This window comes from Chamaea fasciata, unplaced genomic scaffold (genome assembly GCF_029207755.1).
Source record: "Chamaea fasciata isolate MVZ Bird 193981 ecotype frontalis unplaced genomic scaffold, bChaFas1.0.hap1 SCAF_35, whole genome shotgun sequence".
Taxonomy (NCBI): Eukaryota; Metazoa; Chordata; class Aves; order Passeriformes; family Sylviidae; genus Chamaea; species Chamaea fasciata.
Window position 1 is genome coordinate 424,458 of NW_027094120.1, and position 141,814 is coordinate 566,271.

Below are 141,814 nucleotides of genomic sequence, written 5' to 3' on the forward strand. Positions count from 1 at the left end.
CACTGGCTTCCCTGGTGTCGTCCAGCTGCTGGACTGGCTTGAGCTCCCCAGTGAAATCGTGATGGTGCTGGAGCGCCCGCAGCGGTGTCAGGACCTCCAGCATTTCATTCGGGCACGGAGGTTCCTGTCCGAGGAGGTGGCGCGGGGGCTGTTCCGCCAGGTGCTGGAGGCCGTGCGGCACTGCACCAGCTGCGGGGTCCTGCACAGAGACATCAAACCAGAGAACATCCTGGTTGACCTGGCCACCGGGCAGGCCAAATTGATCGATTTTGGCTGTGGCACCTACCTTCAAGACACGGCATACACGCAGTTTGCAGGTGAGCCCACGCAAGGATGTGCTCCCAGCTCCTGACATCTCATGGCCCAACATCTCACAGCCCAACCTGGGTGTGGCAGTGGGGATTCTCCCTTTTGCTGCCACTCATGGCACTGAGACTTCAGCTGAGTTGCTTTTGAGCAGGGGTGGGTTGGGGCCCAGCTTCCAGCCCTGCTGGCAGCCTTTGCCAGCCACTCTGCCGAGGACTGGGGCTGGGGCAGCCAGCCCGACAGAAACACCCGTGGGTGGGGCTATCAGAGAGCGTGGAGTCAGAACCTGTGCACCAGCCAGTTTGGTGTGCAGGTGAGAAAGGGCTTGGACTGCTCCTCTGGCCTTCTTTGTCTTGTGTTCATAATGTTATTTGGGGCAATGCAGGCAGGGAGAAGGAAGGCATGGTTTTCCTCCTGCTCTGAGTGGGTTTTTTCTTGTTCTGGTCAGGCCTTTCCAGGGCTTCTGCTGCCCTTTTCCTACACCAGTGGTTTCTTTTCCAATGCCCGTTTTTCACACAAAGCCCAGGTCCTGGTGGGAGGGCAGCGGGTCACACCATGTGCCACTGGGGCAGTCCCCACATGCCCAGGGATGCTGGGGCCAGGCTCTGGGAGCAGCAGCATCCCTCTGATGAACTCCATCTGTATTCCACAGGAACACCAGCATACAGACCCCCAGAATGGACCGACTTTGGCTGGTACTATGGCGAGCCAGCTACCATCTGGTCCCTGGGCATGCTCCTGCACCAGATGGTCTGCGGGCAGCACCCTTTCAGGAGCGGCTGGAACATCAGCTGGGGCCAGCTCCCGCTGCCACAACGGCTCTCTCAAGGTGGATCCTCATCTCTGGGCACGGGGGGAATACCAGTGCTGGGAGACAGCAGTTGGCTCGTGAGCATCCTGCTCTGGCAGCTGCTGAGGAGGTGGCACATGTCCTGCTCTCCTGCTCTCCTCCAAAACAGGGAATTGATGGGAAAGTTTAGGCCCAGCTCTGAGCACATCCAGCATGGCCTGGGCATGGGAATATGGGGCAAAGCAGCCAGGGGCCTTCTCCAACTGACTGGCAGTTTCTGGTTTCTCTTCCCAGAGTGCAAGGATCTCATCAGGTGCTGTTTAGCCGTGGATGACATGGAAAGGCCTTCATTAGAAGACCTTTTTGGTGATCCTTGGATGCAGGAGATTCATCTGGAGTAGAAGAAGGGAGAGAGCCAGAGGTTCATTTTGATGCAGGGCCCTGGTAAGTTCCAGCTGCACACATGCCTTGGCAATCAGAAGCAAAGAAAGCCAGACTTTTTGTGCTGCCTGTGTCACTGCACAGGGGTCATCAGGTGGGCACAGGCAGCCCTTGTGCTGGAGCTGAGTTGCCATGCGAGTTGTTTTGGCTTGTGCTGGTTCACTGACAGCTGGGGCCCTGGGCAGAACACTGACAGCCTGGTCTCACCCCCAGGGAAGGAGAAGGAGCCCCTGGAGAAGCTGGACCAGGTGGGGCTGCTGCTGCTGGAGACAGTGAGGACGACAACAAGGATGACAACCTCTTCCTGAACCTGGCCACCAGCAATTGAAGGTGATGAACTTCAATTCTGGCACCTTCTTCAAAGTCAGGCTCCACAGCCAATTTGCAGATGAGTTCGCACACAGGGGGATGCTCCCAGATTTGGGCATTGCACAGCCTGGCCAGGAACCAAAGGTTCCCCCCTTTCCTGGGGCTGATGCAACTGATTGTTCAGTGGGCTGCCAAGCTGCTTTTTGGCAGGGCTGGGGGCACGGGCTGGGGTGGTTCTGAAATGGGAGTCGGCTCCTGGCCCTGCCAACAGCCGCCACCCCCCACCATGCCCTGGGCTGGGGCTGGGGCAGCCAGCCCGACACAAACAAAGCCCCAAGGTGGGAGCAGAGGTGGGTCTCCAGAACCTGTGCTCGGCTGCTTTGCTTTGCCGGCAAGGAAGGACTTGGGCTGCTCCACTCCCTTTGTTTTCTTTGGGATCACCATTATTTTGGGGGGCAGTGTAGGGGGGGAAGAGTAAAAGCATGGGCTTCCCTCAGTGGTGGGTGGGTTTTTCCCTAGCATGCAGGGCATGGGGGCTTCCTCAACCTCTGACAGAGATAGGATCTTTTACCATTTCCCTTTTTTTCCTTTTTTGTCTGTAATCCCTTTGTGAATTTTATGTTTGTTTTTCTAAAGGAAGCCTTCTAGGTGGTGTCCAGTCTTGACTGGGAAGTGCTTGGGACCAGCTGTGGAGTGGATGAAGGAGAAGGCTGAGGACGTGGTTTGGGAGCAGCTTTTCTTTGCGCGGCGGATGGCGTGAGGTGTGTCCCCGTCTTGTTGGCACGGGTGGGGTAAGAGCTTTTGGGAGATGGCAGCCAGCACAGGAGCATCCTGCTCTGGGCAGCTGCTGGGGAGGTGGATCTGGCCTGGCTGGCTGCAGGCTGGGCACGTGTCCTGCGCTCCTGCTCTGCCGCCAAAGGCAGCAATGATGGGCAGCTTTGGGCCCCGCTCTGAGCACGGCCAGCATGGCCTGGGCACCGCGGGCGGCTGGGACAAGGGCATAGGAGCCTTCAGCTGACGGGCGGTTTCTGGTTTCTGTCCTTGCAGCCGGGCTCTGCGGATGCTGAGGCTGCTCTGGGCTCTGCCAGGGCTCTGCTGGAGCTCAGCACCGGGCCGAGATCAGCCAAAGAAGAAACGGTGTGACCTGCAGCAGACTTGCCTTGAGCATTTTGGCAATGCAGCTCAAGTTTGCAGAGGATGCATCTCCAAGGGATAACATGACACCTCCCCAAAATAAAATTGTTCAATACCTTCTGAAATGAAATCTATCTGGGGTGACGCCAAATGACATTTTTCAGCTTGCTCAAGCTGTAGCTCAGGCCTTCTCTGAACAGTTCTGTCCCCCACCTGCATTTTCCTTCACAACTGCTCCCTATTTTCCCCCAGTGAATGCCCAGCTGATTGCAGTCTCCATCACACTATTGCCATCCTTGGTGCCCGTCACCATGAGGAAGACCAAGCCCCAGGTTTAGGGACTCATCCTGTCACTGGCTGAGGGGCAGCAATGCCTCAGAGGTCTGGTGGCATTTTAGTGTCATTCAGAGCTGCTCTCTTGCCCTCAGCTCTCCTCACTGCTGAGTTCCCACTCCCTTTTCCTCATCCTTCCAGCAGGATGAGCTCTGTGAAGTCCCATGAGCCACCCCACTCTTCCCGGCCCACCCACCCACCTCAGTTAGGCTGAAGCTGAAGGGTCTGTGTGTGCCAGGGGCTCTGGGATGTCTCTGTACCCATGGACAGAAGGGTCTGTGTGTGCCAGGGGCTCTGGGATGTCTCTGTACCCATGGACAGAAGGGTCTGTGTGTGCCAGGGGCTCTGGGATGTCTCTGTACCCATGGACAGAAGGGTCTGTGTGTGCCAGGGACTCTGGGATGTCTCTGTACCCATGGACAGAAGGGTCTGTGTGTGCCAGGGGCTCTGGGATGTCTCTGTACCCATGGACAGAAGGGTCTATCTATACAAAGGTTTCCATAACATCATTGTTCCCTTGGGTATGGAATGAACACAGAGTGAAGGTGTCAGTCATGCTGCTTGTGCACTCCTTCCTTTCCATACAAGACACATCCATGCACACCCCCACATACAGATATTTTAAAAGGATAGGGATGGATAGAGATTTCCCACAGAGCTCTAACTTTGGCACAACTCACTTGTTTGCTGATGGTCAGGGAATTTTTTTCCCAGCTCTTTGTGAGTAGGTTTCCAAGAGCTGAGGGGAGCCGCATTCAGAAGCAGTTTCAGGATTTCTAGGCAGGAAATGGAGCTGACAACCATCAGTGTAACTCGCCCTATTCATTGGGATGTGCTGCTGGTTCTTTAGGAATATGGCACGATGGAGCCACTAGACTTGGAAAAATCCCAGCTCTCTGTGGATCTGTGGAAAGGGGGGAGCAGCCGGAAAACTTTGTATCTGCTTTGGGGGCCACAAGGTCCAAGTAGCTGCGGTGGCAGAGGGTGACCAGGGCTGGTGGCAGGTGAAGTCCCATTTCATGACATTCACGAAGGGAACAGGACGAAGTTCCAAGCACCCCCAATCCCACTGATGAAGTCTTTGTGATGCTGCACATGCTCAAGGGAAAGCTGCTGTCACACAATCTACTGAGATTTATATATCTTATTTTTTTGCAATACTTTATGTCTAAGTTTCAAACTGCAAAATTTTTACACTCACGATGCAGTCATGCACATTCCATCTTTCAATTTCCTATTGCTCCAATCCACTATTTAAATTAACTTAATATTGGTTAAAAAGCCCAAAATCTGCCAAAGGAATTCAGCTGACGGATTTTTTCCACCAGCACATTAACAAAGTAAGTCACTGAGTTGTCTGTTCAAAAACTCAGTTACCTCTTTCCTAATCCAAAGTTACAGAAGACTTTTCACTAAACATTTGGGGTAGTTTTTATCTTTTATATATTTTCTAATCTTTTCTTTTTCTTTTTTCTTTTTTTTTTTTTTCAAAACATAAAACACATCCTATAAAAGGCATTTCCTTTGCTCCTGGTTCCCCTGTGGAGCTGCTCCCTTCCTGGTGGCCGAGCTGCTCAGGCAGAGCCCGGCAGCTCCTGGCCCTGCAGGGCTGAGGCTTTTCCCCGTTGCTGGGCACAGACTGATGGAGCAGCACTGCTGAACACGGGGACACACAGAGGGAGCAGAAGCAGCTGCCTTTGTCCACCTGAAGCTCCAAGGCCCAAACTCTGAGCAGACAGGGCCAGAAGAGACTGGCAGGCTCCCTGTTTGCTGTGCTGCCCCACTTGTGCCCGGCCCAGCTCTGCGGGAGGCAGAGGGAGAACAAGGGGCAGCTCCTGCCAGCCCCCATCCCAGGGACCCCTCCGGCCCCGGGCCCTGGGGCACTGTCAGCACCCGCTGCTCCAGCCACGGCTTCTGCTGGCCCTGACAGCAACAACCAAATTGTGCCTGATCCCCAGGGAGCAGCAGCAGGGCCTGCATCTGATCCCTCAGTCTGGGGCAGGGCTGGACAAATGACCCCCACAGCAGCAGCAGCAGCAGCAGCACATGGAGCTGACTTTGAGCACAGCCCCTGCCACTGTTCCCTCCCGTGGGCAGTGGTGTCACAGCAGCCTGAGGCACCCGGGAGCCCTCAGGGCCAGCAGGGACTTGAGATGGCAGCCCTGGGCTCCTGGGGGTTGTGAAAGGAAGAGAGGTGGGGACTCCTTCTCCACGTAGAGCTTCCCAGATGGAAAAGGCTGCTGTGAGCAGGCAGCTGCAAGGGCAGAGAAAGGAGGGTCTCCACCACTGGATCTGTGCCAGTTCCACAGTCCTGGGCAGCAGCCACCGAGCACAGGGGGAACAGAGGGCACAGCAAGAGGGACAAAACCAGGCAAGGTCAGAGACTGGGAAGAGCCGGACCTGGGAGCAGGAGCAGCTGCTTCATTGCACTCTTGGAGAAAGCTCTTGGCTGCTTCAAAGTGCTGAAAGGCATGAAGGGCAGGGAGGAGGCCACACCAAACAGTGCTCCTGTTTTCACACCCTCCCCTCTCAGTGTCCCAGAAGGAATTGGATGAACTGTATTCTTCTCTCCGAGTCGTTTCGTTCAGTGTGAGCAGCTTAGCAGCAGGAGCTGAAGGAGCTGAAGCCTTAGGCCACAAGCACTGACCAAGAGGAAATTCTTGAGTCAAGTAATGCTGCTAACATGGACCTAACTGAATCCAGCAGATGGAATCCTGGAATTATAGAATTCTTTCTGTTGGGAAAGACCTCTGAGCACATCAAGTCCAGCCGTTCACCCAGCAGTGTCAAGCCCAACACTAAACCTGGTCCCTGAAGTACCAAGGCTGGACAACAGGCCCTGAGCCAAGGTGTCCTCTGGATGTAACTTCCAACCAAAGATTATCTTTGTATGTGCTCATTAATGAAATATGCATGGTCATTAGTGCTGTGATAGACGTATCCCCTCATCAGTGAAACATGGATTGATCTTTCTGTATTTAGAAACTGGACAAGGCCATGAAATCCGACATCTGGCCTTGTTTGGGGGTGGATGGTATTGGTTATTGGTTATATTTGAGCTCTGACCAGGCTTTGGAACAAACCCAAGAGGAGAATGAAACCAGATGTTCCCGCACCAGAAGTGCTGTCAGTTTGTTTATTCAGCGCTGTCAGAGCTGGGCCCTCTCACAGCCGGGTTGGAGCCTCACCTGTGGCTGGAGGCACCTGCAGGAATTCCCAGTGTCCGGGAGTGGCTCTGCAGTCCTTGGCTGTGACAGCTTCCCCCAGCTGATGTGTGGATCTGGTTGATGGGAAAGTCTGAGAGTAACAGGTACATCTTTTTTCATAATCACTGCAGGCAATCTTTGGTAGTGACGATTGGGTGCATTGCTGAGCTTCCCCTTTTGTCATTCTTTGCAGTTTTGCGTTATAATAAATCACACCATACCTGAACCTTGTGTCTGTGTTTTTGGTGCCGACCCTGCTCAGTGGCAGAACAGACACTGCAGCCCCACAGAACCAAGGGTACATTGTGACACTGCGGGGCCTGGTGTGACCAAGGGGACCAGAGTGACACCGTGGGGCCCCATGGAACCAAGGGACCGGTGTGAAACTGCGGGGACTCTTATAATCAAGGGCCCATTGTTTTCCTCTCCCTGCCCCAGCCCTGCAGAGCAGCCCAGTCCAGTCTGGCCCAGCAGCAGGAACTGGAGGCACTGGAGGTCATGGACAGCCACTCTGTGTCTGCAATGCTCAGGAGATGCTCAGCTCAGGCAGCTCCTGCAGCCCCAGGGCCAGCCCCGCTGCCCAGCACAGCAGCAGAGAGTTGGCCCCGGGGCTCCTCAGGCTGCTGCTGCTGCCCCAGGGACAGGGCAGCCTCTTGCCAGGGCTCCTCTGCACACCCACGGGCTCCTGCTCTGCTCCTGGCACACGGCAGCTGCCCACAGAGCCTTTCCCAGGGGAACACGTCTGTGCTGGCCTGAGCAGCCATTGCTGCAGCCCCTGCCCTGCTGCCCACAGCCCCGAGCTGGGGCTGCTGCTCTGCAGAGCACGGGGGCTGTGCTGCCCGGGGCCCTGGGCTGCCTCTGCTGGGCTCTGCTGCTCAGCCCGGGAGACAGAGGCAGCTGATGGTGCTCCCTGCACTGACCCCCTCCCACACAGGCTCTGCTGGGGCCGTGGAGGCTGCTCAGAGCTGCCTGCCTTGTTCCAGGGCTGCCACATGGCCTTGGGGCTGCCCTGGATCCTCCTGGGGAAGTTCCCTGAGGGCCAGAGCAGTCAGTGCCCAGACTCCTCTCCCTGTGCCTGCTGTGTCCCCTGGGGCTGCAGAGCTCTCCTGGCTCACAGCAGACATTCAGTCCTTGATCTCGGCGTGACCCCACCCTGGCCAGGCCTGTGCCCAGGGAGCTCCACTCCCTGCTGATCCCTGGCACACGCTGTCCCTGCAGCTCCCCTGTGTTCTCCTGGCAGCTCCCAAGGCCCTCCAGACAAACATTCCCCTGCCATCAGCCCTGGCACAAGCTGCAGAGCCCCAGGAAGGTTCAGCACAGGCCATTCATCATCTGATGGGCCCTGGCCACCAACAAGCAGAACCTGAGGCAGCCCTGAGTCCCCTGAAGGCCACGCTGGGACCCTGATGTCATCCCACTGAGCCCTGGGAGAAAAAGGAGCACAAGGAGCCTCTTCAGAGTCTGTTCCTTGGGCCTGTTCCTGAGAGTGACTCTGCAGGGAGAGCAAAGCCTTCCTGCCCTGCCCTCCCTGTGCTGCTGGAGCTGCTGTGCTGGAGCCCAGCTGTGTCCCAGCAGTGCCCATGGCCAGTCCCTGCCTGTGGTCACAGCAGGGACACGCAGCAGGACAGTGACCAATGTGCCAGAGCACTGCGGCCTTACAGCCACAGAAGGGCTGGGAAGGAGAGGCTGGAGCTGGGAAGAGCAGCACTGAAAGGACCAAGCACTGCTGCTCCCTGGCAGTGTAGCTGTGCTGGGACTCTTTTCCCCTTCTCGCCTCTAACTTCATGCAGGTTACAAAGATGGGATCCCAGGAAAAACAAGCACTGCAAGGTAGTTTATTTTCTTGAAATGTAGCAATACAGTAAATCCTGGTTTACAGAGCTTCTGGATAAAATTCAAGAGGCAGACAGTGAATTAGATGGGGGTGATTAAAAAAATTTCACTGGGGATAATTTTCTGACAGAAAAACCCATTGAACACTACCAAAGACCTGGGAAGGCCTTTTGAGCCTGTCATGAGTTCCATTCTGAAAATTATGGCCAAGAAAACAGGCAGTTTGTTGCTCCTGAAAAGCATCTACTCATCATTTTCCTCAGGGCATCCTTGAGCTCCTGGTTCCTCAGGCTGTAGATGAGGGGGTTCAGGGCTGGAGGCACCACCGAGTACAGAACTGACAATGCCAGATCCAGGGATGGGGAGGAGATGGAGGGGGGCTTCAGGTAGGCAAATGTGCCAGTGCTGAGGAACAGGGAGACCACAGCCAGGTGAGGGAGGCAGGTGGAAAAGGCCTTGTGCCGTCCCTGCTCCGAGGGGATCCTCAGCACAGCCCTGAAGATCTGCACATAGGAGAAAACCGTGAACACAAAACAACCAAGACATAAACAGATGGAAAACAAAAGAAGCCCAAGTTCCCTGAGTTTGGAGTGTGAGCAGGAGAGCTTGAGGATGTGTGGGATTTCACAGAAGAACTGGCCCAGGGCATTGCCATGGCACAGGGGCAGGGAAAATGTATTGGCTGTGTTCAGCAGAGCATTGAGAAAGGCACTGGCCCAGGCAGCTGCTGCCATGTGGGCACAAGCTCTGCTGCCCAGGAGGGTCCCGTAGTGCAGGGGTTTGCAGATGGACACGTAGCGGTCATAGCACATGATGGTCAGGAGGGAAACCTCTGCTGAAATGAAAAAGACAAACAGAAACACCTGTGCAGCACATCCTTCATAGGAGATGGTCCTGGTGTCCCAGAGGGAATTGTGCATGGCTTTGGGGACAGTGGTGAGGATGGAGCCCAGGTCGCTGAGGGCCAGGTTGAGCAGGAAGAAGAACATGGGGCTGTGCAGGTGGTGGCCGCAGGCTACGGCGCTGATGACGAGGCCGTTGCCCAGGAGGGCAGCCAGGGAGATGCCCAGGAAGAGGCAGAAGTGCAGGAGCTGCAGCTGCCGCATGTCTGCCAATGTCAGCAGGAGGAAGTGGCTGATGGAGCTGCTGTTGGACATTTGCTGTGTCTGGCCATGGGGGCCTGTTCAAGGAGAAAAGATCAGTGACAGGTTAGGAGAAAGTTCTTTCAGTAAAATCAAAGCCTTTTCCCACAGACCATTCTTCTGTATCACACTGACAGCCTTTTGATTTTCTAGCAGATTTTCCTTAAACTCCAACTGGGGAGCCCTGGTTGGTGCTGGCTGAGTGGGTCTTCAGGTTCAGGGCAATTACATGCAGGGTTTTTATAATTCAGCCTTGCCGTGCAGACGTGAGAGGGGGACAGGGAACCCGTCCTCGTGTTCCACTTTGAAACCCTGTTAATACAGAAGTCTCTGTCAGCTTGTACTCCCACTGCCAGTGACCAGGAATGGTAAAGTCTGTTTAAATGTTCTAGAGTTTTTTCAACAGCTTTTCTTCATCTCCACTTGACTATTTTTGATGTCAGAAACTCAGCATTTCTGCTGCTGCGCTTAGGGAGAACAGAGCAAGTTCTCTGAGGCAAGGTGGTGCATGGAGAATGAGGGGAGGACCTCTGTCACCCTGTCCTGTTCCAGGATTCTCTGGGCTTTCACCTGTCCCCTACACAGGATGATCACCCTCCCATGTTTCCTTTAAAAACCGTCCTGACACTGCTGAGAGCTGATGGATCCACCAAAGTCCACCCAATGTCCATCCTCTTCTCAAGGGCTCAGCCCCACATTTGTACCCAAGAACACACGGGACTCATTCCACCAACCCAACAGCATTTTCTCCATCACAGAACTTGTGTGTCTCCCCGTGGGGCTTTCAGATAACACAAAGATGCTACAGGGCAGGTTTGCATTGTGGAGGGAAGCTGGAAGCTTGGAAGGAAATCTCAGGGAGACTTTCAAGTGTCCTAATGATGGCACTGGATTAAATGAGATGGAGCTCCTTCCCTGGCTGCACTGACAGCATTGCCCACAGCCGGGCACTGGGGACAGGGTCACCCTGAGCCAGCTGTGCCCCCTCCCAGAGCCCCCCAGTGCCAGGCAGCAGCTCCCAGCCCTGTGCTCTGCAGAGGGAACTGGGCCCGGGGCTGCAGAGCTGCCCCATGGCTCTGCTGCAGCTCTGCCTGCACAGGAGGGGCTTCATGCCTTGGACCCTCTCTTGGTTTGGGAAGACAGGTATCTGCTAGGTAATAATAAAAACAACAACTGCAGTTTCTTTTGGGATGGAGAGTGTAACCCCCCCCCCCCCCTTCACTCTCTTTTTTTTCTTTTTTAATTATAAATTACAATCAGAGGCTCTTAGGCAAAGATTTGGGAAATAGGAATAGCAGTTTTTTATTAGTATGTATTACAAAGTAAACAAACACAAAAAAACCCTCACCAAACAACTACAGCATTAATAATAAACGAAAACAGTACCAAGATCCTTGAGGGTTTTGTTTCACAAAAAATAGGGCAGTTTGGTTTCGGTGTCTCTGCAGGATCCTCAGAGCACCAAGCTGAAACTTTTCCAGCCAGCAACAGCCGTTCCCTCTCCCCCCGAACGCCGAAAAAAGAAGAGCCCGCAGCTGTCTCAAGCTTTGTCTTTTACCTGCATTATCTCTTCCTTCTAACTTTGTCCACCTCTTTGTTTTGGTTAAGTACCCTCAAGTATCCAACACTTGGTCTCCTTGGTAACTTCTGGGGAAAAAATTCTTTAGAGAAAGAAGGAACAAACCTGACCCCCAACAGACCCCCAGCCCTGAGGGCAGAGGCTTGGCTGGGGGACAAGAGGGAGGGGGCTTGTTCCGAGGGAGGGGCTGCACTGGAAAGGATCCTCTGGAGATCTCTCCCTGCCACAGCATTTCTGGGTTTTGTTTTCTCTCATTTCCTGATCTTCTCTCTGCTTCCTGGAGATTTTTCTCCTGGAGGTATTTCCCTGTTCCTGATCTCTCCCTGCCAGCACTCACAGACCCCAAATCTCTGTGCACTCTCCTTGGCCCTACAGAAACCTGCCTGCTTGCAGGGCACTGGCTGGGGGCAGGTTCTGTTTGGAGCTTGGAGAAAGGACAGGTCAGACTAAGCCTGATGGCTCCAGTGAAGGTGATGCTGGTGCTGTCCATGGGCAAAGGAGTGGATGAAAGCACTTTTGGGAGCCCATGAATAGCACTGGAGGTATAGTTCAGATGCCTTAGGGACTTTTAAACATGAAGTTGTTTATTATTTATCCCCCCCGTTCACCAGGAGTAAGAAACTGAAAACAATGACTCAGTAAATTTTATCTTTATAAAAATTATTGTCCTGGAAATATTCCTGGAGTGAGCAGAAGCCCTGAGCATGTCCACATGGTTACAGCAGAGATAGTCTGAGTTGTACTTACAGAATCCATAATGGGATGTTCCTGCTTTAGGAGATCATTGCAGGAGCTGCAGCTGCATTGTCCTGCAGCCAGAGGCTTCCAGTGTCAAGGGCTGGAAATGATTCTAGCCCAGTCAGTCCTCAGCATCTTCCCAGCCCTGAGTGATTGAAGCTCTCTGTGCCTGTGTGCTGGGCCCAGGGTGGCTGCAAGCAGTGCCCCAGCCCTGCTGGGCTGTGCACAGGAGCCACTTTGATGGAGAAATGCCTTTTTGAAGCTCATCTTGGTTGCCAGGAGGTGCCTCTGTGTCAGGAGCCCGGCCCAGCTCAGCAGCACAGACACAGCACAAGGATGTTAATGAGCCTCTCAGGGATTTGCTGTTGTTTACATCAGACTCAGTCCCTGAGAGAGTGTTCAAAAAACTTCTCAAGGACTCAAAGTCAGATTAAAAACGCCAAAGTTTCTTGAAGTTTTAAATGGGTCCCATTGAGGGACACGCCTGAGAAAGTGTCCCCAGGTTCCAGTTAGAGCAGAACACCGCAGGCACTGATGACAGGTGGGGACAAACAAGGCAAAGGTGTCTCTGATGCTGAGCAAACCTGCATGTGTTTCAGGAATGCAAAAGGCCAAGGCCTGAGCTCCAGCCCCTGGCAAGGCAGATGCTGTCCCTTCCTGTGGTGGTTTTATGTTTGCTGAATTTTGTTTACTAGCTGGGAGATAAGATTTTGGGAGAAAAAGCTGAAAGAGGCTCAACCTAAAAGTAAAAACAGATAGATTTTATTAGCATACACTAAGAAAAGAGAAAAAGGAAAAATGAGACATTCAAACATCTTTTCACTTACCACAAACCGTTCACTTTCCCACTCAACAGAGAGAAAACCATGATTTTTAGCCAGTTGCAGCTATTTAAACACAATCCTGCATCACCTTGGGAGAGGAGCCTCTCTAGAGTTTATGGAGATACATGCCACAGGAAAAGGTCTGGTGGTTCTCATGGTCACAAATCTGCAACCACACGGAATTTTTGCAGATTCTGTGCAGTCCCACCCATATAACAGGTTCCCAAGCTGCTTATGGGCCTCTGCATGTTTGGGGTACCATTTTAAGAATGCTTTTCTAATATAAAGCAAGGATTCTCTTCTTCTTTCTCTAAAATCATCACTATCTCAAAAGAAATAGAGACCTCCTTTTATGCCTAGGAGCCGGAACTTCAAAATTACTTCCTTTCTAGAAGCATCTTCGTCTCAAAGGCTGAGACTTCCTTATTTTTTCCCAGGAGCCGGGTATATTTTCTATTCAAAATCCTAAATTAAATCTCATTCATATCAGTACATACAACTGTTTGACTAGAACTTGCGTTCTCCCAAACAGCATTATAATAATCTATTTTTCTTTAATTCACATCCAGAGAAGTCTGGTCAGAAATATCCACTTCTTCCAATAATCTGGAACAGTTGGATGGGTGGGCAGAGTCTAACAAAATGAAGTTTAATGAGTCCAAGTGTCGATTCCTGCATTTTGGCCACAATAACCCCCTGCAGCATTATAGGCTGGGGACGGTGTAGCGGGACAGTGCCCAGGCAGAAAGGGCCCTGGGGGTTAGCTTCAAAATCCCCCATTTCCTCTGGGACAACTCCCCCTTGTTCAAACTGTCCTGCTCTGACACCAGCCTGCTTTGGGAAACAGACTGTGTCTTCTTACCGTGTGTCGTGCTGGGCTCCTTATGTTTGACTCTGGCATTTGACATCTGTGTCCTTTTCTGTGTTCTGCATCTTCCAGCAGCCTCTGGGAGGAAGAAAGCTTTGACCACGTGTTCTTCCCATCCCATCACCTTATCCATTGCCCGTGGGAGCTGCATTGCTCTCTGCATGTGTCCTGCAGAAGTTGTTTCCTTGAGGACCAACAGAACCGGAGCTCTGCTGAACACAGTCCTGTTCCCATTCCTAAATCCATTCATCTGCAGCCTTGGGAACAAATCTGTGATCCTGGCCCTGAAGAAATCCATTGCCAGGCCAAGAACAAAGCCTTTCCTCTAAGCATGGTGCATTTCTGGAAAGCCATCCCAAGGATCTGGTATCATCTGTTACACAAAACCAGTGCCTGTGTGTGCAGCCTCCAAACACGGCTGCCTCAGGAGATTGACGCTCCTGCTGGGTTGTGTCAGGGTAAGAGAGAAGAGACTCATCTGCACTCCCAGACAGGGCACCAACAATGGCAGCAGGACAAACTCAGTTCATTCTCTGCCCGGGCTGCTCCCGGGCCCATCTCAGGAGAGCCACCAGCTCATTAAGAGCCCATCTCTGGAACAGAGAAGAGCTCAGAGGAACAGTGGCAAGTGACAATCCAAATTACAGCTCCTGAGCGATGCACACCTTGTCCCAGCTCCTTTCCTGGGACAGCCATCAGCCCTGCTTTGAAACCCCAAAGTCTGAAACCCCAAAGTCACCCTCCCAGTAAAGAAAGACTTTCTCCTGTGCAGTCTAAACCCTCCCTGGTACAGCTTTGAACCATTCTCACACGTTCCATCCCAGGATATCAGGGAGAAGAGAAAGGGAAATGCAGGGCAGAGCCAGGGGGGCAGCGAGATGGGAGTGTGCAGCCTGCAGGGACACAGCAGCAGCTGTGGGACAGCGCAGGACAAGCTGTGCTGGACGTGGCCAAGGGCCCGGCAGGGCTGGCAGTGCCCAGGAGAAGCCAAGTCTTGGTGCCCTGGGGCACAGCAGGGTCTGTGCCACCAAGGGCTGGGAGGGGACACCTTGTCCTGAGGCCCTGGGGCCTCCTGGCACAGCCCCAGCAAGGCTGGGCACTGTCACCCCCTTGTCCTGCCCTCAGCATCCCCCCACATCCCAGTGGCCCCAGGGATCTGTGGGGACCAGTCCCTGGGGAGCCTTGGTCAGGAATGGCCCTGGGGGGCTCCTCAGTGCTCCCAGGGACTGCAGGTTTTTCAAAGCACTTTGGGTTTTGCTTTTGCCTGAGAGTCTCTGAGGGGTTTGTGCAATCACGGCCTCCAATTGTCTGCTGTAATTAGTCCCTTGAGATGTTTTGTCACTAACAACACTCAGTGGGGCTCATTAATGCCTCAAGTTACTCAAGAGTCATTAAAGTACTACTTTTTGACACTGAATCACTCTGAGAGGTTTGTGCAGTCATGGCCTCCAATTATCTGCTGTAATTAGTCCCTAGAGAGGCTTCGTACTGACACTCCGTGGGGCTCATTAATGCTCTGAGATACTCAATGTCTTTTAAGGTACTTTGGGTTTTCCTTCCCACACTCCATCTCTGAGAGGTTTCTGGGCACTCTTGGCCTCCAGTTCTCTCCTCCAAGGAGTCCATGAGGAGCCTGTGTTGGGGATGGACCTCAGTGGGCCCCAGGAATGCTTTGAGACACGTTGGGTTTTTCCTCTGACTTGGACTCCTGGAAAGGTTTGTGCCATCTCCTCTCAGGCCCTGAGGGCTCAGCACCAAATGCACCACGGGGCTCTTTGGGATCAAGCAAGTCCTGACAAACCACGGCTCTGCCTTGATTTCCCTCTGCTCTGGTGCAGTTCATTAGGAAGGTTTTGTACTGCAGTTATGGAGAAAGATTTCAAAGAGCTTCTAAGAAATTCACATTCCTGTTATAAAGGGTGTGTTTTATTACTGTTCTCTTTGGAGCAGAGGTGATTGCAGCATTCTGTGATTGATGTCGATCCATGGTCCCTCCTTAGGCCTGGCCTGCTCAGAGAAGCTGTGCCTTGGGGTCTGACCCAGTGTGGACAACCTTGTTCCACATTCCCCAAGCCCATCCTGCCTGTCCTCACTCACCTGGGACCTGCTTTGCTCAGAGAGCTGCCTGCACTCAGGCAAAAAGAGCTTTTCTATTTTTGAAGCAATGTAAAACTCGTAATTTTCCCCACTGAAAACAGACACACTCCTCAAGTGTGTGCCAGCCCAAGGGGCCACCAAAACCACTCCAGCCCTGCCCTGGGCCGGCTGTGAGGGTGGATCAGCATCCCAACCTGCCCTGGGCCACTGCAAGGGGCTGTGGCCACGGACACTGCACTGACCCCACTGCTGGGTTTGGGAGCCACGGCAACCGGGAGCAGTTCAAATGTCCTTGGAAACACTGAGGAGGACTGGGACATACTGGGGGACACTGGGAACACTTTGGGAGACACTGGGACATATTTTGAGTGATACTGGGGGATACTGGGACAAACTGGGGACAATGGCAACAGTGTGGGGAAGACTGGGGGATACTGGGGCGTTCCATGAAAGATATTGGGGGAATTGGAAGGGAATGGGAATGAACTCAGGTGTATTGGGAGGGACTGGGCTGTACTGGTAATGAAATGGGCTGTAAAGGGGGGGACTGAAGGGGCACTGGGGTAGAACTGGGCTGTACTGGGGATGAACTGGGCTGTACTGGGAAGGACTAGAGGGGTTGAATCGGCTGTTCCCGCCTCCGCAAACTCCCATTTGCCGAGGCTCCCGCCCGTCACCGCCAGCACCCAATCAGTGCCAGGAAACCGGGGCCTCGGGGCGGTGCCTGCTGTCGGTGCCACGTTTCGGTTTTGCCTTCAACTCCCGTCATGCACCGCGGCCCAATTGAGAACCATTGCAGCCCGGACTACAATGCCCGTCATGCCCCGCGCTCCACAGAACCCCGCCCCCGTATCCCCCCTCCCCCCCATGTGTCCCCTACGTTTCCCCCACACCCTCCAGGATCCCGAAGTGCCCCCTCAGTATTTATTTGGAACCCCCCAAAATCGTCCCCGACTCCCCTGAATGCTCCCAACCCCAGAGATGCCCGTTAGAGCCACTTCTGGGAATTCATCTCCGATCATCCCCCGTGCTCTCAGAGCTCTGCCCAACACAGTCTCGCGCCGAAAATTCCTGCTGTGCCCCGTGTCCTAAAGCGCCCGGTTCGAGCTCCCCAAGTTCCCCCCAATTCCTCCCGAACCGCACACGTTTCCCCCGAGGGCCTCAAGTCGCGACTCGGACGCAGAAGTGTCCGCCAAGCGCCTTCCCGGACCCGCCACAGCTCGGCTTTATGCACTTCCGGGACTACAGCTCCCAGCATGCTCCGCGGCGCACACGGAGCCCTATTCCAGCCGTGACTCCATCTCCCGTCATGCCCCGCGCCCCACCGACAGCCATTGGAGCCGCGCCTCGAACTCCCGTGATGCTCCGCGGCCCCGTTACACCGTGTTCTACCCGCGCCTACAACTCCCATCATCCCCCGCGCCCCAGAGAGTCCCCTCAGGGCCCCCAAGTGCCCGCCCGGACCCCGAAGGGCCCCAGATTCCCCTCCCTGACCTCCAAGTGCCCACCCGGCTCCCCCAGATGTCCTTCAGACCCCAAATTTTCTTCAGATTCCATCCCCAGGTTTAGAACTGCCCCAAATGTGCCCCAGAAATGTCTCCGTGGACCCCAAAGTGGCCCCTTTTACCCTGTCTGAGAAAACGATAAAGAAGATTACAAAAGGAGTAACAATAGGACTAATTAGCATAAATAGGGAGGAATCAATAGCCAGATGTTGTCAATGAATTAATGAAGGGAATTTTGTAACTTAGAACCAATGACCAATAATTTTTTGGTTTGCTAAATATGTCGCAATTTGGTTTTTTTTTAAATATATGTCAAACTTTGGTAAAAACATATATAATAGTATTTATATATTTATAAATATTATTATGATTTCCTTATAAATTTTATTTTTAAAGAAAAATTGCTAATTTCCAAAAATTATTTCAGATGTCAGTATTTGGTGGATGATTTCAGACACGGTGAGGTTGGGGTGAGGAGCAGGTTGTCCAAACAGGGTCAGCCTGCAAGGGGCTCATTCTCCATGCCCAGACCTCCTAAGGAGACACTCAGCATTAAGATCACTTGGGGAATGTTTCTTTCACCTCTTCAATGGACTGAAAAATAAAAAAAAAATGCAGCCTTGATTAGAAAAACAAATCAGGAGATGGACTTTGAAATTTTCCGCCATAAGAGAACTCCAAACTGGCTCCAAGCAGCTGCACAAGCCCTGGAGACGAAGACAAGTGAAGGAAGAAAAGGAGGTCGTGACTGCTTTCTGGATTTGAATCAGCCCCATGCTGGATTTGGGGCTGAGTCCAGAAGCTCCAGGCACTGAGAGAAGGTTGAAGAAGCTGCTCAAGGAGGCAGAAGCAAAACTCCAAGTCCCTTGGAGCGTCCCTGGGCCCCACTGAGGGCAGGGAGTGCCAAAGGCTCCCCAGGGACTGCTGAGAGCAGATCCTTGAGGCCAGGATTGCAGGGAGCCGCAGGCTGTGAGCAGGGAACTGCAATGCTGAGCAAGGCCTGGGCTGGTTGGAGGCAGCAGAAAGGCCAAGCCCTGAGCCCAGGCCTGGCACAGCAGGGCCTGTCCCTCCCGGGTGGCTCGGGGCTGCTTGTGGGGCAGTGGGATGGGAGGGGCAGCGAGGACAAATGGCACAAAGCTGTGTGACACTCCCGATCCTCATGGCACTGCGGGCCAGTGTGACACAGCAGGGCCTCATGGAAACAAGAGGCCGTAATGAGCCTGCGGGGCTGTAACACCCCAGAACACTGAAATAATGGGGGTACCCAAAGGTTCTCTTACTCGAGTTTGGTGCACAAGGAGAAATGCCAACCAGATAGTCTCAGGATGAACAGATGCACAGAATATTCTTATTTGCAAGGAACAGTCAAGGATCATAAGTCCAACTCTTATGTGAATGGCACACAGAGGGACTGAACCCACAACCTTAGTGATATTAGCACCATACTTTAACCAACTGAGCTAAGAGGTCAAAGCAACACACAGCTCTACTGGCAAAATAGAGAAAATCAAGGAACTTGGAAAACCATTTAATAAAACATCCAACTCAAAACTCTTATCATAGCAGTAGCTTCATTGACTTAGCCCATTTGACCTGGAAACCTTTACAGAATTACAGAATGACAAAATGACTAGATTGGAAGAGACCTCCAAGATCATTGAGTTCAACCCATGTCCCAACACCTCACCTAAGCCATGGCACCTAGTGCCACATCCAGTCTTTTTTAAAACACATCCAGAGATGGTGATGCCACCACCTCTCCAGTCAGATCATTCCAGAACTTTATCACCCTTTCCGTAAAAATCTTTTTCCTAATTTCCAACCTATATTTCCCTTTGTGCAGCCTTAAGACTCTGTCCTCTCATTCTGTCAGTGGCTGCCTGGAGAAAGAGACCAAGCCCCACCTGACTACAAACACCTTTCAGGGAGTTGTAGAGAGTGATAAGGTCACCTCTGACTCTCCTTTTCTCCAGGCTAAACAACCCCAGCTCCCTCAGTCGTTCCTCACAGGACTTGTGTTCCAAGCCACTCACCAACCTTGTTGTCTCCTCCGGACACATTTAAGCATCTCAAGGTTATTCTTAACTGAGGGCCCAGAACTGGACACAGCACTCGAGGTGTGGCCTCAGCAGTGCCGAGTACAGGAGAAGAATGACCTCCCTGCTCCTGCTGGCCACACCATTCCTGATCCAGGCCAGGTGCCATTGGCCTTCTTGGCCACCTGGGCACACTGCTGCCTCATGTTCAGTTGCCTGTCGACCAGAACCCCCAGGGCCCTTTCTGCCTGGGCACTGTCCAGCCACACCGTCCCCAGCCTAGAGCACTGCAGGGGTTATTGTGGCCAAAATGCGGAACTCAGCACTTGGACTTAATAAACTTCACCTTGTTGCACTCTGCCCACCCATCCAACTGTTCCAGGTCTCTCTGCAGAGCCCTCCTACCTGCCAACAGATCGACAAATGTTCCCAGCTTAGTGTCATCTAAAAATTGACTAATAAGAGATTCAATAGCCCCATCCATGTCGTGAATACAAATGTTGAACAGAGCTGGCCCCAGCACAGACCCCTGAGGAACACCCCTGGTGACTGGCTGCCAGCTGGATGCAGCACCCTTCCCCACCACTCTCTGGGCCCGGCCATGCAGCCAGTTGTTAACCCAGCAAAGAGTGCTCCTGTTCAAGCCGTGGGCTGCCAGCTTTTCCAGGACCGTGCTGTGGGAGACAGTGCCTAAGGCCTTGCTGAAGTCCCAACAGACAACATCCACAGCCTTTCCCACATCCACCACACAAGTCACCTGGCCATAAAAGGAGACATAAAAACTGGTCAAACATGACCTACCCCTCCTAAACCCATGCTGGCTGGCTCTGATACCCTGTCCATGAAACAATATAAACTGCTCCGTGACCTTTACCATGTACTGAGGTCAGGCTAACTGGCCTATAATTACCAGGATCCTCCTTCCCACCCTTCTTGTGAATGGGTGTCACATTGCCCAGCTTCCAGTCATCTGGAATCTCACCAGTGGGCCAGGACTGTTGGCAAATGATGGAGAGCGGCTTCACAAGCTCATCTGCCAGCTCCCTCATCACCCTGGGGTGGATCCCACCTGGGCCCATAGATCTATGAACATCCAAGCAGCTCAGCAGTTCTCTGACTGCCTCCTCCTGGACACTAAGTTCCCTCCCACATCCAGTACAGAACAAAGGTTGGCCTTCCTATTGCAGTTAATATATTTGAAAAACTTTTTTTAATATCCTGTACAAAATTGCCAAATTAAGTTTGAATTGAGCTTTGGACTCCCAAACACTTTTCCTACATGCTCTAGCAATCCCCTTAAATACTCCTTGACCTGACCCTCCTTCCAAAGATGATACATCCTCTTTTTATTCCTAAGTTCCTTCAAAACCTCCTTGCCCATCCAGGCTGGACGTTTGCCTCGTCAGCTCATCTTTTGGCACACGGGGAAAGCCTGTTCCTCTGCCCTCAAGATCTCTGCTTTGAAGCACGCCCACCTTCCCTGGACTCCTTTGTTTTTAAGGGCTGCTTCCCTAGCAACTCCCTGAATAAGTCTTGTAAATTGGCCAAAGTCTGCTGATTGGAAGTCCAGTGTAAAAGTCTTCTTGATGTTCTTCCTGATTTCACCAAATATCGAGAACTCTATAATTTCATCATCACCGTGTCCCAAGGAGCCTCCAACCACCACATCTCCCACCAGCCCTTCTCTATTTGCAAACAACAGGTCGAACATAGGCCCTCCCCTGGTGGGGCTCACTCACCAGCTGCAACAAAAAGTTGTCCTCCATACACTCCAAAACCTTCCTGGACTGCCTCTTTCCTGCTATATTAAGTTCCCAGCAGATATCTGGCAGCTTAAAGTCACCTACAAGAACAAGGGCTGGTGATCCTGAAACATTCTCCAGCTGCTTTTAGATTAAGTTGTCCACCTCTTCTTCCTGGCTGGGTGGATGATAACAGACTCCCAGCAGGTTCCCCCGGTACCCCGTCCTGTTTTCTTAGGGTACAACGGTAACAATGAAAACCTTACCAAGGGCACAACTCCCAAGTCCACAAGGAAAAGAACAGACAAGCTGTCAAGTTCTTCAAATATTTGTCCTGCTTTGCTGCAAGACTCCTACTGCACACACAGTGTGGAAAGCCAAGGGAAGCTGCAGTTGGTGGCACGTCTTGTGACAGAAGCTGCACCTCGTTCTCCAGGAAGTGTTCTTGGAAAGAGCAGACAGGAGTGTGGAGAAGATTCAGGGAAAACTGAAAGAGCTTTTAAGAAATGAAATGAAAATGTATAGAACCAATACTAAGATGTCCTTGTCAAATGATTTTGATGCTCCCCTTTTCCATCTTGCACTACTTCTCCATCCCATGAACTACAAATGGATCTCACCTCTAAGATCCATGATTTGGCAAGTTTGAGATGCTGTAAAATACCATGAGCTACACACAATTTGCCTTCCCCTGTTTTTCTTGGAAAGCAATGCTGGAGACACAAGTGCAGTGCTTGGGCCAGGTACAAATTCTGCATTCAGGGAACGTGCTCTGACAGTGTCTGACCCTCAGCAGGGACAATGCACAGCAGCAACCAAGGGGATTGCTCTGCCACAGTGCAGGAGTCAAGACTCTGTGTCTTGGCTCCTGTGGGCAAAGTTCCCGTGTTTGGACAGGCTCGGGGCTGCCCCCGGGGAGCGCAGGGCTCGGCGTGGGGCTGAGCGGGCAACGGACAAACGGACCTGGGGAAAAACGGCCCCGGGGCTTCAGTTGCTACAGCAGCAGCGGCAGCAGCGGCAGCAGCAGCGGCAGCAGCAGCAGAAAAAGGACTTTTCTAGACTTCCTCCTGCTTTTCCTCTTCCTCTCCTGCAGGCCCGCACCCTCTCCCTTAGTCCCGCACCCTCTCCCGATCTCCCTGTCCCGGTGTCCCCGTCCTCTCTCAGTCTCCCTCTCCCCTGCAGGGCCGGGCCATGCCCCCGGCCCGCCCCCGGCCCCGGGTGGGGCTGCCCCGTCTCCGCCCCCGGCCCCGGGCCTCCCGCCGCGGTCTCGCCTCCGCCGGGCTCTGGCTGTCCTGGCGATGGCGGTGGCGGACGAGGATCAGTGCCTGGGGCTTCAGCGGCATCGCCGCCCTTTGCCTTCGCCTGTGCCGAGCCCGGCCCCGGCCCCGGCCCCGGCCCCGGCCCCGGCCCCGGCCCCATCCCCGGCCCCGGCCCCGGCCCCTCCCGGGCCCCGCGGAGGACACAGGCGGCGCGGCCGCTCCCGCGGCCTCCGCCGCGGCTTCCCCGGCCCGAGCTCCGCCGCTCGGCAGCGTGGCCGCCGGCCCCGAGCTGCCGCTGTCGCATTGCCAGGAGCGAACGCCTGGGGATTCCCGGCCCGGGGCGGTTGAGGGGCGCTCGGGGGCTGTTGCTGGCCCCGGGCCGAGCACTGACAGCCACGTCTCGCCGGCAGGGAAGGCGCAGCAGGGCCTCCAGGAGCAGTACCGGCTGGGTTCGCTGCTGGGGCGCGGCGGCTTCGGAAGAGTCTTCGCAGGGACGCGGCTCTCGGACGGCGCACCGGTGAGCGGCGGGGCTGGCGGCGGGCGCAGGAGGAGGAGGAGGAGGGCGGAGGAGGAAGAGCATGGGGCTGGGCAGCGTGGGCAGCGTGGGCAGCGAGCTCAGCCCGCTGCTCGCCTTGGCTTGCAGGTGGCCATCAAAAGGGTGCCACGGAACCGCGTCCGGCACTGGGGAGAGCTGGTGAGTGAGCGGGGGCCAGCGGGAGAAGCCGGGGCGTGCCGGGCGGGGACGAGCCGAGGCCCGGCAGGGTGGAAGCCGCCAGGACGCCTCGAGGGAGAGCGGGCGTGGGGCCAGCGGAGGGTGCAGAACATCCCGGGCTGGGTGAGGGCTTCCCCACCCCTGGCACGGCCTCAGCCCCACTGACGGCATCGTGGTCCTCCCACAGCCCAACGGCACCAGCGCACCGCTGGAGATCGTGCTGCTGGACAGGGTCTCCACTGGCTTCCCTGGTGTCGTCCAGCTGCTGGACTGGCTTGAGCTCCCCAGTGAAATTGTGATGGTGCTGGAGCGCCCGCAGCGGTGTCAGGACCTCCAGCATTTCATTCGGGCACGGAGGTTCCTGTCCGAGGAGGTGGCGCGGGAGCTGTTCCGCCAGGTGCTGGAGGCCGTGCGGCACTGCACCAGCTGCGGGGTCCTGCACAGAGACATCAAACCAGAGAACATCCTGGTTGACCTGGCCACCGGGCAGGCCAAATTGATCGATTTTGGCTGTGGCACCTACCTTCAAGACACGGCATACACGCAATTTGCAGGTGAGCCCACGCAAGGATGTGCTCCCAGCTCCTGACATCTCATGGCCCAACATCTCACAGCCCAACCTGGGTGTGGCAGTGGGGATTCTCCCTTTTGCTGCCACTCATGGCACTGACACTTCAGCTGAGTTGCTTTTGAGCAGGGGTGGGTTGGGGCCCAGCTTCCAGCCCTGCTGGCAGCCTTTGCCAGTCACTGTGCCCAGGACTGGGGCTGGGGCAGCCAGCCCGACAGAAACACCCGTGGGTGGGGCTATCAGAGAGCGTGGAGTCAGAACCTGTGCACCAGCCAGTTTGGTGTGCAGGTGAGAAAGGGCTTGGACTGCTCCTCTGGCCTTCTTTGTCTTGTGTTCATAATGTTATTTGGGGCAATGCAGGCAGGGAGAAGGAAGGCATGGTTTTCCTCCTGCTCTGAGTGGGTTTTTTCTTGTTCTGTTCAGGCCTGTCCAGGGCTTCTGCCGCCCTTTTCCTACACCAGTGGTTTCTTTTCCAATGGCAATTTTTCACACAAGTCGCAGGTCCTGGTGGGAGGGCAGCGGGTCACACCATGTGCCACTGGGGCAGTCCCCACATGCCCAGGGATGCTGGGGCCAGGCTCTGGGAGCAGCAGCATCCCCCTGATGAACTCCATCTCTATTCCACAGGAACACCAGCATACAGCCCCCCAGAATGGACCGACTTTGGCTGGTACTACGGCGAGCCAGCTACCATCTGGTCCCTGGGCATGCTCCTGCACCAGATGGTCTGCGGGCAGCACCCTTTCAGGAGTGGCTGGAACATCAGCTGGGGCCAGCTCCCGCTGCCACAACGGCTCTCTCAAGGTGGATCCTCATCTCTGGGCACGGGGGGAATACCAGTGCTGGGAGACAGCAGTTGGCTCGTGAGCATCCTGCTCTGGCAGCTGCTGAGGAGGTGGCACATGTCCTGCTCTCCTGCTCTCCTCCAAAACAGGGAATTGATGGGAAAGTTTAGGCCCAGCTCTGAGCACATCCAGCATGGCCTGGGCATGGGAATGTGAGGCAAAGCAGCCAGGGGCCTTCTCCAACTGACTGGCAGTTTCTGGTTTCTCTTCCCAGAGTGCAAGGATCTCATCAGGTGCTGTTTAGCCGTGGATGACATGGAAAGGCCTTCATTAGAAGACCTTTTTGGTGATCCTTGGATGCAGGAGATTCATCTGGAGTAGAAGAAGGGAGAGAGCCAGAGGCTCATTTTGATGCAGGGCCCTGGTAAGTTTCAGCTGCACACATGCCTTGGCAATCAGAAGCAAAGAAAGCCAGACTTTTTTGTGCTGCCTGTGTCACTGCACAGGGGTGATCAGGTGGGCACAGGCAGCCCTTGTGCTGGAGCTGAGGTGCTCTGCCCACCACTGGTGGCTGCCGTGCGAGTTGTTTTGGCTTGTGCTGGTTCACTGACAGCTGGGGCCCTGGGCAGAACACTGACAGCCTGGTCTCACCCCCAGGGAAGGAGAAGGAGCCCCTGGAGAAGCTGGACCAGGTGGGGCTGCTGCTGCTGGAGACAGTGAGGACGACAACAAGGATGACAACCTCTTCCTGAACCTGGCCACCAGCAATTGAAGGTGATGGACTTCAATTCTGGCACCTTCTTCAAAGCCAGGCTCCACAGCCAATTTGCAGATGACTTCACACACAGGGGGATGCTCCCAGATTTGGGCATTGCACAGCCTGGCCAGGAACCAAAGGTTCCCCCCTTTACTGGGGCTGATGCAACTGATTGTTCAGTGGGCTGCCAAGCTGCTTTTTGGCAGGGCTGGGGGCACGGGCTGGGGTGGTTCTGAAATGGGAGTCGGCTCCTGGCCCTGCCAACAGCCGCCACCCCCCACCATGCCCTGGGCTGGGGCTGGGGCAGCCAGCCCGACACAAACCAACCCCCAAGGTGGGAGCAGAGGTGGGACTCCAGAACCTGTGCTCGGCTGCTTTGCTTTGCCAGCAAGGAAGGACTTGGGCTGCTCCACTCCCTTTGTTTTCTTTGGGATCACCATTAGTTTGGGGGGCAGTGTAGGGGGGGAAGAGTGAAAGCATGGGCTTCCCTCAGTGGTGGGTGGGTTTTTCCCTAGCATGCAGGGCATGGGGGCTTCCTCAACCTCTGACAGAGATAGGATCTTTTACCTTTTCCCTTTTTTCCCTTTTTTGTCTGTAATCTCTTTTTGTTAATTTGATGTTTTTTTTTTTTAAAGGAAGCCTTCTAGGTGGTGTCCAGTCTTGACTGGGAAGTGCTTGGGACCAGCTGTGGAGTGGATGAAGGAGAAGGCTGAGGACGTGGTTTGGGAGCAGCTTTTCTTCCCGCGGCGGATGTCGTGAGGTGTGTCGCCCTCTTGTTGGCACGGGTGGGGTAAGAGCTTTTGGGAGATGGCAGCCAGCACAGGAGCATCCTGCTCTGGGCAGCTGCTGGGGAGGTGGATCTGGCCTGGCTGGCTGCAGGCTGGGCACGTGTCCTGCCCTCCTGCTCTGCTGCCAAAGGCAGCAATGATGGGCAGCTTTGGGCCCCGCTCTGAGCACGGCCAGCATGGCCTGGGCACCGCGGGCGGCTGGGACAAGGGCACAGGAGCCTTCAGCTGACGGGCGGTTTCTGGTTTCTGTCCTTGCAGCCGGGCTCTGCGGATGCTGAGGCTGCTCTGGGCTCTGCCAGGGCTCTGCTGGAGCTCAGCACCGGGCCGGGATCAGCCAAAGAAGAAACGGTGTGACCTGCAGCAGACTTGCCTTGAGCATTTCGCCAATGCAGCTCAAGTTTGCAGAGGATGCATCTCCAAGGGAAAACATGACACCCCCCCAAAATAAACTTGTTTAATACCTTCTGAAATGAAATCAATCTGGGGTGACGCCAAATGACATTTTTCAGCTTGCTCAAGCTGTAGCTCAGCCCTTCTCTGAACAGTTCTGTCCCCCACCTGCATTTTCCTTCACAACTGCTCCCTATTTTCCCCCAGTGAGTTCCCAGCTGATTGCAGTCTCCATCACACACAGGGCCCCCCAAGTGCCCGCCCAGACCCCGAATTATCCGACAGAATCCTTTAGTGCCCCGCCAAGGGCCCACGCGGCTCCCCCAAGTGTCCTCCAGACCCTTAAGTTCTCTAGAAATTCCTTCCCCAGCTCCAAAACATCCCCAAATGTGCCCCAGAAACGTCTCCGTGGACCCCAAAGTAGCCCCTTTTACCCTGTCTTAGAAAATGATGAATACAATTACAAAAGGACTAAAAACCGGACTAATTAGCATAAGAAGGGACAAATCAATAGCCAATAGAGGTCAATGAATTAATGAAGGGAATTGTGTTACTTAGAACAAATGACCAATATTGTCTTTAGTTTCTAAACATGTGTACCTTTTTCAATTTAAATCTAAAATTAGGTATGTAAAGAACAATAATAACATAAATCTGGAAAATATAATTATAATTTTAAAATTAATTACATTTTATTTTTTAACATAATTTTTTTTATGTTTTGGGAGGTCCGTCCGTGGTGGGTGAGGTTAGATATGGTGAAGTTGGGGTGAGGAGCAGGTTGTCCAAACAAGGTCAGCCTGCAAGGGGCTCATTCTTCACCATGCCCAGACCTCCTAAGGAGACATTCTGAATTAAGATCACTTGGGGAATGCTTCTGTCACTTCTTCAATGAACTGAAATATTAAAAATGTGTCTTTTATTAAAAAAAAAAAAAAAACAAAAAATAAAGAAAAGCACACTTGGAAATCTTCCTCCTTAACAGAACTCCAAACTGACTCCAAGCAGCTGCACAAGCCTTAAATGATAAGGACGGGCAAGGAGACCAGCTCCTTCTCAACGCCTTTACTAAGATCAGCTATGGGTGTGGGGGGCTCGAAGAGCTGCGTCCACCGCCACTGCCCCCGACGAATAACGCAGGGAAGATGCCAATCACCATTGCCACAGGGCAGAGCCAGGCTTTCCACCCTCGCGAAAGTCCCTTGGACAGAACCCCAGGAAAAACACTCATAACTCGTGGGCTAGAGATGCCTGTCTGGTCGAGTGCTGTTCAAGTTATGGTGATGAGGCAGAATCTGGCTTTGATTGCTGTCAGGTTCTCTATGGTTCTGCCGACCCAGAGGGGTTTGTCTTAGCCCTTGGTTTCATGTTGGCTCGTTGTTTTTAGGGTTTTTTTCCGCTCCTTCTGGGCGCTGAGGTCCGTGGGAGTCTTCTTCATTTACACACCGGGTGGAGTCACCGGTTGCTGTGCGGGAGCCAGCAGGGCGGGAGCCGGCAGGGCAGGAACAGGTACTCGACGGGGAAGAATACAGTTCTAAAGGAAGAGACTTTGAGGTAAATAGCATTTACCAGGGAAAGCATTACAAAAACAATGGGTATGGGGTAAAGAGTATTTAACAAAGCAGACCTTTCAATAGGTATGAGATACTGCGATAAGTAGCCTTTAACGAGAGAAGGCAGGTGTGGGGTAAACGGTATTTAACAAAAGAGACCTTTCAATAGGTACAAGATAACAAGGTCACCAGTATTTTAACTGAGAGAAGGCACCTTACAGTAGAAATCTTTAACTGTGTTTAGAAATTTGTATTTTATTTCTTACATTGGAGACATGAAGACAACTGAAGAGAGAGAAAGAGCTCGTGAAGGTATTCTGTATTTTCATGAGCCCCACACTGGATTTGGGGCTGAGTCCAGGACGCTTAGGCATGGAGAGAGGGTTGAAGAAGCTGCTCAAGGAGGCAGAAGCGAAACTCCAAGTCCCTTGGAGCATCCCTGGGCCCCACTGAGGGCAGGGAGTGCCAAAGGCTCCCCAGGGACTGCTGAGAGCAGATCCTTGAGGCCAGGATTGCAGGGAGCCGCAGGCTGTGAGCAGGGAACTGCAATGCTGAGCAAGGCCTGGGCTGGTTGGAGGCAGCAGAAAGGCCAAGCCCTGAGCCCAGGCCTGGCACAGCAGGGCCTGTCCCTCCCGGGTGGCTCGGGGCTGCTTGTGGGGCAGTGGGATGGGAGGGGCAGCGAGGACAAATGGCACAAAGCTGCAAGCCCTGCCAGCCTCCTCAGGGAGGGGCCGGGCAGGAGCAAAGTGCAGCCCCTGGAAGGAAAGTTCCTTCTGTGGGGCCTGCAGAGGCGCTGGCAGAGCCCAGGGGACAAAGGCCTGGGTGCCTGTGGCCCTGCCAGCCCTGCCCAGCCCTTGGCCATGTGTCCTGCAGGCTGTGCCCCCTGTGCGTGCTGCTGCTGTGCCCTGGCCGGCTGCACACGCCCATCTCGCTGTCCCCCCAGCATTTCTCAGCCCAGCATTTCTGTGCCCTCCCTGGGCTCCCTGCACCCAGCGCTGCCGGCTCCTGGCACACAGAGCCAGGCCATGGCCCGGCCTCACGCTGGGACACCTCCTGCACCAAAATTCTGCCCTGGAGGGACTTTTCTTTTTGCTCAGCTCCAGGCTGAACCTTTCAAGCTTTGGGGAGGTTTTCTTCTCTTCCCACTGCCAAGGAAAGCTCTGTCTCTTGCTGTTCAAAAACAGAGAAGGGCTGGTGGGAGATGTGCTGATCAGAAGCTGTTTGACGTACAATGACCATGAAATTATAGAGTTTTTATATATTCTGTGAAAGAAGGAGGGGCATCAACAAAATTCTGCAGTGGATTTACAGAGGGCAGAATTTGATTTATTCAGGATGCAGATTTGTGGAGTGCCAAATCAAGTGCTGACATTTTTAAGGGAAACAGCCCTTAAAAACAAAGGGGTCCAGGAAAGATAACACAAATCAGGAAAGAAATCTTGAAGGAGCAGGAACAGCCTGTCCCTCTGTGCCAAAATATGAGCTAGCAAGGAAAATGACTGACCTGCTTGGACATGGGGCTTCAACAGGAACTCATGGGAAAAAAGGAGGGTTCATTGCTATTGGACAGAGGGGCAGGAAAATCAGGAAATGTTGAAGGATGTTGTTAGGTCATGCAGAAAGAAAACTAGAGAGGTGAAAGCTCAATTAGAACTTAACCAGGTTGCTTCTGTAAAGGATAATACAAATGGTTTTATAAATATATTACTGGCAAAAGGAGGTATAAAGACAACCTCCATTATTTGTTGGATATGGCTGGGGGGGAATATAGTAACTAAATTGAGGAAAAGGCTGAGGTACTTAGCCCTTTCTTTGCCTCCGTTTTCAACAATAAGACACATCCTCAGGACAAGTGTTCTCCTGAGCTGGTAGATGGGCACAGGGAGCAGAACAGCCCCCCTGTAATCCAGGAGGAAGCAGCTGCTGACCTGCTGAGCCACTCAGATGCTCACAGGTGTCTCTGGGACCAGACGGGATCCCTCCTAGGGGGATGAGGGATCTGGTGGATGAGCTCCCCAAGCTGCTCTCCATCATTTCTCATCAGTCCTGGCTCCCCAGGGAGGTCCCAGAGGACTGGAGGTGCCAATGTGAGCCCATCCCCAAGAAGGGCTGGCAGGATGATCTGGGGAACTCCAGGCCTGTCAGCCTGACCTCGGTGCCCAGCAAGGTTATGGAACAGATCACCTTGAGTGCCATCACACGGCACCCACAGGATGGCCGAGGGATCAGACCCAGCCAGCGTGGATTTCAACATCTGCATTGATGGTCTGGATAAGAGGATTGAGTCCACCATCAGCAAATTTGCAGCTGACACCAAGCTGGGTGTGAGTGTGGATCTGCTGGAGGGTAGGAGGGCTCTGCACAGGGCCCTGGACAGGCTGGATCCAGGGCCCAAATCCAGCAATGGGAGGTTTAAAAAGACCAAGGGCTGGGTCCTGCACTTGGGCCACAACAACCCCTGCAGTGCTACAGGCTGGGGACAGAGCGGCTGGACAGTGGCCAGGCAGAAACGGACCTGAGGGGACTGCTGGACAGCAGGCTGGACATGAGGCAGCAGTGTGCCCAGGTGGCCAAGAAGGCCAATGGCTCCTGGCCTGGATCAGGAATGGTGTGGCCAGCTGGGGCAGAGCTGCTGTGCCATCACTGATCTGTCCCCAGTTAGCACACAGACATTGCTGCTGCAGCTCCAGAGAATGAAACAAAAGGGGGATCTCCAGGGAAGACTTTGCTGGGAGATCCTTTACTTCATTTAGAGCGACTGAGAGCACAGTTCCTCATTGACGCAGTCTGGGGCCACAGCGAAGAAGAAGAGAATCAAAAAGAGAAGAGGCACAAACAATGGCCTTTCTATGTGGACAATGTTGAAAAACAAGAACACAGGAAAACAAAACAAAAAAAACCCCACAACCAAACAAAAAAGAACTATCAAAGATGACTTTTATTATATTCGATTTTCAGAAACCTGCCTATAGTTTAGTGTTTGTGAAATTGTCCAGTGATCAGTGTCCACACTGCAGCCTTGAGCTCCTGGTTCCTCAGGCTGTAGATGACGGGGTTCAGGGCTGGAGACACCACTGAGTACAGAACTGACAATGCCAGATCCAGGGATGGGGAGGAGATGGAGGGGGGCTTCAGGTATACAAAAAATGAGGTGCTGAGGAACAGGGAGACCACAGCCAGGTGAGGGAGGCAGGTGGAAAAGGCTTTGTGCCGTCCCTGCTCAGAGGCAATCCTCAGCACAGCTCTGAAGATCTGCACATAGGAGAAAACAATGAAAATGAAACAGCCAAAAGCTAAACAGACACCAACCACAATAACCCAAAGTTCCCTTAAATTTGGAGTGTGAGCAGGAAAGCTTAAGGATGTGTGGGATTTCACAGAAGAACTGGCCCAGGACATTGCCATGGCACAGGGGCAGGGAAAATGTATTGGCTGTGTTCAGCAGAGCATAGAGAAAGGCACTGGCCCAGGCAGCTGCTGCCATGTGGGCACAAGCTCTGCTGCCCAGGAGGGTCCCATAGTGCAGGGGTTTGCAGATGGACACGTAGCGGTCGTAGCACATGATGGTCAGGAGGGAATACTCTGCTGAAATGAAAAACACAAACAGAAAGAGCTGTGCAGCACATCCTGCATAGGAGATGGTCCTGGTGTCCCAGAGGGAATTGTGCATGGCTTTGGGGACAGTGGTGAGGATGGAGCCCAGGTCGGTGAGGGCCAGGTTGAGCAGGAAGAAGAACATGGGGCTGTGCAGGTGGTGGCCGCAGGCTACGGCGCTGATGACGAGGCCGTTGCCCAGGAGGGCAGCCAGGGAGATGCCCAGGAAGAGGCAGAAGTGCAGGAGCTGCAGCTGCCGCGTGTCTGCCAATGCCAGCAGGAGGAAGTGGCTGATGGAGCTGCTGTTGGACATTTGCTGTGTCTGGACATGCCAACCTGCAGAAGGAGGAAAGACAGTGATATTTGAGGGGAGATTTCTCACAGAAAAGTCAAAGCCAATTCCCATAGACCATTCTCTGCCACTTAATACCACTCTTTTGTCTATATCTGGGAGATCTTCCTTCACCTTGGTTGCTGAAGCCCTGATTGCTGCTGGCCATTGTTCAGTGGGGAGCCAGACCCTGACCTGCAGGACACCTGGGAGTCTGCCCTGACCCCCAGTCAGTGCAGGGGAACAGTGAGGGCAGGGGCCAGTCCTGGTGTTTGAACTTGAACAAAGAATCTCCTGCTAATGCACGGGAGCTGCCAGAGCATGGGAGGGGATTGCAGGAGGCAGAAAGAGAGATTCTTCTGAACCTGGGGACAACAGAGAGTCCAGTGAGGTAGGAGGATTGTCTGAGCCTTAGTGCAGACTGAGGGGAGCTCCTTTGTTCCTGTGACCTGTTCCCAGCTGCCTGGATTTGCACCTTTCTGAGCTCCAATCCTGTGCTATCCTAGAAAGCCAGGAGACACTGCTGAGAGCAGAGGGATCCCTGGCACACAAAGTGACCCCTGCCTTTCCCTAAATCAGGGAGATTCGGCTCATTCCCAGCCTGCCCTGCCCAGAGCTCCCCGGGGCAGAGGGAGCTGGGACACCCCATTGCTGTGCTCAGCCTGCACAGGAGGAGCCCAAGGGCTGGGCCTGAGCCTGCAGCTGGAACTGCCATTCCCAGAGAGCCCATCAGCAATGCCAGCAGCACCTGGGCAAGGCAAGGAGAGAGAGAGCCGGGCCCTGAGGAAAAGCCTTTCCCTGCCCAGCCCTGCACAGCCCCTCCCAGGCAGCAGCAATGCAGGACAGTGGCCCTCAGGCCCTGGTCAGCAGGGAATGGGCACATGGCAGGAGAGATGCCCTGCATCTCTGGGGCTGCTCTGCCGGCCCAGGAGGGGACTGAGGGCCCCGAGCCCCCGGGCTGAGGGCTGTGCTGGCTGGGAGGGGACACAAGAGCTGTGCTGCTCAGGGCAGTGTGTGCCCTGCAGGGCAGGGCCGGCAGGTGCCACATGTCCCCTGCAGCAGGGCTTCCCTCAGCACTGCCTCCCTCCCTCCCTGCCCACGGCTCTGCTGCTGGAGCTGTCCCAGCCCGAGCTGTTCCTGTGGCCCCGGGCTCCTTCCCTGCCAGAGCTGCCAGAGCCCAGCCCAGTCCTGGGCCAGCTCTGCCCTGCAGCTGCTCGGAGCTGCAGGATTAAAGAGCAGCTCCCCCAGGCCTGGGCACCATGGAAAGGTGATGCTGGATGGATCTGGAGGCTGGGGAAGTGGAGGCACTTGCTGAGGTTCCCAGGAATCCTCATCCTGATGCTTTAAGAGCCTCAGCCCTTGCTCTGCCCTGCACAGCTGAGTTTCCATTGCTGCCAAGTTGAGTCAGGGAAAAATGGGAGTACAAATTCAGGAAAGCAGAAACACAAGCAGGAAACTCCTTCCCTGAACGAGCTCATGAAAAGTCCCCTCAGAAATTACCTGGGCATGAGCTGGAGCTCTGAGCAGCCCTGGCACACATAGCACCCTCTCCACAGCAGCAGGACCTACCCTGGCAGGAGTCACTCACTGCACCCACAGCTCCCCTCCAGCATCCATGGGAGCTGCCAGGCAGGCTGAGAGCTGCCCCTGGCAGGTGACAGATCCCCCGGCCTGGCCAAGAGCCCTCAGGGCTGCAGCACCTGCTCTGCACGACAGCCCTGGGCACCCCTGGCTGCAGCCCCAGCTTCAGCCCCTGCAGCCGTCCCTGGCAGCAGGAGCCGTCCTGCCCTGTCCCTCTGACGGTGCCCAGGGCAGCCCCGCTCTGGAGCACATCCTCCCCCAAAGCAGAAAGGGCAGCAGAGCCATCCTTACAGTGCTGTCAGTCCTGTCCTGGGTCAGCTTTAGGAGATCCCTGCAGCCAGAGACTGACTGTGTCTGAAGTGGTGAACATTTCTTCACAAAGAAGCTCAGAATTTTTAAAAGTTGTGAAGATTTTTCCGTGAATTATCTCAGAATTGTCCTTCCAGTTGCTTTCAGCCTCTGTCTGCTTCACAGCTCTCAGGTGCCTGCAGGCAGTGCCCTCAGCCCTGCTGGGCTGGTAGAGGAGCTGCTTCTGAGGAGAAATGTCTTTTAAAATCTCTTCTTGGTTGCCAGGAGGTGCCTCTGTTTCAGGAGCCCGGCCCAGCTCAGCAGCACAGACAAAGTACCAGGATTTTAATGACCCTCTTGGGGCTTTGGTGGTGTTTATATCAGACTCAGTCCCTAAGAGAGTGTTTAAAAAACTTTCTGAGAACTCCTAATCAGATTGAAACTCCAAAGTTTCTTGAAGTTTTAATGGGTCCACTGAGGGACACAACTGAGAAAGTGTCCCCAGGTTCCAGTTACAGAACACTGCAGGCACTGATGACAGGTGGGGACAAACAAGGCAAAGGTGTCTGTGATGCTGAGCAAACCTGCATGTGTTTCTGGAATGCAAAGGGCCAAGGCCCGAGCCCCAGCACCTGCCAAGGCACATCCTGTCCCTCCCTCAGTGCTCAGGGCTCTTCCCGGCCCACTGGGATGTGGGGATGTGCAATGCCAAGGGCAGCAGCATGGGGCGGCCCCTGCCAGGCTGCTGAGCAGGGACAAGGAGGCAATGAGGCCCCAGGCCTGCAAGGGTCACTTGTCTCCTCCTCATGGCTCAGGCCCAGGCCCAGCAGCCATGGCCAAAGTGCTGCAGGAGTTGGCTCTGTCAGGGCCTTGCAGCTGCTGCCCATCCCTGTGCCCTGTGCAGCCCAGGCTGTCCTACGGTGTCCGTGCCCTGCGCCTCTGTCCCTGCAGGCTGTCGTCATCCCCCGGCTGCCCCACCTGGCTGGGCCCTTCCTTTGCTGACAGCTCTGCGTCCTGCCTGCCTCTGCCTGGCCACACAGAGCCTTGGGCTGCTCCAGACTCCTTCGGGGGGACATGTTGCACCACAGCCCTGCCCTGGGATGGAAATTCCTTCATTTTTGTTCCCAGTCTGGGCTCCCCCAGGTGCCCATGGCATTATTTTTTCCTTTCTCTGGCTGTTCTCTATGATGTCAAAAGGATCCACCATCTCTGAAACCACCCTTCAAGCACTCCCAGGGCTCTCATCCCCTGTCCCCAGACTCCACTCCAATGAGCACTGAGCTCCTTCATCCCTAGATTGTGGCCTTGTGCTTGACGCCATGGGCACCTGGACAAGAACGGTTCTTTTCTATAGAAAGGAAACCCAGGCTTTTGAAGGCAGATGAGAGGCACTCACCTGAGGCCAAAGCAAACCAGACCTGTCTGTCCTTGCAGTTTTGTCTGAAAGGAGCCCTTGATTATATGTGGAGTTTTGGAGGTGGGATTCCATTTCAGCTATTGGTGCCAGGACTGGAATGACAGTTCTTCTAAACAAAAAGGAATGGACAGAGCCCCAGTGTTTCAAAGGCTGATTAGATGCAGCCCCAAGGAAGCCAACACCAGCAAGACCTGTTTGTCATGGAAGCTTTTGTCTGGTAGCAATCCTTGGATAGATGGAGTTTAGGAGGCCAAATCCCAGCTTTGTCCATGGATGTCAGGACAGGAAGGGCAGTTCTTTTCCACAGGAAAGAAAGTAGGGAGCCCCAGTGTTTCAAAGGCAGGTGAGAGCTGGCCCTCAGGAAGCCAAGGGAACCCAGACTGTCCTTGCAGCTTTTGTCTGGGAGCTATCCTTGGATAGAAGGAGTTTTGGAGGCAGGTTCCCAGTTTTTGTTGTTGTTGCTGCTGCTGCTGTTGTTATTGTTGTTTTCCCTTTGTGCTGCAACCCTATTTGATGCCAGCCGAGCCTCTCTCCAGATGGGCATCTCTGATCATTGCAGTGAAGCAATGCAGGCAGTTCAGGAGGTGGTGATGACCATTTCAGGATGACTCTCTCCAGTTCAAGCCCTGAGTGGGAGTCAGAATAAAAACTCTATCAAACCTCAACTCCATTGGAAGATTCCCTTCCTTGTCACCCTGTGCATAAAATCTACATTACCTTTCTGAATTGTCCATTGTTTTTTCAAGATGGAAAATCCTGTTGATGGTGATTTTGGTATGGTTAGGAATTGGGGAATGGTCTCCTTCTAATGCCAACATGATTTCTGCTTTTCTATTTCCTTCATATATATTCCTAGCTCTGTAGACTACTGTTGTATAGTTATATAGTTCCTAGGTAACTTCAGTACTTTTCCTCCTCTGATAGGCAGAAAGACAAAACACGTTCCAAAGGCTCCTATCTTATCTTGCCTCCTCTGGGAGCCAAGGTTGAAACAGCAGTACTGATAGGCAGTACAGCTAGGAGCAAGAAAGAGGGGCTCCAGAGGAGGTGGGAGCAAAGCAGGAATATTTCCTCATTATTTGTGCTTCTAATTGGGAATTCTTGTCAATTACGCTAATGTTCCACACTTGTAAAAACCACATTTGCCCTATGTGGGGCGGGTGTTTTTCCATATCTGCCCCTGGAGGCCTCCAGTTAAAGGCCAGATTTGACATTACCTGCTACAGTAATGTCGCAAAAGTGTGTTGTTTTATTTTTCAGTCATTAGGGCACCACTTCCTCCACACTGCGGTGCCTTTGGAATATGGCCCATCTGCCCTTGTTTGCACAGCTGTGGTACTTCTACATGAGGCAGAAAACGCATTTCCAGCCAAAAGGCCACAAGGAGTGGGGCAGCCAGAGCATTCTGTGCAGTTACAGGCCTGCAGCTGTGACTCGAGAGGGTTTTGGTTGCTGCCTGGTGTGGCAGGTGCGTCTCCTCTGTGACTGCCTCTCCTCGTGGCTGCCCATGGATAGCAGGTACAGGGTTCTGCAAGGGGAATGGAACAGGTTGGTGACATCTGCTGGCAAGAGAGTGCAGTGGAAAATGTTGGGGAAATGTTTGACCGTAACAAACTGTGAATTCCTTAAGCTTTACCAGACAGTTGTTAGTCCTGTATTCCCTCCTAGCAGTGCAAGTGTTTATCTTAGGTGGGAGAAAAAAGAGAGTGGACCTGCTGGAAAGATAGCTTCAATGTATTTAAGGGGAAGAAATTTGTTTTCAGAGGCTCTTGACCATCAAAGGAGAATTTGAGGCATGAGATCTTTCCCAAATGACCACCAGAGACTTTTAAAGCGACCTCTATTCTGATGCAATTAATTTTGTGGAAGTGATTTAATATATGAAACTATGTGCAGGGGATTGGGGTGATGCCTCTGAGGGCCATCCTGCTGTCGTGTCTGTCACAGCCGTTCTGAAGGACATTTCTTGGTATCTTGAATCTCAACTGCTGCCCTGGACAATGGAAGTAGTCCATTGGCCTTTTGGCCAGCAGTCATCCAAACTGATTCCTGCTGGCCTCTTCCTGCTCTCCTTGTTTCATGAGGTGTTTTAACAGTGGAACATTGTGTCCAAGATGGAGGATGGAAACAAGCTGTCTGTAGCCCTTGTAAATCTCTTCTTTCCCTTTGCTCACAGCTGATGACTCTTGGCTAACAGGGACAAGCTGTAGTCTCTGACTGCTTTGTTCTGTTTGACTCGAGGTGGAAGAGTTGACGTCTCGCCAGGCAGCCTGCAAAGGCTTCCAGCAAATGGCTGAGGAGGAGGAGCCCCAGGATCGGTGTGAGCCACAGGAACTGTCTCCACCAGAAGTGCTGCCGGTTGAGCATGACCTGAACGTGGTGGAGGACAAGAGCACTCCGTGGGAGGAGGTAGAACATTTGAACAAGGAACTGAAAGAGTGTCTGCAGCCCTTGGAGGAGGAAAAGAGCCCTTGGGAGGAAGTGGAATATGGTCCTAGTGGCAGTCCTCCTTCAGAAAATCCCTGAAAATGGAAGATGAATCTGGCCATGAACTCCAGTAACACCAGCCTCTGGCTTTGAGCCATCCAGTCAAAGGGAAGTGGACGTGGAAAAAATCCATTTGAAGAGTCCTGTGTCTGGCAGACTGACAGCATCTTCCTAAGGGCTGGCATTTGGAATGGCATCTCAGGGTCATCTCTGCCAGCCACCTTTCTGAACCAAACTCATTTCTTCTCCCAGATCTACACAGGCTCTTGCACCAAACCAGCTGCAGCAGGAGCATTGTGTCAAGGAGCCTTTGCTCCCCAAGCTGAGATGGTGATCCCGGGCAGTCGGTTCATCTCCTGCGCTGACACAGCTGCTGCTCAGCAACAGCAGATCGAGGAGGACTCCCTGGAGCTACTGAGTATGTCTTGTGTATTTGTTGTCTGGAGGATAGCGTATTGTGTGCACGTGGCAGCGTAGCTGGACCAAATGTTCCTCCTCAGTTTGATATCACAGGGACATTTAGGATTCCCCAGAGGAACTTCTGGAGAAAATCAGTCTCTTCTGGCCATTTCTGCTTCAGAGCTGTCGGTCTGGTTGTTTTGTTGTTGTTACCCAGCTGACCACAAAGTTTTCAGAGCCCCAGCAATGGGGCTGCCTTTTTAGGTATCTCCTGGAAGCTGGGATCTCTGCTTCAAAGTCAGCATCTTGAATTTTGTTTTCCTCAGGGACAATTGTGAGCATGGAAAATCCCATGACAAAATCCATCAAAGTCAAAAATATCGGCAGCGGGTGAGTCCAACCACAAAACCATGGGCCAGGTGTTTTCCTGGTAGAATATCTATCAAGTCTGAAGTCAGGCAAGCTGCAAAAATGTTCAGATACTGAGGATAGATTGTCCCATCTCTCAGTACCAGTCAGAATTTGTAAGCGTGGCCAGAAGGCATTGTCAAATTGTCAAATGGTCACACTGCCAAGGTCTTGCCTGCAGTAGGCAACAGGACCTGGTAGATCTCCTGGTCTCTCAAGCGTGGGACATCTCTGTGTTTATTTCCTTAGCATTTTTGTATATCTATAATCAGCTGGCCACACGTACAGAGGGAGAAGAATCTTGCTTGCTTGAAAGAGAAACCTACCCCTTATCATAGCTTTCTTTCCAAGAGTTTGCTGAAGGAAATAGTCCATGGTCAGGATTAGAACTGCATAATTTAGAGACTGAAACCCGAGAAGAAAGAAGAAACTCTCTTTCTGAGCTGAGGCAGTCATCCTCAATGCTTCAGGCCCAGTGGCCATGCACTTGAGAGCAAAATGCCTCATCTGCCTTCTGACAGAGCCCTTCTGCATCCTGCAGGTTTTAGGCATTTCCAGCAGAGATCTCCAGTCTGGGCTGGCTTGCACTCCAAGATCTAAACGCTTTCTCCTTTCTTTGTGGCTCTTTTGTTTCTCGGACTTTTGGAGAGGTTTGTAAAGCACTCAACACTGCCACAGGAGGAGAGATAAATGCCAACAGCCCCCACAGACTCTGCTTCTCTCAGGGGCTTTCCTCTCCAGTGTCAGCTGTGGCTGCAGCTTTGGGTAGAGCTGTGTTGAAAAGACACAAGTAGCACAGACTTGTGGCAGCCTGCAAATTGCATTTGGGACAGTCTTCGTCCTTCTCAGGTGCCAGAAGGAAGGCAAGGAGGGTAGTGGTTCCTTTCACAGAAGGATTCGCTCACTTGCTGAATTGCTAAAACAAAGGTGGTGCCTCCTCGAGCATCTCCCTGCTCTTTAGGGCTACAGCTTGAGTCCTGAATTTTAATTTCTGCCTGCCAGCAAATACATCTGAATGATATTTGTGGGAGCTCAGTACCTCTGAACGACAGAACCAATAGGACTTCTGCAGAAGCCATTTCATATTTACATTACACTATGTTTATAGATTGTAAGACCACTGTTCACACCTTCATGCCTTTCTTGATTGGTTCGTCTGCTTTGTTGGCTCAGCACACGTCCCTTAGGCAATTTGATTGGCTATAATTCCGAGCCTTCATGGCCTCTAGCTCATTCTTCTTGTCCTGGTATTCAATTTCCCAGGCTCCTCTTCTTTTTAGACCAGTTTGTGTCTCTGTGGCATTGATACATTCCCAAAGAGCTGCTACTTGTAACTAATATCTCTAGGTGGTAGTTGGGCTTGAGCACTTTGTATTCCAAGTTATGCAGATACATTGCTGCAGATACATTGCTACAGTTAGTGGTAGCTCCTCAGCCACCTGCAGTGCTGATGGCTCTCTCTTCTGCTGGAGAAGAGGCCAAAGAGGAGCAAAATGAGCAAAGTTACCACAACCCTACAGCTGTGGTGACAGCAGAGTCAGATTTTCCTGAGATAGTAAATGCCAATTCTGGAGGGTGCTGTCTTTAGTGCAAGGCAGAGGTGCAAGTTTCTGCCCAGCCAGCACTTGCTGCTGCTGGCTAAAGATCCTGAGTGCTGCAATCCTGCCAGGACCTAGCATTTGCCCCAGCCAGTGACAGCTGGGAAATGGTCTTTGATCTGCCATGTTGAGGCACCAAAGGGCTGGTGCTCCAGGTGAGCATCTGGCTCAGTGAAGCTCTATGTCTTGGCTTCTGCAGCACTCTAGCCCAAGGGTGCATGGGCTCCTTCTGGAGGTCACAAGGTTTTGTTTGTGTTTTTTTTCCCATTGGGGACCTGTGTTTGGCTGGTGGAAGTGTTCTGCATTTTTCTTGAGTCCTTCTTCACTTCCACAGAGACATCAGGCTTTTGATAAGTCCCAGCTATTCCTTCTGTCCTCCATAACCAAAGCTGTGCCATACCACAGGTGGTGCCTTCAAAGTGACTCCAGTTCCAGCCTAGACCTCTCCTCTTCCAGACGACTCCTTCCCCAACACGCCCAGCAACACCAACCCCAGCTCAACACCCTGCCAAGACCCGCAGCTGTCCCCATCCCTCCGCAGAGCTTTCCCACCCCCTGGTTCCCTGCACGTGCCGTGGCATGGCACTCAGGAGGATGTGCTCCAAGGCCTTCCCCGGCAGCAAGCTCAGGCTGCCAGGCCTACGGTTCCTGGATCATCCTTCCCACCCACCCTTCCCGTGCTCGGCTGTTCCATTTGCGCTCAACTCGGACTTGTCCGCTTAAGCAGGACTGCTGGTAAAGGATGGAGAGCAGCCTGGCAAGCTCCTTCTCCAGCTCCCTCTTTACTCTCGAGGCAGGTAGAACATGCCACAGGAAAGCAAGCAGTGCCAAAAGACTTGGGCCAGCATCAGGCACATTTAGGAACCAAACAAGGCCTTTGTTTGATGTAAGGAAGCACAGGCAATTCACAGAAGGAAAGAGTACTTAGCACAGATATCCAGAAGTACTTAGCACCAGTTCACATAAGAAAAACCTAGAAGCCTAACTTGACAAGAAAGTGACTTGACAAAAAGCTTTAGACATAGCCTTGGGGAAGACCTAAGGGCGGCTACAGAATCAGCCCTGTGCAGGGAAGGGGTGAGGAAGATGAGCTGCTTTGGTGCGCTGAGACTCCTCCTGGCCAGCAGGTGGACATTAGCTTCAAGTCTAGGATTCTGACGCAATGTGTTTCTTTCTAAGCCCCTGCCTATGGAATCACCTCAGCAGTCTAAAGACGGAAGGTATTTTTGATAGAATTCCTACAGAAAGCCACTGCAATTTGGACGTGGCAAAGAAGCCTTGTGGTGGGGTGCAGAGCCATAACCTCCTGCCAATCAAAGAGCTTTTGGTGGACAATGCATTTGTCTGCTGATTTCTTTGAATTCTAGAGACCTCTCAGGACTGCTCGATCCTGAGGGAACGCCCTTGGCCTTGACCTGTAGGCACCCGCACCGGCTTCAAATCAGCTCCCTCAGCTTCCAGGACCTCTCTTGGCCGGCATCCTGATGGGGATACGGGACTGCTGCGATGCACTGCTGGGACCCGGCAGGACAGGACCGGCTGTCTCGTGTCCATGTAGCAGCACCCCCTGACACAGCCTGGGTCATCCTGAAAGCGGACAACGCTCACGTGTCTGCGGAGAGGGGCAATGTCCTGGGTTGAAGTCTATTCTATCACTATCTTCATGAACTGTTGAAACCAGGTGAGGCAGTGCTCCCTGCCTCCTCCACTCTGGCTTATCTTCTGTTAATGGGCCCATCAGCACCTTTGCTGCGCAGCTCACAGATGACCCCCTCCTGGACTACCTGCTGTTAATGGGCCCATCAGGCCTTATCACATGACTCACTATCCCATTGTGAGATGCTCCGCCCAGAGGGAGGAACCAAGCATTCCAGCCTGGATATAAGCTGAGACCCTGATGGTTTGTGGGCCCCACTCCAGTATCTGGCACTTGGACATCCCTCAGTACCACAGCAGAGAGAGCTGCCTTGTCCCAGAGAGTTGTTGGCAATCAAGGGTTTAGGAAAATTCCACAGGCTTTGGGGATCAGCTACAGGGCACATCCAAAACTTGTCCTGACCAGCAAATAGTGTAAATGCTTTTTATACATTATGATATTGTTTTTATCCTTCTTTCTCTCTGTTTTCTTATGCCTGTTCCTCATAAAACCACTTTGATCTCTGAATCCTTTCCGTTCCTCTGTTCTTTTCTCAGACATCCCATGGGAAATCTTGCACAGGCTCCAAATGCCCTTTGTGGATGCTTATCATGTGTCTCAGAACCCCCCCATGCTCAACTGGCAAGGTCATGCAGGAAAGCTCTGCCATAGACTCCCTTGGTGAGTCTTTCAGGAAGAAGTGTCAGAACTTTCCTTGAAGTAATTTTTTTTTTTTTTTTTAATTAGAATGGCCCAAAAATATCCTCTACTGCACTGTCCCTGCTATGGGAAGGCACAGCTACCACTGGACCAGGGTGCAGGATGCTAATATCTCCTGACTTTGAACATCTTTGGGATGGGACATCCACTCCCACTGACAACCTGTTTTTCTGTCTTGTCAACCTACCATAAAATATTTTGTCCTTATATCAAATCTAAATTTATCCTTGTCCATTTTAAAGGCATTCCCCTTCCTCTGCCACTAAAGGCCTAAAAATAAACAGAGTCTTTCTTGGGTTATGTATGATCACAATGTTTTAATCTGAAAAGACCTTGGAGGACACAAAAGACACCCAAGATGAAATTTGGAGGCCTTAAGCACATGACTCATATAGAGAATGAGGGCCCAGGGCTCAGTGGTGTGAAAACTGAGAATAGAAAAAGAGTAGCCTGGCAGGAATTGAAAGGTGGTTTCAAAAATATTAGAGCTCTTCTTCAGAGCAGAAAATAGCTTCAAAAATAAAGAATGATACCAAGGGCAGCAGTGGAGGACCAGACTGGACACAGAGGGAGAGGAATTTCTGTCCCAGGGCAGGGCTGTGCTGCAACACGTCCCCCAGAAAGAGTCTGGAGCAGCCCAAGGCTCTGTGTGGCCAGGCAGAGGCAGGCAGGACGCAGAGCTGTCAGCAAAGGAAGGGCCCAGCCAGGTGGGGCAGCCGGGGGATGACGACAGCCTGCAGGGACAGAGGCGCAGGGCACGGACACCGTAGGACAGCCTGGGCTGCACAGGGCACAGGGATGGGCAGCAGCTGCAAGGCCCTGACAGAGCCAACTCCTGCAGCACTTTGGCCATGGCTGCTGGGCCTGGGCCTGAGCCATGAGGAGGAGACAAGTGACCCTTGCAGGCCTGGGGCCTCATTGCCTCCTTGTCCCTGCTCAGCAGCCTGGCAGGGGCCGCCCCATGCTGCTGCCCTTGGCATTGCACATCCCCACATCCCAGTGGGCCGGGAAGAGCCCTGAGCACTGAGGGAGGGACAGGATGTGCCTTGGCAGGGGCTGGGGCTCGGGCCTTGGCCCTTTGCATTCCTGAAACACATGCAGGTTTGCTCAGCATCACAGACACCTTTGCCTTGTTTGTCCCCACCTGTCATCAGTGCCTACACTATTCTGCTCTAACTGGAACCTGGGGACATTTTCTCAGTCATGTCTGTCAGTGGGACCCATTAAAACTTCAAGAAACTTTGGAGTTTCAATCTGATTAGGAGTTCTCAGGAAGTTTTTTAAACACTCCCTTGGGGACTGAGTCTGATGTAAACAACACCAAAGCCCCAAGAGGGTCATTAAAATCCTGGTGCTGTGTCTGGGCTGCTGAGCTGAGCCGGGCTCCTGAAACAGAGGCACCTCCTGGCAACCAAGAAGAGCTTTAAAAAGACATTTCTCCTCAGGAGCAGCTTCACTCCCAGCCCAACAGGGCTGAGGGCACTGCCTGCAGGTACCTGAGAGCTGTGAAGCAGACAGAGGCTTAAACACCTGGAAGGAAAATTCTGAGTTTCTTTGTGAAGAAATGTTCACCACTTCAGACACAGTCAGTCTCTGGCTGCAGGGATCTCCTAAAGCTGACCCAGGACAGGACTGACAGCACTGTAAGGATGGCTCTGCTGCCCTTTCTGCTTTGGGGGAGGATGTGCTCCAGAGCGGGGCTGCCCTGGGCACCGTCAGAGGGACAGGGCAGGACGGCTCCTGCTGCCAGGGACGGCTGCAGGGGCTGAAGCTGGGGCTGCAGCCAGGGGTGCCCAGGGCTGTCGTGCAGAGCAGGTGCTGCAGCCCTGAGGGCTCTTGGCCAGGCCGGGGGATCTGTCACCTGCCAGGGGCAGCTCTCAGCCTGCCTGGCAGCTCCCATGGATGCTGGAGGGGAGCTGTGGGTGCAGTGAGTGACTCCTGCCAGGGTAGGTCCTGCTGCTGTGGAGAGGGTGCTGTGTGTGCCAGGGCTGCTCAGAGCTCCAGCTCATGCCCAGGTAATTTCTGAGGGGACTTTTCATGAGCTCATTCAGGGAAGGAGTTTCCTGCTTTTCTTTCTGCTTTCCTGAATTTGTGCTCCCATTTTTCCCTGACTCAACTTGGCAGCAATGGAAACTTATCTGTGCAGGGCAGAGCAAGGGCTGAGGCTCTTAAAGCATCAGGATGAGGATTCCTGGGAACCTCAGCAAGTGCCTCCACTTCCCCAGCCTCCAGATCCATCCAGCATCACTTTTCCATGGTGCCCAGGCCTGGGGGAGCTGCTCTTTAATCCTGCAGCTCCGAGCAGCTGCAGGGCAGAGCTGGCCCAGGGCTGGGCTGGGCTCTGGCAGCTCTGGCAGGGAAGGAGCCCGGGGCCACAGGAACAGCTCGGGCTGGGACAGCTCCAGCAGCAGAGCCGTGGGCAGGGAGGGAGGGAGGCAGTGCTGAGGGAAGCCCTGCTGCAGGGGCCATGTGGCACCTGCCGGCCCTGCCCTGCAGGGCACACACTGCCCTGAGCAGCACAGCTCTTGTGTCCCCTCCCAGCCAGCACAGCCCTCAGCCCGGGGGCTCGGGGCCCTCAGTCCCCTCCTGGGCCGGCAGAGCAGCCCCAGAGATGCAGGGCATCTCTCCTGCCATGTGCCCATTCCCTGCTGACCAGGGCCTGAGGGCCACTGTCCTGCACTGCTGCTGCCTGGGAGGGGCTGTGCAGGGCTGGGCAGGGAAAGGCTTTTCCTCAGGGCCCGGCTCTCTCTCTCCTTGCCTTGCCCAGGTGCTGCTGGCATTGCTGACGGGCTCTCTGGGAATTGCAGTTCCAGCTGCAGGCTCAGGCCCAGCCCTTGGGCTCCTCCTGTGCAGGCTGAGCACAGCAATGGGGTGTCCCAGCTCCCTCTGCCCCGGGGAGCTCTGGGCAGGGCAGGCTGGGAATGAGCCAAATCTCCCTGATTTAGGGAAAGGCAGGGGTCACTTTGTGTGTCAGGGATCCCTCTGCTCTCAGCAGTGTCTCCTGGCTTTCTAGGATAGCACAGGATTGGAGCTCAAAAACTGCAAGTCCAGGGCAGCTGGGAAGAGGTCACAGGGACAGAGCAGCTCCCCTCAGTGTGCACTAAGGCTCAGACAATCCTCCTACCTCACTGGACTCTGTTCTCCCCTGGTGCAGCAGAATGTCTCATTCTGCCACCAGCAATCCCCATTCCTTCAGCCCGGCAGCTTCCGATCCTTACGAGGAGATTCTTCGTCCAAGTTCAACCACCAGGACTCGCACCTGCCCTCACTGTTCCCCTGCACTGACTGGGGGTCAGGGCTGACTCCCAGGTGTCCTGCAGGTCAAGGTCAAGGCGAGGTGTTTAGTGGTAGGGAATGGTCTGTGAGAGAGGGCTTTAACTTTTCAGTGAGTAATCCCCCCTCAAATGTCATTGTCTTTCCTCCTTCTGTAGGTTGGCATGTCCATACACAGCAAATGTCCAACAGCAGCTCCATCAGCCACTTCCTCCTGCTGGCATTGGCAGACACGCGGCAGCTGCAGCTCCTGCACTTCTGCCTCTTCCTGGGCATCTCCCTGGCTGCCCTCCTGGGCAACGGCCTCGTCATCAGCGCCGTAGCCTGCGGCCACCACCTGCACAGCCCCATGTTCTTCTTCCTGCTCAACCTGGCCCTCACCGACCTGGGCTCCATCCTCACCACTGTCCCCAAAGCCATGCACAATTCCCTCTGGGACACCAGGACCATCTCCTATGAAGGGTGTGCTGAACAGGTGTTTTTCTTTCTCTTCTTTATGGGAGCAGAGTTTTCCCTCCTGACCATCATGTGCTACGACCGCTACGTGTCCATCTGCAAACCCCTGCACTACAGGACCCTCCTGGGCAGCAGAGCTTGTGCCCACATGACAGCAGCTGCCTGGGCCAGTGGCTTTCTCTACGCTCTGCTGCACACGGCCAATACATTTTCCCTGTCCCTGTGCCATGGCAATGCCGTGGGTCAGTTCTTCTGTGAAATCCCACACATCCTCAAGCTCTCCTGCTCACACTCCAAACTCAGGGAACTTGGACTTCTTGCTGTTAGTGTCTGTTTAGCTTCTGGTTGTTTCGTGTTCATGGTTTTCTCCTATGTGCAGATCTTCAGGGCTGTGCTGAGGATCCCCTCTGAGCGGGGTCGGCACAAAGCCTTTTCCACCTGCCTCCCTCACCTGGCTGTGGTCTCTCTCTTCCTCAGCACAGGCACATTTGCCAATCTGAAGCCCCCCTCCATCTCCTCCCCATCCCTGGATCTGGCATTGTCAGTTCTGTACTCGGTGGTGCCTCCAGCCCTGAACCCCCTCATCTACAGCCTGAGGAACCAGGAGCTCAAGGCTGCAGTGTGGACACTGATCACTGGACGATTTCAGAAACACTAAACTGCTGGCCAGTTTCTGCAATCATTTTTAATAAAAGTCATCTTTGTTAGTACTTGTTGCTTTGCTTGTTTTTTTTTTTTTTTTTTTTTTAACTGTGTTTTAATTTTCAGTGATGTTCACAAAGCAAGGCCATTGTTTGTGCCCTGACTTGTTTTGTTTGTCTCCAGATTTTCTGTGGTCAAAGACTGTGTCAGTGAGGAGCTGTGCTCTCAGTGGCTCTTAATGAACTAAAGAGTCTCCCAGCAAAGTATTCAGTGGAGATCCCCTTGTTGTTCACTTCTCTGCAGCTGCAGCAGCAATGTCTGTGTGCTAACTGGGGACAGATCAGTGATGGCACAGCAGCTCTGCCCCAGCTGGCCGCACCATTCCTGATCCAGGCCAGGAGCCATTGGCCTTCTTGGCCACCTGGGCACACTGCTGCCTCATGTCCAGCCTGCTGTCCAGCAGTCCCCTCAGGTCCCTTTCTGCCTGGCCACTGTCCAGCCGCTCTGTCCCCAGCCTGTAGCACTGCAGGGGTTGTTGTGGCCCAAGTGCAGGACCCGGCCCTTGGTCTTGTTAAACCTCCCATTGTGGGATTTGGGCCCTGGATCCAGCCTGTCCAGGGCCCTGTGCAGAGCCCTCCTACCCTCCAGCAGATCCACACTCACACCCAGCTTGGTGTCAGCTGCAAATTTGCTGATGGTGGACTCAATCCCCTCATCCAGACCATCAATGCAGATGTTGAAATCCACACTGGCTGGGTCTGATCCCTGGGCCATCCTGTGGGTGCCGTGTGATGGCACTCAAGGTGATCTGTTCCATAACCTTGCTGGGCACCGAGGTCAGGCTGACAGGCCTGGAGTTCCCCAGATCCTCCTGCCAGCCCTTCTTGGGGATGGGCTCGCATTGGCACCTCCAGTCCTCTGGGACCTCCCTGGGGAGCCAGGACTGGTGAGAAATGATGGAGAGCAGCTTGGGGAGCTCATCCACCAGCTCCCTCATCCCCCTTGGAGGGGTCCTGTCTGGTCCCAGAGACACCTGTGAGCATCTGAGTGGCTCAGCAGGTCAGCAGCTGCTTCCTCCTGGATTACAGGGGGGCTGTTCTGCTCCCTGTGCCCATCTACCAGCTCAGGAGAACACTTGTCCTGAGGACGTGTCTTATTGTTGGAAACAGAGGCAAAGAAAGGGCTAAGTACCTCAGCCCTTCCCTCAATTTAGTTACTATATTCCCCCCCAATCATATCTAATAAATAATGGAGGTTGTCTTTATGCCTCCTTTTGCCAGTAATATATTTATAAAACCATTTGTATTATCCTTTACAGAAGACACCTGGTTAAGTCCTAATTGAGCTTTCACCTCTCTAGTTTTCTTTCTGCATGACCTGACAACATCCTTCAACATTTCCTGATTTTCCTGCCCCTCTGTCCAATAGCAATGAACCCTCCTTTTTTCCCATGAGTTCCTGTTGAAGCCCCATGTCCAAGCAGGTCAGTCATTTTCCTTGCTAGCTCATATTTTGGCGCAGAGGGACAGGCTGTTCCTGCTCCTTCAAGATTTCTTTCCTGATTTGTGTCCATCTTTCCTGGACCCCTTTGTTTTAAAGGGCTGTTTCCCTTAAAAATGTCAGTACTTGATTTGGCACTCCCCAAATCTGCATCCTGAAGAGGTCAAAGTCTGCCCTCTGTAAATGCACTGCAGAATTTTGTTGATGCCCCTCCTTCTTTCACAGAATATATAAAAACTCTATAATTTCATGGTCATTGTACCCCAAACAGCTTCTGATCAGCACATCTCCCACCAGCCCTTGTCTGTTTGTGGACAGCAGGAGACAGAGCTTTCCTTGGCAGTGGGATGAGAAGGAAACCTCCCCAAAGCTTGAAAGGTTCAGTCTGGAGCTGAGCAAAAAGAAAAGTCCCTCCAGGGCAGAATTTTGGTGCAGGAGGTGTCCCAGCGTGAGGCCGGGCCGTGGCCTGGCTCTGTGTGCCAGAAGCCGGCAGCGCTGGGTGCAGGGAGCCCAGGGAGGGCACAGAAATGCTGGGCTGAGAAATGCTGGGGGGACAGCGAGATGGGCGTGTGCAGCCGGCCAGGGCACAGCAGCAGCACGCACAGGGGGCACAGCCTGCAGGACACATGGCCAAGGGCTGGGCAGGGCTGGCAGGGCCACAGGCACCCAGGCCTTTGTCCCCTGGGCTCTGCCAGCGCCTCTGCAGGCCCCACAGAAGGAACTTTCCTTTCAGGGGCTGCACTTTGCTCCTGCCCGGCCCCTCCCTGAGGAGGCTGGCAGGGCTTGCAGCTTTGTGCCATTTGTCCTCGCTGCCCCTCCCATCTCACTGCCCCACAAGCAGCCCCGAGCCACCCGGGAGGGACAGGCCCTGCTGTGCCAGGCCTGGGCTCAGGGCTTGGCCTTTCTGCTGCCTCCAACCAGCCCAGGCCTTGCTCAGCATTGCAGTTCCCTGCTCACAGCCTGCGGCTCCCTGCAATCCTGGCCTCAAGGATCTGCTCTCAGCAGTCCCTGGGGAGCCTTTGGCACTCCCTGCCCTCAGTGGGGCCCAGGGATGCTCCAAGGGACTTGGAGTTTGGCTTCTGCCTCCTTGAGCAGCTTCTTCAACCCTCTCTCCATGCCTAAGCGTCCTGGACTCAGCCCCAAATCCAGTGTGGGGCTCATGAAAATACAGAATACCTTCACGAGCTCTTTCTCTCTCTTCAGTTGTCTTCATGTCTCCAATGTAAGAAATAAAATACAAATTTCTAAACTCAGTTAAGATTTCTACTGTAAGGTGCCTTCTCTCAGTTAAAATACTGGTGACCTTGTTATCTTGTACCTATTGAAAGGTCTCTTTTGTTAAATACCGTTTACCCCATACCTGCCTTCTCTCGTTAAAGGCTACTTATCGCAGTATCTCGTACCTATTGAAAGGTCTGCTTTGTTAAATACTGTTTACCCCATACCCATTGTTATTGTAATGCTTTCCCTGGTAAATGCTATTTACCTCAAAGTCTCTTCCTTTAGAACTGTATTCTTCCCCGTCGAGTACCTGTTCCTGCCCTGCCGGCTCCCGCACTGCTGGCTCCCGCACGGCAACCGGTGACTCCACCCGGTATGTAAATGAAGAAGACTCCCACGGACCTCAGTGCCCAGAAGGAGCGGAAAAAACCCCTAAAAACAACGAGCCAACATGAAACCAAGGGCTAAGACAAACCACTCTGGGTCGGCAGAACCATAGAGAACCTGAGAGCAATCAGTGCTGGATTCCGCCTCGTCACCATAACTTGAACAGCACTCGACCACACAGGCATCTCTAGACCACGAGTTATGAGTGTTTTTCCTGGGGTTCAGCCCAAGGGATGAATTATTAAAAAAATATGAATATCGCCCTAATGCTGATATCCAACTATGATGGACAAAAGACTCTCTAACAGTTTAAAGTTAGAAAGTGTATGTTTAATTACGACGCCGGGCAGCATGCGGGATAGCTCCCAAACACACGTGCACCTACAGAAGATCACAGGGTCTTTTTATGTACAGAAGTATTGAATACCCTAAACACAAATGTGTATTCATGACTTTAGTACATCCCATTCCCCGCTTCGTATGGTAGTTAGCCAAAAGCTATTAAGCATGCGTGGTTTGTTCTTTGAAATGGGTCGGTGGTCTTTTTTATGGGGCAGGGTCTCAAAATGATGAAGTAAGTGAGTCTTCTTCGCTTTGACTTTTTAACCTTTTAGTGTTGTGTGACAACTGAATCCTGTTTTCCCAGGAGTATTTGATTTATGAATTCATTGTCCTTCTTGAAGCCTATTGATTAGTCAGAATACACAAACATAAGTTGACAGGCCCCATGATTTATCAGTTCCTTAAATCTGGTTTCTGCTTATCAAAAGGGAAGTCTATCTGTCTTACTTCAGCAATATCTGGTTTAACTAAAATCTTTAATTCTTCAAAATTAATGTTTCATTTCCCCACTTCCTCTTTAAAGTGAGTAAATTCTTTTACTCAATATATAGAGTCTTCTTCATCTATCCAAGTTGTACAACTAGTGTCTCTCAAGACCAATCCATACGCTTTCGATAGTGAAGTTAAGGCTGTTACTCTTCATAGCATCCTCCAATTCCAAATAAGTATCACTACAGATAAAACTAAACTTATACTAACTAAAAAAGTAACACAACTATAGGGTGGACTAAGGTATTTAGTATACCGGTTGCTGTAGGAGACCACCCAAAAAGCTCATCCCACCAATGATGAGACACATGTTCCTCAAGCCTTTTAAAAACTCCTTTGATGGTCTCTGTGTCATGGTGTATTGTAATTAACATCTTTTTCCCCTCTTCCCTAATTTTTTTTAAGATTTCTCTCAATTCAGGATGTCTCATCAATTGAGTGACTAGAGTCAGATTCATTCTTATGGGCACAGGCAGTATCTTCTCCACAGTGGTTATGTTAGTCTTTATATATTGATGTGATACTACAGGTGCTCGATAGGAAAAATCACATCTCCTAATTCTAACAAAATTACAAACACAAAAATTGAATTGTGTCTCTTTTACAATTTGGTTTATCTACCCTTATGATGGGGCATGCTGTCCTTAGACAGACGCACCCCTGTCCTGTATACACCAATGAAGTTTTCTGTTTGCCTGGATGTGTTTCAAAGTGACAAATATTTTGGTCGGTATCCAAACAAGTGTCTTTGTCACCTTCTAATGTCCCTTCACATATGTATCCTAGTTGTCTCCTTGCAGTACAGGGTTCTAGATTAACAGTTTGCTATTTTCCTTCAATTTCTGTGCCCACATCCTGTGTTCAGAAGGGTACAATACGGCTCCCTCATGGTTTAACCCTAAGGGCACTATTGGGTGTATTAGGTCCACTGAGGCATCGTGTATGGTTAAAACAAAGGCTGTCACTATACTAGTCTCAGGGTTATAGGTGAAATTGACTAACACCTACCAAGACTGAAGCTCCTTCTCCATATCAGAGGCATTGTCCCAAACAATTTTGCGACTTTCGGCAGGAAATGTTCCCTCTCCACCTTCTCTGATAACTGCAGCAGCCACTGATTGCATCTACAGTTGTGCTTGAGTACATCCTAGAGCTAGTTAAATGTTTTCACTAGCTGTACCTAGCGCATTAATTATTGCCTCATGATCTCACTCTTCTGTGTTTTCCCATTCTGGTAGTATTTGGGTCAATTTCCAATGATTGTTACCCAGTGCAAGTAGAGAGGATTGCAAAGGTTGCTGTAGCTGAACTAAATCATTCCCTACTGAGGCTAATTTATCCATCAGTACTTCAGAATCTATGGTATTTAGTACTCCCAACCCTGTTCCTAGCAATCCGGTGAGATGCCTCTTACTTCTAAAGTTAGAAGGCATACCCTTTTGGAGCCAAGTGGTCCAGTCCATAAAGGAGTTCTCAAGAAATGGAGCACATTCTGGTCGAACATGAGAAGCATTTACCTGTACTCCCATTTCAACTCGTTTTAAAGACCACTTTGGGTTAATTATCAGCTTCTGAACTCCTGTCCTTTTAATAGCATATGGCCCAATTTTGGTAATTATAGGAGTTATTTGTTCCTTTGCTTCTGGGATAATCGGCACCTCGGTGATCACAGCCTTCTTTGGCACTGGTGGAGTAGTCTTGGTCTGGTCCTTATGGAGCTCAGTACATACTTGAGTGATGTTAAAGTCAATGTCATACCCTCTTATTGCACACCCCTCTATTTTGAGTCCAAACTGAGGGCATTTACTCAAACATTTGTCACAGCATTCAGGACTAATCCGGATGGGTCTCATGGGTGGGTGGTAAGCCTCATGGAACCCGTCCTGTACAAATGCATACTTACAACCCCACACATTTCTTCCTTCCCACAAGTTTGCATTCGTGACTTTTAGCATGTTATTTAAAGCCTTACGAGAGTAAGCATCGTAAGCTCTCCCTTGACACCTGTTTATCTCGGTCACATTGTACCTACGTGGTATTGCGTTGATTCTTGTTATAGTTACAGTAATTACTGCTATAATTAAAATTTTCCACATAATGTCCATGATAACTATTAGTCTATCTATTCGTAGTTCCGAGTGAGCTTCAGCTTCAGTTCGTTATCACCTGGTGTGATCTTCCAGATTCCTTCTGGGGCTTTCTTCACTCGTGAGTGATGAATCCAGGCTTTCTGTTCTTTGATCTTGATTGCAGTGAAGGTAGTAAGAAGCACCTGGAATGGTCCTTCTCACTGTGGTTCCAAGGTCTTTTCTGCAAAAGACTTAACATATACATACTGGCCCATCTAATTCTCTGTTTTGAGCTCCGACCACATATTTCTCAATTTCTCTAAGTTGTCTATTCAGGGCCTCCATATACCTATGTAGGGTCTCTTCCCCTACTTGCATAGGTGTTGTTCCTTCTTGAACTGCATATGGCCTTCCATACAGTATTTCAAGAGGGCTTAGTTTCTCTTTTGCCCTTGGTTTTGTCCGAATTTGCAATAATGCCAATGGGAAAGCCTGGGGCCAGGGCAAATTTACTTCTTGCCCCAATCTCACAATTTGTTGTTTAATCAAGTGGTTCATTTTTTCCACTTGACCGCTAGATTGAGGGTGGTATGGGGTATGCAATTCCCAATCTATTCCCAGGTGATTACTTACTCGCTGCACAATTTTTGAAAAAAAGTGTGGCCCTCTATCTGAGGATATGGTGGCTGGAACCCCAAACCTCAGTATTATTTCTTGTAACAGTGCTTTGGTTACCTTTCAGGTCTTAGCTGTCCTGGCAGGAAAGGCTTCTGGCCATCCTGAAAAGGTATTGGTTAACACCAATAGGTAACGATATCCTCCCTTCCTGGGCAGCTCTCTAAAGTCAATTTGCCATTGTTGCCCAGGTCCACAGCCCTTCCCAATTTGTCCCACTTTAGGCTTTGGAGTATTTTTGGGATTAGTTTGGAGGCAAAGGCTACACTGATGAATTATTTCTATCACTGTGCCCTGCAATTTCCTGGCCATGATCCTTTCTTTTAAATGGTTATACAGGGCATCTATTCCCCAGTGTGTTTTCTCATGCTCCCTCTGTACTAATGCCCACAACAAATAGGAGGGTACTACAAGTTTCCCTTCTTCTGTTACAGCCCATCCCTCCTGGTTATAACTTGCCTTTTCTGCCTCAATGACTTTCTTATCCTTTTTATTGTATATTGGCTTACCCTCAATAGAAATTTTTCCATCTGGAATTAATGCTGCTTCAATTGTCTCATCAGGTATCTCACCTTTTGCTGCTTCTTTTGCCTCTCTATCCACCAGCATATTCCTTTCTTCCAATTCTGAGCTCACCTTCTGGTGTGCTTTGATATGCATGATGGCTACCTTCTCAGGTAATTGTACTGCCTCCAACAGTCTCAATATTTCTTGTGCATGTTTAATATCCTTCCCTTGTGAGTTTAACAGTCCTCTCTCTCTCCAAATGGGTCCGTGGGCATGCACGACTCCAAATGCATACCTTGAGTCTGTGAAGATATTAATTCTTTTTCCTTCTGCCAGCTCTAGGGCTCGAATTAAGGCTATTATCTCAGCCTTCTGTGCAGAGGTGTTCGTTGGTAATGGTTTGGACTCTATTACCTCTCTGTTTGTGGTAACTGCATACCCAGCATGCCTCTTCCCACTGATGACATAGCTGCTCCCATCAGTAAACCAGGTTTCGGCATTTTCAAGTGGGCTATCTTTCAGATCCGGGCGACTGGAGTAGGTGGCTTCAATGCTCTCCAGGCAATCATGGATCACTGGTTCTCCCATACTTCTGCTGAGGAAGGAAGCTGGGTTCACAGTGTTAGTTACCACAATCTCAACATCATCCTGTTCCACCAGTATAGCTTGGTACTTCAGGAATCTCTGTGGGGAGAGCCAATGCCCCCCTTTCGCTTCCAGGACTGTGGACACTGTGTGAGACACTAGCACCGTCGTCTTCTGGCCCAGGGTGAGCTTGCGTGCCTCTTGGATGTTCACTGCCACTGCTGCAATGGCTCTGAGGCACCCTGGCCACCCCTTAGCTGCCGTATCCAGCTGCTTAGAGAGGTAGGCAACTACCCTTCAATACGGGCCCAGGTTTTGTGCTAGTATCCCTAAAGCGATCCCTTGCTTCTCGTGAGAAAACAAAAAGAATGGCCTACTCACATCTGGAAGTCCCAAGGCTGGTGCTGACATGAGGGCCTTCTTTAGCTGGTCGAAGGCTCGAGCTGCTTCTTTTTTCCACTGAAGATCTCTGCTTCCTTCCGTGATCAAGGCATACAGAGGTTTAACAAGTAATCCATAATTATAAACCCACAGTCTGCACCATCCTGTCATGCCTAAGAAGGTTCTCAGTTCTTTCACTGTCTGAGGCTTTGGGGTCTGGCATATTGCCTCTTTGCGATCTTGCCCTAACGTTCTCTGTCCGGCACTCACTTCATAGCCCAGGTAAATTACTGTTTGCCTCACCATTTGGGCTTTCTTCTGGGACACCCGATACCCCTGCAGGCCCAAAAAGTTTAGGAGGCTTACCGTCCAGTCCACACATGTTTCCTGGGTCTGGGTGGCTATTAGGAGGTCATCCACATACTGGAGCGACTGTCCTTCTCCTGGTGGAGGTTCCCAAGACTCCAAATCCTTTGCAAGTTGTTCCCCAAATATGGTGGGGGAGTTTTTGTACTTTTGAGGCAAACACACCATGTGAGCTGAGTTTTTCATCCAGTTTTGGGGTTCTCCCACTCAAATGCAAAGATTTTCTGGCTGGCTTCATGGAGAGGGAGGCAAAAGACAGCATCTTTCAAATCTAAAACAGTAAACCAGGTTAGTTCAGGGATTAAACGAGTTAACAATATATAAGGGTTAGCAACTACTGGATACAAGTCTTCAGTTATCTTATTAACAGCCTTTAAGTCCTGTACTAGCTTGTATGATCTGTTAGGCTTCTTCACTGGCAAGATAGGAGTGTTAAAATCAGACTGACACTCTTTTAGTAGTTCTATCTTCAAATGTTTTCAATAATTGGACTAATCCCTTCTCTGTCTTCCTTCTTTAGGGGGTATTGTTTAACTTTTACTGGCTGCCCTCTTTCCTTAAGTTTGACCTATACTGACAGTGCATTCTTTGCCCTGCTTGGTATGTCAGAAGCCCACACCCCAGGAAACACTTGATCTAATATTTTCCTGAAATTCTCTTCTTCATTGGCAACTTCAATTTCTTTGGTTATCATTATCAAGCTTAACAGTTCTATATATTGTTGATCTTTTACCTCCAAAATAATTTTCCCATTCTTAAATATTATTTTTGTCTCCAGCTGCTCTAGCAGATGTCTGCCCAAAAGTGCAGATGGAGCTTTAGGCATATTTAAAAAATCAATGAATTCCCCATTGTTTTCCAATTTATACTTCAATGGTTTGCAAAAAATAAGCTCTTTCAGATTAGCCAGTCGCTCCTTTTACCACAACATAGTCATTGGTTACAGGTATTAGGGACATATTCAGCACTGAAAATGTTGCCCCTGTGTCTATTAAGAATTCTCTTTTTTTTCTTTTTTTCTTTTTTTTTTTTTTTTTTTTTTTAATGCTTGTTGATCTTATTCTAATTCTTAAGTTTCACTTGGTATTCTTCTGGTACAAAAATATGCTGGCCACACTCAACTTTAGGAATTTGTACTGGTTTCTTTGAGATCTCTGAAATCCTATTTTCCAGCAACTCAAATATTTTACCGCTGCGTAGGCTTATAGTTCCACTCTTAGGTACTAGCCACCTGTACCTTTATCGGACCCACGAGCCTTGACAGACTGCACCACGAAGCACAGTCCGCTGATGACAGTAGCAGCCCCTCCTTGGGCAGGGGAACTCTTCTGAACCAGCCTCCCAATTCTTGTGCCTCCTATTCCTGGGCATATATCAAAATCAACACAAGAGAGAAAAAACAAAGAAACAAAACTAAACAAAAACGAGTTTGTTAACCTTAAAAAGGAAAAAGTTAGCTGTACTTTCAGCTGTTGAGGAAAGAATTACGGTTAAAAAGCAAAAAAGGAAAAATCAAAACAAGGCTCGAGGCATAAAAAGCAAAAAAGAATTCTTTTCAAAATAAGGCTCGAAGCATTACCTGTTGTGAAAAGAAGTTATGGTTAAGAAAAGGATAAACATCTTTTTATTAAAGCAAACAGACAAAAAGCAGAAACAGACAAACGAAAACTTTTCCAATCAGTCAGGCACAGTTTTAGGCTCGCAAAGGAAGCAGCCAAGGTGGGGGGGGGAGATCCCCCATGATTCTGAATACATTCTTAAAATCCCACAGACTTCGGCCGGGACACAGCACAGACCCTCCTGCAGGAAAGCGGGGGCGGGGCTGGATCCCACACTCCCCCTTCGCTCTTCTGCAGTCGCAGCCCAGGACTACAGCACTTTGAAGATATTATCACACACTCTGGCAATTGCAAACTTCCATTCGCCAAAAATCCCTCCGCGTTTTACAAAGAGCTGGGAAACATAGCCTTAGGCTGTGAGTTCAGCCTCTTGTCTGACTGCCAAGGTGACACTAAGTACCCTTGATCACCAGCTATGTCAGGCATGGATGCAAAGAGACGGAAATAAACCTCCTTGCCTGTTTTGTTCCCTTTTCTTTTCTTTTTCTTTTTCTTTATTTTTTTTCCTTCCTTTTTTTTTTCTCTCTTTTTTTTTTTTTTTTTTTTTTTTTTTTTTTTTTCTCTCTCTACAAACAGTAAACAGCTTATTCACTCACGGTGCTTTTCTACTGAACGACAAACTGATTGAAGTCACACTATCAGTTAAACAATCAAAGCTAGCACACAGCCTTCCCTGAAACGCCACAGCCTTCCCAAATCCCTCCACCTTCTCAGACAGAGGTATCCCTCTGCCAATCAGCGGGGGTGTTAAAATCTCTTACGTGTTCCAAAAACACTTACAGAGATTAGTAGCACATTCCAAAATTACACAAACCGAAACGACTATTTCACAAGCTTTCACAAACCGCAACACAAACGGTACAAAATTGATCCACAATCACAAAACCTCGGGATCACCAAACAGACACAGATCTGCCCGCAATACACACACACACATCCAGTGCACGGGACCACGACTCAAGACGGGACCCTTTGCATCTCAAAACTCAGATTATGCATTACCATGCATTATGCACTAGGCCCTCAGATTATGCATTACCAAGGTGCACCTTTGAACTACAAGCCGAAACCGGAGCTAGTACTGCTTTAAAACCAACAAGACCCAAGACCGGCGGCTCTGCTGCCGCCGTTGCTGCCCCTCCACTCGGGATGCAGCCACCAACTACCAGGTTCTTTACCTGGAAACAAAACAACCATCTACAATACTCTGCGGAGTTTTTCCAAAACTCGTTCAGGCCTCTGCTTTGCATAAGACGTCTCTTATGACTTACAAGCTGCCTCTATTCAAAGGTACCTGTCTTCAGTATTTGTTCTTTATTTTATCTTTTTTAAACATACCTTTTTGTCCGTAGTTCCAGCAGGCTCTGGTCTGTCTCCGGGGGTGTCAGGGGGGTCACAGGAGCCCTCTACCCAGAAAATCCTGGGGGGCGCCCAAAAGGGTCCTAGACGCCGATGGCCCCCTCGGCGAGAGAGAGCGTCTCCTGGCTGGCTCGCCAAAATGAATTATTAAAAAAATATGAATATCGCCCTAATGCCGATATCCAAAAGACTCTCTAACAGTTTAAAGTTAGAAAGTGTATGCTTAATTACGACGCCGGGCAGCGTGCGGGATAGCTCCCAAGCACACCGGCACCTACAGAAGATCACAGGGTCTTTTTATGTACAGAAGTATCGAATACCCTAAACACAAATGTGTATTCATGACTTTAGTACATCCCATTCCCCGCTTCGTATGGTAATTAGCCAAAAGCTATTAAGCATGCGTGGTTTGTTCTTTGAAATGGGTCGGTGGTCTTTTTTATGGGGCAGGGTCTCAAAATGATGAAGTAAGTGAGTCTTCTTCGCTTTGACTTTTTAACCTTTTAGTGTTGTGTGACAACTGAATCCTGTTTTCCCAGGAGTATTTGATTTATGAATTCATTGTCCTTCTTGAAGCCTATTGATTAGTCAGAATACACAAACATAAGTTGACAGGCCTCATGATTTATCAGTTCCTTAAATCCGGCTTCTGCTTATCAAAAGGGAAGTCTATCTGTCTTACTATAGCAGTATCTGGTTTAACTAAAATCTTTAATTCTTCAAAATTAATGTTTCAGTGGCCTCAGGCTACAGCGCTGATGACGAGGCCCTTGCCCAGGAGGGCAGCCAGGGAGATGCCCAGGAAGAGGCAGAAGTGCAGGAGCTGCAGCTGCCGCGTGTCTGCCAATGCCAGCAGGAGGAAGTGGCTGATGGAGCGGCTGTTGGACATTTCTTCACCCTGGGCATGGTGGACTGTTGAAAGAAGACATTGAGAAGCTGTGACAGATTTCCTTGATTCAATCCTATTTTATTAGGAATTCCCTAAAAAGTATTTCTGTTGTTTTGCAGAAAATTCAGTAAAGTTTTATTTTTGAGTTCATTTTTGTGCTGCTTAGTTACTGCCACATCTTCAGCATTGCTCTCAGCCTGAACACTGGGGAGCCCAGAGGGAAAACAGAGCCTGTGCCCCAGTGCAATCAGACCAGCTGGTCCTGCACAGGTACCCTTTGCTCATTACACCTCCCTCTACTTCACGGTGATTGGACTTACACCTTTCTTGAAAAATAAAGTGGACTATCTGTAAGCTGCAATTTCAAAATTAATTTCCCTACACTTTTCTCTCCCTTTTTTTTTTTTTTTCTGTGTTGTTGTATAGGAAGGGATATCCAGGGCTTGTCTTGCTCTCTACTACCTGGAGTTGTGCCTACTGGGAGCTGTTTCTCTCTATCCAAGCCTTGTCCCTGCCAGTGCTCCCAGAGCCCAGCCCAGCCCTGGGGGCTGAGCTCTGCCCTGCACACCCCTCCCAGCCCAGGCCACTGCCCAGGGGCATCTCCCTGGCAGCAGGGCCTTAAGGGCAGCTCAGACCAACGAGATGCTGCAAGCCAAGGTGCTGCTGCTGCTGTCTGTAGGTAGAGGAGGGCGAGGAGGCACTTTCTGAGGGAGATCTGAGACAGATCTGCTGATGCCCAGGGTGACAGTGCAGGAGTCTCAGTGACACAGACAAAGCTGGCAGCCCTTTCCCTTTCCTTTAGGACAAAGCTGAGAGCAGTCCTGGCCATGCAGCACCCTTTCCACAGCAGGAGGAGTCTGCCCTGCTGGGGTCACTCCTTCCACCTCCAACTTCACCCCACGGTCCATGAGGATCTCCAGGCAGGCTGAGAGCTGCCCTTGGCAGGTGGGAGATCCCCTGGCCTGGCCAAGAGCCCTCAGGGTTGCAGCACCTGCTCTGCACAACAACCATATTCCTAAGGAACCAGCAGCCCATCCCGATGAATAGGGTGAGTTACACTGATAGTTGTCAATTCCATTTCCTGCCTAGAAATCCTTAAACTGCTTCTGAATTCTGCTCCCCTCAACTCTTGGACACCGAACCTCACAGAGCTGGGAAAAAAATCCCCTGGCCACTGCCTTACAAGTGAGTTATGTCAAAGTTAGAGCTCTGTAGGAAATCTCTATCCATCCCTATCCTTTTAAAATATCTGTATGTGGGGGTGTGCATAGATGTGTCTTGTATGGAAAGGAAGGAGTGCACAAGCAACATGAGTGACACCTTCACTCTGTGTTCATTCCATACCCAAGGGAACAAAGATGTTATGGAAACCCTTGTATAGATAGACCCTTCTGTCCATGGGTACAGAGACATCCCAGAGCCCCTGGCACACACAGACCCTTCTGTCCATGGGTACAGAGACATCCCAGAGCCCCTGGCACACACAGACCCTTCTGTCCATGGGTACAGAGACATCCCAGAGCCCCTGGCACACACAGACCCTTCTGTCCATGGGTACAGAGACATCCCAGAGCCCCTGGCACACACAGACCCTTCTGTCCATGGATACAGAGACATCCCAGAGCCCCTGGCACACACAGACCCTTCTGTCCATGGGTACAGAGACATCCCAGAGCCCCTGGCACACACAGACCCTTCTGTCCATGGATACAGAGACATCCCAGAGCCCCTGGCACACACAGACCCTTCTGTCCATGGGTACAGAGACATCCCAGAGCCCCTGGCACACACAGACCCTTCTGTCCATGGGTACAGAGACATCCCAGAGCCCCTGGCACACACAGACCCTTCTGTCCATGGGTACAGAGACATCCCAGAGCCCCTGGCACACACAGACCCTTCTGTCCATGGATTCAGAGACATCCCAGAGCCCCTGGCACACACAGACCCTTCTGTCCATGGGTACAGAGACATCCCAGAGCCCCTGGCACACACAGACCCTTCTGTCCATGGATACAGAGACATCCCAGAGCCCCCGGCACACACAGACCCTTCTGTCCATGGGTACAGAGACATCCCAGAGCCCCTGGCACACACAGACCCTTCTGTCCATGGGTACAGAGACATCCCAGAGCCCCTGGCACACACAGACCCTTCTGTCCATGGATACAGAGACATCCCAGAGCCCCTGGCACACACAGACCCTTCTGTCCATGGATACAGAGACATCCCAGAGCCCCTGGCACACACAGACCCTTCTGTCCATGGGTACAGAGACATCCCAGAGCCCCTGGCACACACAGACCCTTCTGTCCATGGATTCAGAGACATCCCAGAGCCCCTGGCACACACAGACCCTTCTGTCCATGGGTACAGAGACATCCCAGAGCCCCTGGCACACACAGACCCTTCTGTCCCTGTAGGACGGAGCGCGGCGGGTGGGGGACAGTTGGTGAGCAGCGAGTCCCACACAGCAGGCGAGACCCGGCTCCAGCCCTGCCAGGCCCTGCCAAGGCTCAGTGCCGGCTCCTCTGGAATGGGAAAGCCCTTCAGCCTTGTCCCTGCACAGAGGGGCACTGCTGGCCTGGCAACACTCGTTGTTTTCCCCACGAGCTGCAGGAGATGAGAACACAACACTTGCAAACACTGACTGCAAGCCACAGCTCTGGCTGCTCTCCATGAACCTCAGCTCTGGCACCACTGTCTGCCCCAAGCTCCAGGGGATGCAGTGGGAGCCCGGCTGGGCTCTGCCCTGGGGCCATCCTGCAGGGACAGCTGCAAACAGGGAGCATTTGGCTGCCACAAACAGCCAAGCCAGGGGTGGAGGGCAGCTGGTCCAGCCCGGACTGCACTGCTGTGTGCTGTGCTCTGGGCTCCCCGCAGAGGGGACTGCACTGGTGTGCCAGAGGAGACAAAGAAGCTTCAGCTTCAGCCTAACTGAGGTGGGTGGGTGGGCTGGGAAGAGTGGAGTGGCTCATGGGACTTCACAGAGCTCATCCTGCTGGAAGGATGAGGAAAAGGGAGTGGGAACTCAGCAGTGAGGAGAGCTGAGGGCAAGAGAGCAGCTCTGAATGACACTAAAATGCCACCAGACCTCTGAGGCATTGCTGCCCCTCAGCCAGTGACAGGATGAGTCCCTAAGCCTGGGGCTCGGTCTTCCTCATGGTGACAGGCACCAAGGATGGCAATAGTGTGATGGAGACTGCAATCAGCTGGGCACTCACTGGGGGAAAATAGGGAGCAGTTGTGAAGGAAAATGCAGGTGGGGGACAGAACTGTTCAGAGAAGGGCTGAGCTACAGCTTGAGCAAGCTGAAAAATGTCATTTGGCGTCACCCCAGATTGATTTCATTTCAGAAGGTATTAAACAAGTTTATTTTGGGGAGGTGTCATGTTTTCCCTTGGAGATGCGCCCTCTGCAAACTTGAGCTGCATTGCCGAAATGCTTAAGGCAAGTCTGCTGCAGGTCACACCGTTTCTTCTTTGGCTGATCCCGGCCCGGTGCTGAGCTCCAGCAGAGCCCGGGCAGAGCCCAGAGCAGCCTCAGCATCCGCAGAGCCCGGCTGCAAGGACAGAAACCAGAAACCGCCCGTCAGCTGAAGGCTCCTGTGCCCTTGTCCCAGCCGCCCGCGGTGCCCAGGCCATGCTGGCCGTGCTCAGAGCGGGGCCCAAAGCTGCCCATCATTGCTGCCTTTGGCAGCAGAGCAGGAGGGCAGGACACGTGCCCAGCCTGCAGCCAGCCAGGCCAGATCCACCTCCCCAGCAGCTGCCCAGAGCAGGATGCTCCTGTGCTGGCTGCCATCTCCCAAAAGCTCTTATCCCACCCGTGCCAACCAGACGGGGACACACCTCACGCCATCCGCCGCGAGAAGAAAAGCTGCTCCCAAACCACGTCCTCAGCCTTCTCCTTCATCCACTCCACAGCTGGTCCCAAGCACTTCCCAGTCAAGACTGGACACCACCTAGAAGGCTTCCTTTAGAAAAACAAACATCAAATTAACAAAAAGAGATTACAGACAAGAAAGGGAGAAAAGGGAAAAGGTAAAAGATCCTATCTCTGTCAGAGGTTGAGGAAGCCCCCATGCCCTGCATGCTAGGGAAAAACCCACCCACCACTGAGGGAAGCCCATGCTTTCACTCTTCCCCCCCTACACTGCCCCCCAAACTAATGGTGATCCCAAAGAAAACAAAGGGAGTGGAGCAGCCCAAGTCCTTCCTTGCCGGCAAAGCAAAGCAGCCGAGCACAGGTTCTGGAGTCCCACCTCTGCTCCCACCTTGGGGGTTGCTTTGTGTCGGGCTGGCTGCCCCAGGCCCAGCCCAGGGCATGGTGGGGGGTGGCGGCTGTTGGCAGGGCCAGGAGCCGACTCCCATTTCAGAACCACCCCAGCCTGTGCCCCCAGCCCTGCCAAAAAGCAGCTTGGCAGCCCACTGAACAATCAGTTGCATCAGCCCCAGTAAAGGGGGGAACCTTTGGTTCCTGGCCAGGCTGTGCAATGCCCAAATCTGGGAGCATCCCCCTGTGTGCGAACTCATCTGCAAATTGGCTGTGGAGCCTGACTTTGAAGAAGGTGCCAGAATTGAAGTTCATCACCTTCAATTGCTGGTGGCCAGGTTCAGGAAGAGGTTGTCATCCTTGTTGTCGTCCTCACTGTCTCCAGCAGCAGCAGCCCCACCTGGTCCAGCTTCTCCAGGGGCTCCTTCTCCTTCCCTGGGGGTGAGACCAGGCTGTCAGTGTTCTGCCCAGGGCCCCAGCTGTCACTGAACCAGCACATGCCAAAACAACTCGCACGGCAGCCACCAGTGGTGGGCAGAGCAGCTCAGCTCCAGCACAAGGGCTGCCTGTGCCCACCTGATGACCCCTGTGCAGTGACACAGGCAGCACAAAAAGTCTGGCTTTCTTTGCTTCTGATTGCCAAGGCATGTGTGCAGCTGGAACTTACCAGGGCCCTGCATCAAAATGAGCCTCTGGCTCTCTCCCTTCTTCTACTCCAGATGAATCTCCTGCATCCAAGGATCACCAAAAAGGTCTTCTAATGAAGGCCTTTCCATGTCATCCACGGCTAAACAGCACCTGATGAGATCCTTGCACTCTGGGAAGAGAAACCAGAAACTGCCAGTCAGTTGGAGAAGGCCCCTGGCTGCTTTGCCCCATATTCCCATGCCCAGGCCATGCTGGATGTGCTCAGAGCTGGGCCTAAACTTTCCCATCAATTCCCTGCTTTGGAGGAGAGCAGGAGAGCAGGACATGTGCCACCTCCTCAGCAGCTGCCAGAGCAGGATGCTCACGAGCCAACTGCTGTCTCCCAGCACTGGTATTCCCCCCATGCCCAGAGATGAGGATCCACCTTGAGAGAGCCGTTGTGGCAGCGGGAGCTGGCCCCAGCTGATGTTCCAGCCACTCCTGAAAGGGTGCTGCCCGCAGACCATCTGCTGCAGGAGCATGCCCAGGGACCAGATGGTAGCTGGCTCGCCATAGTACCAGCCAAAGTCAGTCCATTCTGGGGGGCTGTATGCTGGTGTTCCTGTGGAATACAGATGGAGTTCATCAGGGGGATGCTGCTGCTCCCAGAGCCTGGCCCCAGCATCCCTGGGCATGTGGGGACTGCCCCAGTGGCACGTGGTGTGACCCGCTGCCCTCCCACCAGGACCTGGGCCTTGTGTGAAAAATTGCCATTGGAAAAGAAACCACTGGTGTAGGAAAAGGGCGGCAGAAGCCCTGGACAGGCCTGACCAGAACAAGAAAAAACCCACTCAGAGCAGGAGGAAAACCATGCCTTCCTCCTCCCTGCCTGCATTGCCCCAAATAACATTATGAACACAAGACAAAGAAGGCCAGAGGAGCAGTCCAAGCCCTTTCTCACCTGCACACCAAACTGGCTGGTGCACAGGTTCTGACTCCACGCTCTCTGATAGCCCCACCCACAGGTGTTTCTGTCGGGCTGGCTGCCCCAGCCCCAGTCCTGGGCAGAGTGGCTGGCAAAGGCTGCCAGCAGGGCTGGAAGCTGGGCCCCAACCCACCCCTGCTCAAAAGCAACTCAGCTGAAGTGTCAGTGCCATGAGTGGCAGCAAAAGGGAGAATCCCCAGTGCCACACCCAGGTTGGGCTGTGAGATGTTGGGCCATGAGATGTCAGGGGCTGGGAGCACATCCTTGCGTGGGCTCACCTGCAAACTGCGTGTATGCCGTGTCTTGAAGGTAGGTGCCACAGCCAAAATCGATCAATTTGGCCTGCCCGGTGGCCAGGTCAACCAGGATGTTCTCTGGTTTGATGTCTCTGTGCAGGACCCCGCAGCTGGTGCAGTGCCGCACGGCCTCCAGCACCTGGCGGAACAGCTCCCGCGCCACCTCCTCGGACAGGAACCTCCGTGCCCGAATGAAATGCTGGAGGTCCTGACACCGCTGCGGGCGCTCCAGCACCATCACAATTTCACTGGGGAGCTCAAGCCAGTCCAGCAGCTGGACGACACCAGGGAAGCCAGTGGAGACCCTGTCCAGCAGCATGATCTCCTGCGGTGCGCTGGTGCCGTTGGGCTGTGGGAGGACCACGATGCCGTCAGTGGGGCTGAGGCCGTGCCAGGGGTGGGGAAGACCTCACCCAGCCCGGGATGTTCTGCACTCTCCGCTGGCCCCACGCCCGCTCTCCCTCGAGGCGTCCTGGCGCCTTCCACCCTGCCGGGCCTCGGCTCGTCCCCGCCCGGCACGCCCCGGCTTCTCCCGCTGGCCCCCGCTCACTCACCAGCTCTCCCCAGTGCCGGACGCGGTTCCGTGGCACCCTTTTGATGGCCACCTGCAAGCCAAGGGGAGCAGCGGCCTGAGCTCGCTGCCCACGCTGCCCACGCTGCCCAGCCCCATGCTCTTCCTCCTCCGCCCTCCTCCTCCTCCTCCTGCGCCCGCCGCCAGCCCCGCCGCTCACCGGTGCGCCGTCCGAGAGCCGCGTCCCTGCGAAGACTCTTCCGAAGCCGCCGCGCCCCAGCAGCGAACCCAGCCGGTACTGCTCCTGGAGGCCCTGCTGCGCCTTCCCTGCCGGCGAGACGTGGCTGTCAGTGCTTGGCTCGGGGCCAGCAACAGCCCCCGAGTGCCCCTCAACCGCCCCGGGCCGGGAATCTCCAGGCGTTCGCTCCTGGCAAGGCGACAGCGGCAGCTCGGGGCCGGCGGCCACGCTGCCGAGCGGCGGAGCTCGGGCCGGGGAAGCCGCAGCGGAGGTCGCGGGAGCGGCTGTGCTGCCTGTGTCCTCCGCGGGGCCCGGGAGGGGCCGGGGCCGGGGCCGGGGCCGGGCTCGGCACAGGCGGAGGCAAAGGGCGGCGATGCCGCCGCAGCCCCAGGCACTGATCCTCGTCCGCCACCGCCATCGCCAGGACAGCCAGAGCCCGGCGGAGGCGAGACCGCGGCGGGAGGCCCGGGGCCGGGGGCGGGGACAGGGAAGCCCCACCCGGGGCCGGGGGCAAGCCGGGGGCATGGCCCGGCCCTGCAGGGGAGAGGGAGACTGCAAGAGGACGGGGACACTGGGACAGGGAGAACGGGAGAGGGTGCGGGACTAAGGGAGAGGGTGCGGGCCTGCGGGAGAGGAAGAGGAAAAGCAGGAGGAAGTTGCCAAAAGTCGCTTTTTCTGCTGCTGCTGCCACTGCTGCTGCCGCTGCTGCCGCTGCTGCTGTAGCAACTGAAGCCCCGGGGCCGTTTTTCCCCAGGTCCGTTTGTCCGTTGCCCGCTCAGCCCCACGCCGAGCCCCGCGCTCCCCGGGGGCAGCCCCGAGCCTGTCCAAACACGGGAACTTTGCCCACAGGAGCCAAGACCCAGAGTCTTGACTCCTGCACTGTGGCAGAGCATTCCCCTTGGTTGCTGCTCTGCATTGTCCCTGCTGAGGGTCACACACTGTCAGAGCACGTTCCCTGAATGCAGAATTTGTACCTGGCCCAAGCACTGCACTTGTGTCTCCAGCATTGCTTTCCAAGAAAAACGGGGGAAGGCAAATTGTGTGTAGCTCATGGTATTTTACAGCATCTCAAACTTGCCAAATCATGGATCTTAGAGGTGAGATCCATTTGTAGTTCATGGGATGGAGAAGTAGTGCAAGATGGAAAAGGGAAGCATCAAAATCATTTGACAAGGACATCTTTGATTGCTTCTTTACATTTTCATTTCATTTCTTAAAAGATCCTTCAGTTTTCCCTGAATCTTCTCCGCACTCCTGTCTGCTCTTTCCAAGAACACTTCCTGGAGAACGAGGTGCAGCTTCTGTCATGAGACGTGCCACCAACTGCAGTTTTCCCTTGGCTTTACACACCATATGTGCAGTAGGAGTCTTGCAGCAAAGCAGGACAAATATTTGAAGAACTTGACAGCTTGTCTGTTCTTTTCCTTGTGGACTTGGGAGTTGTGCCCTTGGTAAGGTTTTCATTGTTACCGTTGTACCCTAAGAAAATAGGACGGGGTACCAGGGGAACCTGCTGGGAGTCTGTTATCATCCACCCAGCCAGGAAGAAGAGGTGGACAACTTAATCTATAAGCAGCTGGAGAATGTTTCAAGATCACCAGCCCTTGTTCTTGTAGGTGACTTTAAGCTGCCAGATATCTGCTGGGAACTTAATACAGCAGGAAAGAGGCAGTCCAGGAAGGTTTTGGAGTGTATGGAGGACAACTTTTTGTTGCAGCTGGTGAGTGAGCCCCACCAGGGGAGGGCCTATATTCGACCTGTTGTTTGCAAATAGAGAAGGGCTGGTGGGAGATGTGGTGGTTGGAGGCTCCTTGGGACACAGTGATGATGAAATTATAGAGTTCTCGATATTTGGTGAAATCAGGAAGAACATCAAGAAGACTTTTACACTGGACTTCTGATCAGCTGACTTTGGCCTATTTACGAGACTCATTCAGGGAGTTGCTAGGGAAGCAGCCCTTAAAAACAAAGGAGTCCAGGGAAGATGGGCGTGCTTCAAAGCAGAGATCTTGAGGGCAGAGGAACAGGCTTTCCCTGTGTGCCAAAAGATGAGTTGATGAGGCAAACGTACAGCCTGGATGGGCAAAAAGGTTTTGAAGGAACTTAGGAATAAAAAGAGGATGTATCATCTTTGGAAGGAGGGTCAGGTCAAGGAGTATTTAAGGGGATTGCTAGGGTATGTAGAAAAAGTGTTTGGGAGTCCAAAACTCAATTCAAACTTAATTTGGCAATTTTGTACAGGATATTAAAAAAAGTTTTTCAAATATATTAACTGCAATAGGAAGGCCAACCTTTGCTCTGTACTGGATGTGGGAGGGAACTTAGTGTCTAGGAGGAAGCAGTCAGAGAACTGCTGAGCTGCTTGGATGTTCATAGATCAATGGGCCCAGGTGGGATCCACCCCAGGGTGATGAGGGAGCTGGCAGATGAGCTTGTGAAGCCGCTCTCCATCATTTACCAACAGTCCTGGCCCACTGGTGAGATTCCAGATGACTGGAAGCTGGGCAATGTGACACCCATTCACAAGAAGGGTGGGAAGGAGGATCCTGGTAATTATAGGCCAGTTAGCCTGACCTCAGTACATGGTAAAGGTCATGGAGCAGTTTATATTGTTTCATGGACAGGGTATCAGAGCCAGCCAGCACGGGTTTAGGAGGGGTAGGTCATGTTGACCAGTTTTTATGTCTCCTTTTCTGGCCAGGTGACTTGTGTGGTGGATGTGGGAAAGGCTGTGGATGTTGTCTGTTGGGACTTCAGCAAGGCCTTAGGCACTGTCTCCCACAGCACGCTCCTGGAAAAGCTGGCAGCCCACGGCTTGAACAGGAGCACTCTTTGCTGGGTTAACAACTGGCTGCATGGCCGGGCCCAGAGAGTGGTGGGGAAGGGTGCTGCATCCAGCTGGCAGCCAGTCACCAGGGGTGTTCCTCAGGGGTCTGTGCTGGGGCCAGCTCTGGTCAACATTTGTATTGACGACATGGATGGGGCTATTGAATCTCTTATTAGTAAATTTTTAGATGACACTAAGCTGGGAACATTTGTCGATCTGTTGGCAGGTAGGAGGGCTCTGCAGAGAGACCTGGAACAGTTGGATGGGTGGGCAGAGTGCAACAAGGTGAAGTTTATTAAGTCCAAGTGCTGAGTTCCGCATTTTGGCCACAATAACCCCTGCAGTGCTCTAGGCTGGGGACGGTGTGGCTGGACAGTGTCCAGGCAGAAAGGGCCCTGGGGGTTCTGGTCGACAGCCAACTGAACATGAGGCAGCAGTGTGCCCAGGTGGCCAAGAAGGCCAATGGCACCTGGCCCGGATCAGGAATGGTGTGGCCAGCAGAAGCAGGGAGGTCATTCTTCTCCTGTACTCGGCACTGCTGAGGCCACACCTCGAGTGCTGTGTCCAGTTCTGGGCCCTCAGTTAAGAATAACCTTGAGATGCTTAAATGTGTCCGGAGGAGGCAACAAGGCTGGTGAGGGGCTTGGAACACAACTCCTGTGAGGAATGACTGAGGGAGCTGGGGTTGTTTAGCCTGGAGAAAAAAGGAGACTCAGAGGTGACCTTATCACTCTCTACAACTCCCTGAAAGGTGTTTGTAGTCAGGTGGGGCTTGGTCTCTTTCTCCAGGCAGCCACTGACAGAATGAGAGGACAGAGTCTTAAGGCTGCACAAAGGGAAATATAGGTTGGAAATTAGGAAAAAGATTTTTACGGAAAGGGTGATAAAGTTCTGGAATGATCTGACTGGAGAGGTGGTGGCATCACCATCTCTGGATGTGTTTTAAAAAAGACTGGATGTGGCACTAGGTGCCATGGCTTAGGTGAGGTGTTGGGACATGGGTTGAACTCAATGATCTTGGAGGTCTCTTCCAATCTCGTCATTTTGTCATTCTGTAATTCTGTAAAGGTTTCCAGGTCAAATGGGCTAAGTCAATGAAGCTACTGCTATGATAAGAGTTTTATTTTGAGTTGGATATTTTATTAAATGGTTTTCCAAGTTCCTTGATTTTCTCTATTTTGCCAGTAGAGCTGTGTGTTGCTTTGACCTCTTAGCTCAGTTGGTTAAAGTATGGTGCTAATATCACCGAGGTTTAGGGTTCCATCCCTCTATGGGCCATTAACTTCAGAATTGGACTTATGATCCTTGACTGTTCCTTGCAAATAAGAATATTCTGTGCATCTGTTCATCCTGAGACTATCTGGTTGGCATTTCTCCTTGTGCACCAAACTCGAGTAAGAGAACCTTTGGGTACCCCCATTATTTCAGTGTTCTGGGGTGTTACAGCCCCGCAGGCTCATTACGGCCTCTTGTTTCCATGAGGCCCTGCTGTGTCACACTGGCCCGCAGTGCCATGAGGATCGGGAGTGTCACACAGCTTTGTGCCATTTGTCCTCGCTGCCCCTCCCATCCCACTGCCCCACAAGCAGCCCCGAGCCACCCGGGAGGGACAGGCCCTGCTGTGCCAGGCCTGGGCTCAGGGCTTGGCCTTTCTGCTCCCTCCAACCAGCCCAGGCCTTGCTCAGCATTGCAGTTCCCTGCTCACAGCCTGCGGCTCCCTGCAATCCTGGCCTCAAGGATCTGCTCTCAGCAGTCCCTGGGGAGCCTTTGGCACTCCCTGCCCTCAGTGGGGCCCAGGGATGCTCCAAGGGACTTGGAGTTTTGCTTCTGCCTCCTTGAGCAGCTTCTTCAACCTTCTCTCAGTGCCTGGAGCTTCTGGACTCAGCCCCAAATCCAGCATGGGGCTGATTCAAATCCAGAAAGCAGTCACGACCTCCTTTTCTTCCTTCACTTGTCTTCGTCTCCAGGGCTTGTGCAGCTGCTTGGAGCCAGTTTGGAGTTCTCTTATGGAGGAAGATTTCAAAGTGCACCTCCTGAGTTTTTTCTAATCCAGGGTGCATTTTTTTTAATTTTTCAGATCATTGCCGACATGAAAGACGTATTCTACAAGTGATCTTAATGCTGAGTGTCTCCTTAGGAGATCTGGGCATGGAGAATGAGCCCCTTGCAGGCTGACCCTGTTTGGACAACCTGCTCCTCACCCCAACCTCACCGTGTCTGAAATGACCCACCAAGGACTGACATCTGAAATAATTTTTGTAAATTAGCAATTTTTCTTTTTTAAAAAAATTATAAGGAAATTATAATAATACTTATAAATATATAAAATATTATTATATACGTTTTAACCTATGTTTTACATGTATTTAAAAAAATTGATACATTTTTAGCGACCCAAAAAATTATTGGTCATTGGTTTTAAGTAACACAATTCCCTTCATTAATTCATTGACAACATCTGGCTATTGATTCTATCCCGCTTTATGCTAATTAGTTCTATTTTTACTCCTTTTGTAATCTTCTTTATCGTTTTCTCAGACAGGGTAAAAGGGGCCACTTTGGGGTCCACGGAGACATTTCTGGGGCACATTTGCGGCAGTTCTAAACCTGGGGATGGAATCTGAAGAAAATTTGGGGTCTGAAGGACATCTGGGGGAGCCGGGTGGGCACTTGGAGGTCGGGGAGGGGAATCTGGGGCCCTTCGGGGTCCGGGCGGGCACTTGGGGGCCCTGAGGGGACTCTCTGGGGCGCGGGGGATGATGGGAGTTGTAGGCGCGGGTAGAACACGGTGTAACGGGGCCGCGGAGCATCACGGGAGTTCGAGGCGCGGCTCCAATGGCTGTCGGTGGGGCGCGGGGCATGACGGGAGACGGAGTCACGGCTGGGATAGGGCTCTGTGTGCGCCGCGGAGCATGCTGGGAGCTGTAGTCCCGGAAGTGCATAAAGCCGAGCTGTGGCGGGCCCGGGAAGGCGCTTGGCGGACACTTCTGCGTCCGAGTCGCGACTTGAGGCCCTCGGGGGAAACGTGTGCGGTTCGGGAGGAATTGGGGGGAACTTGGGGAGCTCGAACCGGGCGCTTTAGGACACGGGGCACAGCAGGAATTTTCGGCGCGAGACTGTGTTGGGCAGAGCTCTGAGAGCACGGGGGACGATCGGAGATGAATTCCCAGAAGTGGCTCTAACGGGCATCTCTGGGGTTGGGAACATTCAGGGGAGTCGGGGACGATTTTGGGGGGTTCCAAATAAATACTGAGGGGGCACTTAGGGATCCTGGAGGGTCTGGGGGAAACGTAGGGTACACATGGGGGGGAGGGGGGATACGGGGGCGGGGTTCTGTGGAGCGCGGGGCATGACGGGCATTGTAGTCCGGGGTGCAATGGGGCTCAGTTGGGCCGCGGTGCATGACGGGAGTTGAAGGCAAAACCGAAACGTGGCACCGACACCAGGCACCGCCCCGAGGCCCCGGTTTCCTGGCACTGATTGGGTGCTGGCGGTGACGGGCGGGAGCCTCGGCAAATGGGAGTTTGCGGAGGCGGGAACAGCCGATTCAACCCCTCTAGTCCTTCCCAGTACAGCCCAGTTCATCCCCAGTACAGCCCAGTTCATCCCCAGTACAGCCCAGTTGTACCCCAGTGCCCCTTCAGTCCCCCCCTTTACAGCCCATTTCATCACCAATACAGCCCAGTCCCTCCCAATACACCTGAGTTCATTCCCATTCCCTTCCAATTTCCCCCCATATCTTTCATGGAACGCCCCAGTATTCCCCAGTCTTCCCCACAGTGTTGCCATTGTCCCCAGTTTGTCCCAGTATCCCCCAGTATCACTCAAAATATGTCCCAGTGTCTCCCAAAGTGTTCCCAGTGTCCCCCAGTATGTCCCAGTCCTCCCCAGTGTTTCCAAGGACATTTGAACTGCTCCTGGTTGCTGTGGCTCCCAAACCCAGCAGTGGGGTCAGTGCAGTGTCCATGGCCACAGCCCCTTGCAGTGGCCCAGGGCGGGTTGGGATGCTGATCCACCCTCACAGCCGGCCCAGGGCAGGGCTGGAGTGGTTTTGGTGGCCCCTTGGGCTGGCACACACTTGAGGAGTGTGTCTGTTTTCAGTGGGGAAAATTACGAGTTTTACGTTGCTTCAAAAATAGAAAAGCCCTTTTTGCCTGAGTGCAGGCAGCTCTCTGAGCAAAGCAGGTCCCAGGTGAGTGAGGACAGGCAGGATGGGCTTGGGGAATGTGGAACAAGGTTGTCCACACTGGGTCAGACCTCAAGGCACAGCTTCTCTGGCCAGGCCAGGCCTTCTGAGGAGAGGCCCTGGATCAATATCAATCACAGAATGCTGCAATCACCTCTCCTCTAAAGAGAACAGTAATAAAACACACCCTTTATAACAGGAATGTGAATTTCTTAGAAGCTCTTTGAAATCTTTCTCCATAACTGCAGTACAAAACCTTCCTAATGAACTGCACCAGGCCAGAGGGAAATCAAGGCAGAGCCGTGGTTTGTCAGGACTTGCTTGATCCCAAAGAGCCCCGTGGTGCATTTGGTGCTGAGCCCTCAGGGCCTGAGAGGAGATGGCACAAACCTTTCCAGGAGTCCAAGTCAGAGGAAAAACCCAACGTATCTCAAAGCATTCCTGGGTCCCACTGAGGTCCATCCCCAACACAGGCTCCTCATGGACTCCTTGGAGGAGAGAACTGGAGGCCAAGAGTGCCCAGAAACCTCTCAGAGACGGAGTGTGGGAAGGAAAACCCAAAGTACCTTAAAAGACATTGAGTATCTCAGAGCATTAATGAGCCCCACTGAGTGTCAGTACAAAGCCTCTCTAGGGACTAATTACAGCAGATAATTGGAGGCCATGACTGCACAAACCTCTCAGAGTGATTCAGTGTCAAAAAGTAGTACTTTAATGACTCTTGAGTAACTTGAGGCATTAATGAGCCCTACTGAGTGTTGTTAGTGACAAAACATCTCAAGGGACTAATTACAGCAGACAATTGGAGGCCGTGATTGCACAAACCCCTCAGAGACTCCCAGGCAAAAGCAAAACCCAAAGTGCTTTGAAAAACCTGCAGTCCCTGGGAGCACTGAGGAGCCCCCCAGGGCCATTCCTGACCAAGGCTCCCCAGGGACTGGTCCCAGCAGATCCCTGGGGCCACTGGGATGTGGGGGGATGCTGAGGGCAGGACAAGGGGGTGACAGTGCCCAGCCTTGCTGGGGCTGTGCCAGGAGGCCCCAGGGCCTCAGGACAAGGTGTCCCCTCCCAGCCCTTGGTGGCACAGACCCTGCTGTGCCCCAGGGCACCAAGACTTGGCTTCTCCTGGGCACTGCCAGCCCTGCCAGGCCCGTGGCCACGTCCAGCACAGCTTGTCCTGTGCTGTCCCACAGCTGCTGCTGTGTCCCTGCAGGCTGCACACTCCCATCTCGCTGCCCCCCTGGCTCTGCCCTGCATTTCCCTTTCTCTTCTCCCTGATATCCTGGGATGGAACGTGTGAGAATGGTTCAAAGCTGTACCAGGGAGGGTTTAGACTGTACAGGAGAAAGTCTTTCTTTACTGGGAGGGTGACTTTGGGGTTTCAGACTTTGGGGTTTCAAAGCAGGGCTGATGGCTGTCCCAGGAAAGGAGCTGGGACAAGGTGTCCATCGCTCAGGAGCTGTAATTTGGATTGTCACTTGCCACTGTTCCTCTGAGCTCTTCTCTGTTCCAGAGATGGGCTCTTAATGAGCTGGTGGCTCTCCTGAGATGGGCCTGGGAGCAGCCCGGGCAGAGAATGAACTGAGTTTGTCCTGCTGCCATTGTTGGTGCCCTGTCCGGGAGTGCAGATGAGTCTCTTCTCTCTTAACCTGACACAACCCAGCAGGAGCATCAATCTCCTGAGGCAGCCGTGTTTGGAGGCTGCACACACAGGCACTGGTTTTGTGTAACAGATGATACCAGATCCTTGGGATGGCTTTCCAGAAATGCACCATGCTTAGAGGAAAGGCTTTGTTCTTGGCCTGGCAATGGATTTGTTCAGGGCCAGGATCACAGATTTGTTCCCAAGGCTGCAGATGAATGGATTTAGAAATGGGAACAGGACTGTGTTCAGCACAGCTCCAGTTCTGTTGGTCCTCAAGGAAACATCTTCTGCAGGACACGTGCAGAGAGCAATGCAGCTCCCACGGGCAATGGATAAGGTGATGGGATGGGAAGAACACGTGGTCAAAGCTTTCTTCCTCCCAGAGGCTGCTGGAAGATGCAGAACACAGAAAAGGACACAGATGTCAAATGCCAGAGTCAAACATAAGGAGCCCAGCACGACACACGGTAAGAAGACGGAGTCTGTTTCCCAAAGCAGGCTGGTGTCAGAGCAGGACAGTTTGAACAAGGGGAGTTGTCCCAGAGGAAATGGGGGATCTTGGAGCCACAGAAAGACACCTGAGAGAGGAAGAGCAGCGGTAGCTCAGCAGGACAAAGCCGAGGACCCAAGCAGCAACACCCAGGTGGACACAGAGCTGAGGCTTTGTGATGTCAGCATAGAGCAAAGGGTGGCAGATGGCAACACAGTGATCAAAGGACATGACAACCAGGGAAGAACTCTGTGCAGCCCAGGGCAAAATAAAAATAGTTTTGGGCAAAGCAGCTGCCGAGTGAGAGAGTGTTCTGACCAGAACTCAGCATCACAAACCATTTGATGCTTGCGGAGGATGTAAACCAGATTTCTGGGAAGGCCAGGCTGCCGATGAAAACGTCCATGGGGGTTTGCAGGTGGTGATCCACACACAGGAGGAAAAGGATGGTTTCATTCCCCATCACTGTTGTCAGGTACATGAGCAGAAGGACCTGAGATAAAAACATCCGCCGTCTTGGATCATGCTCTGGGAAACCCTCTAGGATGAACTCAGTAACTGCTGTTGCATTTTCTGGTGCAGAATTCCGGTTCTTCGTGCTGGGGCAGGAACATAGCAAAAACAAGGGCGATAATTTCACAGTCTGGACAAACATTTCTATGCTTCCTTCTCTGCTTCTTTCTTTTCCTGCAGTCTTGCCATACAGCACAGTGATTGCACTTCAAACACTTTGTTGCCCAGTACTTCCTAGGGGAGTAGTTTCTTGGTCAGTAGTGTCCTGGGGAGTAGTTTCTTGGAGATTAGTTTCTTGCCCAGTATTATCTTGCCCAGTAGCTTCTTGGGTAGTAGTCCCTCCCTCCCTCCCTCCCTCCCTCCCTCCCTCCCTCCCTCCCTCCCTCCCTCCCTCCCTCCCTCCCTCCCTCCCTCCCAGGGATGCCCAGGCTGCCATTGCCTGAACATTTGTCACAACATTCAGGACCAATTTGGATGTGTTTCATGGGTTCTTGCTAAGACTAATGGAATGTGTCCTGAGCACATGTATTCATATCCCCAAATGTTTTTTCCTTTCCTAGAAATTGCCTTTGTAACCTTCAACATCTGCCCCAAAAACCTACTGGAGTGAAAATCATAGGCTTTTCCTTGACACCTCTATATACCTGTCACATTATATGTGCGTGGTGTTGCCTTAACCCCAGCGGTGGCTATAACGATGGTTGCAAAGGCCACAATTCTCCAAACTATACCTGTTTGATTTTCCATAACAACTACAAATCTTTCTATTCTTCAAAAGTTATTGACCTATTCTAACATTTTACACACACCATTCACTTTCCTGAATAAGCTTCAGTTTTAGTTCATTATCACCTGGTGTGGCTCTCCAGATCACTTCAGGAGCCTTCTTCACTCGAGTGTGATGAATGCAGGCATTTTGCTCTCTGATCTTGATTGCAGTAAAGGTGGTGAGGAGCACCTGGAATGGTCCTTCCCACTGGGGTTCCAGAGTCTTTTCTGCAAAAGACATAACATATACATAATCCCCTGGCTGTATGTTCTGTACTGGCCCATCTAGTTCTCTCCTTTGAGCCCCAGCCACATGTTTCTCAGTTTCTCTGTTTAGGACCACCCGTGTAGGGTTTCTTCCCCTACTTGGGTAGGTGTTGTTCCTTCTTGGACCCCATATGATCTTCTATACAATATTTCAAAAGAACTTCATTTTTCTTCTGTCCTTGGCTTCGTCTGAATTCGTAATAATGCTACTGGAAGAGCTTTAGGCCAAGGTAACTTTGCTTCTTGTCCTGTCTTACAATTTGCTGCTTAATCAGATGGTTCATTTTTTCCACCTGGCCACTTGACTGAGGATGATATGGGATATGAAGTTCCCAGTCTATGCCTAGGTGCCGGCTAATTTGCTGCTCAAGTTTTGAAATAAAATGTGGGCCCGTGTCTGAAGACATTGTGCCTGGGACTCCAAAACACGGTATTATTTCCTGTAACAATGCTTTGGTTACTTCTTGTGCTTTGGCAGTTCTGGTAGGGAAAGCTTCTGGCCACCCTGAAGAGGTTTCTGTAAATGCCAATATCGATACCCTCCCCATCCTGGGTAGTTCTGAAAAATCAATTTGTCATTGCTGCTCAGGCCCATAACCTTTCCCAGTCTGTCCAAGCTTTGGTTTAGGAATAGTTTTGGGATTAGTTTGGAGGCAAAGGCTACATTGGCGAGTCACTGGAATTACTGTTGTTTGCAAAATTCTGGCTATGATTCTGTCCTTCAAATAGTTATACAGAGTGTCTATTCCCCAGTGTGTTTTCTCATGTTCCTCTTTCACCAATGACCATGGCATGTAAGAGGGAATCACAAGTCTTCCTTTCCCTTCATCTGTGATTGCCCGCCCTTCTTGGTTATAACTTCCATTTTCTTTCTCAGTTAGCATCTTGTTCTTTTTTGCTATACCTTGGCTTACCTTCAGTAGAAATATGTCCATCTGGAATTAAGGCTGCCTCAACTGTCTCAATAATCACCTCACCTTTAGCTGCTTCTTTTGCCTTTCTGTCCACCTGCTCATTTCCTTGATGTGCATGATGGCTACTTTTTCAGGTAGCAGGACTGCCGCCAATAGTTTTATTATCTCCTGGGAATGTTTAATACTTTTCCCTGGTGAGTTCAACAGTCCTCTTTCTTTCCAGATGGCTCCATGAGCATGAGCCATCCCAAATGCATACTTTGAGTCTGTATAAATAATAATTTTCTTTCCTTTTGCCTGTCCTAAAGCCCAGGTTAGGGCAATTATTTCAGCGTTCTGTGCAGAGGTGTTGGTTGGTAATGGTCCAGACGCTATTACTTCTCTGCTCGTGGTAACTGCATACCCAGCATGTCTTTTTCCACTGATCACACAGCTGCTTCCATCAGTAAATCAAGTCTCAGGGTCCTCGAGAGGGGTGTCCTCCAGATCTGGGCGACTGGAGTAGGTGGCTTTGATGGTCTCCAGGCAATCATGGATCACTGGTTCTCCCGTATCCCCACTGACAAAGGAAGCTGGGTTCACAAGATTAGTTACCACAATTTCTACATGATCTTGCTCTACCACTATGGCTTGGTATTTCTGGAACCTCTGTGTGGAAAGACAATGTCTGCCTTTTACCTGCAGGACTGCAGACACTGTGTGGGACACTAGTATCTTCTAGATCTGCTAGCATCTTCTAGCATGACTGTGGGACACAGTCATCTTCTGGCCTAGGGTGAACTTGTGTGCTTCCTGAATGTTCATCACCACTGCAGCAGTGGCTCTGAGGCACCCTGGCCATCCCTTGGCTGCTGCATCCAGCTGCCTGGAAAAGTAGGTGACTGCCCTGTGATACAGGCCCAGGTCTTGTGCCAGTATTCCCAAAGCAATCCCCTGCTTTTTGTGAGGAAACAAAAAGAATGGTTTACTCACATCTGGAAGTCCCAGGGCTGGAGCTGACATGCGGGCCTTCTTTAGGTGGTTGAAGGCTCGTGTTGCTTCTTTTGTCCATTGGAGGTCTCTGGTTCCTTCTATAACCAAGGTATATAGGGGATTGTAAATCCACAATTGTAAATCCACAGTCTACACCAGCCTGTCAGGCCCAAAAAGGTTCTCAGTTCCTTTACTGTCTGGGGTTTTGGGGTCTGGCATGTTGCTTCCTTGCCATCCTGCCCTAAGATCCTTTGTCCAGCACTGACTTCGTAGCCCAGGTAGAAAACTCTTTGCCTCACTATCTGAGCTTTCTTCTGGGATACTCGATACCCTTGTAGACCCAAAAAGTTTAGGAGGCTTACTGTCCGATCCACGCATGTCTCTTCAGTTCAAGTAGCTATCCGGAGGTCATCTACATACTGCAACAGCTGTCCTTCTCCTGATGGGCCTTCCCAGGATTCCAAGTATTTTTCAAGCTGTTCTTCAAATATCATGGAAGAGTGTTTGAATCCTTGGGTTAAAACTGTCCATGTGAGCTGGGTTTTGCGCCCATTCTTGGGTCTTTCCCATTCAAATGCAGAAATTGTCTGGCTGGCTTCATGGAGAGGAAGGCAAAAGAAAGCATCTTTCAAATCTAAAATGGTAAACCAAATTAGTTCAGGTGTTAAATGGGTTAACAATGTGTAGGGGTTGGCAATCAGTGGGTACAAATTTTCAATTAGCCTATTAACAGCCTGCAAATCCTGTATACTACTCAGTCTGACCCATCAGGCTTTTTAACAGGCCAAATAGGAGTATTAAAATCAGACTGACACTCTCTTAATAGCCCTATCTGCAAAAAGTTTTCAATTACTGGGCTAATCCCTTCCCTGTCTTCCTTTTTTAAAGGGATACTGTTTAACTCTAACTGGTTGTTTTCCTTCTTTAAGTTCAATTTGCACTTGAGGTGCATTCTTTGCCCTCAATGGTATGTTAGAAGCCCATACCCCAGGAAATACCTGATCCATTCCTTTTCTGCTAGTCTCTTCTTCACTTTTAGTTTTGGTCCCATTGGCTATTGACACTAAGCTTAACCATTCCACATATTGTCAATCCTTAACCTCCAAAATAATCTCTCCATTTTTGAATATTATCTTTGCTTCTAGTTGCTCCAATAAATCTCTACTCAAAAGTGCTGATGGGGCATTGGGCATGTATAAAAACTTACGAATTCCCCATTGTTTCCCAAGTTTATATTTCAGTGGTCTACATAAATGCACTTTCAGGTTGGCCAATTGCCTCCTTCACCATACCATAATCATCTGTTATAGGTATTAAAGCTTTATTTAACAGTGAGTACGTTGTCCCTGTGTCCCCCCAAAATTTCATTTCCTTTCCTTTGTTCCCTATCTTGATTACAACCAGAGGCTCCCCTAGGGAAAAATCCTCTGGTCCTCCTCAGTCTTCTTTGATGTGAGCAACCACCCCCTCCCCTTTTCAGTCTCCTTTAACCATCGCCTTTTCTTTGTTCTGGGCACTGGTTCTTCCAGCTTCCAAATTTCTTACAGAATGCACACTGGTCTTTCCCTAGTCGGGGTGGTCCTTGCTTTGGTGGTCCTTGTCCACATCTCCCTTTTTCTTCTTCCCTTACTACTGCTGTTAATTTTCTTATCTCTTGTTTGTATCCTTCCTCTCAATTGCTAAAAACTCTCCAATCCTCATCTAGCAAAGAAGAAGCCGAAGGCGAGGCAGAACTGATGATAGTAGATTTTCCAGGACTGGATCCTTTTGGCCACAGTGAAACTTTTCCAGCCAGCAACAGCCATTCTCTCTCTCTCCCCGAACTCCGGAAAAAGAAGAGCCCGCAGCTGCCTCAAGCTCTGTCTTTTACCTGCATTATCTCCCCCTTCCACCTTTGTCCACCTCTTTGTTTCAGTTAAGTACTCTCAAGTATCCAACACTTGGTCTCCTTGGTAACTTGTGGGAAAAAATTCTTTAGAGAAAGAAGGAACAAACCTAACCCCCAACAATTATTCTTTGCATTGTTTATCCAGCTAATTTGAACACTGTTACCCTTTCCAAAAGCTGAATCACTGCTTCCTTCTGGTCTTCTGTTGCATTATCCAAATGTTCCAGCCAAACTGAAAGTTCCCTTCCATGTGTACTCAAACACTCCACTGTCACGTAAAACCTGTCCAGGAAACAAAGGGGGAGGTGTGTAAATAAACCTCAAAACACCTCAAATACAAAACTCCAGGAGATGCAGATCTTTTTGTACAGTAACTTCATGATTCCTTCTTTTGGGAAAGAAAAGAGGAAGAGCAGGTCGATGAAAAGAAGTACCTGCCACTCTCCTCACCCCCTCAACTCAAGAGGCCTTTTCTTTCCACTCACTAGTGGGACTTGTCAACTGCACAGTGGACACTAAAAACCTTACCTCTATAATTTCTGGAAAGCAGGTTATACTGCTTTCAGAGGGTTGTACATCTTCATGTCATCACAGGCAGAAAAAAGTGCGCCTTAACAATAGCCTGTAGGACAGTTTAGAAAACTACTGATCTAACAAAGAAAATCATCGCTAAATTAAACCTGAATCAGGTGTCGACCACACAATCATGCAGTAAAGGTATCTGCTGCTTCAAGAAAAAATTTTACCATCCTGGCATTTCAGACCAGTGGGATATAGTGAATATCCCGATATTTCAATTCAAATATGTACCTTGATGATTAATTGTTTGCTGGAAGTTTTCAGATGAGAGTGGGTACTTGTAACAAACATTTTCATCAGTAAATAGAAGACTGATTTTTCACCAGATAGCTTCTCTGTTTCAGAGATGTCCTACAAGAAAAATGTATTAGAATTCCTCTGCTACAGCAACACTGTACAGGACTATGTTGCACTGACAATGATATGTAAGGTAAGCATGTTACTTTACAGACCTGCCCAAAAGTCCCAAGGCCAGAAACCAGTGGGATCATTTACACTACTTTGCAGTCAATGAGCCAGCATCGTTGCATTCATTTGCAAAATGTTTTCCTGAAAAGTGGAAGAAGACCATAGTAACAGAAACCCCCAACTATTGAAAGGGCCCAAGACAAAGCAACTTCCCTCATCAATCATATTTCATTCCCTAATCATTCCATGTCTATCCCTGCTACCTCCTCAAAGCCAGGTCCACTCCTTTCTCCTGACATGACAAGCCAAGTCTTGACAGAGTACTTATTTGACAAACCTGCAGTAAAAAAAAGCTGGGGCCCTAATGGTTTCCACCAATTATGGAGAGCATTAAAAAATGTTGGAATCCTCCTTGGGAAGGGGTGGGACGGCTCCCATCAGTAGCTCATTTCCCTGGTCTGTAGCTCAGGCTTTCCAGACAAGTGGAATCCAGCACACTCTTTCTTGTGAGGGAACATCTCCAGAGACACAAAGAGCTACAGCAACCTTCTCCTCCGTTCATCAGGGAGGCAAAAAATGTATTTCCTGTAAAAAACCTTCCAGCTCAGAAGGGAGTTTTCACTACTGCTAAGACTGTAATTCCTGCTGCTTTACAAAAGGGTCACCCCTAAAATGGCTGGACTAATTTAAAACTAGGCGATGCCAGAGGAAAACATTTGAGGACAACAGAGCAAGCAAACATAACTTTGCACCAGCCTCTTACCTGTCCTCTGAACCAGGCAAACTTGTTGGCAGGAAGTTCCAAAGCCACTTTCAGGATATGGTGCTGCAGAAGAGGAGGGACCTCCTCCCGCAGGCCCTTTCCAGTGACGATACCTGAGGTGTGAACGCAAGAAACAAACTTCACTTCGGTTCCTCTGCCTGAGACTTCAGAACATTCCTGTTTTAGGGTTTAGAACACAACTGTGAGACAAGCCGACAATTCACAGATCTTCATGTCATGGGATCCCCAGACACACTGCAGCGAAGGCTGGCCAACCCAAGGTGGGAATCCAGCCCTCGGAGGGAGATTTCATCAGCTAACCCCAGCACAAAGCACTGGTCGTGCATGGAAATATAAAATCTCTTCTATCAGTCTCAGCAACCTTGAAAAGCTGTGACCTACAGGCAGGACAAAGGATGGACAAACTGGAGAGCAAAATACAGAATTTAACTTAACAAATGCTTATACCACGACAATACTTGCTCCAGACAATGGAACTTCACACTCATGTCTCTCCCTGCATCCCTGCTATCACCAGCTCATGAATAACCTCACTTATTCTTGTGACAGCTCAGGGAGCTGTCGCAGTGCAATCAGAACCTGAGCTGCCCCCATCTGACCTGACATCAGCAGCACAAAGCACTGGTGTCTGAGCCTCTCGGAGCCTGTGTAGGATCTTTGTGGCCCTCATTCGAGAAACAACATCACATTTTAAAAAGTCACCACCAAGGCAATCCAACAGTAAGACCAAACAACAAAAACTTAATAAATAATAAAAACATAACAGAGAAACTAAAATGGGCTACTTTTAGAAAACAGTTCCTTTATCTCCACAGAAAAGCAAACCTTCCTTTCTGCTGTGGACTTTGTAAACAGCCAGAGAAAACACTGAAGGAATTACAAACCCCCATCACATACCTTTTAGCAGCTTGCTAAAATCAAAGTTGCTCTGTGCTACCAAGTGGGGCACAACCTTCTGATGAAGACATGACCTGAAGCAAGTGCAGCTTTCAGAAGCAGCATCTCAGCATCATCTGAACCTAAACAAAATATTTCCATAACTGGCTTCTCCTTCCTTCACAGCAAGAGTGGAGTGTGGCACCTCCATTACCCAGCACAGAAACACTGAGCATTACAAACTTTATTTCCAGCAGACTTGCCTAGGAAATGACCTGCCATCTTCCCAACAGGAATGAGAAAAACACCCACGGAATCCCCAGTTTCCTTCCCCACACATTCCTGTATGAACACTTTCAAAACTAAATCCACTTATTCGGTGCTTAGATCGAGAGCTGCCGTTTCTAATTTGACTCACAAGTGCTCACACATGTAAAACACCACCTGAACATCTGAATACTCACTGTAAGAACCCCACCAGTCCCACTGCTGTTCAGTGCAGGGCTGAACAACAGGAAAAAGCGAAGGAAAGGATATGGTCATGCTGCTGATTTCTGGGCGCGCTACTTTCAGCTAATGTCAGGTAGGTTTGGCTGGGGAAGTGCACAAGACAGTACACTACAGTTTGTGGCAAATTTATTATTTCACTTAAAAATTTCTCTCTTTCCCTTTCCCCTTTCAAAATAAGGCTTCTCAGCGTAAGCTTTTGGCAAGAGGCAGACAACAAATACCTGTCCGAGAGAAACAGCAATAGCACTTAATGCAACTGTTCACTTCCTAGGAAAAGCCATCTCAGGTTTCAGTTGTAACATGAGGAGGCATAAAAGCTACCTGTTATCCAGCCATTAATGAAAGCAAGCAAAGCACATGGACCAAAACAATCAACACCTAACTTTTCCCTGTTAACTTCATCTCCCGCGGGGAGCTAGAAAGAACTGGATGAATGCCATGGATAAACTTTGTTTGCCTGAGTCTCAGCTCCCATTAGAAAGGAATTCTCTAGAGGCCACAATGCAAATAAAGTTGTTAAAGGTGAGCTGGGAGTAAGTGACAGCATCATGACCACAGAAAGCTGAGGAACTACAGCTGCAGTCCTACAGAACCCAGCTGCCCCACTGGTTTCCAAGCCTTGGACTGTCAGTGCTGACATTTTGCTGCCCAATGGGAGGCACAGAAGGACGTCCACTGAAAAACCTTTTGCTCCAGGAAGTGTCTCTGTGGAATATGCCCTCTGAAGGGTGAAACTGGTTTCAGATTTATCTCCAGCCTACAAGGAAAACTTCACAGGCCAGTGGCCAAGATGCAGACAATCCTGAAACTTCCCATCCCCTGCTGCGGGAAGCAGTGGGACTGTGGAAGCAAGCCCTTCTGGAGGGATGCTGAGCTTGAGAGAGGAAAACTGAAGCCTTCACTACATCCCTCTTCCAACGCTCACAATTCCACTCCTGTATTACGTCAAGACAAGCATTTGTGTAGCCACAGTACCTAACTGCTAAAAAACAAATATGACCTCCTGGTAAAATAACCTGGACAAACAAAAACCTCTCAAAAAATTATTTTTCAGGCATATGAGTGTCCCTGCGAGTTTTCCTTTGTGGCTGCGAAACAGCCACCAGCATGGAAAGGTCAAGGGCAGGAGGGCTGGGTTCAACAGGAGGAAGAGCAGAGTCCCGCACCTGAGAAGGAACAGACCCATTCCACAGTGCAAGTGGAGAGCAGGTTGCCAGGGAAGGATCTGAAGGCCCTGGTGTCCTGACGTCAGGGAGCATCTCCTTCCCCTCCTCTCAGCGCTGGGGAGGCCAAACCAGGAGTGCTGTGTTCAGGCCTGGACTCCCCAGAACATGAAGGCACTGGAGGGAATCAGGCAAAGGCTCACAAAAATGCTGAAGGGACTGGAACATCTCTCCTGTGAGAAACGGCTGGGAGAGCCGGGACTGTTCAGGCTGAAGAGAAGGCTCAGGGCCACCTCATCAATATGTATGAACACCTGAAGTGAGGCTGCAAAGCTCCTCCCAGAAGCACCCAGCACAGGAGCAGAGACACTGGGCACAAAGTGAAACACAGGAACACTCTGAGCACCAGGAAACACTCTTTGACTATGAAGGCGATCGAGCACCCACACAAGTTGCCTAAAGAGGTCCTGGGGTCTCCATCTTTGGAGATGTTCAAAAGCTGTGTGAACATGGACCTGGGTAACCACCAGGATTAGGCAGAGGTATCAGGCAAGATGATTTGCAGAGATGCCTTCCAGCCTCAACCATTCTGTGATCCTGGGACAGCAAAGTCAAACTGCTTAACCTTCCAGTAACAGTGGCAGCCTACACATTCAACTGTGTTTTCAGGCAATTCTAATGCCCTGAAGAAATGAACAAAGAAAGGGTGAGCAGTAAATACACAAGTGAGATCTGGATTCTGCTGAAGTGAAGGGTAGAATGAGGATTTCACAACACCCATTCCCACACAGATAGAAAGCTGTAACTCCACCTGCTTTGCCTACCATGCTGCTCAGCAACTTCCGTCTCGGTCATTGCCCTCACAGTGGAGACATCACCTTCCTTTTTTCTCTGCTGGGCTGTCGCTATGTTGTCTCTCTTCCTTCAGAAGAGACTGCCAGACAGCCACGATACTACTCACGTCCGGTAAAACCTAAAAGCAAAACGGGGAAATTGCAACAGCTCTCCTCTGTAAGACAAAGCTCCTGCGACAAATACATCCCCAAACACCCAACAGGAAGATTTGCTGCTCTTCACAAAGGTAAGAATTGACCTTGTGTGCAATCAGGGAATGACCTGAAATCAAGCAGTTCCACTTCTGTAGAACAAAAGTACTGGAAAGAACATTTTACTGAAAAGGTTTCCCGTGAAAATTTTGTTTGGTTCTTCCTTCTCATGGTATATTTCCAACTCAAGTGCTCCTTTGTTTAGTAAGTTCTGAGTAACCTCTGCGGGCTACATTGACTTGAACCAGGAAGAGAACTTGCTTCCTGGCCTTGAAAGGCATTTGCAGCTCAAGAGCCATTAATGTTACAGATCATCTCACCACAGAATTTTATTTGCATTCCTGTCAGACAGATGTGTCAGGAAACGCAAGCTCCTACCTCACCATTTCATCCACAGCCTCCCCCAGGATACCATCTCCTGGCTCCTAGGGTTCAACTACTTGAGGAGAAAGTACAGAGGAAAGCAGTTGTCAGCCGCCTGCAAAATGCCTCCTGTCAGCCCCCAGTTGTCTCTTTCTTTCTACCTTGCTGACAGCTTCTCTGTAGAGCCGCACCAACTCCTGCATTGTTGGCAGCGTGTAGATTTGTGACCTTTGCCAGGTTCCTCCAGACAAACAGTGCTCAGTGTTCCTCAGGGCTCTTCTCGGCACCATGGATTCCAGTGACAGGATGCTGTGCTTCACCACTGTGCTGGGCAAATAAAAGAAGAAGTCAGTTAGAGACATTTCAGTGATTCCTGTTATGCTTTGCACAGAACCTGTACTTTGAATGTGTTAAAACTGGTCAATGAATTAATTATTTTCTAGGTCTTGGCTAGCAGTAAAGAATCCATAGGTTTTCAGATTCCCAGCCTAAACTACCACCGGACAGCGGAAGAACTGGTGCTTGTGAAAGGCACCTGGAATCAATATCAGCGGTTTTCATTCATTTTCCAGTGCTTTCCCAAGCCAGATTTCTGCTGGGGCGGACAATACAAAACACAGGTAATTAACCAACTAAAGAAATTTCTTCAATGATCACACAGCAAAATCAAACAGTACTAACTGGGAGAGAAAAGTCACTGAAATACCACAGACTGCTCTTACATTTAACCCCTGGGTGAACATTATTTTATTGCACACTGCAGGGACTGTTGTTACCATCACCATCGAAAGCAATCTGGGGAGAGGAAGAAATTCTGAAGTCTTAGAAGACTTGGAGATCTCTGGTTGAGCCTCATAGATCTGAAAGAAAAGAAAGAAAAGAAATAAAATTTATGCCTCATTGGTACATTCCCAGAGATGACAGCTTCCTTCTTCTGGGGAGCATTATACAGAAGGATTTTGACTTGTCTGAAGTAACAGCATCATTAAATATCAATTTTTAGGCAAATATGCTAGAGCATCCTCCAGAGTCCTACTCAACTAAATGCACTCTCTGTATGCAACCAGCATCCCTGCTAAAGGCCATCCCTTTTCAAGAGATTCCAGATCCTACTTGATCATTTTCATCTAAACAAATAGGCAGCGGAACACTCGGAAACGACAGAACGTTCTTTTAGCTGAGCTTTGATGCTGCTGCCTCAAAAAATACATCACTGATGTGATGTTTTCCACTGTTTCTTACACCAAAATTCCTTCTTTCTCAGTTCAGTTGAAGTGTTTATAGAGCCTCCTGCTCTGAGCATGGTTTTTTACCATCATCCATACTCTTACCTTCTTGAGTAACTTCATGTTGTCCATCCAAGCAGACATCGCTCTAGGAACGAAGGAATAGTGAGTCTCCTACAATTATCTATGCAGTAAATCTGGGCATACTTTGAAAATATTCACCATGAGGTCAGCAACCATTTCATCTTCTGTAGTCGTTTTTAAACCAAGCAGGAAGTGCAGAAGTACCAGATTTCCTCCCTTGTTGAAGACAAAAACTTTATTTTGAATAAGAAATCCTTATTTTGATACTTTATATGGGATGTGAACTCTGCAGCTTCTCTAACTGTTAATTGAAGGCAAGATCTCTCACCCTCCTGGCATAATTTCTGAGTTTACGCTCAGAGAAGTAAGAAATTAATTTACCTCCACGTTTTCTGCATGACAAACAGTGAATTACTACCACACATTTTAGGGCAAACACGATAACCAGTGAGGTCTCTTCTGCTTCTAGCAAAAATTCCATGCCCACTCCCAGCCGCACAGTGACTTACTTGCCAGAAGTTCCAAGACTCAGATCATAGAAGGTTATGCCACGTTTCAGAGAGTAGCAGAGGTCCATTAGGAAACTATGCACAAGCTCTCATACCATTGCCTTTCCCACTTCCTCAGAACCTTGAGCCACCTTTAAAAACCAAAAAGGAGTAAAAAAGGCATATGATATTTGACATCACAGGTATCAACTGCACTCTACATTTCATACGGCTCCTCTTAGGGAAATACTAAAAGAAAGTTTGGCTTCTGTTCAGATTAAGAAGAGAAGCTTCAGGACCTGAAGGTCCCTTCCAACCCAAACCATTCTGTGATTCTAAATTCCATTAACCTTCTAAATCTGGAACAACTCAAGATGCCTATGGATGAGGAGACTCCTGACAAGTGTGGCTGGGAAATCCCGAATCACATGACGTACAGGGACTGCCAGGAACTGTAACAACTTAATCTTATTCAGAACTGAAATGCATGCTTATGAATGGGGTCAGAGATTTGCACAGCTCCAAGCAGACCCCTACTAGAAACAGATCTCCTCCAAAGGGTGCTTACGGTGTATCAGGATGGGAGTGGCGGGGTCATAAGCATCTAGTAGAGGAATACACGAGAGCAGACACAAGAGTAAAAAGATCTGTAGCCAAAACCCAGCGAGAAGCAGCAGAAATTTGGGAGATTCTTTTTAAATAGGCTCAGTAGATTCCTCTTTTTGAACTCATCAAGCTCAGAGCCATTGGGAGCTGTTCCAAAAGCTGTGGGCTGCAAGAGGCAGGGTAAAAAACAGGCAGCAGAAGGACTAGGAGTAACAAAGAAATAATGACAGACCCTTAAATCCTCAGGGCTGACATCAGTAATCCCATTTCAACAGTACAGTGAAGCGATGTGAAGCAACACTCCCGCAGTGAAAAAAACGCACCTTCCACCTTTTACTGATACTTTTATTATGAACCACCTAAAAATGAGAAAAAAGCAAACTCTTCTAGTTATTGCAAGTTATGACAAAATCATGGCAAAATAACAACACACTTCATTCTTCTAGCACACACAGAGCTGGCTTTCCTCACCAGGGCAGAAGAAAGGGTCTGCCTGTCCTGTCAACACTTCTCTCACATGCTCCTGCTCCACTTGGACCCTACACCAACCTCGGCAAGCCCTGCACACGCTGGACAGGACAGATGTCCACGTTGGGCTGAGGAGCACAGATCATGTTTAGAGCATCACAGCCACAGACTACAACCACGGGAACCTGGGAGCAGACATGGTAAAGGCTACTACAAAGGAAGTTTGAATGAAAGGGAATACACAGCCAAAGAAGTTCCTCAAAAGTTCTTCTACTGTGTTTTACTGCTGGCATTGCTTTAATTCTGATTTTTCTTGCTAGGCTGAAAGAGTCGTACAGTGTGCTAGGGTCCACCAATAACCTAATGGCCCATGATTCCCATACAGGAAAAGCTTCATTTGAAAAACAAAGTTTTTGAGGAGGTTTATTTTACATTTAAATGGTAGCTTTTTTTATTCTCCTTCTTTTTCATGTTATTGCAACAGCAAAATGAAAGAACATTTTTGGCTTTAATTGGTCAGTTGTGAAAAGCCCAAGTCTGAGGCAGGCTCTTGTGGCTACACTCTAAATTGGAAACTATTTCCTCTTCATTCCCTCAAATGTTCACCCAACAGCTTCTGCAACATTGCTACAGCAGTTCAGAACAGGTATTTTAAGAAAACATAGATACTGGAGCAAAAACATCTTTAAAGAAATAAAATACATCTCAGGTGCAGCTGCTCTACAAGCAACAAGTGCATCCCAGGGAATAGGCAGGGCCATGCTCAGAAGGTGACAGAGCACAGGAAAGGCAGCCACCACTAAACCAACTCTCACACCCTTCAGCAATTCCTGCTTCCCTGTTTTCAACCCTGAGACAGTAATATAGCCAAGCTACCAACCCCCAACACATATTGCCAGTCACAGACACTGCAGCGGCACACTGCCAGCAGCCCTAAGAACTGAACACTGAGAGAAATCACTGCAAAACTCTTTCCTGTTGTGAGGAAAATAGAAAACATGAGGCAACACAGTTTCAAGGGTGTATCATACCTTAGTTCTCAGGGTGGAAAGTAACAGATTGACAGTAGAAACTCTGTCTTCCTTTATTTCAGAGCGAAGAATATCTGGAATGAAATCTAAGAGGACATTTCAAACGTTAAGTCAGAATGTGAAAGCTCTTTTCATACTAAAATGCTTCAGGGAATTCACAGCCATTCCTCTTCCTTCTCACATTATTTACCCTGCTGTTACATTCCAGGATGAACCTAAAGGCAGCAAGCAGAGCTCAGAAGGATGATGTGTCTGACTACAGTGATGAGCAACTGAAGCTGCCAAACCTACTCTCATCTTGACTGGCTAATCTGCCCACTTGCTGATTAACACTGCTACAGCATCTATCAACTTTAAACACATTTTGGGCCCTGAAATGCCGTACCTAAATTCATATTCTTCCCAATGAAGCACTTGTAATTGTTTCACTGAGTGATTCTCAAATGTTTGGAGATTCCATCTCCAACCACATGTATCATCCTTTGGCTCACCTGTGCACCCCAAAGTTAGACAACTTCAGTTTAGAGAGAACTCAGGGCTCTCACAGGGGAATGAAAGCCAGCTGTACTGACTGGGCCGGGGTGTGCAATCCCCAGCCTGAAAGAACTGAACAACTGCCAGCACCTAAAGAAAATCAGCAGCCCAGGACAACTGCAGCCAGTTCTCAGTCCCCCGCCTCAGGAGAAATAACCTGCTGCCAGCTAATGGCTGAAGGACCTTTTTTTTAAGCAATATTTCTACATCCCTCCTGAATTCTCCCATAACTTTACCAAGGGTCACAATTCACAGGGCAGAAAGGCAACTGAAGCACACACTTTTCAATAGAAAATTAATGCAATATATCCACTGTTACTGTCTGATGAGCAAGACTGGAGGCCATGATTTGTTTTATGTTTATTGACTCTATGACCTCAAAGTTTTACATTAGATTTACTTTTTTTTTAATCTGCGTCACCAAAGACTTTCTATTTTTGCAAAGTTCTAGCAGTTAGCGTATTGCTCTCCAGCAGGAGACTTATTTATTAAGCTACCAAAGAAGTTTAAAGCTTTTCAGGTAATAAGAAGAAAATATATATATTTTGCTTCTCATCAGTGCTCTCGACCTGGTTTGCATTTTAATTAGGTCATGTAAATGACCGTGCCTTTGAAAACAAAAACCCAAATGCAATTATGAAGTACCTTTTAATACCAGCACCTGTGCCAAGACTGCATTGCCGCCAGCAATGAGAAAGGAGAGCGCAAACTGAATACAGGCCATGCGGGCATCTGTTCTCCCCTGGAAACATAAAAATGTAAATATAAAATTAAAAAAAAAAGTTGTCAGCACACAGGCTGTACCCAACTGCAGAATCAATACTGCAACTGCTGATTACCTGTACCAGTGCCACAAATGGGCAAATGAAACAACTTCTGTAAACATGCTGCATGCAGCCACAGACCCACATTTACATGCAATACATCCACAGTGTATTCAGCTAAAACACTTCTGGCATGAAGCAGATCACTTTTACCTAAAAAGGAAAATGTGCTAGTTCACGTGCTCTTCAATTCCGGAGATATGAGACCAGGCCACAGATCTAAAGAAAAAGGAAACATTAACAGCAGTTTCATGCCAAACCCTGCATCACTGAACTTCCTCCCTTGTGCCCTGCTTGGTCAGGTCACAAAAATGCCCATTAAAAGGGGCAAGTATAAAACTACCAACTCAGGCACACTGGAAGCAGCGACACCCTGACCTGTAACAGCACCACAGGATATGAACAACGGATCACGGAACGGTTCGAGTTGGAAAGGACCCTAAGGATCACCTCATTCACCTCCTGCCATGGGCAGAGATGGCTTCCACTATCCCAGGGTGCTCCAAGCCCTGTCCAACCTGACCTTGGACACTTCCAGGGACAGGGCAGTGACAGCTTCTCTGGGCAACCTGTGCTGGACAGCGTCTCACCACCCTCATGGCCAAGAATCTCCCCCCAATATCCTATGTAAATACACCCTCTTTTAAAAAAACCCTCATCCCTTGCCCAATCACTACACTCCCTGACAGAGTCCCCCCATGATTTACAATTTTTTATAAACCTGCTGTGCAAAATAATCTGCATGTAAAGATGATTCTGAGTAGGCAAAAGATAAGGCAGCAGGGACTCATGAAAAGGCTGAAAGAAGAAATAAAGAGAAACAAACGAAATTTTGCTGGAAGCTTTGGGCCTGGTATTTTTGTGTTAAAAACTCACCTCTGATAACCAGCTGTGACACGATTTCATTGAAAGCTGTACAAGAGTAAGACCTTTGGGATGCTTTTTCCTTGTACCTTACTGGAGTACTTGAGCAGCTTGCAGTCAAAAGACTTCACCCAAGCATTTAAAATTAAGGGTGGAGGTACTCCTGCAGACAACTCCTGCAGTGAGGTCAAAACTTGTGGAATCTGACAGTTCCAGAACTATAAAAGGTGGTTCCAGGGAAAAAGGGATGTTTGGTTTTTTGCCTTCCCTTTGACTGCTTAATAAAGAAAACGTCTGAATTTTCACCTCAGATGGCACAAACCTAACACAAACTTACACATTCACCCTGCAAGTAATCTTTAAAATCTAGAAACAATATACCAAGATTGCAACCAATACTGGATTTATTTTATACTTGCATTTGGAATGACACTTAGATATTCTTGTTCTGGTTTGGATCAATCCTGACTATTTTTAGCAAACAGGGAGGAAACAAGAGATAGTTTCTTCAGGAAAAAAAGGAGTGACTTCTTCCCCTCATTCACATATTCCTCTTAAGGATTTCCAGTTAGAGATAATTTGGATTATTCTGTTTATGCTTTCAAACACAATTACCCTGTATTAGTACTGAGCAATATCCCCTCTCCAGTTTCCATTTATTTCAGTGGGACCAAACTGCAAAATGACTGACTAGTTTTCAGGAGTGTACTATCACTTTCACTCTGTTTAAAACACCAGAAGGACAGTTCACAGAAACTGCACATTTATGTTTCTCCACAGCTCGTTGGCAACACGTACGGCATTTTCATGTGCCCAGTTAGGCACAGTCAAGGACTTCAGCCTGACACAGGACAGGAAGGGAGAGTTAAGTTCTTGCAGATGAAAATACAACAAACATTGGCAACAGCTTTGTTCCCAACAGTTAGCTAAAAATGCTGGTGGAGCCATGGCATAGCATTTCATTGCATGCAGGACCTTAATTTACCTTCTTGCATCTTCTTTCCAACAATCCAGGCAGGTATTTGTCATTGATATCGAAATGACTATATACATCCCTTGCTGAACCCAGGCCCTGAGCCACCATTGCTGACAGCAGTGTAAGGCACCCCTGGCTCACCCTAAAAAGACAAAGCAGAGGGAAAACCTGCAGGTTATTTCCAGGATCATGGTTATACTAATCACCAAACCAACAGATTAAAACTTAGAGAGAAAATAGAAGGGAAGTTAAATAATCAAAGTAATTATTTTAGGCACTAATAACAGCAGCTGGGAAAGAGGGGTGAGGGAAGAAGGGAGAAGGAAATGCCTTTTTATATTCTTCCCCAAAATTAAGCCATAAGGTGAGGCTGGATAATCCCTTTATGAAATAGTTTTAAAGGGTGAAAGTGCCAAAATGACCAACTCTAAGATGACCCGTACATGGCAGTGGGGCTGGACTACGCAAGCCTTAATTATGATTCTATGAACTCCTAAATTCATAGAGGTCTGCCATTTATTTCAACAGGAATATGTAAGAGGACAGCAGACCTCCATCATCTGAACAGCCACTACCATGAACAGATTTGTAACCTGTCCATCGTGCATCTGTCATGGACAATCTGTAAAAAGCCGTGTGGCTCAAGCAGAGATTCTATCTAGACATGCAATAAAGAAAATCCCTCTGCACAGCAAAGAGGTTGCACAGAAAATGCAGAGCATCTCCCACCAGAAATCTGCAGCCCCCTCTGTGCAGGTTCTAGAAGGATTCCTCCAGAACCTGCAATCTTTAAACATTTTATCAGAAGCGCACATCTTGCACAGCCTCAAAATTTGTTTCCCGTATACAGATTTGAGATTCTTTGTCAGGTTAAAAAGCCTGCTGCAATAAGATCAACTGCACAGCTCAGGAAGCACAGCTGTGCCTATGAACTAGGCAAGCAGAGAAAAGGTTTTCCAGTTCTGCTCAAAGACTGAAAGATGAGACATTTGCCTCAGACAAGTCAATTTCAGTCTGTTTTTTTTCTCTACTTCCCTCTTCCTCCCAGGTTTGTACCGAAATGTCTCTGGAATTTGCAACTTTTTTCCCCATCCACAGGAGCACGAGAAATTGTTTGGTCTGGACTAAATAACAACAGTTATTGAACAACCTAAAATGACCTCAGTGTTAAGAGACTGAAAAAATTACAGAAGCAAAGCCAGTCTGAAAGAGAAAAATCCATTATAAACATGGCAACCTGACTCCAAAAAATACAGGGAAACAAAGAACTCAAGAGCAGCTCTTTTTGCTATCACAGGAAGACTGCCCAGCCCTGTTCCACGCAGTACATTCCACCCCACAAATCAAGCAGCAATAAAGAAAGAGGACTCAAGCTACCACCTGTGTTAGCTGTCACTAGGGCAGGCCCAACCGATGAAAACTACACCTTCAGGAAATTATCCTACAGCACTGGATTGTATGATGCATCAGAGCTTTCACTTTGCAAAGACTTCCACAGGCAATTATTTTATGACAAGTGGAAAAGGATTATTAAATAAAGGTGGATTATTAGCAATAACTCAAAATGAATTTTGCAACGTCCAGTACAGTCCCTCCAGATCAACTGACAGAGATTCTCCAGCAGAGCACCAAGAAGACTTACTTGTGATTTTCAGAATACAAAGCAGCATAGACCAGTCTCATATAGGAATGAATCAACTTTCTGACGATGTTCATTCCCACAAATGTGAGCGGTCGCTGGCTGTCCTCAGTAAAATGGCTTCTAGGGCTTGAAAGACTAACAGCATCTGCAGGATAAAAAAGTATGTTAGCATCTGACAATTATCAGGTAAGACTTGAAATTATTAGCTGAGCAAATAGTAATAACCACCATCAATAAAGGGTAACCCCACCCCAAGAGGAAAGCTTCCACACATGAAAGTGACATTAACTTCTAGATTCTCTCCCAAATTAATGCTTCCTCTCTGAAAAGATCACTTGGGAGAGCATGCAGTTTCAAGGAATCAGTGCTTCAAGAGACGGCTGCTCCTAAGTGGACGACGAAAACCAAAATGCGCTGAAGAAAAACACTGGGGCTGTTCCGGTCTTGCAATTATTTCCCTGCAGAGGAATCCGGAAACCACACAGCACTGGGCTGCGCCCATTACAAACACCAGCCCCTGTGAGCAATGGGATATTGAGGGAAGGCTGTCACTGAACACGACACAGATAAAAATGATACTGGAAGACAAAGAATAGCAAGCGATGGTTAAAAAGCCACACAATACAGTACTATGTTGTAAGCAGTCAGCAATGCTGCACCAGCATTCACAGTGAAAAATTACTGAACTCTTTGTTCATTCGTCATATTCTGATGAGGATAAATTGTGTCCAGCTAAAATAAGAAAAATGAGGTCAACTTTACCAGCGGCTTCCTAGAAATACTGATATATCAGGGAGATACCTAAGAACATTTACTTTCACCAGACTATTGTTTTGCTTACTTAACTGCTTTTATTGATCCCCTTATTTCCTAAAAGATCTTTTGATAACATTTAAAGAACTTTAACAGCTTGATTTGGACGGGACTATTGGCTGTGTGTGTCATTAAATCCAGGAACACCTATGAACTGAAAAGAGCATCTCCCACTCGGTAGGTGCTTCTGCCACTGCTACTTCCAGAAAAAAAGAAAAAAACCAAACCAAAGCCATATTCAATTATCAGAGTTATCTACACTGTTACTGATATGTTTGTTCATTAAATCCAGGATGTGGGTGACAAGTTAAGTGATAAAGGTAGTCTCACATAATTTGCGGTTGTAAGCAATATTTTCCAGGAAGTCAGCGATTCTGAGTCTTGAAACGCGGCAGGGGAAGAGCAGACCCCAGCAACAGAGACGCACATGCGCAGAGTACTATTCAAGGAAGTCACGTACGCCGGAAACCGGACTGTATAAGAGGAAGAACTAAAACCCTGACTGGTGCGGCAGTGGCGGGACAATGGTTCCCCTGTCGCCCAGCGCTGCATTACCTTATTGTTACGCTTGCTGTAATTAATAAAATCCTTGATTGGAACAAGCAACGGTGTCAGACTATTCCGTGCAAAATTTCCTCTATAACAATTTGGTGCCGTGACTCGGATAAGAATACGGATCCGACAGAGGGACTAGGGGAGGCGCCCCGCCTGTACAGGCGGCCTCTGGTTCTGAAGTCGGGATCTTGCTCTTACCGACGAACCCAAATTTGTAACAATAAGGTAAGGAAAACCCTATAAGCTCGGTGCACTCGAGGTCCGGACGAAGACGCAGGAGACGCGTAAGTAACTGCCCATTGTGCAGGGGAATCCGTCCGGGCTGGGTTGGGATCCTGGAATACAACGTGTGTACGTGTGAGTGAGAGGAGAACTGGCAGCCAGATTCTCCAAGTGAGTGCGGACCCTTAAGTAGTGCGTTTCCCATCGCCCGCGAGGGACTGGGCCACGAAAAAGGGGAAGTGAGTGAGTACACACACGGCTGAGAGAGGGTATTCCAGAAGATGGGACAGGGGAAAAGCAAGCCCCCTCCACCCATGAGACCCCCTTCGGTTCTTAGGGATTCACCGCTGGGGTTTATGTTAGAGAATTGGAAATATTATCCCACCACGGGGGACAAGGACAAAGTTAAGATGATACACTTTTGTGTAGAAGTCTGGGGAGGACAAATCTCCAAGGCAGTTTGGTGGCCCAGGTTTGGGTCATCAGAATTATGGGTTCAGAGATTTTTGAATCAGTGGGTACGTAGGTAGGTCCCCTTTAATCAGGAAGAGGCTGATTATGCTGCAGTATGGGTCACCCGCCCAGGGGACCAGGGAGTAGCAATATTCAATCTCTCCCAAATGGAGTTTGGGCATAAAGATAAAAAGACTGAAAAATTGCAGGAGGAGGAGGATGCTCCCCTAATACCACCCCCGTATGCACTTCCCCCATTACCACCGGCGCCTCAGATATTACCTCCTCCTACACCCCCTCCCTCCCCTGGAGATGAAGGTATCGGAGCCGCAGTCAGAAGGAGGAGAAGGGAGCAAAGAGAACATAAGTTACACCCCTTAAGGGAAGTGCCAATAGGAGGAGCCCAGCCACAACTAGGATTTGTATCTGTCCCTTTGAACTCAAATACTGTTAAGAAATACAGTCTATTTTGAGGATTTTGTTTACTGCAGAAGAAAGGACACATGAAAAGAGACTGCAGACAGAGGATAAAGGATGAGGCGGCATTCAAAGAAGATTAGGGGGGTCAGGGGCTCTATGTATTGGGGACCCGTACAAACAAAGAGCCCTTGATAAAACTGAAACTAGGTCCCCAGTCACAGGAGGTAGAATTTTTGGTAGACTCAGGAGCTGAGAGGTCTACCCTCCAGCAAATACCCCCTGGGTACAAATTATCTAAAGATACTGCCCATGTGGTTGGAGCAAAGGGAAAACCCTTCAAGGTAGGGATTATACAACAAGTTTTAATAGAAACAGAATCTAAATTAGGTATGGGAAATTTTCTCTTAGTCCCAGAAGCCGATTTTAATCTTTTGGGAAGGGATTTGATGGTAGAATTAGGAATAGGTTTGGAAGTTAAAAAAGGGGAGCTGGGAATTAAAATATGTGCCCTTAGGGTTGAAGATGAACAAGAAATTAATCCCGAAGTCTGGTATACCCCTGAGACCGTGGGCAGACTAAACATCTCGCCATTTAAAGTAACCCTCAAGAACCCGGAGAACCCCGTCCAAATTAAGCAATATTCTATGTCTATAGAAGGGCGGAAGGGGTTGAAACCCGAAGTTGAGAGATTAATATCTCAGGGACTATTAGAACCGTGTATGTCCCCATTTAATACCCCAATTTTACCAGTAAAGAAACCCAATGGCACTTATCGACTAGTGCACGATTTAAGAGAAATCAATAAGCGCACTATGTCCAGATTCCCAGTAGTAGCAAACCCCTATACCCTTTTGAGTAAATTGGGGCCAGAAAATTTGTGGTACAGTGTAATAGACTTAAAGGATGCTTTTTGGGCTTGCCCTTTAGACGAAAGCTGTAGAGACTATTTTGCATTTGAATGGGAAGACCCTGACACAGGGCGCAAACAACAATTGAGGTGGACCGTGCTTCCACAGGGGTTTACAGAAAGCCCTAATTTGTTTGGACAAGCCCTAGAACAGATTCTTCAAGATTTTACCCCAGACCCAGAAATTACTCTGATTCAGTATGTGGATGACCTATTGATAGCAGGAAAAATGAAAAATCAAGTCAGAAAAGAAAGCATAAAACTTTTAAATTTTCTGGGGCTGAAGGGGCTGAAGGTATCAAAATCTAAATTACAATTTGTAGAAGAAAAGGTAAAGTATTTAGGACACTACATTGAGAAGGGAGAGAAGACAATTGACCCGGAACGGGTACAGGGAATTTTATCTTTACCCCCTCCAGCAAGTAAAAAACAGGTTAGACAATGGTTAGGACTATTGGGATATTGCCGCTTATGGATTGAAAACTACAGTAGTAAAGTTAAATTTTTATATGCCAAGCTCACCGAGTCTAATCGTATAAGCTGGGGAAAGACAGATGAAGAGCAACTCTGGGCATTAAGGAGAGAGTTGGCAAATGCACCAGTTTTAAGTTTGCCAGACTTAAATCGACCATTTTATCTATTCGCCAACATAGAGAATGGGACAGCATATGGAGTATTAACCCAAGATTGGGCAGGGAAAAAGAAGCCCATAGGATACTTGTCTAAATTATTAGACCCTGTGAGTAGGGGCTGGCCCACATGCTTACAGGCCATTGTTGGATGTGCCTTAATGACAGAGGAGGCTCGAAAAATAACCTTCAATAGTACCATTAAGGTATTATCCCCCCCACAATGTGAGGAGTGTTTTGCAGCAAAAAGCTGAAAAATGGATCTCTGATTCCAGATTATTAAAATATGAGGGAATCTTGCTGGAGGCCCCGAATTTAACATTAGAAACTACATCTTTACAAAACCCTGCTCAGTTTTTATTTGGGGAACCAAAACCATCAGAAGAACTGGCCCACGATTGCCTCCGAACTATTGAGGAACAGACTAAGATTAGGCCCGATTTAGAGGAGGAGGAGCTCTCAGAGGGAGAAGTAATTTTTGTGGATGGCTCATCCCGGATAGTGGATGGAAGACGTAGATCAGGGTATGCACTAGTAGCAGGGAAGGATTATGAGGTATTAGAAGCAGGACCCTTGAGTCCGTCATGGTCAGCCCAAGCATGTGAATTATACGCCATCTTGCGGGCTCTTAAAAATTTCACTGAACTTCCCAAGGTGGGAAGATATAAGTATGTGTTAGTACTAATAGACCACCTCACCCACTTCGTAGAGGCATTTCCAACCGCAAGGGCCACTGCACACACGGTGGCCAAAGTGTTACTAGAACAAATTGTGCCCAGGTATGGAGTAGCTGAAAGTATAGACTCAGACCAAGGACCACACTTTGTATCAAAAGTTATTAAGGCCTTGTCAGAAGCCCTTGGAATAAGATGGGAAGAACATACCCCGTGGCATCCTCAAAGTTCGGGGTTAGTAGAGAGAGTTAATGGAGAATTAAAGAAACAGCTAACGAAGTTAACTTTAGAAACCAAACTTAATTGGATTAAGTGTCTCCCCTTGGCCTTGTTAAATCTCAGAACTCTGCCCCGATCTGATGTGGGGATATCTCCTTTTGAAATGCTGTATGGGATGCCGTATGATGCAGGTATGCCTCGAGACCATCCCGGAATAATAGATAAGCAAATGAAAGCATTTATAACTGAGATGATGGCCTTTAGGAAGAAGTTATGGGGAAAAGGGCAGATATTGCAGAGACCACCCTTAAATATTACTCTACATCAGGTGCAACCGGGAGACTGGGTCTTAATCCGAACTCGGAAAGAAACTACTCTCCAGCCCCATTGGGATGGTCCATATCTGGTGCTCCTCACAACAAATACAGCAGTACAAACAGCAGAGCGGGGATGGACTCACGCCAGTCGTATAAAAGGACCAGTGCCCGAGCCTAGGTGGAAGGTCATCAGCCCAGCCGGAGACTTAAAGTTGAAACTCACTCGGGGAACTGCAACAGGAAATTAAGAAAGGACATTCTTGATGAATAGAAAATATTGGTATAAAACTTTTAGGATAGAATATCAACTAGAGCTTGAAAGAGATCATAAGGGAAATATATATGCTGATTGTGTTTGTATTAAATGTAATGATTCTTATTGTAATGGGAATTGTTACCCCTTTGTATGTTACCAATGTTTAGTTTGTGAAAACAGGTGGTGGACCCATTGTCACAGAGGCAGGCCCCCGAGAGGTGTTTGCTGCCTCTGTCTAGAAATTCAGTGGGAGCTTACTGATTTGGTATTGGCTCAGAAAGTAGCTCAAGGGGAATTACAAGTAGACTCTAAAGAGTGGTGGGACATATTTGCAGAAGGCATAAATCCCGAACTATATTGTTACCATTCCAATGAACCAGTCCTTTTTGTGGCACAAATAATAGCTGGAGTGTGTCGCCGTCGGGTAAAAGAAGTAAGGTGTGATGCTCCTCAGGTTAAAGACCACAACTGGAACACCTATATCCAGAGATCCTTAAAGAAAGGGCGAAAGTCCCCTCCTGAAGAATATCCCTGCTGCCGAGAAGATGGGTCTCCCCGTGGCTCGCAGCAACCGAGTCGACGGGTGAGGCAGAGGGAGAGAAAACTGTGGAGGAAGTCGCCCTGGGATAGGTGGAACCAGGAGGTCATGGAAAATGAAATGCCCAAGGACTGGGACTAAAATCAGGGAAGAAGAAAATGAGATGGGAACAAGCCACTGTTACAATGAAAAAGCCACCTGTAGACAACTGTTACTGTCACTACTATTATTATCCCTATGGGTAAGGCAGACAGGAGGTCAAACACACCAGCCTTTCAAATGGTCCTTGATTCGTATGAATGACTACAAAATTTTAGACTCCCTTGTGACCAGTCAGACCCCAGCCTTTAAGGCTGGGTTATGCAACATGACAAACATAGAATAGTGCGGGAGAGTTTTGAATTTAACTGGGTTTTATATGTGTCCGGCCTCAAATCCTGGAAAGAGCTACTATAATTACCCAGGGGAGTATTACTGTGGGTATTGGGGCTGTGAGACTATTGCTTCCGATTGGACTCCAGGGGGAGGTGCAGATCAATTTATTAGAGCAGGATTTGGTCCCACAGGGTGTGCACAGCATTGGTTAGGACCATCTGGACAAATTTCTTACTTAGGAACTTGTGAATATGTGTATATAAATGTTACAAATCCAGAGAGCCCTGACTGGGTATTAAGAAAATATTGGGGAATTAGACATTGGGAACCTGGGCGTGATAGAGGGAACCTAATAGTGATAAAGAAAGAACCCGCCCCAGCTGATACCTATGGTATGGGACCGAATAGAGTTTTAGAGGAGGATGAAGAGCTAACACCGGTTACAAATTACCCTGAGGCTACAGGCTCCCCACTAACCATATCCAGTCAGCAGAAAGCACCCTTGCATACCTATAGTACTTTGTGGAAAATTATGCAAGCTAGCTTTGAGATATTAAATAGAACATATCCGAACCTTACCCGGGAATGCTGGCTATGTTATGATATCCGACCACCCTTTTACGAAGCAGTGGGGTCAAGTGCCAAAATCAAAAGGGCCAACGGAACTAACCCTCGAGAATGTAAATGGGTGGAAAGAAACATCACTGAGGAGGCCCCGGGAATCACCATGTCAAAAGTCACTGGAAAGGGGACTTGTGTAGGTAAAGTACCCCCTCCTAAAGAAACACTGTGCAACCGAACGGTTACGGCCAAGGATTCACAGTGGATGATTCCAGCCAAGAATGCTAAATGGGTATGCATGAAATCTGGAGTGACTCCTTGCATTTCGACAAGAGTCTTAAATGATACACATGACTTTTGTGTCCAAGTAATAATAGTTCCACGGGTAATTTATCATCCTAAGGAGTATGTAATTGAACACCAAAATACTGCTGAGCATCACCTAACCAAAAGGGAGCCTTTCACCGCCTTGACTTTAGCAGTCCTATTAACATTAGCCGGTACTGGGGCAGGAACTGGAGCTGCAGCCTTGATCACACAACCTGGTAAATTGAGTTCTTTAAGACATTCTGTTGATGAAGATCTCCGGAAAATTGATGAATCAATTACCGCACTAACTAAGTCAGTACGCTCATTATCAGAAGTAGTTTTACAAAACAGACGGGGCCTGGATTTATTATTTTGGCAACAGGGAGGACTTTGTGTAGCCTTAAAAGAAGAGTGTTGCACCTATATAGATCAAACGGGAATAGTCTTTGACACCCTAGGAGAACTAAGAAAACAACTAGAAAAAAGGGAAAGAGAAAGAGAATCCCATCAGAGTTGGTATGAGAGTTGGTTCAATCATTCCCCATGGTTGACTACCTTACTGTCCACCATAGCTGGACCAATATTTTTACTAGTTCTTGTATTAACTTTTGGTCCCTGTATTTTTAACAAACTTATTACAATAGTAAAAGCGCGACTGGAAGCTGCCCACTTGCTGCTGGTACAGGCAAAATATGAGGACTTAGAAAATAGAAAGGGAGAAACGGGAGATGGATTGGAATGGAGCAGACAAGAGCTTAAGCGATTTAATGCACAACATAAATTAACCTAAAGACAAAGGGGGGATATTGTTACTGATATGTTTGTTCATTAAATCCAGGATGTAGGTGACAAGTTGAGTGATAAAGGTAGTCTTGCATAATTTGCGGTTGTAAGTAATATTTTCCAGGAAGTCAACGATTCTGAGTCTTGAAACGCGGCAGGGGAAGAGCGAGACCCCAGCAACAGTGACGCACATGCGCAGAGTACTATTCAAGGAAGTCACGTACGCCGGAAACCGGACTGTATAAGAGGAAGAACTAAAACCCTGACTGGTGCGGCAGTGGCGGGACAATGGTCCCCCTGTCGCCCAGCGCTGCATTACCTTATTGTTACGCTTGCTGTAATTAATAAAATTCTTGATTGGGACAAGCAACGGTGTCAAACTATTCCATGCAAAATTTTCTCTATAACATTCTCTAGCTGACATTGCCACCCCTCAAGTCTCTTGATACGCATTTACATCACTCCGTAACCGTGTCCTCCTGACCCTTCCCAAACTCAGCCTGATCTCCGGGCCTACAGCCTCTCCCTGCAGATGAGGGACTGTGAGAAGGGCTGCAGACAGACCTTTGCATGACCCCAGCTATACAGCCCATGCTAATCCCAGCCCAAACCTGTCCTGCTGTTGGGATACCCCACTTACAGTTACAGTAACCCCTGTGGTGGTTTCACTTCACTTCATCTGTGAGTTGCAGTCTCCCACCCTTCACTCCTTTGGTAAGAAATGCATTAGTGTCTTAAAATAAATGTTTCATTTTATGTATAAATTAAGTATAGAAAGCATTCAGAGGGAATACATTTAATCCAAAATCACACCTTAAAACTGTAGCTCTCAATGTTCGCTCTCAGTTTACACAACTATTACACAGAAAAGTTTCCTTCAGTTTTTCCCCAAATTTCAAGTGTGATATAGAGCGCTTTGTCAAATCTTCCTGCTTTCCAGCCTTTGGCACCCTGAGGCATGGGATGACAGAAGGAGAGAGGGTGACGCTGCCCAGAGATGGGCTGACAGGACCACCTCCTCGGCACGGCCTCCCAAGAAGGGAATGCTCCCAACACTATCACTTCTTTGTCATCACATGTCCAAATGCCCTGTGCCCTGCACCTCCATGATCCTTGCTGGGATCAGCCCAGTGCCAACTCACACACTTGGACACATTCATTGCAGAGCTTGAATTCCAGGAGTTTGGCATCGAGGAGTCCAGGGTATGTGCAAGGTCCGTGTATGGACCCAGGAGACGAGTGGGCTGGCATGGCTGAGGTAAAACCACAACTTTTTTTATTCTAGATGCTGTAAAACAAAATCATCTCTCCTCCTCTTCTTCCTCCGCCTCCAATCCCGTAGTTATTTCAGCTGGAGTGCAAGGGTGCATTTTAAGCCTGACTAATGGCAATTTATCTTCCTCCCACGAGGAATATTAGAGCCTGTTGATATGGAAGGATCTGCTGACCAGGCATTATGAGCATCAGGGGTTTGAGTCAGAGCATGGGGAGACTCTGGAACTGGGCTGCATGCCCAGGTGCTGAAGATGGGTGGAAAGACCAGAAAAAAAGGGAAGAGGACAGAAAAGTGTCAATGAGCAGGCTGTGCAGAGCCAGAGGAGGCATTTGCTGAGAGCACCTCTGAGTATCTACTGCGATTCTCGGGTATTTCTGTGTACTGAAATCCTTCCCACCTTATACACATGGAATAATCTTCAAGCATCATCCAGTCTGAGTTTGACATAGTCACTGAGTCACAGAATTTACCAGGGAGCCCTTACAGTCTTGATGGGAAAAGCAGGCACTTACAAGCACTGCAATATCATTTTAAATTTTTGTTATATGCTTCTAATTTCACTGTGCTCAGGTCGAATTAGCCTGAGGTCTGGTTCTCAAAACTATTAACTCTCACTGATTAGATATTGATATGGGCTATTCTTTTCTGAAACACCACCAGTTTTGCATGCCTTTGCATACCTAACTTGAGACATCTGGAAGCCCGATTTTTTCAAGGCTCTTGGAAAAGCCACAGTTTTTTCAGTGTTTTGACATTGATTCTGTGACTTTGAAAAGCTTCTGTCTTGAATTTCAAGTACGTAGTCATTGGTCATTTTGGAAAATCTTGTCTTAAATACTTACGGAAGGGGAACAGTGTCATGATAACGACCCATCAGAGGCAGGCTCATAAAACCGTAGTAAAGCACTTTGACAAAGAGGTTGATTTCCCTGACCGTGCTCCACCCAGTAACTGTGGCCTAATGTCCTTCCTAACTGAGGGGCAGGACACACAGTCTTTCCTAGTGTGTCTTTGAAACATCATGTCGGGAAGTGACCAGGGACATTCTCTTGTTTGCAGCGTAAGCTCTCTGAGATGGGACATGCCTCTTACTTCATGTCTATACAAGTGCCAGGTGCACTGCTAGAAAAAATAATCTGCGTACGGGAGAAGTGCCAGCAAGACTGGCAGCATTCAGGGGGGTGAGGCGCGGGGACGTTCTGCTGCCTCTCCTGAGGAAATGGAGTGAGGTTTCATTCCAAATGAAACGTGAGGTGATTGGCTTTGCAAACTTCATGGGTCACATCTTCTGTCTCGTGAAGTGGTGGGGGTCTCTATGGTGTTATGGCTAGTTTGGCCAAGGAGCAGCTCATGATCACCAAACTCAGAACTTGCTTAGCTCAGCTCACTCTCTCTGAAGCAAGTCAAAAAATAGCAGAAAACAGCAAATCATTCCCCTCCTTCTAAACCTGCTGGGTGGAGTACTTCACTCAGAATTCATTCCAATTTCTATTTACACACACAAGAATGTTTCCTTACTCTGGCTCACAGAATTGGTCCTCTCCAGTTCAAATTACAGCACACTTGAAGCTCTTGTTAGATCGTATCATCCATAGCACCTTGTGAGAACTTAACAGCATCCTAAACACATTCAGAATTGGAAAAAAACTAAGGAACAGGTTTCTCTACAACGATTTTCAGCTTGTATCCATAGGAATAGAGGTTGGATTGGGGAAAATGCGCTCTGTTATTTCAAATAATGAAAATGCAGTGATTACTGTAAAGTATGTGCTTTAAGTGGTCTGACACTCATTTCCATAGAAACAGAGAGAGGATAACAGCCCACTTGTTTGAACTGTCCTGTGGATTCTGTCTGTGTCAGAATGCAGGAATATAAAGCTTTTAAAAATGTGGGAAAGGCCTGGAGTTTTGCTCTTAATTTTTGTTTTGTTTTGTTTTGTTTTAATCCTCAAAAGCCAAAAAGAACATTAGGGAACTTCTTGGAAATTTTATTCTGGGAGAATAGAATGAAAATGACAAATATCAGCTCTTAAAAAATTACAGGGGAGAAAGCAGGAAGAAAAAGCAGTAGGATGGGGAGAAGTGTACACACACACAGAAGAGTGAGTGTGTGTGTGTGTGTGTGTGTGTGTGTGTGTGTGTGTGTGTGAAAAAGTATTTCTGAGATATTTTTCTGACAACTCTTGTTATTCTACATTAGATCTAGTGATTTTTTTTTCACTAATAGAAGATTTTAGGCCATCTAACTGAAGTATTTTATTTCAAATTACTATTTTCACATTCACTTTCTTTATTTCACATTGTTTACTTCTTAACTGACACACTAATTTTATCGGAATTTCCATACACTAAGCAATGATATGAGTTTTGAATTGGCAGTTTGGCTGAAATTCAGGGGAAAATGAATAACAAGGAGAAAAAGAAGTTAAGTGCTCAAATTTTGGCTTTGCTTTTTTAAAGCTTCCATGTAACAACACAATTCCTGCATTTCTGGCACAGTAAAATAATTCCTCCCCAAGTTCAAAAGAGAGAAACTCTCTGAAGCAGATGTGATATTTCTCTTGGATTCTATCTTCTGGACTTTCAAGTGATTTTTTTTCTTTGGGGAAAAAATGAATCCAATTCCTTTTGCTCGTGAGGGAAGGACAAGGCTGAGATACTGTAATTCTACATGCTGAACATGTCTGGATTAGTTATATTGTCTTCCAGCAACTGAATGTTGCCAGCTTGTAGAAGCAGCTTTCAAGGCTGTAGCAAAGAGGTGCATTCTGCACATCATGATAAACACTCCCTTCCTGCCTTTGTGTTTTACACTACTGTCTCCAAGTTTTCTATTCACACACTACCCATCACAGGGGATAGCAGAGATTCGCAAAAATACTTTCTATATTTTAGGGTACTTGGTTTTTAGGTTAATGTTGAATAGCAAAGTAGCCCCCATTCAGCGGGAAAAGAAAAAAAAGTGTATATATATATCTCAGTGCCATTCCACTGAAAGCATGTCTTCAGTTCCTGTCAGCCACAGTGTCCGTGAGTTTTCCTTCTCCACAGGAAGGCTTCCCTGGAAGATGTGTACAAGCCGGAGCACCCAGCTGCCTCTTGCGCTGTCGTTCAGCCCTCCCCGCTTCACCTCTCTGGAGGTTACCTACATTTCAAACCTCTCCCAGTTCAGTCATTCCACTTGGAAACTGCCTTGGCCTTTGGGTTATACTTGCACAGTGCCAAAAGCATACCACGCTCATTCCTGCACTTTGGGATGGTCTTTTGCCTACAGCATCACCAGGCTAGAAGAAGTTACGTTATCTCACTGGGAAGATTCACAAATACTCATCAGGCAACAGCCCTGGCAGACCTTCTGATTCAAAGCCTTTCAAGCACAAGTACGGGATACTTCCCAGTTATTTTTGATGCTGTCTACATTCTTCTGCATTGGTTGAGCTTCAATGACCTCCCACAAAATTTGTTTGAATTTTAAAACCCCGCTGTGTTAAGAGATTCTTCCCCTACAAAACTGGGGGACAGACAGTACAAAAGGTTTGACTGTAGCCATTTGCATTAAGTGTCCTTTGCAGGCTTTGACTATTTCCACCCACCCCGGAAAGAGCCTGGGAGACGGGCATTAACGGCCAATCATTAGGCCAATGGCTTTTTGAGATAACAATCAGGCTTGCCTAGTATCAATGAGACCTGTTAAAATTCAGTCTTTGCCTTGCAGAGTCACTTTGTGTTGACATGTGGGATGCTGAGATGCGATACAGCGCATCCTCTTCCCCTAGGCAAGTTTAATCTCATCTTCTCATAATCTCAAAATTCTGCTTGTCCCTGCCATGGCATCCCGGTTATCAAACCAGCTGTGCTAATTAAATGTGTCTTCCTCTCTGTCTTGTGTATTGCCACATCCCAGCATTCATTTCTGCCTTTGGCAGGACTGACCTGAGACAGCAAGTGCAGGAAGTGTCCAACTGAATGATCACCCTGAAGGCAAGGTCAAGGGGAAAAAGAAGGAGAGGAGGGGGAGACTACCACAAGTCTCCTTCCAGCTCCCCAGGTGGAAGGCAGAGGGTAACTGACTGAGTTCAAAGGCAAACACTGTCCTTATCTGAGGCAAGGGTTTCACCTGCAGACCTACTGTTTTCTCTGCCCATCTGTGTTTGCAGTTGCAGATGTTTCAGAGTGATTTTATACTGTTATTTGGGAATCTTTGATCCCATTTGAGTTCAGTAACACTTGATGGAATGTCCCTGACCTCAGACAGGTTCATGTGAAACCTGTTTTGCTCTTATCTGCCCAAGACTAAGGAGGAATAGTCTGATATATGTGATACCCAGTTGTTTTTCTGGGTGTGAAGAGGGACAAGGTGAGGAACAAAAGTGGATTCAGATTCAAACGTGAAGACCAAGTTGGTCAAAGTTCAGTGTAACCTCTGAAAAGAGGTGCCAGACTTTGGAAATTCAAATCTGGATGCATTCCAACTTCAGTTGGAGCAGGAGGAAAGGAATAGTTTTAACACAATTAGTTTGGTTCCATCGTCTTTCACCTACTCACTCATAGGGTTTTGTTTTTGTTTTTTTTTTCAGGAGAAAGATCAGTGTGAACATGCATAGCATAATGTAAACAGTTGGATATTCATGTTTACCCACTGTATACCGCAGCACAGCCCCAGGAAGAAAAGATGCTTTCATTCCCCATTTTCAGAGTTGGTTCTAAGCTCTCTTTCCTGAGGACAGCTCTTACAGGAACTGGGAAATGAGTGTCCTGATTTACCCCCTTGAGTCCCTCATACCTTAAAAGAAGCACCAAATTACATTTGAAGGTAGTTTAGCAGGTAGTAATGACAATTTGTTTGAACTTCACACCGGTTCACTTTTCTGTATCACAAAAGATTACAGGGAACAACTTGAACTCTCTCAAAGTAACTTCAAGATGTTTCCCCACTTTGCAGTGAAGGTTTTAAGCCAAGCCTACACACTTCAAACTCAAGACCCGCTGGAGTTGGAACACTGCGGGGATGAGGTAAGGTGGTGTCACCGGTGTGAGGAAAGAGAGAAGGTCCTTTTGCAGCCTGGAGGAGTCAGTGCTGTTTGCCCACTGAAATCCCTCATCCAGAGATCCTGTCAGGCGTAGGTCCTAGCTGGGTCCCCTCAGAGACCCGTGAGCCGAGGTGTAAGGGCTGCAGCGGCAGACTTGGCAGGGTCTGGCATGAGGGCCGAGGGCATCTGGAGCAGGCAAGGCAGGGAAGTTGGGCTGCGGGGAACAGGGAGTGATGGGGAGCACCTCGCACCTGTCTCGGGAAAAACACAAGCGGGGAAACGCGGTCACGAGTCGCAGTGTGTGTAAGTCTGTGAAAGTCCTCCAACCATTGCCAAGCAAGAATGATGGGGGAGACGGTGAGATCGAGCCTCTAGAGCAGAGGGAGGCGCAAACTTCTCGGAGAGGGGTGGGGAGAGCCGGAGAGGGCAGGCGAGGTGCAGCCAGGTCTGAGTCAGCCCGGCCGCACGATGTGAGCGGAGGGCAGTGCCCGGCACGGCACCGCCAGAAACCCGTGTCCCTTCACGTCTCTTCCCCACCGCCCCCGCGTCGCGGGCGCCCACGCCCGCTGGACCTGCTCCTGCCACGGCCGCTGGCAGGGCTGCTCCGCCCTCGCCCTCCTTCTGCCCCTTCTCCTCCTCCGCCCGCACGGGGCAAGGGCAACCCCGAGGGTGCCCGGAGGCCCAGGGGAGATGCATCGCCAGCCGGGATCGGCAGCACCGTGTGAAGCGGCGGGGCTGCCCCCCGCCCCGAGCCGCCCTCTCCCGCACCATGAGGGACGGGGATGCGGGGCAGCGCCCACGCCGCGCACAGGCAGAGCCCGGGCGGCTCCTTCGCCTCCTGTCCTGCGCGGTCCTTGTGTGCGGGGTGGAGGTCGCGGCTCTTGCCTTCTCAGGTATGGGGCGGGCACCGAGTGACGGGCTCCCGGGTGCGGGGGGCTGCGGGGCTCTGAAGGGATGGACAGAGGTGGACACGGCACGGGCAGGGTCTGGCGGGGGCTGTCAGCCCCCCGCAATGGCCCGGGGGGACCCGCCACATCCAGGGCAGGGGCCGCGGGCTCCCGGCCGGAGCGCTCCGTGTTCCGTCCCCCCTCTGCGGGGCCGTGTCCTGGGCCTGCACCCCGGGGAGCGCGGCTCCAATGCGCCGCAAAGGCAGGAAGGAGGAGAGGGTTAAGGGCTTCCAGAGGGGCCGGGTGGGAAGGGACACGAGGAGCTGAGCGGTCGCTATGCGGTGGGAACGCTGGGCGTGGATCGGCCAGGCCCTGACCAAAAGTGCGTGGAAGTCTCTTGAAAGGTTCCCACTTTCTCCTGGAGACTTGGAGTCGGGCCCTGGGGAGCGGACAAGTGCTGCACTTCTCTCTGCTGGGAGGGAAGCCTCGTAGCACTGGGATGAGGGGAGTCCCTGCCCAGGGAGCTGGGGCACCAGCTCTCGCCCAGAAATCACAGACGTGATCCCTAGGAAGGTGCTGCATCACTGCAAAGTGAAGTGACTGCAGGAACTGGGAAAGTATCCTTGTTTCCATCAGGATGAGGAAGAAATCTCTATTCTTTGTGAAAACTGCACTCTTGTACCTTTTCCAGTGCTCCAGGACATCCCACTGCTGTTAGAAAGTTATTTAGAAGAGCTGTTTCTATGTGTCACAGGGAGCACAGCATATTCCTGGCAGCTGGAAGCTTATGGAACTGCCTCTAGGGCAGAAAGCAAACCTTACCCGTATTGAACAGAGCAGAACTTCCCAAAAGTCAGTCGAGTGCACTGGAAGAAAGTTAATATATAATTAATAGCCAAAATGTGTTGTTATGCACTTTAAAATTGTTTGTGTTGATACAGTTCAAAATGCTGGTCATGGTTCTGTAGAAAATATTTCCTCAGTAAGAGAAAAATACAGTTTGTAATTTCTTAAATTGTGTCCAGCTCCAGAAGCATGAAAATTTCTAAACAAGCAGCCAAAAAATATAAAGACCAGAATTATGTGCTTGGATAAGCTACATTTCTCATCTTAAATTCCTTTCACATGTAAAAGGCTTTTAAATGCTTGCTGTACCATTCTTTGGGTTCTTTTACTTAACTGCTGGTTTGGGATGTTAGTTTTGGAATCACACGGTGGTTCTCCACAATAACATAAAACAAATGTTCAAATTGTCCCTTTCAACTAGCCACTGAGTTAAAAATTATCCCTTTATGTAGGAAAGTTCCTCTCATAAAAGCCCACAGCCTGGAGCTGCCACGCGTGTCCGTGACGGGCAGGGGGACAACTGCAGTACTGCTCTCTGCCCACGGGGTGGCAGCACTGCCGCACGGCGGCGCGGAGCGGAGGCAAAAAAGAACGTGGCCAGAAATGCCCTTCCAAACAGCCTCTGGAATAAATGGCCCAAAAGACCCCCGAGCACAACTGCAACAACCCCGCCATCAAACAAACTGAAACCAAAATAGCCTTCAGTTTAGCCTATATTTCAAAAATCCCCCCCAAAATCTTCCAAAAATCTTGAAAACATACCCCTAAAATCGCCCCCAAATCCCCCAAATCTTCCCCAAAAATCATGCAGAAATTCCAAAAAAATCCGCCAAAATGTCCCCCAAAATCCCCTGAAAATCCCTCAAAATCCCCCCAAAAATCTCCCCAAAATCCCCCCCAAAATCTCCCCAAATACCCTCCAAGAATCCTCCAATAATCCCCTTAAAGTGCCCCAACCTCCCCCAACAATCCCCAAAAAATCCCTCCAAAAATCCCCCTAAAATTCTCCAAAAATTCACCAAAAATCCATTAAAAAATCTCCCAGAAATCCACAAAAAATCCCCAAAAATCCCCCCAAAATCATCCCAAATCCCCCTTAAATCGCCCCAAAAATCTCCTAAATATCATCCAAAAATTGCCCCAGAAATCCCCCCCAAAATCCCCCCAAAATCACGCCAAAAATGCCTCAAATCCACCCAAAAATCCTGCTAAAATCCCCTGAAAAATCTTTCCAAAAATCCTTCCAAACATTCCCCAAATCCCCCCAAATCCCCCCAAAATTCTCAAAAAATCCCTCCAAAATGCCCCAAAATCCTCCCAAAAATCCCCCCAAAATCCACAAAAAATCCCAAAAAATGTTTCCAAAATTCCCAAAATTTCCCCCCAAAATCCCACCAAAATCCCCCCAAAAATCCTCCTAAAAATTCCATCAAAATCGTCCCAAAATTCCCCCCAGAAATTCCACCAAAATCGCCCCAGAAATCCCCCCCAAATCCCCCTGAAATCCCACAAAAATTCTCCCAAAATCCCACCAAAAATCCCCCAATATATCCTTACAAAATCCTCCCAAAATGCAAAAAAAAAAAAAAATCCCCAAAAATCCCCCCCAAAATCCCGAAAAATCTTCCAAAAAATCTCCAAAAAAATTCCCCAAAATCCCCTTAAAATCCCCAAAAATCCCCCGAAATCCCCCCCAAAATCCCCCCAAAATTCCCACAAAATGCCCCCCAAAATCCTTCCAAATTCCTCCCCCAATCCACAAAAAATCCACGAAAAATACCTCCACAATCCCCTAAAAATGCCCTCATAATCCCCCAAAAATCCCCCCCAAAATCTCAAAAAAATCCCCCCAAATATAGTCCCAAAAATTTCCCAAAACTCCCCCAAATTTCCCAAAAATCCCCCCCAAAAACTCTGAAAAATCCCTCAAAAAATCCCCAAAAAATCAACCGAAAAATACCCCCAAAATTCCCACAAAATCCCCCCAAAAATCCTCCCAAAAATTCCACAAAATCCCCAAAAAATCCTCCCAAAATCCACAAAAAGTCCTCCCAAAAATCCCTCCACACTCCCCCCAAAAATTCCCCCCCAAATCCCCTCAAAAATCCTCTGAAAAATTCTCTCCACATCCTACCAAAATCCATAAAAAATCTCTCAAAATTTCCCCCAAATCCCCCCCAAAATCCCCCTAAATTCCTCCCCAAAATACACAAAAAAGTCTCCCCAAAATCCCATCAAAAATCCTACTAAATATTCCCCCAAAATCCCATAAAATTCCCCCAAAAATCCCCCGAAAAATCCCCCAAGTCCCCGAAAACACCCCAAAATCCCCCCAAAAATCCCATCAAAATGCCACAAAAAAATCCAGCCAAAAATCTTCCCAAATCTCCACAAAAGTCCAATAAAAATCCTCCCAAAATCCAAAAAAAATCCCTCCCGAATCCCCCCAAAATTTCCCTACAAATCCCCCCCAAATCCCCCCAGAAATCCCCCCAATCACCCCAAAAATCACATAAAAATCCCCCCCAAATACCCCCGAAAATCACACCAAAAAGCCCCCCCAAAATTTCCTAAAATCCTCCCAAGACACCTCCAAAAATTCCCCAAAAATCCCCCCAAAAATCCCCGCCAAAATCCCCCCGAAAATCCCCCCTAAATTCCACCCCACAAACTCCCCAAAATCCGCAAAAAATCCTCCAAAACACCTCCAAAAATCCCCGCCCAAATCCCACCAAAAATTCCCCCCAAATCTCCCCAAATCTACAAAAAATCCTTCCAAAATCCCCCCGAAAATCCCCCAAAAATCTCCAAAAAGCCTCCCCCCCCAAATTTCCCCAAATCCCCCCAAAAATCCCTAAAAAAATCCCACCAAAATCCTCCAAAAAATCCCACCAAAATCCTCCTAAAATCCACAAAAAATCCCTCCTGAATCCCCCTAAAAATCCCGCCAACTGTAAGTTACTGTACAAAAAGATCTGCATCTCCTGGAGTTTTGTATTTGAGGTGCTTTGAGGTTTATTTACACACCTCCCCCTTTGTTTCCTGGACAGGTTTTACGTGACAGTGGAGTGTTTGAGTACACATGGAAGGGAACTTTCAGTTTGGCTGGAACATTTGGATAATGCAACAGAAGACCAGAAGGAAGCAGTGATTCAGTTTTTGGAAAGGGTAACAGTGTTCAAATTAGCTGGATAAACAATGCAAAGAATAATGTTGGTGGGAACTAGAGATTTTGTTCTGTTGTTGAGAAACCTGTCAAAGACCAGTGAATGGATTCTCAGAAAAGCATTGTTTGGGGTTCTTTATACAGAGGTGGCATCATTCTTGACTCGAATGGGAGGACAGGAAAATTATTTGCAGGAAAATGCAATCCAAAAGGATCAGTTATTATTACAGCATTGTTGGTATAAGTGTAGAGAGCCGTATGTGTGGTATCTTTGATCTCCTCTTTAGGTGCCAAAATTATCAGACCTCAGTGAATTGTGATCTTTTACGAGGAAAGCTGACACTTGCTGTTACTCTTCAGGATGTTGAATGCCCAGTGCTTCATTTCCAGTGCGGTCTCCCCAGGGACTCAGTCTGTGGTAGCAATCTAGATGCCAAATTGCAGTGGACCTTTCTTTTTTCCGCTCCCATGCAGAGCAGGAACCGTAGACAGAATGCTGCAGAAGTGATATGGAAGTTGTCCTTCTGAAACCTGCCCATCTTCCAACACCTTTTTGCACACGGTCTTTCTTAGCAGCATATGCTTCCCCTGCGCTTGACAGCCAGCGCACTTACCTTCCTCTCCACCTTTGCTGGCAGATCCTGCTGAAGCTGGTGCCAGAGCCCTGCCCCTGCACAGACAAGGCAGCAGACCTGGTTCAGGAAGCCAGCATGCTCCAGGTCGCCGTGTTTAATTAAACAGGACTCTGATAAACTCAGCATCCCCGTCTCTCACATTGCTGGTATGTGGTGACGCCTCAAACACAATTCCACGACTCGGGGCTACATTTTCTATCCCCAGTAAGCAAACTAGGGATGGATAACTATAGAGATCCTGTTAAGTAAGGACCTCCAGGACTCAGCCCTCCATGTGAACTTGGTATCAGAAGTAGAAGTTTGAGTTGCAGTTACCACTTTAACCCCCAAAAGCAATTTCTGATGTGGCGGTGCCACTTTAACGGTATTTGAAGTCTCTATTCATGCTCTTGCAGCAGCATTTTTGAACTAAAATGGAAATTTAGTCCTTCTGCCTGGGGCTGTTCATAGAATCATGGAATCCCAGAATGGTTTGGGTGGGGAGGCACCTTAAAGCTTGTCAGTTCCACCCCCTGCTATGGGCAGGGAGACCTTTCGGTAGCCCAGGGTGCTCCAAGCCCCATCCAGCCTGGCTTTGGGCACTGCCGTGGATCCGGGGGCAGCGACAGCTTCTCTGGGCAGCCTGTGCTGGACAGCAGCATTGACAGGCAGAGTGAAGTTCAGCTGTGATTTTTGTGTTGCACTTAACAATGTATTGCGTGACAAATGGGGCTTTCATCCTTTCTTTGACTTTTTTTTTTTTTTTTTTTTGGAAGAATTGAATTTAAAAAAAATGCCTTGTATTCCTGGAGTGTTGCATTCTGCCTCTGTTGTTTTCCCAGTTAGTCTGGATCCTCTGCTTAGATTTTTTTCTTCACTTATTAGATGTCCTGATTATATGGTGGATGTCCTGATCGAGGGCAGTGATGGCTTAGATGAAGAAATCGGGTTCTCTTTAAATGAAGATGTGATTGTCCAAACATTTCCTTTCAGTGCTGTTGTCCCTGCGGTGTTAGAAGCCAAGAATATGCTGTTGCTTCAGTCTGAAACTGGAACAGGTTTTTTGGTTTAATGGGTCATTTCTACCAGTGGAGTGAGAAGTGGCATCATTTTTACCCATTTTTAATAATTTTTTTACCATTTATCGTTTTTTAGCTTAAGACATGACGTTATCTTCCCTGCAAGCAAAAGGAGATTCAAATCCATGGTGTTTCTTGCTCAAGAGAGGCATTGAAGCTCTGTAGGTGCTTCTGCCATTTTTCCCTGACCTGAAGAGAAGAGACACTGTCCCTGCATGGACAGTCTGGATCTGGAGGTAGTTGGCTTCAGTATCACAGTGTTTTAAAGGACTGAGTGTGGAAACCAGGAGAGGAAAGCGGTTTCCATGGCTGTAGGCAGCTCTTCCGAGATCAGGGAGAGAGGACTGCGCTGTTAAACAGGAAATGGATGCATTTTCCAAAGAAAACTATTTCAGAAATGAAGCTCTGGTGGCAAAGTTCTGCCACCTCCTTGAAGAAAGCGCTGGAGTCACAGGGGCATCAGGTGGGCTTGGAGCAGGACTTGCCAACTCCACAGCACCTCACTGCATTCTCAGTGTGTATTTGGCGATCAAGTAGCACCAGGGGTGGACTGAAAGGGGGGTGCACATTGGCAGGCACTCTGTCAGGAAAGTGTAGCAGTGAACAGGAGACCCGGTGATCCATTGCAGGGCGTAACTATGGAGGAACTAATGGGGCTTGGTAATTTTTTGAGAACAGAAGCACAGGCAACTCTTGGTCCTTTTAAGTGTTGTGAAGTGATGCGCCTGGTGTGGCAGGCATTAGACAGAATTAAAGAGCCAGGTGGGATCTCTGCATATATGGGAATAAAGCAAGGAAGGGATGAGGCTTTTGGACCATTTATAGATAAAGTAACTAATGCAATTAACCAAGCAGGAGTTCCTGAGTTTATGAAAGGTACACTATTAAAACAGTGTGCGCTGCAAAATAGCAATCAGGCTACAAAGAATGTACTAAATACTCTAGGGGCCAGTTGGTCTTTAGAGGAAGCTCTGGAGCGAATGTCCAACATGCCCACGGGGAGTCAGGCTTTGGTAGTTGATGCTTTGAGGGAAATTGGAATAGGGTTGAAAAAACAAGCAGAGGCTACAACACAGCAGGTACTTGCCACTCTTGCACCTTTACAAGCAACGGTAACCAGCACGCCGCGTCCAACCACTAGTGGCGGGATGCGTTGCTATCGATGTGGAGGAGTGTCTTGGTTTAGGAAGACAGGTATCTGCTAGGTAAAATTACAATCAGAGGCTCTTTGGCAAAGATTTGGGAAATAGGAATAGCAGTTCTTTACTAGTATGTAATACAAAGCAAACAAATACAAAAAAAACTCCCCCCCCACCAAACAACTACAGCATTAATGACAAACGACAACAGTACCAAGAACCTTGAGGGCTTTGTTTCACAAAACCCAGGGCAGTTTGGTTTCGGTGTCCCTGCAGGATCCTCAGCACCAAGCTGGAACAGTGGAAAAGTCCCGGGCTGGTGGCCGGGATGGCAGGGTGTCCCGGCAGGCAGGGGCAGGATGTCCCGGCAGCGCAGGGAGTGCAGGGTCACGCTGCAGCAAGAGGAGCTGCGCTGAAGGAGCCGAAGGCGAGGCAGAAAAGCGGTCCAGCTTGTGCTCGGCGTGCTTTGCGGCGGCTGAGATCCTCGAGGAGCGGCAGACACGCGTCTCCCGAACGCCGGAAGAAGAAAAGCACGCAGCTGTCTCAAGCCCTGTCCTCTACCTGCGTCATCTCCCCCCTCCACCTTTTGTCCACCTCTTTGTTTCAGCCAAGCACTCTCAAGTATCCAACACCCGGTCCCCTTGGCAACCCGTGGGGAAAAAATTCCCCAGAGAAAGAAGGAACAAACCCAACCCCCAACACCTGTGCAGCCCAGGCTGTGCTACGGTGTCCGTGCCCTGCGCCTCTGTCCCTGCAGGCTGTCGTCATCCCCCGGCTGCCCCACCTGGCTGGGCCCTTCCTTTGCTGACAGCTCTGCGTCCTGCCTGCCTCTGCCTGGCCACACAGAGCCTTGGGCTGCTCTAGACTCTTTCTGGGGGATGTTTTGCACCACAGCCCTGCCCTGGGACGGAAATTCCTCTCTCCCTGTGTCCAGTTTGGAACTCCCCAGGAGATCTGTTTGGCATTATTTCATCCTCAGGCAGTTTCACACAATGAAGAAGAGCTCCACCATCTCTGAAACACCCCTTCAGGCCCTCTCAGGCTACTCACACCACTGAGCCCAGGGCCCTTAGTCTCACGGGCTTTGTGCTTGTGGCCTCCAGATCATATCTTGGGAGATTTTTGTGTCTTTTCAAGGTCTTTTCAGATTAAAACATCGTGGTCATAATCCCAGAAAAATTGGCATGTTTTTACAAGCCTGTATTGGCAGTGGAAAGGGAAAAGCCTTTAAAATTGTCAAGCATAAATTCAGATTTGATATAAGAATGAAATATTTTGTGTTTATGCTGACAGGATAGGAACAGGTTGTCCACAAAAGTGAGTGCCCCATCCCAAAACCTGTTCAAGATCTGGAGCTTTGACCATCTGTTGCAGTGGTAGTTGTGCCTTCTCACAGCAAGGGGGCTGCAGTACATGATATTTTAGGGCCATTCCAATTTTAAAAAAACCAGAAGATAAAAATTTAATTTTAGGGAAGTTCTGACACTTCCTCATGAAAGCCTCACCAAGGGGGTCAATGGCAGAGCTTTCCAGCATGATGTCATCTGAGCATGGGAGGTTCTGCGTTGGGGTCTGAGATTTACGATGGAAATCCACAAAGGGCATTTGGGCAATGTGCAAGATTTCCCATGGGGTATCTAAGAAAGGCCCCCAGGAAGGGAAAGGATGGGGGATCAAGGTGGTTTGCTCAGAGGTGATGGTCAGTGCCCATCCCTGGCCATGCCCTACAGCTGATCCCCACAGTCTGTGACATTTTCCTAAACCCCCTGCTGCCAAGAGCTCTCTGGGACAAGGGAGCTCTCTCTGCTCGTGGTACTGAGGGATGTCCAAGTGCCAGATACTGGCGTGGGGACCACAAACCATCAGGTCCTGTGTCCTTTGGGGCCCAGGCACTGTTGAGACTGGTGTGTGTGCACACAGCACTGGTGTGTGTGGGGCTGGGTGTGACCACCAGGGAACATCAAACCAGAGCAACCAGAGAGCAGCAGAGGCCTGGGAGCCACTGAGTGAGATCAGCTCCTGCAGGGATCCACATGGTCTGGGTGTCTGTGCAGCTCTGCATCTCATCCTGCCATGGCAGAGCACACAGACAACCCCTACCTGTGTCCCTTTCTCCACTGACTGTGCTTTGGCCTGGCCTGGAAACCTCCCGAGGTCCCTCCCAGGGGGAGTCCCTGTGCATTTCCCTCCCCCATGGCTCTGCCCTTCCTGATCCTGTGGTGTTTTAACAGTGGAACATGGTGCCCAAGACGGAGGATGGAAACAAGCTGTCTGTAGCCCTTGTAAATCTCTTCTTTCCCTTTGCTCACAGCTGATGACTCTTGGTTGACAGCGACAAGCTGCAGTCTCTGACTGCTTTGTTCTGTTTGACTCGAGGGGGAAGTGTTGACATCTGGCCAGGCAGCCTGCAAAGGCCTCCTGCAAATGACTGAGGAGGAGGAGCCCCAGGATCGGTGTGAGCCACAGAAACTGTCTCCACCAGAAGTGCTGCCGGTTGAGCATGACCTGAAAGTGGTGGAGGACAAGAGCACTCCGTGGGAGGAGGTAGAACATTTGAACAGGGAGCTGCAAGTGTGTCTGTAGCCCTTGGAGGGGGAAAAGAGGGAGTGGAATATGGTCCTTGGGAGGAGGTGGAATGGTCCTTGTGGCAGTCCTCCTTCAGAAGATCCCTGAAAATGGAAGATGAATCTGGCCATGAACTCCAGTAACACCAGCCTTTGGCTTTGAGCCATCCAGTCAAAGGGAAGTGGACGTGCAAAAAATCCATTTGAAGAGCCCTGCGTGTGGCAGGCTAACAGCATCTTCCTAAGGGCTGGCATTTGGAACGGCATCTCAGGGTCATCTCTGCCAGCCACCTTTCTGAACCAAACTCATTTCTTCTCCCAGATCTACACAGGCTCTTGCACCAAACCAGCTGCAGCAGGAGCATTGTGTCAAGGAGCCTTTGCTCCCCGAGCTGAGACGGTGATCCCGGGCAGTCGGTTCATCTCCTGCACTGACACAGCTGCTGCTCAGCAACTGCAGATCGAGGAGGACTCCCTGGAGCTGCTGAGTACGTCTTGTGTATTTGTTGTCTGGAGGATAGCGTATTGTGTGCACGTGGCAGCGTAGCTGGACCAAATGTTCCTCCTCAGTTTGATATCACAGGGACATTTAGGATTCCCCATAGGAACTTCTGGAGAAAATCAGTCTCTTCTGGCCATTTCTGCTTCAGAGCTGTCTGTCTGGTTGTTTTGTTGTTGTTACCCAGCTGACCACAAAGTTTTCAGAGCCCCAGCCATGGGGCTGCCTTTTGTGCCTCCTGGAAGCTGGGATCTCTGCTTGAAAGTCAGCATCTTGAATTTTGTTTTCCTCAGGGACAATTGTGAGCATGGAAAATCCCATGACAAAATCCATCAAAGTCAAAAATATCGGCAGCGGGTGAGTCCAACCACAAAACCATCGGCCAGGTGTTTTCCTGGTAGAATATCTATCAAGTCTGAAGTCAGGCAAGCTGCAAAAATGTTCAGACACTGAGGATAGATTGTCCCATCTCTCAGTACCAGTCAGAATTTGTAAGCATGGCCAGAAGGCATTGTCAAATTGTCAAATGGTCACACTGCCAAGGTCTTGCCTGGAGCAAGGAAAATGACCTGGTAGATCTCCTGGTCTCTCAAGCGTGGGACATCTCTGTGTTTATTTCCTCTGCATTTTTGTATAGCTATAATCAGCTGGCAACACAAATAGAGGAAGAAGAATCTTGCTTGCCTGAAAGAGAAACCTACCCCCTAGCACAGCTTTCTTTCCAAGAGTTTGCTGAAGGAAATATTCCATGGTCAGGATTAGAACTGCATAATTTAGAGACTGAAACCCGAGAAGAAAGAAGAAACTCTCCTTCTGAGTTGAGGCAGTAATCCTCAATGCTTCAAGCCCAGTGGCCATGCACTTGAGAGCAAAATGCCTCATCTGCCTTCTGACAGAGCCCTTCTGCATCCTGCAGGTTTTAGGCATTTCCAGCAGAGATCTCCAATCTGGACTGGCTTGCACTCCAAGATGTAAACGCTTTCTCCTTTCTTTGTGGCTCTTTTGTTTCTCGGACTTTTGGAGAGGTTTGTAAAGCACTCGACACTGCCACAGGAGGAGAGATAAATGCCAACAGCCCCCGCAGACTCTGCTGCTCTCAGGGGCTTTCCTCTCCGGTGTCAGCTGTGGCTGCAGCTTTGGGTAGAGCTGTGTTGAAAAGACACAAGAAGCACAGACTTGTGGCAGCCTGCAGATTGCATTTGGGACAGTCTTTGTCCTTCTCAGGTGCCAGAAGGAAGGCAAGGGGGGTAGTGGTTCCTTTCACAGAAGGACTCGCTCGCTTGCTGAATTGCTAAAACAAAGGTGGTGCCTCCTCGAGCATCTCCCTGCTCTTTAGGGCTACAGTTTGAGTCCTGAATTTTCATTTCTGCCTGCCAGAAAATACATCTGAATGATATTTGTGGGAGCTCAGTACCTCTGAACGACGGAACCAATAGGATTTCTGCAGAAGCCATTTCATATTTACATTACACTATGATTATAGATTGTAAGACCACTGTTCACACCTTCATGCCTTTCTTGATTGGTTCGTCTGCTTTGTTGGCTCAGCACACGTGCCTTAGGCAATTTGATTGGCTATAATTCTAAGCCTTCATGACCTCTAGCTCATTCTTCTTGTCCTGGTATTCAATTCCCCAGGCTCCTCTTCTTTTTAGACCAGTTTGTGTCTCTGTGGCCTTGATATATTCCCAAAGAGCTGCTACTTGTAACTAATATCTCTAGGTGGTAGTTGGGCTTGAGCAGTTTGTATTCCAAGTTATGCAGATACATTGCTGCAGATACATTGCTACAGTTAGTGGTAGCTCCTCAGCCACCTGCAGTGCTGATGGCTCTCTCTTCTGCTGGAGAAGAGGCCAAAGAGGAGCAAAATGGGCAAAGTTACCACAACCCGACAGCTGTGGTGACAGCAGAGTCAGATTTTCCTGAGATAGTAAATGCCAGTTCTGGAGGGTGCTGTCTTTAGTGCAAGGCAGAGGTGCAAGTTTCTGCCCAGCCAGCACTTGCTGCTGCTGGCTAAAGATCCTGAGTGCTGCAGTCCTGCCAGGACCTAGCATTTGCCCCAGCCAGTGCCAGCTGGGAAATGGGCTTTGATCTGCCATGTTGAGGCACCAAAGGGCTCGTGCTCCAGGTGAGCATCTGGCGCAGTGAAGCTCTATGTCTTGGCTTCTGCAGTGCTCTAGCCCAAGGGTGCATGGGCTCCTTCTGGATGTCACAAGGTTTTGTTTGTTTGTTTTCCCATTTGGGACCTGTGTTTGGCTTGTGGAAGTATTCTGCATTTTTCTCGAGTCCTTCTTCACTTCCACAGAGACATCAGGCTTTTGATAAGTCTCAGCTATTCCTTCTGTTCTCCATAACCAAAGCTGTGCCATACCACAGGTGGTGCCTTCAAAGTGACTCCAGTTCCAGCCTAGACCTCTCCTCTTCCAGACGACTCCTTCCCCAACACGCCCAGCAACACCAACCCCAGCTCAACACCCTGCCAAGACCCGCAGCTGTCCCCATCCCTCCGCAGAGCTTTCCCACCCCCTGCTTCCCTGCACGTGCCGTGGCATGGCACTCAGGAGGATGTGCTCCAAGGCCTTCCCTGGCAGCAAGCTCAGGCTGCCAGGCCTACGATTCCTGGATCATCCTTCCCACCCACCCTTCCCGTGCACGGCTGTTCCATTTGCACTCAGCTCGGACTTGTCCGCTTAAGCAGGACTGCTGGTAAAGGATGGAGAGCAACCTGGCATGCTCCTTCTCCAGCTCCCTCTTTACTCTAGGGGGAGGTAGAGCATGCCACAGGAAAGCAAGCAGTGCCAAAAGACTTGGGCCAGCATCAGGCACATTTAGGAACCAAACAAGGCCTTTGTTTGATGTAAGGAAGCACAGGCAATTGACAGAAGGAAAGAGTACTTAGCACAGATATCCAGAAGTACTAAGCACCAGTTAACATATGAAAAACCTGGAAGCCTAACTTGGCAAGAAAGTGACTTGACAAAAAGCTTTAGACATAGCCTTGGGGAAGACCTAAGGGCGGCTACAGAATCAGCCCTGTGCAGGGAAGGGGTGAGGAAGATGAGCTGCTTTGGTGCGCTGAGACTCCTCCTGGCCAGCAGGTGGACATTAGCTTCAAGTCTAGGATTCTGATGCAATGTGTTTCTTTCTAAGCCCCTGCCTATGGAATCACCTCAGCAGTCTAAAGACGGAAGGTATTTTTGACAGAATTCCTACAGAAACCCACTGCAATTTGGACGTGGCACAGAAGCCTTGTGGTGGGGTGCAGAGCCCTAACCTCCTGCCAATCAAAGAGCTTTTGGTGGACAATGCATTTGTCTGCTGATTTCTTTGAATTCTAGAGACCTCTCAGGACTGCTCTATCCTGAGGGAACGCCCTTGGCCTTGACCTGTAGGCACCCGTGCAAGCTTCAAATCAGCTCCCTCAGCTTCCAGGACCTCTCTTGGCCGGCATCCTGATGGGGATGCAGGACTGCTGCGAGGCACTGCTGGGACCCGGCAGGACAGGACCGGCTGTCTCGTGTCCACGTAGCAGCACCCCCTGACACAGCCGGGGTCATCCCGAAAGCAGACAACGCTCACGTGTCTGCGGAGAGGGGCAAGGAGCGCTGGGCTCCTCTCAGGGTGTCTCAGCTGGGCCTGCTCCACAACACACCCCCATTTGAAGGCCTGCTAATGCCCAGCTGCCAGAAATGCCTGCCTTGTTCCCTCCAAGATGCACAGGGAGAGCCAGTGAGCAGGGCGCCTTGGGAGGCAAACCTTCCAAGCCTTTTCTGAGGCCACGGACACCCCAAGATCAGCCAAGACTCTCCGTGCCGCCTGGCCCACACAGCCCAGCTCGGTGCTGGCCCTCTGGGCCGCAGCAGCTTCCAGCAAGCAAGAGGCAAATGCATATTGCCAAGAGTTGAAACACAGCAGACAGGTAAGATGTGAGAGGTGTGTGCGTGAAGGCCTTTGAATTCACAGCTCTCAAAGACAGCTTTGGGGCTGGCAGCTGGACAGAGATGCTCCTGCTCACACCTGTGTCCAAACGGGGGGGAACACACCCCGGTGCAGGTGCTGGCCTTGGTCTCCGCAGGTCCGGGTGGATTCCAAACCCGCTCTTCACAGCCTTCTCCTCTCCTTTGTCCATCTGCCAAGTGCAACGGGCCTCAAGGACTGAAAGGACCACACAGAGCCAAAGGGGGACAGCTGCTCCTACATCACTGGGAGCTCCTAGGAAAGTGCTTTCCTTCCGCAGCAAGCCCCCTTCCCCCAGAGGCGTTTCCCCAAATGTGTACCTTTCCTGGGGAACACCAACACACTCTTAAGAAACCCTGGCAAGGCTGAATTCCTTCTGGTGCTTTCTGGACAGGCGCTCCAGCTCTAGCTGGGATTTCCCCCAGTGTGATTCCAGGTGGAGGTTCGCACATGCAGCCCCAGGCCCTCTACAAACACAAGCTGCCCGCTGCCTCTTCACCTGCCTCGACGCCTGCCTGCGCTCACAGCAGCAAAACCAGGCTCTTCCCGGCCAGAGACCAGAGCCCTGTTCCCGCAGGACGCTCTTGCCAGCACCTTCCAGGACTCTCCGCTGTGCACGCAGCACTTTTCATGCCCGCTCTCCACAGCCTTTGGAACACAGAGCACAGCCTGGCTGGCGCTGCCATCAGCACACCCCAAACACAGGCAGAGGAAGGAGAAGCAGGGTCTGCTTTGTGGCCATGCCCAGGAGAGACTGGAAGGCTGCCCTCCCTCTGCTCTCACTTGCTTGGCTTTCTGACAGGCTCTGAGGCAGGGGCTGCGATTCCTCAGCTCTGGGGACCAGAACCGCAGCCCGGATCCCAGCACTGCCTGACGGCGCTCGGGCCATTGCCTCGGTCACGCGTCCGAGTCTCAGCCACCATGCTGCTGCTGCTTCACTTGCCCTTAGGCACACCCAAAGCTCCCTGTTAAGGCCTGATGGTCTCTGCTTCTGCCCTCTCCCTGACCCTGCGCAGGGATGGAGCACTGCTGTGCTTTCAGGAAGCTATTCCTGAAAGCTTCCAGCATTCCAAGCTCCTTTGCCCTCTTTAGATGCTTGCCATGGAATCCCTCACAGCTGGGTTCAGAGCATACTCAGGTTGGCTCTTCCAAAATCCAGGAGCTTCAGGCTGCTCAGTTGGACCTTAAACTGCACAGTGTTGTGGAACTGGACCTTCAGCACAGGCACCTTTCCAGCCTGACGCGGCCTCGCTCCTCTGTGTCTCTGCACAAAACACGGCGCGCAAGAGGACGGCAGCAGGGGCCTGTGTGTGCCAGGGCTCAGGTTTTTACGCCGCTTCAGGTCCACAGAGACGCAGGTAAAGTGAAGAAGCCAAAGTGTTTATTAATGAAAGGCGAAGCAAAGGGATGAGCTGGGAGGGAATAAGGGGGGATGGGCAGGGTCTGAGGGCTGGAGGGAGGGAGCTGTCAGCAGGGAGGGAGAAGGCAGGAGCTATGGGAGCTCCCCACAGGCTGAGCTGTGTCTGGCATCAGCCGTGCCTGGAGTGACACTGAGCGATGTTCTCTTCACTGTCTGCTGCTACTGTTCTTGGGACACTGGTTCTCCGAATCCAGCAGAAGACCTTTGTTCTGCAGATCTTTGTCCAAAAATTGCTTGGATTTCCAAGTTAGTGGAGGATGGGGCACCGTCTTTGCGGAGAGGAGGTGCGCTGGGTTGTCGGTTTGATGGTTCCAATACAATATATTTGGGACAGAGCCAATTAGAAATTATTTTAGCCAATTTATCATATGGCAATTTATTCATTACTTCTCGTGGAACTCCCCTTTTCAGTCCTAGCCACCACCGTTGCTGCCAGTTGGAAATTTGTTTTCCCTTTTCTGATTTTTCATTAGGAGAGGCAATGTGCCTGACTCCTCTGCGTTTTTCTTGTTTGTCCTCTGAGTACTTCACTGGTCCATATTTTCTACTGTAACTTATTAACTCCTCTGCTACCTCATTCCATGTCCAAAGTTTATGACTGCTGTTATATTGTGTGCTAGGAGTTGTAAAAGGCGAGGAGTCAGTGGAGTCAGTGGAACCAGTTTGATCTCTTGTATGGCCAAGAAATCTTTCAAGTCTATCTACCAGAGAGATAGATGCTCTTGTTTATTGAAGAAGAATTGCTGTTGGTTTTAGAGACTCTGGCAAACCTCGAATTAGGGGGGTCATGATCTCAGGTTTGACAGGCTGTTGCATTGGTGACTCATAGCCAGAGATCAATTTCCTTTCATGTATCATTTGCAAGCATGCAGCTTTGTGTATGTTTTCTAGGAGTTGGTCTGGAGTGCCGACTATTGCCAGAGGGTCGCCCCTCTCAAGTGGGTTTAACCCCCCTGCCCAGTAAGCTGCACGCTGTGTCAGGGACCATGGAGCACGTGTATTTCCTGTTGTTAAGAAAACTCCATGTCCCCAATAGCCACTTGCTTCTTGTTCACTTAATTGAATTTGGTCACCCCCAGTGAGTGAGACTCTAAAAACATACTCTGTCTCTGATTCACTTGGGAGGCGGGAGTATTCTTTCTTTAATTTAGCTAATTCAGTGGCCATGTATGGTATTTCTTTGGTGGTTATGTGGGGATCATGATTCTCTTCATTTATAGAATTATATTCTGTTTTGATGAGAGGTCTCAAGTTGGAGCAACAGTGTTCTCCACAATTTTACATGTGTTCTAATTCTTTCTGAGGGTAGATTTGTTTAATGTTGTATGTCTCCTTTCTTTCTATTTCTGTGGGTGAATCCGCAGATTTTAAGTTTTTACTTCACCCTTCTGCAAGGGAAGTCTGCAGCAAATAATTCTGATTTCTTTCCTGTTCTAATTGTGTTTGCAAAGCTTCTACCAAATTTAATAGGGATTCTATTACTGCTTTTTCTTCACTTACCCGTTTAAAACGGGGTGCTATGGCTGCCGAGAGACAGGCCCCCAAAACTGAGCAAAGAATGGTTTTATTTCTGCCCAGTTTATATCTAGCATCATGTTGTAAAGAATATATTCTATTTACTATGTTTTCAAAGTTAAACCAATTATTCTGTGCCCACCTTTCTCCATCTGGAGAAGGTCCAGTGCCATGTTTCGCTAACAAAGCATAAAATGCATTCTTATCTTTTTCACTCATTTTGTGAAGGGACTGAAACCACTCTCAGGGAGGTATTCTTAAAGTTACACCAAAAGCACAGCTAAAACTGTGTTTCCCTTTGCTTCCCTGGAATGGGCGAGGAGACCAAAACTGCCTGGGAGGTTCACCTTAGTTACAAATGGTTGTCTCCTCAACTACACCAAGCAGCCCAAAACACAAAAAAACCACAACTAACTACAGTCCCATCTTTTGCACAATGAGATCCTTTTGTGAAATCCTGATGACCGGGAGTGCTACACGCCTGGGTGTATACAGTTTGCGGGAATTTTCCCTCGCCCCCCTTGCTTTCTAACAGCGCTCACCGAAGTGGCGTGCTAGTTGCGGCTGAGACGAGGGTCCTTCTCCTTTTACAAACTGTATAAAACCCGCAACCCCTCTGTCCATCAAGATCCTGTCCGTGACGCCAATTTAATGTCACGATCCGCTCACACAAGCGGGGTTCGTGATGATTCGTTTTAGGGATCTCAGAGCACAAACGACACAGCGGGGGACAAACTCAGTTTATTCAATCACAAATGCACCTTTATTTAGTGCCAACAAATGCGATAGTGGGGAGAGAAAAGAGAATAGTAAGAAAGACAGAAAAAGAGGGGAAGGGGATTATAGCTACCAACATGGAGGGTCGAGTCCTCGAGGCTTTTGAAGATGCCTATAGACGCGAGTTTCTCCAGTGGGGTGATCACAAAAGTGAGCGGGGGTCTCCAGGGTTTTTATAGTCCTCTCCGAAGCGACAGGCAGTTGGCCAAACAGGTGGGGGAAATCATTGCAGTGTGTTCATTTAGAGAACCCAGAACAAGTCGGTCGTCAGCAGGTACAGCGTCAACCAGTACAAGTCAGCAGGTGCTGTGTCAGTAGGCACAGTCACTTCACCGTGACTTGCCCATTGTTTCTGCTCAGATTCTGATGTTCCGATATGGGTGCTGGGTTTTTCCATCGAATACACCTGCAGGAAGCACTTGGCCAACATCCCACCTCAGCCAGGCCAGAACTCCTGTATTGAGAGTTTAAAGTCCCTTTTAGGGGTTTCAGTCTCTGTCCTTGACGATGGTCGTGAGGCAGATGAGGGATCTTCAGATCGTCTCTTACACCCCTGCATTCAGGGTGTTCCCTCCCTCTATTTTTTGTATCCTAGAGGAACACAAGACCAGTAGAGGGATGTCCCAGCTGGCCACGAAGAGTCCTGGCACCTCCTACCACAGGGCACAAACACTGGGGGATGGGGGTTAGGTGGGAACATGGGGAACACACGCAATACTGGCGACACATGGGAGACATGAGGACATTGTGGCATATGTGGAGGGACAGATGGGACATGAGGGACCTTGTGGACATATGTACATGAGGGAGATGAGGGGACATGGGGACACAGGGTGGCAGTACTGTGTCTATGGGGAGGGGCGGTGTTGGAAATTATGTAACTTCTAAAATTTTTAACTACCTTTAGTCAGGGGTTTTGTTCATCTTTGCCCAGGGGAAAGGAACTTTCTTTTCAAAAGACTGTTTGCTGAGCAAGGCCTGATGAGCTTGATGTTTCAATGGACTGGTAGCTGCCAGAGGATGCTCAAGAGATAAATGACCATCAATGCCTGAACATCCTTCCTGGTGTGTCAGAGACACCTGGTCTGGGAAAAGATCGGTAAGAGAACAAAGAACAAGGACCTAATTAGCATTGGAGGCAGAGTGATCAATAACCAATAGGAAACCAAATACAAAGAACTGTGTAACTTGTGGCCAATGAAAATGGCACCAATGAATTTTTCTGGGTTTTGACTGTTTAAGTATGTGAAAAATCTAGTAAACAGCTGTGTGTGATGGAATGGTTTTCTCTGCACAACCCAAGCAATATATGGATGAAATTATTTTCAGAATAAAGTAATGCCTTAATTCTCTAATACTAAAAATGTTGTTGGAGACTCTTTGTTTTTCCCGCAGTTTTGGTGACAGCAGGACAGTGCCTCCATGTTCCTCCATATCTCCCCACATCACCTGTGTGTCCTTTTTCCTCCAGATGGGTTTTATGGACAGCTGCAACCCTCAACTGATCCCCACTGGCCACAAGGAGGCACTGGGAGCTACTGGGACCGTGCTGGGAGCAACTGGAGGATGCTGGAACCATGGTGGGGGTACTGGGATCAGAACTGGCGTAACTAGGATCATACAGGGAATGACTGGAACCGTGCTGGATAGTGACAGGGAGTAAGGAGAATCATACTGGGGGTGAATGGGAGCAACTGGGATCATGCTGGTATCATAGTGGGAATGACTAGGATCATACAGGGAATGACTAGAACCATACTGGAGGTGAAGGGGAGCCACTGAGATCAGGGCCAGAAGGATCCAGCAAACTCCAGGCCTTGGTGCTGGGACAGGCCTGGAACAGATTCCCTGGGGGGAGCCCATGGCACGGACAGGAAAACCAGGGCATTGGGAACCGCCAGGGCTTGGGAAAGGCAGGTCCTGCCTGACTCACCTGATTTGCTGTCCCCACGTGGCCCAAGTGGATGTTGGACATGTATGGGTGTGTCTGCCTGAAGCTCAGCAAAGCCTTTGGCACTGCCTCCACCTCCCTGCCTCCACCTCCCTGCAGCTCCTGGCTGGGACAGGTGCCTCTCACTGGGAACACCTGGCTGGTGGCCAGGCCAAGGAGGGGTGGGAATGGGGCCACAGCCAGCTGGGGCTGGGCACTGCTGGGATTCCCCAGGGCTCAATGTTGGGGCTGGTCCTGTTCAACATCTTCATCTGTGACTTGGACAAGGGGATTGAGGGCACACTCAGGAAGTTCACAGATCACACCAACTTGGGTGGAAGTGTGCATCTGCTGAAGAACAGGAAGCTCTGCAGAGGGATCAGGACAGGCTGCACTGATGGGCCAAGAATAATGGTGTAAGAGTCAAAAAAGCCAAGTGCTGGGTCACAACAAGCCCATGGAATGCTCCAGGCTGGGAAAGGAATGGCTTGAGAGCTGCTCAACAGGAAGGAATTTGGGACTGCTGGTTGGCAGCCAGCTGGATTTGAGCCAGTGTGTGCCCAGGTGGGCAAGAAGGCCAGTGGCATCTGGCCTGGATCAGGAATGGTGTGGCCACCAGGACCAGGGCAGTGATTGGAGGCCCCACCTTGAGTCCTGTGGGCCCAGTTCTGACCCCTCACTGCAAGAGAGACATTGAGCGGCTGGAGCGTGTCCAGGGAAGGGAATGGAGCTGGTGAAGGGCCTGGAGCACCAGGAGCGGCTGAGGGAGCTGTGGGGGCTCAGCCTGGAGAAAAGGAGACTCAGGGGAGACCTTCTGGCTCTGCACAACTCCCTGACAGGAGGCGACAGCCAGGCGAGGTTAGGCTCTGCTTCCAGGAAAAAAGGGACAGGACAAGAGGAAATGGCCTGAAGCTGTGCCAGGGGAGGTTCGGGTTGGACATCAGGAAGAATTTCTTCAAAGAAAAGGTTGTCAGGCATTGGAATGGGCTGCCAAGGGAGGTGGTGGAGGCCCCATCCCTGGAGGAGTTCAAGTAACAACTACACACGGCATTCAGCGTGATGGTCGAGTCATAAGGTAGAAGGTGGTCAGATGTTGGACTCAGTCTTGGAGGGATTTTCCAGCCTCAGTGATTCCGTGAAATGGGTGTGTGGTGGCCCACTGGAAGGACTGGGAGGAACTGTAGGATTTAGGGGGACAACTGGGATGACTAGTGTTAGAAACTGGGAGGTTCAATGGTGTCAACTGGGGATGTGATCGCCTGCTGGGAGAACTGAGGGGCAGCTAGGTGGCCTGGGTGAACAGCTAGGGGCAACTGGAAGGCCTGATGGGGTCAAATGAGGGGTGGGGTGGCCCACTGGGAAAACTGGGGGTAAACCGGCAGGTCTGTGAGGCAATGTCCTGAAGAGACCCCAAAGCCCACATGGGTCACCGTAGCTTCACTAACCCCCCAATCTGCTTCTCCCAGTGGATTTCATGGACAGTTGTAACCCTTGACTGACCCCTACTGGTTACTGGGAGGCACAGGGAGCTACTGGGACCATGTTTGGAGCCAACTGAAGACACACTGGGAGCAAATGGAAGATGCTGGAACCATGTTGGAGGTACTAGGACCACAAGTGGGGCAACTAGAATCATACAGGGAACAACTGGAATCATGCTGGGTTCGTACTGGCAATGTCTGTAACCACACTGGGGGCAACCAGTATCATTCTGGGAGTGACTGGGATCATTCTAGTAGGGACAGGAATTGATTTGGACCATTGGGGATGTGACAGGTATCATACTGAGAGCCGTTCTGTTCATACTGAACTCACACTGGGAGTGACTGGAAGGCACTAGAATCATATGGTGGGGGACTGGCATCACACTGGGATCATTCTGGGAGTAACTGGAACCACGTGGATAACCGGGAGCAACGGGAACTACACTGGGATCACACTGGGACGATAAGCGAGACTCCGCTGGGAGCGCCAAGGCGCGAGGTGCCCGGGGCGGGGCCATGCAGATTTATGCTAATGAGCCCACGGCTGCCGCGGCACCATCGAGTCGCGGCGCCCGGCGGGGCAGAGCGGTGGCGCGCCCCGATTGGCGCGCGGGAGGAAGTGACGTCAGGAGCGGCGCGGCGCGGCGGGAGATTTGAACGGCGCGGCGGATCCCGAGCGTGAGGTCCCGGGCGGGGAGCGGGAGGACTCGGGGGGCCCCGGGGGTGGCGTGGGGGGCCCCGGACACCGGGGTCCGCCCTGACCCCCCCTTCCCCCTCCGCCTGGTCCCCTCCAGCCCTGCCGGACGCCTGGAATCGCCCTGACCCCGCGGTGGACTCGGCTGCACCATGCCCCGCCCCAAGCCCACCCCAAGACGGCGCGGCCGCCCCGCAAGCCCCCCACCGCCCCGGCCGCGGGCACGCAGTGAGTGAGGGGACGAGGACTCCCCTTACAGACACCCCCTCTGGACCTCCCACGTCGAGGCCCCTTTTAGACCCCCCCCCAGAGCTCTTATGGACCCCACTATAGAGCTCCCCTTATAAACCCTCCCCCGCCCCCCACCTGTACCCTATATACCTGTATACCTGTGCCCTATATACCCCTGCCATCACCCATAGTCACCCCACACTCCCTCTCCCCTATAGCTCCCTATACCCTGTGCCCTATAACCCCCGTACTCCCTGCCTCCTGTAGCTCCCCTGTATCGGCCATCGCTGTAGCTCCCTATAGATCCCTCATGCACGCAATGTCCCCCCAGACCTTAGAGATTCCTTATAACCCCCCCAGCTTTCCCCTGTCCCCCCGGCCCTCATAGCCCCCACTCCTTAGATCCCCTATAGGCCCCTGTGTCCTCTCAGGCCCTTTAGATCTCCTATACCCCCCATGTTCCCTCAGAGCCCCCCATCTGTGCCCCCCAGGCCAAATAGATCCCCTAAAGCCCGTACAGACCCCCATCCAATGCTCCCCCAGGGTGCCGCCCGGGTCAGGGAGCACTGCAGGAGATCCGCAGGTACCAGAGCAGCACCCGCCTGCTGCTGCGCCCCGGCCCCTTCGCCCGCCTGGTGAGAACCCCCCACATCCCAAAATGAACACTCCTGCACCCCAAAATCCCCGGACACCCCAATTTCCCTGACGGAACCTCCCCAGCACCCCCCATGGGCTCCCAAACTTCCCTGGGACCACACAGATCATCTCAGATACCCATAAAATCTACTTGGGGACCCCCAAACCCCTCCAGGACCCCCCCAAATCCACCTCAGGACCTCCAGCATTCTCTGGTATCTCTCAAACCACTCTGGATCCCCTCTCCTGGGATCCCCAAATCCATCTCAGGACACCCTAGATCAACCCTCTTGGGCTCTGCAACCTCTCCCAGAACCTTGCAATCCACCCTGGGATCCTTCAGCTCCCCACAGGACTCCCCCAAATACCCACTGGGACCCTTCAAAAAATTTTTAGGACCAAAATCCAAGCCCCAAATCTACCCTGGGACCCCTGAAATCCAACCTGGAACCCTCCAGTCTCCCCTTCGGCCCCATCCCAAACACCCATTGGGACCTTCCAACCCCCTCCAGACCCACCAAGTCACCCCCCAGAAACCCAAATCACTCCCTGGGACTTCTCAGGACCACTCCCTTCCCCCAGGGTCCCCCCTCAACTCTGTTCCAACCCTCCCCATGTCCTTGTCCTCCCCATCCTTGTGACATGGTGGGCCTGTCCTCCCCCAACATCCTTGCATATCTCCCAATGTCCTTCTGTGGTTCTAGACATCCTTGTGTCCCGTAACCTTCAGAGGCTGCATGGGTTGGGTGTTCCCTGTGCCCCGCCCCCTGTGCTGGCACTGTCCCCCCTGTCCCATCGGGGTGTCCCCTCCCCAGGAGAGTGTCCACATGTTCCCGTGGCCAAGGGTATTCCCAAGATGTTCCCAGAGTGGTGTATCCCCCCTGCCTCCCACCTGGGGTCTCTGCAGGGTGTCCCCATCATGATGGGGACATCCCTCCTCCCCCACTCCCCAGTGTATCCCCAGATGTTCCTGTCCCCAGCGTTCCTGCCCCTGGAATGTCCCCAAGACAGTGTCTCCATGTCACCAGGGTGGTGGCCCCAGCCCGGGTTATCCCCAATGCCCCCACATCCCCTCCATATTGTCCTGATGTCCCTCCACTCCCTGTGACCCCGATGCCCCCATGTACCCCCTCCACATCCCCTCCCTGCTGCAGGTGCAGCAGCTCTGCCTAATCTTCACCCGCGGGGTGGATTACCGCTGGCAGCGCATGGCCCTGCTGGCCCTGCAGGAGGTAGGGGTTGGGGGGCCCAGGCGTGCTGGAGGGGGGGGTCACAGAGGGGCTGGAGGGGTTCTATGGTTGCTCTGGGGGTGTCCAGGGGGCTTAGGGGGGTGGGGAAGGGGGCTGAGGGGGATCTCATGGGTGGTGAAAAGGTTTCCATGAGGATTGGGGTTCTGTGGATGCTTGCAGGGGGGTCTGTGGGTGCTGGGGGTTCTCTGGGGGACTGGGGAGGTCCAGGAAGGTCTCTTTGGGTGCTTGGATGGGGCTGAGAGGTTTGTTGGGGGTATCTGATGGGAGCTGAGGGGGAGTCTGTGGGGGTCTCCATGGGCTGGGGGAGGTCAATGGGTTCTGGACAGGATTTCATGGATGTTGAGAGGGTCCCTGGGAGACCTCTGGGTGCTGGGGGGGGGGGTCCCTTATTTTTGGGTTCTGCTGGGGAATGGGGATGGGTCACTTGGTGTTGGTCCCCCATCACACGTTTACAGGCACACATTTACAGGTTTCAGTACCCCCAGTCGCCCGTGGGTGGGTTTGGAAGGACCCTGACCCCTGGGGGTGTGTTTTGAGGGGTTGCTGCCCCCCGGGGTGCTGTGAGGGTTGGGGTATGCTGGGGGGGTTTGCAGACCCCCCCTCAGGTTTTGGGACACAGGCAGCAGAGGCCTTCCTTGTGCGGCTGCTGGAAGACGGATACCTGTGCTCGCTGCACGCCCGCCGAGTCACCCTGTTCCCCAAAGACCTGCAGCTGGCCCGGCGCCTGCGCGGGCTGGAGCAGGGGGGCATCTGAATGGGACCCTCCTGAGCCCCTGCAGAGACCCAACCCCCCACTGCCCTGTACTGGGACCCCCACCCTGGAGCTCCCTCCTGACAATCTCACACCCCAAACTTACTGGGACCTCCTATGGGACCCTCTAAGCCCCCCAAACCTCAGGGACCCCAAATATCCCCCCTAAAATCCCAGCCCCGCCCCCACCCACCTGGTTTGGGATACCCCCTGTTTTCGGGTCCTTTCAGCCCTCTTTTTCCCCAGACATGCTGGTGCTGAGTTTGCTGGGGAATATTTTTGTTACTGAACCTTCAAATAAAGTTAACTCAAATTGTGGACAGGATGGAAAATTGCTTTGACTAAACCCCACTCTCTAATGACCCTATAAGCAGCAGTACATCTGATGATGAGGAAATCACATTACAAACCCTATTTAAAGATAAAACCTTCGATGATAGTCAGGGTCTGTGTGGAAAACACTAAAAGTAAAAAGGATTTTTAGGAGCTGAAAAAGCAGGCCTCAAGCAGAAAAAGCTGAGAACTCAGAATCTGCTGCAACTGAAAAGTTTGAAATTAGAATCTAAGATACAGTAGTAGAGCAAACAAGGACTGGGAAACAAAAGCTGAGTTTCTAGGTTTGGCTTGAATAAATCTTAGCACTGCAGAAAATGTATGCCTGACTAGATAGTAGAAGGTCTTAAGCTTAGTAAGGGTATTGTGAATTTTTAATAGAAAAGCATACAAGCAAGCATTGTTCAAAGCAGGTGTACATGTGCTATAATTGATTGGCTAAACTGTCTGTAAGCTTTAAGATGCTCTGTAACAAAGAAATTAGTGGCTGCTGCAGGCAGGCAGTGAGCTGTTGCTTTTTCCCAATTGTCTCTACCCCTGTAATGAGACTGACGCTTCACTAAAGATTGAGAACAGCTACCCCAGCAGTCCCATCCCATTCCTGCCTTCGCCAACACACATCTGAAAAATGTTACTAAAACAGTGTGGTACAGCAGCCAAGATAGCAACTTTCAGGGAAAGTATAGCAGACTTCCATGGGAATTGGAAACTGGTTATGTTTGGAGAGTACCTCTGACAGGGGTGATTGAATCATTTGTCTGAGGCAGAGGCCCACGGCTTCTGGGGGCCAGAAGTATTTTTAATGGTGGGTGACTAGAGAAAACTGTGGTTTTTAACTCAGAGTACTGCCTATTGGGCAGGAGGTTGGATCCATTAGAGAGGCGTGATTTGCTTAGGATCAAGACCCCAGCCATAGACCACAGGACAGAGAGTGTACAGAAGGCAGCATGTTTGCAACTAATGAAAGACGGATGTTCCAGGACAGCCCTCACCTACATCACTGGTTATCCAAGTGTGTGGCTCCCATGGTTAGAGTTTTGCTGGACATGATAAAACACTGTGGCAGAATTACAGGGTCACTTAAGGCAAGTGTTGACCCCAAGAGAGGAAGACAAAGGGAAAAGACCTTTAATATGGGGAGAGAGATCATAGGGGCTAATTAGCTATGGCAGAAGGATGGGTTTCACTGATTGATTAGTAAACAGAACACAATCAGGAGATTGGAATCACAGCAAGGAAGCAGACTGCCCAAAAGGGAGCAGCAGGGTCCCAGTGCTCGATGGAATGCAGTGTAAGCGAAAGGCTTGCAGAAAGGAATTTCTCAGGAAGTGATAAATTATCCACTGCTTCTCTGGAGAATGTAGTGCCTGGAATGGAGTACGTGGGGAAAAGGAAAGTTGCATTCCTTTGCCACAGGCAGGATAAAGATGTTGATGTGGGAGTTGGAACTTCTGAGAGACCTATCATTACTGTGGCCCCACAGGCCAATGTTAACTGGAGTCTTAAAAACAACTTTCACCACCCTCAGTAAGTGAGCTGGGGGGTGGTGGCTGCAAACATTTAAGGAGGCTCACCAAAAATAAAACTGACACAGAAAATGAGGTATCAAAGTCATCACTGGCTTCTGAGATGGAGACAGGAGAAAAAACTGAGAATCCAAGTTGATAAACTTACAACTGAGAAAGATCATCTTAGGAACCTATTTGCTTCAGCAGAGTGTAAAGAAAGACAATTATTTGAGAATTTGAATAGGGAAAATTATAGAACAGAGAAACAAGATCTGAGAGATGAAATAGTATGAAAGCAGCTGAATTATCTGCTACTGAGAACAGCTGCAGAAACAGTTTCAGGAAGAAAAGATGAAAACTGAAAGAAAAGGCAAATGTGATGCTAAAGCAAGCTACCAATTCATCCTGTATTGTACAGAGTTCGTTCAGGTGGCTGATTTGCAAAAGCATTCCAGGCACAAACCAAGTGAGACTGAAATCCAACAAGTGGAATCCTATCAATACATATGTACTAATGATCCATACATCCAGATTCCGGTTGGTTCTTGTCAACAATTAATTACATTTCTAATAGATACAGGAGCACAACACTCAGTGCTAATGAAGCAGGATGCCAAGAAGCTGGGTGTATGACCCAGATGCCAAGAGTGGTAATCACTGAAGTAAATGGAGCAAATGTTATCTGCCAAGTTGCTAAGGTTAATTTATGGCTCCTGGATGAGAAGTGGATATTGGCTACTTGCTTTCCAATCAAAGATCACAATGACAATACTTGGGGTTTTGATGTTCTGAATGATCAAATCTGTTGTCTGCCTTATGGCAGTGAGTCAATGTTAATGTCTGAACATTGGCCTGAACCCTAAAAGGAGTCCAGAGACTGTGCTGACTCCACGTGGCACCTGCACTCCCTGATCCAAGGACTGCTAGTGTATCCCAGTGCTGGATTTTTGCTGCAGGGAGAAGTGGAATTTCTAAGTTCTGGCCAATTTGGCCTCACTAAAAGCTGAAGTACCCAATACTGCAAACCTGACAGCCACAATATAAGGACCTGTGTGCTTGGACATTGATGGAGTGGTGATAGATTTAGAGAAAAAAGGTACTGTCACTCAGTCACACTCCTATCTCTCCTGTCTGAGAAAGTGGCCAGTGATCATTTTAACACACTCGTCTCATAGATGTTTGCCAGTGTTTAGCCAATGTTTGCTGTTGGCATTGCCATTATGTCACAGATGACAAAATATTCTGAGTTGAAAGGGACCCACAAGGATTATCAAGTCCAGCTGTTAAGTAAATGGGCCATACAGAGACTGAACCAATAACTGTGGTGTTATGAGCACCATGCTCAGACCAACTGAGCCGGTCTCAGGGTCTGGCTCATGAAAGAGCCAAACAGACAGTTGTGGCTTATGGTTTGTTACAGGCGATTGAATGCCAATACCACATCTACAATCACTGCTGTACTAAACTTTGCGGAACTGATAACTCAAATTAGGAGAGCAACCTACCCATGGAGGGCAACTCAAATTGCAGGAGACCCCCCTGAAAACATGGGAAGCAGCAACAGTGGTGGGCAAGCACTTCATAAAGTAGAAGTTGAGATTCCTCCTGAGGAATGTCAAGGCCTAACATCATGAAAGACCAAAGAAATATTCACTATTCAACTCAACTGCATTTAAAGAGATGGAACAGAGATTCTGAGTGGGGAAAAGGACTTTCGTCATTAGTCTGAATGATTAAACAACTTGAGCCACTAAGGTAATCTGTCCAGGGTAACACTGCAGAGATTCATACTGCTTTTTCCTTCCAGGAATGGTATCAGTAATGATTCCAGCACACCCCCACTGAAGATCAAGTTAACCATCGAAGGACAACTTATCCTTCTTGCAGAAGCAATCACTGCCAGCAGGAACCAAATTTGGTTCACACATTAACAAGCTGAACCTACAGGGTGGAGTCACTTCTTTTATTTAAGCTAATAAGTATGATAACTTAGTACATGCATTTTACACCACAAATGCTTTTCAGATGTAAGTGCAATTAATTGAATATGTCCAGGGATTTTACCCATTACCCAAATTAGATAACTCTTCCAATATTATGTCCAAGGATTGCTCCCACCAAAAAGGTGCCATGATAGAGAGTTCTTGGTTGGCCTTTACCTCCCCTGCGCAGCCTCTCATCAGTACTGCAAACACAGGGGCTACATGCTTTCCTTTCTATGGAAAAGAACTCTCATTTTCATCCAGGAGCTTATCCTTCAAATGTGAATACCACCTCTGATATTACATATGCCCAAGGATTAATCTCATACAAAAGCTACCAGGTCAGAAAGCTTTCATTGATCTTTACCACCCTAGGGCAGCCTCTAGCCACTGCACCTAAACCACTGGGGCTACATGCTTTCCTTCCCATGGTAAAGCACTCTCATTTTCTTTCAGGAGCTCTGTCCATTGGAGGTAAAAGCCAGCAAGACCTGTCTGTCCACATTTTGTATGAGAGCAATCCTTGGATATATTTAGTACTGGAGGTGGTATCCAAATTTCAGTGGTGAGCTCCTTAAAGATGATTGAATCACTTTTACAGGGGAAGGAAAACACCTAGACCCAGGGTTCAAAGTGCAGATTACATGCTGCCCCAGCGAGGCAGAGTCCAGCAACAGTTTTCTGGCCTGACACATATTATGTGGGAGCAATCCTTGGATGTATTTAATGTTGGAATGTTGTATCCAAAGTAAGGTGGTAGACTCCTGAGGAGGATTAAAGTGCTTTTCCATGGGAAGGAAAGGACATAACCCACTGTTTCTTGTGCAGATATGCTTCCCAGGGGAGGTAAAGACCACGAAGACATTTCGGCCCTGGATCATTTTGTGTTAGATAATCATTGTATGTATTCCATATTGGAGTGTGGCTCCAAATGCTGCAACTGTGCTCCTGAACATTATGTGTTTGCCTACCTTTCCTTGGGAAGGCAAACACATAATCCTGCTGGTGATGTTCAGATGACTGCAAAGTGAAGGTAAACTACAGCAACAACTTTCTGTTCTCACATTTTTTGTGTGGGAGCAATCCTTACACATTCAGTATTGGAGCTTGAATCCAAATGTCAGAAGTCAGGCCCTGAATGACAGTACCTTCCTTAGAAAAGTGAAACTCCCAGTCCTAATGTTGGTGCTGCAGATGATTATTTGCCCAGCAGACAGACATGCCAGCAAGACCTTTCTGTCGTGGAGCCTTTGTTTGGGAGCAATCCTTGGACATACTCAGTATTGGAGGTGGTACACAAAACTGTGTGTTTGACCCCTGAAATGGAATGACACTTCTTTTACATGGGAAGGAAACCAGCTAGCCACAGATTATAAAGTGGAAAGGGGGGGGAAATGCCAGCAAGACTTTTCTGCCCCAGTCTGTTTGACGTGAGAGCAGTCCCTTGATTGAATACTGAAACTCAGCTCCAAACGCCAGAAGTAGGTTCTTCAGTATGAATCAGTGCCTATTCTTGTGAAGGGAAACACCATGTCTGACTGACAGTACAGTAGATGATCATCTGCCAGGTGGAGGTGAAGGCCAGCAAAATGTTTTTGTCCTGAAACACTGTGACTAGTGATTTATTTTTCAAGGAAAAGCAGTGTCATTCCATTTCAGGAGCACATATGAGAAATTTGGAAACCACCTCTAGTAATGAATATGTCCAAGGATTGCTCCAATAGAATAGGTGCCTGGAGAGGTAAGTCTTGCTTGCCTTTTCCTTTCCTGGGCAGACAATCATCTGCAGCACCAACAGTAGGACTAGGTGTTTCTCCTCCCAAGGAAACGTTCTTTCATTCCCTCTCTGAGCCTAACCTCCTAAATTTGGTGCCAAGCTCAAAATCTGGATCCATCCAAGGACTGCTCCCACACAAAATATTCCAGGACAGAAAGGTCTTTACCTCCCCTGGGCAGCCTTTCATCTGCCCCTGAAACACCGGTTACCTGAGGCATCATGGGCCCACTGAGCCAGAAATAACTCACCTTTGTGTGGCCAGTCCAGACCCGAGACACTTTAATCCTGGCAGCCCCATCCCCCTGTCCATTGTTGTGCTGCCCTTCAGTGCCCGACTCTTGGGTGCTTGAGCATCCACAGGAGGGACTTTCACAGCCAACTCCTCCCATGGCCAGTGATGTCTTGCCCCAGTCCAGCAGCTCAGATGGATTTCCCTGCACTGCCAGTTGTCCTTTTTCCATTGTTCCAGCCACCCCACAGAGCATTTGCCACCATCCATGAGTAAGTACAGAGGCAGAGTGTTGGCCACTTCTCTCATTCAGCCATATCCAAAGCCAGCTAGATGGCTTTAAATGCTTTAGGCTCTGTAACCTGACTGCATCCACCTTGTCCTTCAGTGGCTTCTACAAGTTGTCATGTAGGACTCCATACAGCAGCTTTCCACTTTTGATGCATCCCTACAATATGGCAGGAACCATCAGTAAAGAGAGAGTGACGCTTTTAATTTTCTGGTAGCCGGGGCCTCCTTAGCATGTGCCACCTTCACCTCTTCCTCTGCTAATGACAATTGAAATTTTTGCCTCTGGGCGAGTTTGTAATGACTTCCAAGATCCCTTCTTCAAAATACTACAGTGCCAGGAAAGCCTGTGTTTCCTTCCTGTGGGTCAATGGGGATATGGCTACTATTTTGTTAGCCACATCCACTGGAATCTGACAATGTCCATTTTGCTATTTTACTTCTAAAAACTGAATTTCCTGGGAAGGTCACTTAATGTTACTCTGTTTTATGGCATAACTAGACTTCAGGAGGATCAGGATTATCTTCTCCCCTTTCTCAAAAGCTTCCTCTGCTGTGGTACCACTTTTCTGCCTTGGACTCCCATTCAACTGAAGTTCTAACATGCCCAGCATGGCAGCACTCCGTGATGGTGTGGCTTCATTCACTGTCAGTCCACTGTCAGTGTCCACTGTCCATGGGACTCAGGCAGGGGCCATGCAGGGCTATTGAAGGGTTAGCGAGTCTTGCTGAGCACGCCCAGTTGTCCAGATCATGGATCAGCTCATGAACGGGGTCCTGAAGTCCAGTGTCATGTTGCCAATAGGACACTGTTGTACCTGCTGTTCTTCAACCCTCAGCAGTCCCACAGCAGAAGGGTCCTCTGAAAGACAAAGCAAGGGATTCAGCTATCTGAATTTCTTCTGTCTCCACAGCAGCTCTCCCAAAGCCCAGTGATGTCATTTTGGGTCCCTGAAATACCTCTTCTGAGGTGATCTATGCCAAGGATACACGGAGCCTCAAGGCCACTGACAATGGAGTTTTTCAGCCACTCATGCCCAGTCAGGAGCACTTCAGCTTCCAGTATAGTCCCTGTTGGGATCCCCCTGTCACCCCAGAAACAGAGATGGATTCTGCCCTCGCATGATGGCATCAGG

At 50.0% G+C, this 141,814-nt stretch overlaps 4 protein-coding genes, 2 long non-coding RNA genes and 1 pseudogene across 6 annotated transcripts; 3 read left to right on the forward strand and 4 right to left on the reverse strand.

Moving 5' to 3' along the window:
• Window positions 1-8,367: 8,367 nt before the first annotated feature.
• On the reverse strand, window positions 8,368-9,509 carry LOC136303496 (olfactory receptor 14J1-like). The gene has a single exon (XM_066207155.1). It carries the CDS (start codon window positions 9,507-9,509, stop codon window positions 8,553-8,555), a length of 957 nt encoding a protein of 318 aa, XP_066063252.1. The 3' UTR covers window positions 8,368-8,552.
• Window positions 9,510-30,668: 21,159 nt separating this feature from the next.
• LOC136303461 (olfactory receptor 14C36-like) lies at window positions 30,669-62,772 on the reverse strand (annotated as a pseudogene).
• Window positions 37,491-46,541, forward strand: LOC136303469 (olfactory receptor 14A16-like). The gene is made up of 2 exons (XM_066207132.1): window positions 37,491-37,505; window positions 45,606-46,541. The coding sequence occupies exon 2, from the start codon at window positions 45,609-45,611 to the stop codon at window positions 46,539-46,541; it is 933 nt and encodes a 310-aa protein (XP_066063229.1). The 5' UTR covers window positions 37,491-37,505; window positions 45,606-45,608.
• A 1,139-nt stretch (window positions 62,773-63,911) lies between the features above and the next one.
• Window positions 63,912-67,374, reverse strand: LOC136303462 (serine/threonine-protein kinase pim-1-like; the record flags this gene model as incomplete). The annotated part of the gene is made up of 6 exons (XM_066207125.1): window positions 67,345-67,374; window positions 65,826-66,395; window positions 65,649-65,699; window positions 65,077-65,443; window positions 64,259-64,435; window positions 63,912-64,003 (listed from the first exon to the last, which is right to left on the reverse strand). Coding segments are annotated over exons 1-6 (1,287 nt in total), but the record flags the coding sequence as incomplete, so codon positions are not given.
• An 8,156-nt stretch (window positions 67,375-75,530) lies between these two features.
• LOC136303509 (uncharacterized) lies at window positions 75,531-80,582 on the reverse strand. Its single transcript, XR_010724235.1, has 6 exons — window positions 80,478-80,582; window positions 78,788-79,059; window positions 78,426-78,523; window positions 77,857-78,025; window positions 76,357-76,500; window positions 75,531-75,590 (listed from the first exon to the last, which is right to left on the reverse strand). It is a non-coding gene; the product is annotated as an uncharacterized lncRNA (long non-coding RNA).
• Window positions 80,583-131,639: 51,057 nt separating this feature from the next.
• Window positions 131,640-132,899, forward strand: LOC136303484 (uncharacterized). The gene is made up of 3 exons (XR_010724231.1): window positions 131,640-131,677; window positions 131,794-131,921; window positions 132,468-132,899. It is a non-coding gene; the product is annotated as an uncharacterized lncRNA (long non-coding RNA).
• A 505-nt stretch (window positions 132,900-133,404) lies between these two features.
• On the forward strand, window positions 133,405-134,803 carry LOC136303483 (histone H3-like centromeric protein A). Its single transcript, XM_066207145.1, has 2 exons — window positions 133,405-133,792; window positions 134,430-134,803. The coding sequence occupies exons 1-2, from the start codon at window positions 133,682-133,684 to the stop codon at window positions 134,562-134,564; spliced, it is 246 nt and encodes an 81-aa protein (XP_066063242.1). The 5' UTR covers window positions 133,405-133,681; the 3' UTR covers window positions 134,565-134,803.
• Window positions 134,804-141,814: the final 7,011 nt, after the last annotated feature.

Excerpts from the sequence above, each read along its gene's own strand:
- LOC136303483 (XM_066207145.1), top strand. The coding sequence starts at position 133,682 with ATGTACCCCCTCCACATCCCCTCCCTGCTGCAGGTGCAGCAGCTCTGC. Across the intron at positions 133,793-134,429 it reads CCCTGCTGGCCCTGCAGGAG|GCAGCAGAGGCCTTCCTTGT; the intron begins GTAGGGGTTGGG and ends TTTGGGACACAG.
- LOC136303469 (XM_066207132.1), top strand. The coding sequence starts at position 45,609 with ATGTCCAACAGCAGCTCCATCAGCCACTTCCTCCTGCTGGCATTGGCA.
- LOC136303496 (XM_066207155.1), bottom strand. The coding sequence starts at position 9,509 with ATGTCCAACAGCAGCTCCATCAGCCACTTCCTCCTGCTGACATTGGCA.